The 131,352-nt window shown below is 36.6% G+C and overlaps 6 protein-coding genes across 10 annotated transcripts; 2 read left to right on the top strand and 4 right to left on the bottom strand.

Moving 5' to 3' along the window:
* The first annotated feature begins 1,422 nt into the window (after positions 1 to 1,422).
* On the top strand, positions 1,423 to 57,779 carry LOC140144422 (uncharacterized). 4 transcript variants are annotated; one of them, XM_072166231.1, is made up of 8 exons: positions 1,423 to 1,530; positions 5,463 to 5,638; positions 6,484 to 6,599; positions 8,719 to 8,800; positions 11,997 to 12,113; positions 13,312 to 13,497; positions 51,427 to 51,537; positions 57,148 to 57,779. In XM_072166231.1, the coding sequence occupies exons 2-8, from the start codon at positions 5,480 to 5,482 to the stop codon at positions 57,331 to 57,333; spliced, it is 957 nt and encodes a 318-aa protein (XP_072022332.1). In that variant the 5' UTR covers positions 1,423 to 1,530; positions 5,463 to 5,479; the 3' UTR covers positions 57,334 to 57,779. The 4 variants fall into 4 exon arrangements, with proteins under 4 accessions (XP_072022332.1, XP_072022330.1, XP_072022333.1 ...); XM_072166229.1 differs by lacking the exons at positions 51,427 to 51,537; positions 57,148 to 57,779 and adding exons at positions 15,398 to 15,508; positions 17,041 to 17,265; XM_072166230.1 differs by lacking the exons at positions 1,423 to 1,530; positions 51,427 to 51,537; positions 57,148 to 57,779 and adding exons at positions 3,087 to 3,465; positions 15,398 to 15,508; positions 17,041 to 17,265.
* Positions 43,528 to 50,754, top strand: LOC140144439 (uncharacterized). The gene is made up of 6 exons (XM_072166252.1): positions 43,528 to 43,680; positions 44,350 to 44,527; positions 44,972 to 45,084; positions 46,161 to 46,242; positions 50,108 to 50,221; positions 50,617 to 50,754. Exons 2-6 carry the CDS (start codon positions 44,369 to 44,371, stop codon positions 50,752 to 50,754), a joined length of 606 nt encoding a protein of 201 aa, XP_072022353.1. The 5' UTR covers positions 43,528 to 43,680; positions 44,350 to 44,368.
* A 6,949-nt stretch (positions 57,780 to 64,728) lies between the features above and the next one.
* Positions 64,729 to 75,469, bottom strand: LOC140144435 (Golgi-associated plant pathogenesis-related protein 1-like). Its single transcript, XM_072166245.1, has 6 exons — positions 75,334 to 75,469; positions 71,195 to 71,237; positions 69,275 to 69,408; positions 68,493 to 68,619; positions 66,028 to 66,144; positions 64,729 to 65,523 (listed from the first exon to the last, which is right to left on the bottom strand). Exons 1-6 carry the CDS (start codon positions 75,394 to 75,396, stop codon positions 65,303 to 65,305), a joined length of 705 nt encoding a protein of 234 aa, XP_072022346.1. The 5' UTR covers positions 75,397 to 75,469; the 3' UTR covers positions 64,729 to 65,302.
* A 3,482-nt stretch (positions 75,470 to 78,951) lies between these two features.
* LOC140144425 (CMP-N-acetylneuraminate-poly-alpha-2,8-sialyltransferase-like) lies at positions 78,952 to 94,131 on the bottom strand. 2 transcript variants are annotated; one of them, XM_072166236.1, is made up of 6 exons: positions 93,897 to 94,131; positions 92,524 to 92,707; positions 91,169 to 91,271; positions 89,047 to 89,159; positions 85,263 to 85,349; positions 78,952 to 79,529 (listed from the first exon to the last, which is right to left on the bottom strand). In XM_072166236.1, the coding sequence occupies exons 1-6, from the start codon at positions 94,042 to 94,044 to the stop codon at positions 79,064 to 79,066; spliced, it is 1,101 nt and encodes a 366-aa protein (XP_072022337.1). In that variant the 5' UTR covers positions 94,045 to 94,131; the 3' UTR covers positions 78,952 to 79,063. The 2 variants fall into 2 exon arrangements, with proteins under 2 accessions (XP_072022337.1, XP_072022336.1); XM_072166235.1 differs by lacking the exon at positions 78,952 to 79,529 and adding an exon at positions 82,885 to 83,478.
* Positions 94,132 to 106,446: 12,315 nt separating this feature from the next.
* LOC140144423 (uncharacterized) lies at positions 106,447 to 115,340 on the bottom strand. Its single transcript, XM_072166233.1, has 2 exons — positions 115,147 to 115,340; positions 106,447 to 108,401 (listed from the first exon to the last, which is right to left on the bottom strand). The coding sequence occupies exon 2, from the start codon at positions 108,139 to 108,141 to the stop codon at positions 106,693 to 106,695; it is 1,449 nt and encodes a 482-aa protein (XP_072022334.1). The 5' UTR covers positions 108,142 to 108,401; positions 115,147 to 115,340; the 3' UTR covers positions 106,447 to 106,692.
* A 3,666-nt stretch (positions 115,341 to 119,006) lies between these two features.
* On the bottom strand, positions 119,007 to 129,913 carry LOC140144424 (alpha-N-acetylneuraminide alpha-2,8-sialyltransferase-like). The gene is made up of 6 exons (XM_072166234.1): positions 129,558 to 129,913; positions 124,795 to 125,122; positions 124,289 to 124,391; positions 123,790 to 123,902; positions 121,408 to 121,494; positions 119,007 to 120,934 (listed from the first exon to the last, which is right to left on the bottom strand). The coding sequence occupies exons 1-6, from the start codon at positions 129,745 to 129,747 to the stop codon at positions 120,457 to 120,459; spliced, it is 1,299 nt and encodes a 432-aa protein (XP_072022335.1). The 5' UTR covers positions 129,748 to 129,913; the 3' UTR covers positions 119,007 to 120,456.
* Between the last annotated feature and the right edge of the window lie 1,439 nt (positions 129,914 to 131,352).

Consider the following 131,352-nt stretch of genomic DNA (forward strand, 5'->3'; position numbering starts at 1 on the left):
TATTTTCTAGAATTTCAGAGAGTACTTTAAATATTGGCCGGTTATTTTTCACACAGTGACGTTAACTAGGCAATGCCATAAGACATGTACTGTTTGTAGAGGTCACGCGTCAATGGTGAGAGTACTGTGTATTATGTATAGGAAAATGGACAGTAACTGCAGTATGTGTGCTCTTTGCAAATCTCATAGCTCGGAGCCTAAAGACAATAAGGTGCTATTAGCCTGCTATTTTATATTGCCTATCTGCCAAATATGACAACTTTAACATAATTTGCACGATTGTAGTGCATGTAAACTGAAACCAATTGCACTATTAGTTGGGTGGAACTTGGTGTGTTACATAGGCTTAGGAATCGGGGGCTTGAGGGGCTCAGCCCCTCAATAATTTTAGTGCGGGGGCTCCCCCATAATCCTCCAATGTTGACAACCTTCCTAATTAAGCCTATGTGTTATGTACAAACACATTAATAATGACTAGTTATTTAGCTTTATATTTAATGAACGCCATTGTTAAAGACATGAAATCTGGGGGAGGTGACGCGTACATAGGGCTGTTAAGACCCCCTTTTTCAGCATCGCTGTCACCCAGACCCCATATTTTTTACGAAACATGCTCTGTCACCCAAAGACCCCCTATTTTTCCATTTGATCTGTCACACAAAGACCCTTACAAGTTCAATTTGAACAGCAACTTTCATTTATCACTGATTTTGTTACTTATTTTGAAAAACCAATAAAATTTGAAGCCATTTAGAACTAGAAATTCGATTTTCGAGGTTTTTGTGGCGCTGTTTCGACTCTCACCCAAAGATTCCATTTAAAAAAAAGGTCATGTTCTCACCCAATGACCCCATATTTTAGCTTATTTTTTACATTTTGCTCTCACCGAATGCCCCTTAGTGCGAAAGTGTCAGCCCTACACACTCTAAAAAATACCTATTCAAAAATGAATAGAATCTATTCAAATTTGAATAGGTAAACATGTACGCCGGGCACTTAAGAGAATCTATTCAAAATGAATAGAAAATTCTATTCAAATAAATGATCCCAAATTATATTCAAAAATAAAGAGGTCACTTGTCAGAAAATGAATAGTTTACTAGTTACAGTTGATTAGAATCTAGCCAATTTATTTGAATCTATTTGACAAAGGGAACGAATATATGCCTGGAAATACTTCCGCTTCGCGCTAAGAGAGGATCAGATATGAGTCCGTGGGAAGTGCAATTGTGTCTACAGTTGTCTACAGTTCTTAGCTCTGATTGGTCGAGAGTCTACAGTTCATGTCTACAGTTTCGTGAGCTATCTCCTGATTGGTCAGAAGTCTACAGTTGTCTACAGTTCTACAGTTTTCTACAGTGTCTACAGTTGGACCAATCAGATTGCACGACAGAAATTGGTTCGTCACAACAAAATGGCGGCGTCCATGGGAAGAAGATCTGTCTGATGTGTTCGCCGAGATAGCCACTAATTCATTTGGATTAGCGATTAAACATTGGAATTCATTGGCGATATTGTCATCCACACAAGGTAATGAATAGTTTATCCTGTCACTACTTTCTTCAGAATTGCACTTTTGTGTGTTTGATCACGACATGAAAGCTTACATGTAGACAAAATTACGGTGGCGGAGTAGAATTCGGCAGCTTGGGCGCCCTGTGGCTGTATGTGCATGTGTGCGAAGCGTCAAAACACTGTCATGACTGTTGAACTAGTTGAAATTGTGCTCATTTTTGTTGCTTGCTGGCATCAGATTATTGATTATTCTTCACCACATGACCATGACTGATGTAATTTGTAAATGACCGTAATTACAAAATTAACTTGCCACTTCCAAATTTTGAGTGTTTACTTTACTCCCTGAACAGGGATTTTAATTTAAAATTTCATTTAAAAATCACTCTACTTCTGTCATGTGTATCAAGGGACCATTCACAAACACTTGTTAAGGGGGGGGGGGGGGCTAGGCTGATGCAAAATGAAAAAATCACATTTTTTTCAGGCCCCCCCCTGTGGACGGACCTAACATTATTTTCAGCCCCCCCCCCCATTTGGCCATAAAAAATGACGTACGTCAACCCCATAGGAAAAAGTGTAAACTCATGTTCGATGACTCTATGAGAAAAATTAGGTGATTTTTTTAAAGCCTCCCCCCCCGTTCAGAGGAATAAAAACTTTCAGGGCCCCCTTTTTGCATCAGCCCCCACTCTATAGCTTCGAATTTGCACACAATAGTTATGCATTCGATGCTAGAGTATATTGCTATCGTTTATCGGTCGGACGGCATTGAATTTTTTGCACCGGATGCTATTTATTGTGTTTTAGTTGAAATTTGGATGAAAGTAATATTTCAATGAGTCAACTGAGTCTGTACCTTTTGCCGGGACCTTTTGATATAAATTGACCTATTATCGAAGTCTGCGACTCATCACCGTGGTGTTGAATAGCCATCAAGTGTATTTTGAGAGCATGGTGACACGTACTACAGAAATTATCTATTAATTTCGGACTCAAAAGTGGATGGCAGAAAATTCTAATGTATTTGCTTGAAAATGTAAGTCTATGGTGTTTTAACACCATAATAAATATTTAAAAATAGCGTTTGCCCTGTGTTTTTCATCCGTGCCTATGTCCCCACCGTACTGTACAAATGTGTAATGGCGGCCGACCAAGAAGCAAAAGACCCCGGATACAGCAGCGTGCGTACTTTTGACCAATGAAGTCCCTCCTTATCGTTGACGTCATTTTGATGAGTGTGTCGATTCAAAGTTTTCTGCGATGTTGATACTAAATGGCATCAAACGGTATGATTCGATTTAAAAATGATAAGGGATCTATTCAAATTGACGAGTTTCTATTTTTTTTAAATGAATAGGCCGTCATTAGAGTGCACCTGTATCCATTTCATATTGAAGCCCCCCCGCATGAAATTCATATACATTTTTCGATCACGCTGCTCCTTGATTATGTTAATAGGCTATATAGCTACTGTGTGAAAAATTGGGAGTGGTGAAAATTTCATTCTGCATTTATACGTGGCGTGACTTTGGCCTTTAACCTTGACTACATGACATTGACTACAAGTATACATGTACCTTGGATTTGTAATCACATCGTTGTGCCGTTACCATTTGACTATTTAAGCTTATTTATATAGGCATATGCAGTAATTGTATGCAACAATCCCCGGCTGGGAATACTGGACCAACTCGTCAACAATAGGACTAGGCCGGGCCGACATTCGGGCACGTTCAATGTTATTACGACAGCTTGACGATTGCGTTCTTTACCGGATCGGAACTACATGAGATCATTATAATATAGATAGGCCTGCATCAAAATGACATGGACATCACTGATTAAATGATTTTGATTGATAGCTACATACGATTAATTATTTTAAGTATTGTGATATACATGCTCTCAAAAACGACTTCATCGGGATTTGCCATTCAAATTTCAAAGGTAGGTTTGTTGCGATTGCGTGATCAAGCATTGGTTGACTATTGTCTAAGATATAACATCCAATTATCCAAACGGCGAGTGGCATGATAAAGAGAGACGGCAAACTGCTCAGCCGTATGGCACTTTCCATACAATCGGAACACGAAGTAAATGGGGACTGAATTTCGCAGTTCAGTCTGCCGCCTGGACAACCAATTCTTTAGAAATGCTTAGTCGCGCTAAAAGTCGATCGATACATGTAAAAATCAGCACAATTCAGAGATACACCTTTTTGCTATGAAATTAATTTTCTCGGTCAAATATAAAGCAATATTTTTTTTTTCTTCAGTAATGTCAGTTAAAAACTTGGTGCTTGGATATACATTTTTTTTTAAATCCTGGTGTTAAAATTAAGCATCAAATTGTGTCTTTTAGTGTGATATTTTTGATTTTTATAGGCCTTGAATTCGCCTGCGAGCTTTTTACGGAATTCATGTTTTAGCGTCTCAAACTAACATAGTTTGCTAAAGAAAGATATTTCCCACCTCTGTAAAGCACATCGTGTGGGTCTATATGTTATAGTTTTGTCAGAATTTCCGTTTTGTTTTACCCTATTTCCATTGATGCTCGAAAATGTCAAACTAAGTAAAAGTAGGCAATGGTGAGTACTTTTATCTCGAGAGCAACCAGCAGAAATAGTCGATATTTCCTTTGTTGTTATCCAGGTCAATTTTTCATTGAAAGCAAATTGCCCGACCAGCGATTAAATCCCCAATTGGGTGTTCTGGTTAAACATGATCAGTAGGAGCGCTATAGGTCTGGGAATTTCTTTGCTATATTGAAGTTCTGGCAACACTATAGCCATGCCGGTATTCCTATTAAACCCAGGGATATCGATCCACAATGCTAGTACTAGCCTTTAGATTTCACGTGTTGATTTAGAAATTTTTTCAGCCGACAGTGAAAGATGGTGAAATCAAAACGGAAATTCTGACAAAACTATGATATATAGCTCACGGTGATGTGCTTTAGAAAGTTGGGGAAAATCCTTCATTAGCGAACTATATTACTTTGAAAAGATAAAAGGTTGATCCAAGAAAAAGCTCGCGGGCCGAGCTGAAGCCTATAAAAATCGAATATCTTACACTAAATGACTGAATTTCAGGCCTAAGTTTAACACCAGGATTTTAAAAAAAATCAGTATCAAGCATTATAGTTTTTCCAGCCATTTACTGAAAAATGAAAATTATTGCTTTTCATTTGGCTGAGAAAAAATTTTTTACACTATAAGGTGTAACTCAAAATTTTGCTCATTTCAACACCAATTTCGATCGTTTGTATTGCCTCATTAAATGACTGAGTGAGCCTTGCAGAACAAAAGAATCGGTTGTGCAGGTAGCTGACTGAGTTGCCGTATTCACTGTGGTACGCGCCGTTCAATTTGCACACTGAGTGATCGGAGCCTAAGCAACACGGCGAATTTAGAACCGTCACAGCGACTCTCACCCAGTCCTATCAAATTTTACTGTATTTAATTAATTTGAATTTGAAGGTTAGTTTTGTAGGGTTCATTATCGAACCCCGACGGTTTTAGCTTGTATTAATATTATTTACTAACACCTACTTATTTGTGATATTTTAAGCGTTTTAAATTTCAAAAATAATCCCATTCAATTACACCGTCGGCCGACAAATTTACCACCTGCAACTATCTTACCAAAGCGATTCATATTCAAATTGCTTTATTCCGTCTATTCATACTTCTCCCCGAGAATGTATATAGGCCTACGTAATCTTGAAAATTATATTTGACAATACTTTTTCCATGGCAGATCAAGTTAAGAATGTAGACCTACTTACAAAGCTGACTCTTTTGTCCTGCACACTGACCTATAATACATGATATGGATAGCAGGCGGTGACCGAAAAAGTGCAACCACTTAATTCCATTTCAATTAATTTTTCATTTTATTATTATTTATTAATTTCTTTGTCTTTCAAACTGATTTTTTTTCTAGATTTCCTAGATTTTAAAATGGAATCAGTTCCCATCGTTGACTTCTCAGCCTATAGTTTAGATCGAGACGAACCAGATCCAGATCTATTTCAGAAATTGATTGACGACATATACGAAGCGTTTACTACGATCGGATTTGTGTATCTGAAGAATTATGACGGTGTATTGGATGAAAAGGTACCGTATTCGGCATCGGGATTGTCCATTATAATAATTGTTGAGAATTCATAAAAGCTATATTTCTTCACAGATTTGGCACATGTGTCTGGTATTCGGTGTCTTGAGTATAGACTAAAATATTTCTCTAATTTCGTTTTTGATCTCAGTTCTTTATTTAAATGGTTATGACACAATATGGAAACGGTATGCCGCCAAATTAAAAACAAATATAAAAGAATACATTAATACTGAAATCAGTATTTGTACAAGTCTTTGAGCTTGACTGTTCTAACACTATAGCCCCATACACAAATTAAAGCCCAAAAATGCAGGTTTTGGACCCTTTTTACCATATCAAATTTCGGAATTTTGTTTAGGTTAAACTATTTCTCGGAATATAGTTTCCAGCTGCATCAGACATACTTCCGCTCCCGGCTTCAGCTACTCGATGCGAGGAGTTGAAAGAAAACGCCTTATAATATCTTGCCAAATCTTTAATCCAATATATATAATATTCAACGGCTGTATCGTCAAGAGTACAGTTGAGAAAGTTTCTGAATGTGAATCGGTGCAGTAATGATCCATGTTCAACTGACATCCAGGAAAAAACAAAGATGTGTTACCGTGGTTACCAATAATGATTTGGAGACGGCTCTGGAAACCCACGTCAGCATGCCCATGAGCAGTTGTAAACTCGAGACATTCAAATTAATGTATGCCGCATGGACATTCGGTGACAGCCATTAGGGAGCTGGCAACAGTTTTGAACTAACAAATGGGCGAAAGTGAGTAAATACTTTTAAAAAAACTCTTCAAATTATGGAGATTTGAAACTTGACATGGTTTTTTCCTGTTTCCAACAGGTCGACAAAGTATACGAAGTTACCCAGAAATTTTTCCTTTTTGATTATGAAACAAAAATGAAATGTGAACAGCCAAAGGGATCGTATGGTGGTTTCATACGCGTTGGAACACAAAGGTACGACAATAATATACGCTTCACTAGACTAAACACCACACTTACTACACTTCACTATCATGACTATATACAATACATATTACACTACACTACATTACATTACATTACATTACATTACATTACATTACATTACATTACATTACATTACATTACATTACATTACATTACCCCACACTGCATTGCATTCCAAAACACTATCAAGACTATACTACACTGCACTTCACTACATCATCATGATCATTGCATTTCAATTTTATTTCATTACAGTTTAATTTCTTTTCCATTTCATTTCGTTTCATTTCATTACAATTTATTTCATTTAGTTCCCTATTTCATGCGTTTTGTAGTCACAGTATTGCTGAAAAATCAAGAATTCCGCAAACTGTAAGTTGACCGTTAATCCTGTCGAATTCACATCACCTAATAAGTTGATACAAGTGTCCTTTGCTGAAATAAGTAAGATTAGGCTAATAAATGGGATGGATTGTGGCACTTGTTGTGACACTTGTTGTGACACCATGTGCCTATTCCAGTGCTTAAAATGGCGGAAAGACGTAAATCCGTTTGAATGCAGAGACGAAGAAACTTTAGTCTACAATATGTCCAAATGCCTTTAGATAGTCAGCAAATGGTTTGATCGGTTCCAATGCCTTTATATTGGTCTCTAAATGGTTTTATTGGTTTCTGCAAGGTGTCAGGTAAGAGTGTGATTCATGAATGTGTCGGATGGAAGAAATTATTAGCCTTAGATGTTAAAAGACAAAGGTCTGGAGGACTCGGAACATGTTCAGTACATGTTCAAATGCCAAGTTGTCCTTTATGGAGTAACCACGTGACCTTATTATTGTGATTAAAATTCCCGAGCCCCCCAACCCTTACAAGAAGTTTAGGGGAGGGCGAGTTAGCGCAGCGGAAATTCCGTCGCTTTGCACCACTGAGGTCCCGGGTTCAAGCCCCGGCGCGGCCCAAGGACTCATGTGCAGTTGGTTTATCCCGATTCCATGCTCGCTCTCGCAGGTTTTCTCCGGGATCTCCGGTTTCCTCCTGTATCACAAAAATCGGTGATTAGTTGTTTGGTTATCAAAAACTTTCTTCACCCAATGGAATGGAATTTGGGGAGCTGCACAGATAATTGGTGGATGTTACAGCCATCATTGACCTTTTTTTCGTCCAATCACAACTTCACTGCAACCTTCTCAGTTCCGTAACTAATTTCCTGATACCTTGCAGAAACCGATTAAACCATTTGCCGACTATATAAAGGCATTTGGACATTTTGTGGACTAAATTACTTTGTCTCTGCAATTGTCTCTGCAATTCAAACATTTTCTGCCATGACACCGGAATAGGGGCATGATGTCACCACAAGTGACATATTCAATCCCATTTATTAGCCTGATCATGTGTGTATATAATATACTGTGCACAAAATTTATAGTACACTTGAAACAAAAGACGTTAACTAAATTACGGTATAAAGTGGTCGACTGATGTCTTGAGTTTTGTTCTGCGTATTTTAATACTTCAGTCGGATACTAGTCTCAGATAGGCTATGCTTTATTTCCCCAACATACAGCAAATTAGAGCCTTTCAAAAGTCACACAAACAGCGAAGTGGGCGTTATCAAAAGGCAGCGGGAATCGCCTAGAAGGAGGAAATGTCCAAATGTGTCACTTTTGAAACTCTACCCTTTGTCATTTAAATCCGTATAGCGATGGGGAAATAAAGTTACGCCTACATCGTGCCGAATGAGGTATAACGATGCGTAGAACGAAATGTTCCATCTATCCATGATAACATAATAAAATTATATTCATAAAGTATTACTTACTTTTCTTTTCCTTCCTTTTCAAAAAGGATGGCAATTGTAAGCTCAAATGTGTTTATGTTAAAAAGTAAATTTCAAAAAAGTATAATAATTTTTTATATATAAATTTAGTTCTAGTTTCTTTAAGAAATTGTTTTTGTTGTAAGTGTACGAATAGGCCCTACTTTATCTTTGCGCAAAGTGTATAATAAAAAGAAGGATAATGCTCAATATTGGATAAAATATGGAAATAGTCATGTTTGATTCGTACAACAAGGTGTTGAATCTGTTGATTCATTTTTTGTTCTACAGCGCATCCCAAACAGAAGATGTAATGAAGAGACCGCACATGGATTTAAGAGAGGGCTTCTTGTTCTACCCGCCCGTTTCACAGGTATTACCGATTACAAAAACTTTCGAAAACAAATAATCTGACCAGTCGTTTTGCGGTAAAAGATCATGGCCAGGGGTCAAATAACAAACAAGATTTTGTCTAAAACTACACCAATGTATTCCTTAGTTTTAGTTTATAGTTTGACATGTATGCGATGTACCGTTTTTGCGGAAAAAAAGGTCAAGCTTTGACCTCTACAGGGGTCAAATTTGACAAATTGCTCCGATTTTGATTTTTTTTAAATGGTCTCAAATTGTTCCTCTTACCACAAAAAGAGAAACAGTACATCACATGTAGGTAAATCCAGGTCTATACTTTCCTGAATCGTTATGACCTGAGTTTTTGTGTTTAAGTTTTTAACATAGTCTCAGCATTTTTGTGATTTGCCCGCTATTTCAGGGGCATGACCTTTTCCCCAAACGGCTGGTCAAATTATTTGTTGCCGTAGGTTTTTGTAATCCTTAAAGACCAAAATTCAACTGGAAGGAGTTGCAAGATCCTGATAGGGAGGAGGGGATAGCATGATTGATATGATTCTCGAATTCTGTATGGAAGTATTCTCAACGCTGACGCCGCCACGTCAATGGGTTACGAATGTAATCATTCCTCTACCAAAGAAAGGTGACCTCTCTCTCATGACAAACTACCGTGGTATTTCGCTTATGTCCATTGCCGCAAAAGTGTACAACAAGATCCTTTTGAACAGGATCCGACCCCACATTGATCCTTTACTGAGAAGCAACCAGGCTGGCTTTAGATCGGGTCGCAGCTGTGCTCAGCAAATACACATTTTGAGGAGGATCATGAAAGGCTTCAAGGAGTACCAACTTCCCTTAACAGTCACTTTTGTGGACTTCAAAAAAGCCTTTGACTCCATCAACAGGTCCGTCATGTTTTCAGTGCTGCGGCATTATGGAATACCAAAGGTTGTGGTCAATGCCATCCGGGTGCTCTACAAAGACTCCAATAGTGCCGTTATGGTAGATGGCAGTATCTCAGAGACTTTCCAAGTAACAACTGGAGTGCTTCAGGGTGATGTGTTGGCACCATTCCTGTTCATTATCCTGGTAGACTACCTTCTGATGAAATCAACTTCTGGAATTGACGCTGGAATTGTTACCTACCCACGTCGGTCAAGCAGTATCCTGCCAAGATGCTGAATGACCTGGATTTTGCTGATGATATTGCCCTGCTGGAATCTTCCATAGCCCGGGCCCAGTCACAGCTTACTAGGACTGCAACTGCAGCAGCAGATCTAGGCCTTGTCATCAGCGCACCTAAGACAGAATATATGACTGCAAACTGTAACGCCCAACCAGCACTTGAAGTCTATGGTATACCATCAACCATGTCACAGGCTTCAAGTATTTGGGTTCCAAGATGGGCTCTAGTGTTGGAGACCTATTAAGAAGAAAAACGCTAGCCTGGGCAGCTTTCTGGAAACTGGAACGCCTATGGAGAAGCCCGTCCCTGCCAATCGAAACAAAAATCAAGCAGTTTCAGACAACGTGTGTTACTGTCTTTATGTACGGGTGCGAGTCATGGGTAATTACCAAGGACATGGAAAACAAGATCAATGCATTTGCAACATCTTGCTACAGAGTCATGTTAAACATCAAGCGTGTGGATCGGATTCCAAATGAAACCATCTACAACCTTACCAACACCACACAAATTTCTCGGCCATATACTGCGTCTTGAAGATGGCGAGCCTGTGAAAGAATATGCGCTTTATATTCCACCACATGGGAAGAGGAATCCGGGACGGCCGCGCACACTGTACTTACAGTATGTCCAGCACCTCCTGGGAGATACTGAAGGGATGCTGCAGCCAAACAAAATTGTTTCGCTTGCTCAAGATCGCATTAGTTGGAGAAAGCTTGTAGTCGCCTGCTCCCCAGCCGACTGATGATGAAAGACCCTACATACAAACTTTTATGATTTCTGCCAGTTATATGGAACATATCACTTGATCTGTATCAAAGGCGAGAGAGATACAGACAGCGTACAACTAGTCAAAGTCCCTGTGAAATGTATGCTGTGAATTCTCGCATATTCATGAGGGCCGATTGTTCGATCGTGCCGTGTCTAACAATCATGCCAGCGCTGCGTGCCTTCGCGTATACGCGATAGAGCGTTGCGTGCTTTCGCGATTACGCGATAGACCGTGAAAATACGCGATAATTGCGTAGCAATCTCGCCTGTCGCATTTCATGGAACAATCGGCCCTCATTATCGGCTGATGCTGAGACTTTGACTGATTGCACGCTGTCTGTTTCTCTCTCGTCTGTGATCTGTATTATATATAATATCCGCACAGGGTCATCATACCTATATCTTCGTGTCAAACATTGCCCTGATAGTACGGCGAATATACTCGTTCTTCAAAAGCTACGCATGGCGATTTTGTTCGAGATAGGTCGAGCTACTTAGGCTAAGCATATTTCTGTACAACTTTCTTTATCTGCGTCAATAATAGAATATTGATTTAAATGTAATTGACTACATCTCTACATCTCGAGATTGTACACTCATCACTGAGCGATCTAGCGATCGGTTTCTAACCAATCAGATAGGACCCCTTTCTTGCGTTCGGAAAGGTGAGCTATCTTATTGGTGAAATACCAATCGCCCGTCCCTCGCCAACGGAGTATTAGGACGTGATTCATTTCAGGGGAAAAAATATTTTATAGAGGCTGTCGACACTGTGATCCGCCTCACAATTCGGTCTCCAAAGACAATAGACATTAAGTTTATCATAATTATTAATTATTATTATAGTCATTTCCATAATTATGGTTAACATAGCAAAAGCAAGCACCTTGTTGGTCTTATGTGGTGGGTTTGGACAAAAAAACTATAGAACTAAGGTGTAAATTATTTTATAGAGGCTGTCGACACTGTGATCCGCCTCACTATTTGGTCTCCAAAGACAACATAAATTAAGTTTATCATAATTATTATTATAGTCATTTCCATAATTATGGTTAACAAAGCAAAAGCAAGCACCGTGTTGGTCTTATGTGGTGGGTTTGGACAAAAACTATAGAACTAAGGTGTTTTTTCACATATATTGGAAATATCTGTGGTTTATTTCATTTTGACACGTTTCAAGAATGTATATCCCGTAATGCTTTGAGTACAATCGACCCGAACAATCGGAGAATAACCAACTGATCTGCTATCTACTTTATAGAAGGCCTGGCCTGAAGGAATGCCTGAGTTGAGGGAAAACGTGGAAGATCTGCTGCTTACGGGGAAAGAACTTCTACATCGTGTGCTAGAGGTCATTGCCAGAGGGTTGAAATACGAGGTAAGTACGTATGCGTACACGCACCCGGAGTATAATTGTAGGGCGGTTGACCTGGGCGATGACAAAAAAACACGGCAAAAACCTCCGTCACACGCATATTTTTACATCAGTACAACAATAAAGGGCACCGTTTACATGAAAATACACATAGTATATATTTCACGGATTTGAATTTTTGTGGGCCACTGGAAATTGGTAACTGAAAAATTATTGACACTTACTACAGGTGTGAGCATGTACATTGGATGTGCTCAATTGGCAATATTATCAAGTCAATGGAATGGAAAGGTGAGAATACTCAGGCCTACATAACTATTTGCATGCACACACATGCACCCCCTAACATCCACCACATACACGCACCTCAACACACATTCTCCATTTAATTACCGTTACCGGCAAAAATTTAAATTTGTAATGTTTACTTAAGGGCTGGGGTATGAACGTTTGGACAGTATTTATTGTGGGACATTAGAGCACATCAGACATATCGAATTGCATTATGAATATGAAGAATGTCATTCTGATATCAAATAATTTTGATTTTTGAAATTCGCAATTTAATACACATTTTATGGCAAATCATTAAAATTGATATTTTTGATATTTAACAGTACTTGAAGTAAACTTTATAAATCTGATGATTTATACTTAAAGTGTATGTAGGTGGGATGAAAAGCCGACGATCAATTGAAAATTTTGACCTTTCGTATTGAAGATATGGATTTTTTTCCCAAAACACCAAAAAAAAAAATAGGTCTTTTTGGGAAAAAATCCATATCTTCAATATGAAAGGTCAAAATTTTCAATTGACCGTCGGCTTTTCCTTCCTGCTACATACACTTTAAGAATATGTCATTAGATTTATATAATTTACTTCGAGGACTGTTATATATCAAAATTTGAAAAATATCAAATTTTTATAATTTGTCATAAAATTTGTATTATATTGTGATTTTCAAAAATGAAAATTATTTGATATCAGAAAGACATGCTTCGTATTCAGAATGCAATTCGATAGGTCTGAGGTGCTCTCATGTCCCACAAAAATACTGTCGAAACGCAATAAACGCTCATTTTAGATCCCTTAATAAGCCGTCATAATATGCGGTAAATTAAACTTTGCCTATTTTACTTCTCTGTGTGCCATATTTTTACCTATTTGAATATATTCTTTATGTGAATGGAAAACATGTAGGACCCACTGATTTTTGTAAAGAGTCATCAGAAAACAGGAACTGCTGAGGGCTGTTCGTCTATACGCTTGAACCATTACCCGCCTACTGCTGACATCGAAGTGGAGGAAAAGCAAGTGAGATGTGGAGAACATTCTGATTATGGCAGTATCACCCTCCTATTTCAGAAGGACCAAGGTGGATTAGAGGTATGGTTAACAGTGTCGTAGCGTGTGTCATCCGGGACGCGAATTAGTTTAGGAGTTATTTGAACAGGGTGTTTCATTAGGGGTATGGTTAGGGTCCTCTTATTCAAATGTTAACTACGGAAAAAATATTGCATCCGGGACGCTTAATTTATTTCTGCAACCATAATGGACCGCAATACACATAACCCCGGGGGTTCTCCCTGGTTGAAGGTATACGGGGATATGCCACGGTTTTAGGGTACACTGATAGCCAGAATGGAGTCAAGTGATTCTCAAAGTGGAGTAAACTAGCACTGACTCTCAAAAAGAGTCGCCTGACTATCACAACAGTCAGTTGATCTACCCGTGGAGTCAATTGAATCTGCTTGTGTAGTCGCGCACGACGTGGTAGTTATTTGACACTGACTCTCAAAAGAAGTCGGACCTGACTTTCACTACAGAGTCAATTGACTCTACATTCAGAGTCATCGACGCGGTACACGTGTATTGCTATGGTAGCGGTCATTTTGCATTATGCTGCTGCTCTTTGCTGCTGTTCAGCAGTGCATCATATGTGTTGGTGTTCGGACAGTGTGATGAAATATTTTCATGCTGTAGGCTAACTTGGTCTTGAGCTGGATTCCACAGGAAACTTTTAACCTGATGGTGAGGTAAAGCTAATAATAGTAATCTTTCCTACCTGGCGTCGGACTGTCGAAGTGACCCTATAATAATGAAGCCGGGTGATTCTATAAATGGAGTCTGGGTTACTCTAGAAGCCAGAAACTGCGTGACTCTATGTCTAAAACGACTCCATCTTGGGAGTCATTAACGGTGACTGGCGACTCTTTAGTGGAGTCGGCAAATTATGACTCTTCAAGGGAGTCAGATGACTCCTAATTTGGGGTCATTTTAGACATGGAGCTGCTTTTAGATTCTCCCTGACTCTTGTTTGGTTTTCAGTGTACATAAGGGAACTGGTTCTGAGTGAGGGGGCAGCAGATGTTTTTATTGTGTTGAAGCATCGTTCGTTTTCCTCCTGATTCAGTTTTTACAAAAGTATTGCACAATGAACACTGCAACCCTTTTTTTTATTATTTAATTTCATTACAGTTTTTATACTAAAGGTTTGATACCCGTGCGGGCGCATGTTTGTCTATTTTGAACTTTTATTTTATTTTTGGTTCAATATTGACAAAGCGCCAAAATCAAACTGTATGTTCTACGGCGCTTTGTATTGTGTTGGGAGTTTCACCATTTTCAATTTAAGATTATTGTGGGGTCAAAATTATCAATTCACAAAATCGCTCATGATAAATGGTTAGATACCACCCTTTGTCAACTGTCACTATCATGACTACACCAGGCACAAAAAGAAACTCGTCAGTTATATTCATCCTTGCTTTTCAATAACTTTGATAATTTTGGATTATTCTGAAATATACATTTTGTTAATTTTGTTAAGACTTTTTTTTCATTTGACACCCTGTTCGTGAACATTGAGCAAGAATTGACCAAGATATGCGCCTCAAACTCTCAACCCCAAAATGAAAAGTTGCAATTTTAACGATTCAATTGTGCCTGTTACACTGTGTGCATTATTGATTGACCCGTGGTGCTTGTGTGCAATACAACGATGCGTTCCCATTGAAAATCGTTGAAAATGCAACTTTTGATTTTGGGGTTTGAGGCTTTGGAGATGCATATCTTGGTCAATTCTTGTGTCGTTTTTCACGAACAGGGTGTCAAATGAGAAAGCAAAGTCAATTAACAAAATGTATATTTCAGAATAATCCAAAATTATCAAGTTATTGAACAGCAAAGATGAATATAACTGACGAGTTTCTTTTTGTGCCTGGTGTATATCGATATCCTTATGGTTTATGACTTACGAACGTGATTGATTTGTACACGGTTACAGATTTTGAATCGTCAAGGACAATGGGTATCAGCACCACCAATTGATGGGACTATTGTTGTCAACATCGGCGATGCTCTGCAGCGTTGGTCTGCTGACAAACTGCTTTCATCGGTATGTGTTATTAAAGCCAGACTATTCGCCGTAGAGGTGACGTAATAATTGGATTAACTACCATAGCAATAAATACAATTGAATACAATTTTTGAGTCGATCGCCCTGCACTGCAAGCAGATTGCACTAATCACATGTGTATGTCACACAGCATCGTCATCCCTATATCTTCGTGTCAAAAATTGCCATGACAGTAGGGCGAATCCCTAGTTGTTCAACAGCACAGCATGTTGATTTTGTTTCGTTTAAGAATTTTTTTTTTTTTTTATTCTATTTTTATTGAGACACCCTGTATAATATATTTAAATCATAAGGTTAACAATTATATAGTACAATGGAACATAGTGAAACACTATACATGCTATGCAAACGTCTTTATTGTCTGCGTCAACAATAGAATATTGATTCTGTTAAATGGAATAGAATCTCTACAACTGAGTTTGTACTACATCACTGAGCGATAGCTATCGGTTTCTAGCCAATCAGATAGGACTCCTTTTCTTACCTTATGGTGAAATACCAATCGCTCGTCGCTCACCAACGGAGTATAGGCCTATAGTTCAGTATATTTAGTAAAGTGGCACTTGATGGTGTTATTACAATTCCACGTGATTCCTTGCTAGGAAAAAATAATTATTTACCTGCGTGGACGCTGTGTGTCAGCAAACATAGATTGAATACAATACCGCTCTTTTCAAATAAACTTTTTATATAAATATTTGCAAACATCTAAAACTATGTTTTCTAGAATTTCAGAGAATACTTTAAATATTGGCCGGTTATTTTTCACACAGTGATGTTAACTAGGCAATGGCCTATACTTCTAACATACACTATTTGTAGAGGTCACGCGTCAATGGTGAGAGCACTGTGTATTGTGTATAGGAAAACGGACAGTAACTGCAGTATGTATGGTTGAATGCATAGGTACTGTGGAAACGTTTGTTGTATAGCCTGCCCTCTAGTCTATACAACAAAAGAAAAATTGGTCCATGATACACTACATGGATTATAATTGCATTTTTTTTAAATTGGTATCGTTTGTAAAAAAAGCGGCGAAAGAAAGAAAGAAAAAAAGCGGCGTGATCTATAGTGCGCTACGCACAGACACAACACACTGACCACAACAGCCTCACATCATTCCACATAGACATTCCACAATTGACCTACCTAGTCCAGGGAATTTCAAACTCAATTTTCCACGAAAGCGTAAATGATTCGTCAACAATAAAACGTATTAATTATTAAATAACATTTTCCATTCAACTCTATACTTCAAAGGCAAATCAGGAATGTTTTGATGTATGTACTTGTCGGACAATCTGTGGTGGTTTAGGTATAGGCTAATGCGTTGCGAAACCCATTTCCACATATGGGCCCGTTTCACAGAGCCTTGCGACTGATTTTCCACACTTAAGCCCTCATTAAATCATGTAAAAATCATGTGCCCTCTGGCTATGTGAAACGGTTCCTGGTCCTCGTAATCAAATATTAGTTTTGATGAGAAAAATGAATTTGTATTTATTTCACAGAAACATCGTGTAGTAAACCCAGTCAGTGAGTCGGACAAGCGAGCCGATCGTTATAGCATTATCTACTTCGGAAGTCCCGACGTGGGAACCACCTTGGAATGTGTTGACGGTAGCAATAAGTACCCACCTATTAACTTGAAGGAATATAATGAGCAGCAATATAACAAACAGTACAATATATCGTGAAGATCCGTAGCCAGCCTTGTTGAAATCAGTATAGGCATTTTGTACACACCTTACCTTTTTGCCAGAATTAATTATAGATTTGCTTTTTTGTGTCATTTTATGTCACATAATTCTACTCAGTAAGGAAGCTGATACAGAATCGATGTTATTTGTGTTTCAAGTTGAAACACATACTGTATTACCCCATGAAACAAATGTAAGAAAGGTAACCTACATGTAGTGGCGGCGCCAGGAATTTTTTTCGAGGGTGCATTGGGGGTGGGGGACAATGAATTTCAAGGGGAAAATCAACCATTTTGCCCAAAATAGCCGCAAAAGGGGAAATTGTAAATATAAACAATTATACATAATATACTAGCCCCGATATCAACGTATTAGACAATAAACGATAGAAATTTGTAATTTTATTATGCTTTATCGTGTGAAAGTAGATAGGCAGGTATATAGTGGATGCTGGCGCACACTACATACGCGCATGCCCGACAATCGGGTTCCGTGTCACCAAGGTCAATAGTCAGAAGGGTCTGTAGTCCAAAAACCCAATAACTAGTCAATAACCCTAACCTTACCCAACCATAAATCTAACCGACCTATAACCGATCGAAGTCCTAATCTTATCCCTAAAACATATCTACCAAAAAACGTTTCAAAACGTAAAAAGGGACCAAGTTTAAAAAATCTTTCCTGTGTGGCTTTTCACCCTTTTTTAAACTTGGTCCCATTCAGTAAAGTAGTACTGTAATAACATGAAGAATGAGTCCTAATTTCTACATGCAACAATTAGGTTTAAGACTGTTCGAAAGCGGTGCAATATGATGTAGGCTATGTATTATCAAAAACATTTGAAGGTTTATGTTTCATTATATTGCGTGTTCATAAAGAGTAGTAGAGTATTATATATACTTAGCAAATTGACTGTCTGTCAACCTGTTACATATTATAGGCCCTATACATCTGTACATAAGGCGCAGAATCGCACAAGACGATGAAGAATTTAACAAAGTGAGTATTTGCTACTTTTGCCTTAATTCAAAATACATTATAACGTCTTTACGGAAAAACTTCAATCAAGCACGAACATTAATTAATTTACTCTACAACTAAGAAAACAAACAAGTAGCCTAAAGATGACTTCGTACGGGGGGTTTAGAAACTTTCATAAATGGGACCAAGTTTAAAAAAAGGGTGAAAAGCCACACAGGAAAGATTTTTAAACTTGGCCCCTTTTATGTTTTGAAACGTTTTTGGTAGATATTAATTCTTTTTTTGAGGTAAAAAGATATTGCGCGGTAAGTGGTTCTTTGTAGCCCTGCAGGGCAAACTAGTTGGATATCCATATTTCGCGATGAGTGGTTTTTTGAAGCTTCGAGGGGCAAACTAGTTGGATATCCATATTTCGCGGTTAGCAGTTCTTTGTAGTCCTGCGGGGCAAACTTGTTGGATATCCATATTTCGCGGTTTGTGGTTCTTTGTAGCCCTGCATGGCAAACTAGTTGGATATCCATATTTCGCGATGAGTGTTTTTTTACAGCTTCGGGGGGCAACTAGTTGGATATCCATATTTCGCGGTTAGCAGTTTTTTATAGCCCTGCGGGGGCCTATGTTCGATATCCTCATTTCGCGGTTAGTGGTTTTAACGACCCGTAACCACCCCAAATTATAATTTGCCATGGAACTTCGGTCATATTTTATTTGAAATATAACTGGATGTTAGGGTCTGCATGCATGGTATGCATAGTATGCTGATATACAGACACAGACCCATCATGGGTTTGAACCCCTTTATTGTATTTTATTGTTAAACCTGAATAGCGTGATTACTTTTGAATGAGCGGCAGCACACATATTTTGTTTGAGGATAGCTGGATATATCTCCTTTTCCTCACATCTTCTCTGTAGTACCAGAGAAGATGTGAGGAAAAGGAGATAGATTTGGTATTACAAAGCTGTCTTTTTATCTATTGTTTAGACAATGTTTACTCAACCATTGCTATCAATGGATGTTGCCATTTTTGACGACTTCTAACTTTTGGTAAGCCCAAAATGAATCAATAAAACCGTGTATAAGATATTTGCGGGGATATTTGGGCGCGATTACAAAAAATTAGAAAATAAATGGGAACTTCTGGGTTGGGTATCTATAGAGCACGGCCCTGCAAGGTGCTAACACTTCAAAGTGTTCATAGTTCTGGTCGCTAGGGTTCAAATCCCCGCACAGGCATGGAATCCTACCTAATATGTATACCATGTTCGCTTCCATCTAGCGATCAATAACCTGAATAACCATTGTGTAATTCAATTCAATGCATAAGCTCATACACATGTGGTTCTTTGATGTCAATCGCATACAATATAACCCGTGATCAATAATGAACGTTGGTCAAAAGACGAGCTTACTGAAGTGACAAATTATGTACATGCAGATTCATCATTTATGCATATTGCCTTGAAAATCATAAAAAGCAACTGCTTGATCAACCCAAATGATTTTATTAGCGTTATTTCTAAACCATATTTCAAAACCACAAAGTGTTTTACCTGACTTTTGACCCAGAAATGTATGAATTTGATGAGAAATTGTGATGAAAAATAATATTTTACAAGTCGGATTCAGAAAGAAAAATCTTATTACACACGTTAATTACATCACAATCCAAACATAGATGGTTAAGTTCATGGAGAATGTTACAAACTGTTGTATCTTTTGCCATATTGTTTTTCTATAGGGAATAATGTTTTATCGTTAAAATCGGACATGAAAACCTATCAAAAACACAACAAAAACGTGCATCGCTATTTGTATGCATGAAACAAATTATAAGAATTGTACATAAGTGACCTAACACTTATGAAGGCTGTATCTTGAGAACGCGCATGGTCTGATGCTAGAATCTTGGCAAGGACACTCTGGTGAAATAAATAAAAATATATGTGATTTATTTTGTGTGACTTTTGAGCGTTAAATGTTTCAAAATTTAAAAATGAACAAAATGCGAGTAACTATGATGTCATCAACATGACAATAATATTCATGATAAATAATTATTGCTCCCTAAAAAAGAAAGGGTTAACAAATGGTTTGAATACATCGCACGACCTTATAGTAACTGTATCTAGAAATGTGTGCAAGTTACTTGTCAATTTTCGCCAGAAACGAGCTTTTTCTAAGGTTACTGCCCAGCTCATTAGCGCGATATGGGATATTCTTTACTTCGAGTTTACTGCCCTCTGTTGACGACAGGGCTTCGAACTCTTATCAAGGCGATCTAAGAAGTGCAGGGCCGTGTAGAGGCCCTGCATGAAATTATTGATTGGCTCCAAATAAAGGATTTGAACCGGTGTCCTTTACCGTACAGTACAGTCCATTCAATCAAATGTTGTCATCAACCTATTTGATCGTAGTGCAGGGTTATGTGTGTGAGACGAACTGTCACGGTAGATTGCAATCATGCTTTTGTTGAATGCATTTGAGTAGTCTGCCATATTTACGGGGTGATACGTCACATGCAATGCCTCTATAGATTCTATAGAATTTAAGTATGATATATTTTCGATGGTAATATATTTTCACTTTCAAAGTTTGTAGTTTTCATAATTGCATTTTCTGAATATTATATAAAAAGCACTAATAAGTCTATAAATGTAAGAGTATCGGATCATTTTGAATGTTAATAAATGCGAAACGCCGGCGGTAGACACCTGAGATATCAGGGATTGCCGCGATTCTTGCAGTAGCTTTTATGAAAAGAATACAATAGTGGATACAATAGCGGATACAATAGCGGAACAATAGAGCTCTCTTACGGGCAAATAAACCTCGTCGCGTTTTGCTAAATTTCACTTCTTCTTTTTCATGAAGTAACCGTTATTTTTAAAACTTGGCAAAACCTCGACGCGAGGTTTTTAATTCCACAACTCAAACCCAAAAAATAAACATAACCCTGAATATAATCCTACCTAATTCTAAACGGTTCCAAAAAAGTAAGTCCCCCCTAAGACATTTTAGTATAATCAAAAAACGGCAAAATCAATTCTCTTGTTTTAAAGTTTGTAACATAGACTAATTAGTTATGCATCAAGTGAGCGGGTTTTTGTTGCTACTTTTTATCATCTTCATTGCAAAATACAACCATTTATAAAATTTTCGGCCCCAAAAAGTTGCACTTTTCTACATAAGCTTTTTATGCTTCAATTTGTGTTTGACAATTTTTCCCTTTACGTGAGTAATTTAATTGAATTTAATTAAATTTAAGCTTTTCCTGATTTAGGTGTCACACATTTAAAAAAAAAAAAGGTTTTTATGGTTCAGTGAATAAATTGAAATGAATGCTGCAGCTTATTAATGTCTTTCAATAATGAATAGGGCTTCCTTCATGTGAGATGGCTTCCAAGCATCGTTCTTCTCTGCTGTTGGTCAAGCTGGTTCCCCGCATGCTGCAGGATTTGCTGCAAAGTCCTCTAAGGTGATGTTGTCCGAATGTAACAAGTTTAGTCTTGATATCTGCCACCCATATAAATGTTTTTTGAAGCATTCAAAGAAAGGCCAATGAAACAAGTGTATGGGGATCCAGCATAAAAGATCTATCAGGAATATGTTGGTCCATTGGTTAAATTAATCAATTAACACAAAATTTATCATTGAAGTTACAGTTGTTCCTTCCCAATAAATTTAATAAGAATGAAAAACTTGTTAAATTTAAGCATTTTAATGCATACAAAAAGCCAATTTAGAAAAGTGCAACTTTTGTTACTGAATAAAATTTCATAAATGGCTGTATGATTACTCACTGAACCATAAAACATGTTTAAAAAGTTTAAACATTAATTCATGAACATCTTAAAGCCATATTATAACATTTCTTTAAAAATAGATTATTATTCATTTTCTATAAAATATTAGCATTTACTGTCAGATATGTCCCTTTTAATTTTGAGCCGAACAAGTGAGGTAAAGCAAAGAAAATTGGAATTTACTACTAGCGCCAATGCATGTTACTCCGGCGGTTGTAATATGGTACGATCCTCTGGCGTGTGTGTGTGTGTCCCGCACGCCGTGTACGTAGGGGTGTGTTGACATCGCATACGCGTTCGACTAATATTTCTATCGTAATAATAAAACGACGGTTTCGGCGGTTTATTCAAAATCTCGGATTTTGACAAATCTACAGCACCTAAAGTCTTGATTTTTGCAGAGAATCTTTGTTCACTAAAGTACCTTACAATCGTGTAAAAACCTGAATTTAACAATTTTTTGAGGGCGTTCTCCTCAGCAAATGTTATAATATGGCTTTAAATCATGCGATTTTCGAATCTGATTTTGTGTCTACAAACTAGATCACACCCACTGAATAAGAAGGATGTTTAACCGCATTTTTTAATTTAGAAATAAAGGGTAATGCATTATCCTTTACACCCAAATAATGTGTCCGAGGCAGTAAAAACGTAAATAATGGGTGAGGCGTAGCCGAACCCATTATAAACGTTTTACTGCCGAGGACACATTATTTGCGCGTAAAGGATAATGCTGCACCCTTTATTTCTATTCTATTACCAGAAAATAGTGCAATTTAAAGAGAAAACGTCATTTTTTGGCACAAATATTTTAAGTTGTTTACTTCAAGGTGGAGCGCGTACGCGTAAGTGACAGCGCGTATCGCGGAAGTATTGCACGTGTAACCAAGCGTAATGATGTGCGTAGAATGTGTTACGGCGCTTGACCGGGCGCTTGACCCATTATTGCAGAATAATGGGCTCTCACGTGACGCGTTTCAACAAATCACAGTGCACGATTTTGAATAATGGGTCGTGGAGGTAATAGAATACAATATAAACTATAAAGTGGAACACTCTAGAACTAATAAAACATAATCACACATTTACACAATCACTTAATATGTAGAGCAGGAGTAAATGGAAATCATGGGATATACCTAGCAAACACAAAAACGTTTTTAAAACCTTTAAAATAAGTTATATTTTGGGTTTGGGTTTAGGTAAAAACATTTTAATAACATTAAAATGTCGGGTTATATAAAGGTCATGAAATCGTTTTAAAACGTTTTGTATGAAAATACACTACAACAATATTTTTTAAATGTTTTCGAAATGTCATTTTTGGCCAAATATTTTGTCAACACTTAAATTACATTATGTTAAAATATTTGCACCCAGCAAACACAGAAATGTTCTTACAATGTTTTTTACAAAACGTTTGAATAACATTTAAATGTCGGGTTATATAAAGGTCGTGAAAACATTTTTAAAACGTTATTGTAAATATTTTGGGCAAACATTTTTTGCAAAATATATTTTCAACCCCAAAATAACATTCTGTTTAGAATAATTTGTACCAAGTTTTCAAAAATGTTTTTGGAATGTTATTAAAACGTTTTTATACCCTTTATTTAACCCGACATTTAAACGTTTTCTGTAAAACATTTGTGTTTGCTGTGCAGTAAATTACCAACAAATGTTATTTAATGTTATGAAAACGTTTTATACCATTAATGTACCCTTTATATAACCCGACATTTAAACGTTTTCTGACAACCTTTTATAACCTTTTGCGAATAATGTCGAAAACGTTTTGTGTATGCTGGGTACATACTGATAAGCAAAAAGAAAATGTATTGGCATCAGAAATATAATTATTATTATATATTACGATTTTGAACTTATAAAAACCAAAAGCATAACCCTAACTTTATTCCTAACCTTATAATAACCGCAAATGCTCTACAGGTCTGTTCATACTACGCCACAATCGCTTTGCGGTGCAGTGCGTTGTCGCCACAGAACAAAATGGAACCAATTCTAGTTTTATTCTTTGAGGGGTAAGGATGCCAAAAACATTGGTTCCACTAAATGTAGGAAAGCTAAATAGTAAATATTTAATATAGTAAATCTACGGATTGTTACGAATTTAGTTTTCAGATTTTTCAGATTTCTTACCATCTCGGCTGGCCACAGAGGGCCATAAATTTTCTGGAATACAGCCCTCGAATTAAATGGGAGGGAGATTTAAATTGGGATGTCAAGCGAGGGCGACATAATTTAGTTTGAAATTGGCGATCATTTTGGGGATCAATATTTTCCACCTGTGTTTTTTCTGCCCTTTGTGTGTCTGAATGGGCTGCTTGGACAATCACATCTTTTGCTGATCAGTTTGAGTTTGACCAACCATCAGAGCCCTGACACTGAATAATTTGCATGGCAAAATGACCCGTCTCCTCCGCAGCCAATTTGGTTTCGCTCCATCGAAATCAAGCTGGCCATGGAGGAGACTACCCTCCTTTGTGTTTGTGCATTTGTGTATGGAGAGCCTTTCTTGGAGTCCATAATGACTTAGGCTACGCTCTCAGCTAGAGTACGACGCTGCATTGTACTAGAAATACCTTTTCTGTGAAATCGCTATAGAGCCAATCGGGAAAACGTATTCAATTTATAAATATAGCATTAAATTAGTATCACCCTTGTGGCCCCCGTGCAGTGGAAAACCTTAATTCTTTCATTAAAAAGAAATTAAAATTAAAAAGAACACGGATCTACCTGTGCACGTATAAAATGGACACAGCAAGTTGTCTCAAATATGAATGAATTTTAAGAAACATACGGGATATGATGAACCATTGACCTGACGCCATGATAGTAGGATCTATTAGTCGTTTTATAATATACAATGTATATACCGTATTGTCATAATACCAATATTTGTCATAATATATAATGAGTAATATTTAGCATCGTATATATGCACAAACGAATACTGATCTTTATGATATTCAGGTTTTTGTACATCTCATATAACATGTCACGCAGGAGGTCATACGTGCTGACCTTCATCTATTGTATTTGTTCATCTGTGTATGGAGAGGATTAGCGCCATTAAACGCCATTAAAACTCCATCAGTATTAGGGCGTAGTTCAGTGAACTCACCGGATTGCTATTCCAAGTACTTTAACAATACAGATAATATGTATTAATGGGTCGAGGATTGCATTGAAAAACCTAATAAATTATTCATAACAGTTACGTAATCAATCGATAGTGCGGACACTTTTCACTTGCAAACCACCAAAATTCGTTATCTTTTAGCGTTGGAAAAGAAACCACGTGAATTGAGTGCCCTCTTAAGAATAGGTTCTCTGTGCAACCATGCAGGCGGCACATCAAGTGGGTAAGAATTGAAGTTGCAATTTACTTGTGTAATTTGAATATTGAAACGAGTTCATATTGGATGTTACGCTTTTATACTTGATGATTATGTTTGACACAGGTTGATACTATATAGCACTTTGAAGATTTGCTGAACAAGATTTTGGCTGCACCATTTCGATTTTGTTGGTGAACTTATGTGTTTTATTGAGCTCTTGTTGTTCCTAGCAGAGAGTTGATATTCTTGAGAGGGCACTCTATTCACGTGGTTTCTTTTCCAACGCTAAAAGATCACGAATTTTGGTGGTTTGCAAATAAAAAGTGTCCGCACTATCGATTGATTACGTAACTGTTATGAATAATTTATTAGGTTTTTCAATGCAATCGCCTCGACCCATTAATACATATTATCTGTATTATCAAAGTACTTGGAATAGCAATCCGGTGAGTTCACTGAACTACGCCCTAATACTGATGGCGTTTTAATGGCGTTTAATGGCGCTAATCCTCTCCATACACAGATGAACAAATACAATAGATGAAGGTCAACACGTATGACCTCCTATGTGACATGTTATATGTGATGTACAAAAACCTGAATATCATAAAGATCAGTATTCGTTTGTGCATATGAACTAGATACAGACTTTAAGGTACATATTTCGAGGTGCATAACAGACACCAAATTTGTGTCATAACAAACACCAAATTGGTGTCGATGACCTGACATGCATGCATTCTTTTGTGATGGTCTTTCAATTTGTGCCGAGTGTCCTTGGCAGACTTGACTATGCTTCAGTGGTCATGAAAGGATTCAATAGATAACCTCTGCCCCACTAATCCCCAGCTATTGTCTGAAATTGCACCTCGGAAGATATATTATAACAACTCAGTCCCTCAAATGATAGTCATATAACGACCAAAAGATAAATGACTGACTATCATTGAGGACTGAGTTCCGCAGTCTACATATGAAGAGCTTTGTTGCAAAACCCCTTACATCCACTTTTGACTTTTTGAGAAAAACAGCTTTTTTTAATTGTGCAAGTATTACTTGTTCGATTTGATTCAATTAGGGATTGGATAAAGTGTTGATGAATAGAAACTAAAAGAATAGGTTTGGGACAATTTTCAAGGCTTCCTATTTATTTTATTATTTCTTTTATATCGCACCTTTTGTGGATGTAAGGGGTTTTGCAGCAAAATAAATTTACCCCTTTTCTAGAAACCACCTTTGCAATTAATTTTGAGCCCATTTGTTTGCACTACATTATGTAACTTGACTAATGCTTTGAAAATCAAAAAGAAAAATTGAAATATCTCATTTACTTTTTTAATTATGAATTTTTAATTAAATTCGGGAAAATGGCATTTTTTGAGTATTTCCGAAGCTACACCTTTTGTTAATTAAAATGATTTTTTCAAACATAGTGACCCAAAAACAGTTCCTTTTGGTTTTAATAGGTAAAGAACATTCCAGGCTACCATTATACATCAAAAAATTTAAAACAAAACAATTCTCTATTCATTTTAAATTCAGATTTCCGGAAATTCCCTAAGATTTCCCAAACAGGAAATATGCCATAACTCCGGAAGGGAAGGTAGTATGAAGGTCAAACAACCACCAAAATGTGTATTTTTACCCACACTATAATATTATGTCAATAACTCAATTTGGCCAAAAGTGGATGTTAGGGGTTTTGAAACAAAGCTCTTCATATGAACTGCACATTTACGTTGCTAGATATTACTCATTATATATAATGACAAATATTGGTATTATGACAATGTATATAAAACGACTAATAGATCCTACTATCACGGCGTCAGGTCAATGTTCATCATACCCCGTATGTTTCTTAACATTCATTCATATTTGAGACAAATTGCTGTGCCAATTTTATTGGTGCACAAGTAGATCCGTGTTTTTTTTAATTTTCATTTCCTTTAATGAAAGAATTAAGGTTTTCCACTGCACGGTGGCCACAAGGGTGATACTAATTTTAATGCTATATTTTCAAAACGAATACGTGCTCCCGGTTGGCTCTATAGCGATTTCACAGAAAAGGTATTTCTAGTGCAATGCAGCGTCGGACTCTAGCTGAGAGCGTAGCCTAAGTCATTCCGGACTCCAAAAAGGGCTCTCCATACACAAATGAACAAACACAAAGGAGGGTAGTCTCCTCCGTGACCGGCTTGATTTCGATGGAGCGGAACCAAATTGGCTGCGGAGGAGACGGGTCATTTTTCCATGCAAATTTTTCAGTGTCAGCCGCCTGTTCCTAGTCCTGCCAGCAAAACTTTATCATAATGACATCTTGCAGTGGTACATATAGGGATGCACTGTACGTTAAGAAATCCAAACTTCAAACATCAAGAAATATACCTTGTATTTGTCAGTTATTCCTCAGAGATGTTGTAGACCCTCTCTACACAGTGGAAAAACATCACAAGGAGAATGCTGCTCAATATGATAAATCCAAATCATGAAAATTAAGAAATTTTACAGAGCAATATTTTGACCACTTTTGCACTAAGTAAATTACTCCCATGAAGATTGCAGGTTTTGCCAACCCACCGAAAAGATGAGATCAATGTAGATCAATTACCTCAATTTCGGTATGCGAGTATAATACACTGTGATTAAAATCATCCACGCACGCCCAATCCCTGGTACAATGGGATTCAAATCATCCATGCACGCCCAAACTGTGCTTGTGATAGTCCCACAGCGCATCCTTGGAGCCTAAAATGAGCCCATATTATTATTGTGATGTTTCTTATTCAATTCGCTGTCGTAGTGCACGTTAGCATGGTTAGAATATGACCGTTGCTAAGTCAACTGGATCACGCTTTTTTTTGTTACGAACCACTGATCGAAATGATCACAACACAAAGTCTATAGCATATCAAAATTCAGAACAGGTGTATGAGCCCAGGCCTGGAACAGTAACCAATGGTTACTAACGTACACTACGACAGCGAATAGAGGCCCTGTAACTTCAGTATCTAATAACGTCCTAACAGTTAGGACGCGGGACTACCGATTGTTATTGTTCTGCAAGGCTCACTCAGTCATTTAATAAGGCAATACAAACGATCGAATTTGGTATTCAAATGAACAAAATTTTGAGTTACACCTTTTCAGTGTAAAATTTTTTTTTCTCGGTCAAATGAAAAGCAATAATTTTCATTTTTTCACTAAATTTCAGGAAAAACTGTAATGCTTGACACTGTATTTTTTTTTCAAATCCTTGACACTGTATTTTTTTTTCAAATCTTAGTGTTAAACTTAGTCGTGAAATTCAGTCATTTAGTGTAAGATTTTCGATTTTGATAGGCTTCAACTCTGCCCGCGAGCCTTTTTTTGAATCAATCTTTTAGCTTTTCAAAGTAATATAGTTCGCTAAAGAAGGATTTTTCCCAACTTTCTAACGCACATCACCGTGAGCGATATATCATAGTTTTGTCAGAATTTCCGTTTTGATTCCATAATTTTTGACTACCAGCTGAAAAATTTTCAAATCCACGCGTGAAATCTTAGGCTAATACTAGCATTGTGGATCGATATCTCTGGGTGCCCGGCCTGGATACAGTATTGCCAGAACTTCAATATAGCAAAGAAATTACCTAGTGTTTCAATTGTCATGAAGGTGACTGGTATAGTGCCTTTTGTTTGTGTTTGTTTGAAATTGCTTAAACCCACCGAAAGTCATAATGAAGCAGCCAAAACAATACAAGGTTAAACATGGAAGTTTATAACAACCTATTATAATGACCTAAAGGAAAAATCATTTATGGCAACAATGAGCCTTGCATTGTAAGTCATGGTTAAAATGTGTTGAGTACCCACCCCACCCCCATAGGCCTACATAATATTACATACCGGTACCTTATAATATTTATATAGCACGGCTATAGCTATAGCCTACATTTAGAAAGTAGGTCCTATAGCGCTAAATTATGACAAATAGGCCAACACAAACACGCGAATTTTTCTAGGTTTGGACAGTGGATTTTCCCAAGGACCTCATCCTAGGTAAATAAACAAACAAACAAACAAACAGATGGTTTTCATAATCATGGAATCCATAGCCCCTATAAATTGAAATTGCAGGCTATCACGGGAGCAAATTTCAAAAATTCACCTCATTTACCAGAATTGGGGATTTGGGCTACCAAATCGCTGGTCAGGCAATCCTGGATTTCAATGGAAAAGGGACCTGGTTGACAACAATAATGAAATATCGATTATTTCTGCTGGTTGTTCTCGAGATAAAGTACTGAGTTTGACATTTTCGGAGCACGAAGGGAAAAAGGGTAAAATAAAAACGGAAATTCTGACAAAACTATAATATATAGACCCACACGATGTGCTTTACAGAGGTGGGAAATATCTTTCTTTAGCAAACTATATTAGTTTGAGACGCTAAAAATGAATTCCGTAAAAAGCTCACGGGCGAACTAAAGGCCTATAAAAATCAAAAATATCACACTAAAAGACAAAATATGATGCTTGAATTTTAACACCAGGATTTTCAAAAAAATGTACATCCAAGCACTATGTCTTTAACTGACATTACTGAAGAAAAAAAAAATATTGCTTTATATTTGACCGAGAAAATAAATTTCATAGCAAAAAGGTGTATCTCTGAATTGTGCTGATTTTAACATGTATCGATCGACTTTTAGCGCGACTATGCATTTCTAAAGAATTGGTAGTCCCGCGTCCTAACTGCTAATGATAAATGAAGATACTGGGTTACAATTACTGTAACTATTATTGTTCCGAGATTGTTGCCTGCAACTTCCAGCGGTTTGGAACAATAGCTGCCCTCTATACCTTTCCCCGCTTTGAGGGATACAAAATCGATTGAATACTGAATTTGCTGATTCGCTGGCTGATTTGGGGAGATTCGCAGCGATTGATATTTAGTGTCCATGGCGAGCGGAAAATCGCTCACTAGAAATCGAGTTTGGGCGAGCGGTGGTGAGCGAGAGCGACCGCTCGCCTCAATCGGCAAAGCCTGTTACGCCATTGTTCGTATTACTATTATCCCTATTTAATTTAAGATATTTCTTCGTCATTAAAAAAGGATGTGTAATGAGCCGGAACCTAGTTTGGATTCCAGAGGGAGTTTGCCTGCAAGAGACACGGCCATCAGAAAAGGAATAGCTCAGATCGCGCGCCAAATAAGTTAGCAGTTCAGAAATTGATATTTTCCCAGCCTTGAAAAAAAAAATAGGCAGAGCTGGGAATCCGGGACCTCGCGGTTCTGAAACTCAATGTATTACCACTAAGCCAACTAATGTACCTTTTTGCTGTGAGAAGTTTGATAGTCATGTGCTGCACGATATAGGGACAGGAAAATTTGCTCCGTTTACAAACAAAGCACTCAAACACAGCAAATGTCGCCCTCATCGGTTCGAGCGTCTGACGACCATCACTTCCAAACCATTACATCCGCGTAACGTTGTTGATGTACGATGCCTGGACATGGACTCGACTGTGCCTCCACCATTCCAAATATTTTCACCTGCTACGATACGTTTCAGAACTTCATAATTTGGATTAGGCCTTCAATACGTTTCAGATTTACAAAATTTGGATAGTGCTCTACTTATTAGGCCTACATTGTACTGATGTAGTACTACTGAACTAGAAGAAGCAGGCCTACATATTTACAAGTATAGCGAGGTATGTACATGTATCACCCTTGTATGTTTTATTATGAGTGTGTGTTTACGTGCCTCATTAAGTTAGTCCGGCTCATGCTCGTGGTCATAGAACTCCAAAACCTTTGTTTTTCATTTGACTTAAAGAATAGGGCACTTTATTTGTTACTGATTTAGAGGTAAGTAATAATGTTCTTAATTTTAGGTAATTTGTGAATAAAATAATAGTTCAAAACACTGAAAGTCGGGGAACTTTTTCAGGTAGGCCTATGCAGAAATGAAACATTTTGAACTTCACTTGAACCACATATATTGGAACACAGTTGCTACTCTGTGATATAAAGATGATAACTTTTAACTAGAAAGTGTTACCATGGTTACCAAGCATTGGTTGCCAACAATGTTTATAGGAGAAGGTTCAGAGATCACATCTTTTCAACTACACCAAGTATACCAGTACTACCACTATCAGGACAATATATTATTTGTATTTTTGCTCATGTCATGTTCTCTGAAAAACATAAGGTGCGAAATAAATAAAAAGCAAGACCGTATCTTGTCAAGCATGATACGGGGAACATGAAAACAAATATAAGGGAACATGTCTCCCACTACAAAATTAATTAATTATTTAATTAAAATTAAAATAAAGAAAAACATAAGGGGCGAAATAAATAAAAGCTAGACCATATCTTGTCAAGCATGATACGAGGAATATGAAAAAAATATAAGGGAGCATACCCCACTACAACATTAATTAATTATTGAACTAAAAATAAAATAAAGAAAAAAACATAAGAGGCGAAATAAATAAAAAGCAAGACCTCATCTTGTCAAGCATGATACGAGGAACATGAAAACAAATATAAGGGAGCATGTCCCCACTAAAAATTAATTGTTTAATTAAAAATAAAATAAAGAACAACATAAGGGCCGAAATAAATGAAAAGGCAAGACCTTATCTTGTCAAGCATGATACGAGGAACATGAAAAAAACCATAATGGAGCATAAATCCACTACAAAATTAATCAATAAATCATTTAAAATTGATTAATTAATCATTTAATTAAAAAATGAAATAAAGAAAAACACAAGGGCCGAAATAAATAAAAAGCAAGACCTTATCTTGACAAGCATGATACGAGGAACATGAACAAAAATATAACATGAGGGCCGAAATATTTTTTAAGCAAAACTTGATCTTGTCAAGCATGATACGATTACGAGGAACATGAAAACAAATATAAGGAAGCATATCCCCACCACAAAATCAATTAATAATTTAATTAAAAAATTTAAAAATAAGGGGCGAAATAAATAAAAAGCAAGACCTTATCTTGTCAAGCATGATACGAGGAACATAAAAAACAACAACAATGGAGCATACCCCCACTACAAAATTAATTAATTAATCATTTTAATAATTAAAAAATAAAATAAAGAAAAAACACAAAGGGCGAAATGAATAAAAAGCAAGACCTTATCTTGTCAAGCATGATACGAGTAACATGAAAAAATATAATGGCGCATACCCCCACTACAAAATTAATTAATTAATCATTTAATTAACAATAAAATAAAGAAAAACACAATCGGCGAAATAAATAAAAAGCAAGACCTTATTTTGTCAAGCATGCTACGAGGAACATGAAAAAAAATATAAGGGAGCATTTCCCCCACTACAAAATTAATAACTTATTTAATAAAATTAAGAAAAACATAAGGGACGAAATAAATGAAAAGCAAGACATTATCTTGTCAAGCATGATACGAGGAACATGAAAAAAACAATATAAGGAGCATCCCCAATAATTTTCTTCCCCCAGTTACCCCCTCCACACTTTTGATTTAAAAAACCCAAAATTACGGGGGTTTTTTGCGCAAAATTTGTCGATTTTGCCCCCCCCCCTTGAAATTCATTTTTTTCCCCAATGCCCACTCCGAAAAAAAAAAAAAAAAAAAAATCCTGGCCACTGCATTAGTTACTAAATTACTAAGGCTAATACGCCGTTAAAACTATTGTTATTTTCTGGGCAACATTGTTGTCATGCATACACTGTGGTTGTCATATTTTGAGGAGTAAGTTGGCAAGTAAGCAAAGCGATTCAAAGATAGAGGAGAAAGTCGTAGATATTGCTGCGATTTTGGAAGTAAATAATAAGATATTTCGCTATATAGAGTGTATTCTAATGTGGAGCACCTCGCCGCAACCCTTTTATGTAGACCGTTTATGTGGTTTTAAGCCTGGAACTATAAAAATCTTTGATCATCCTGGTAAATAAATAGATAAATAAATAAATAAATAAATTACATAATTAAGTCATTAAAGGAGTATTTCGTGATCCTAGCATGCTATTTTTATGACATTTTTCAGTAGATATCCACAAAAAAGCTTTTTTCCCAAAATTTCAGTTGATTCCGATTTTGCGTTTGCGAGTTATGCACGATTATGTGTATTACACTGCCCCATAGACAAATGTGTTGTAATTTCGTTCTGGTGTACCAGAACGAAATTCAAATTTCACGATATCTTTGCTAAACGAATTAATCTGCAAGAATTTTTTTGGTACATAAAGATCATGTAGCCAGAGGTTTCCAGTGATATAAAAATCTCAACTTTTTAAAGAAAAGTGGGGGGATGATGCTGTGGATCACGAAATGCCCTTTAAATACATTAATTAAGTAATTAATTAATTAAATAATTAATATTTATCAATCAATTTTCATTCACTCTGACGTGTCACATAATGATTACTGAATGTACTATTTTGGATACCATCAGGATAGCAGAAGTATAGCAGACCTACCATAATTAGATTTCACAATAGAATCAAGGTTATTTAATTTCTTTTATTAGTGGTGGGTTAAAGAATGATGATGCTTCAAATTTCTTAGGGAACCAGCTTAGTTGATGCAATATGATCTCCTGAGCATTTTGACATCTTTTTCATCCAAATCGGCCAAAAAAAGAGAAGGTGCCGGCCAAAACAAGTATTTGGACAGGGGGGTTTGAAAATCAATATTTTCATCAACAATCATTATTATATGCCTGATTCTGTTAAAGTTGGTATTGATTTGTATGTAATTGATGTTTAGAATTCCATTTTTGAAAGTTGCATAAAAATTGGAGTTGTCGTTTTCTTAAAATGGCAATTTTACGTCCAAATAAGGATATGAGGGCGCTTCGCATTTAACTTGCAAACGATCTTTAAAACCAAAATTTTAATGGCGTATGTATGAAGATAATAGAGACCTTGCGAAATGAAGTTACTTTAACTTTAACGTCTAGAGGATTATAGAGGATTGTGTATTCAAAACCACCTTCTCTAATCATAGGTAGTACCTGCTCAAGAAATTTGTGCGATTTACATTGTACATGTACCGTTTGATTTTGGCAGACATTTGAATATTTCATAGAACGCTGCTATTCAACTGTGCAGGGGTCAATGCACTTTAAACTGTGTACGTTTCAATGGAAGGCTGCCTGAGAATACAAAAAATGGAGCTACGGTCAAACGAAAAGAAAATTTCAGTTGATTCCGATTTTGCGTTTGCGAGTTATGCACGATTATGTGTATTACACTGCCCCATAGACAAATGTGTTGTAATTTCGTTCTGGTGTACCAGAACGAAATTCAAATTTCACGATATCTTTGCTAAACGAATTAATCTGCAAGAATTTTTTTTTTATATAAAGATCATGTAGCCAGAGGTTTCCAGTGATATAAAAATCTCAACTTTTTAAAGAAAAGTGGGGGGGGGGGGGTGATGATGCTGTGGATCACGAAATGCCCCTTTAAATACATTAATTAATTAATTAATTAATTAAATAATTAATATTTAATAATAATAATTAATATGTATTATGCGTGTTTGGTCAAGTGAGGGTAATTTGTAAAGCATCAACTTGTGAACAAGTCATAGAGGGTTTGATCATGCTGATGATGTTGCCATTTTGGACTACTTCTGAGTGTTTAAAGCCCAAAATGAATGAATAAAATCGTGTATGAGATATTTGCGGGGATATTTGGGTGCATTGGGCACTTCCGGGTTGGGTATAATAGATTTCTATGTATACAATTAAGTCTGATATATTTTAGATGGAATATATATTTTCCCTTGAAAAGTTAGTAGTTTTCCGAATTGCAATTTCTGAATATTATATAAAAGGTGAGAATAAGACTATACATGTAAGAGTATGGGATAATTTTGATTGTTAATAAATGCGAAACGCCGGCGGTAGACATCAGCAATATCAGGGATTGCCGCGATTCTTGCAGTAGCTTTTATGAATAGAATACAATAGTGGATACAATAGCGGAACAATAGAGCTCTCTTACGGGCAAATAAACCTCGTCGCGTTTTGCTAAATTTCACTTCTTCTTTTTCATGAACTAACCGTACATAACTGGATACCAGCACATAAATACGTTATTCTTACCCGATAACGGCAGATCTATGCTGTCCTAATACGAGATGACCTGGATGGGGATTTTATTTTTTAAGTATATTTCCCGAATCCTGGGAAACTATATGCTTAACATACATGTACATGCTGTTGATTGCATTGCCAACTCACTTGGTTTATGCAAGTTCAGGAAATTGAATACATGAATCCAAAACCCACCCAAGTCCATGGGAAGTGATTTTGAGAAAAAAACTGTATCATTTTAATGCCTTCAGTTAGATTTACCTGGTCAATATTGTAAGTTGTACGTGCAAATGGGTGAGTTAAACTGTATTAGGTATGACGATTAGCATTTCAGGGACTTCGTGGGGTTCATTTTAAATTCTGGACTTCTGGGTGGTTTTTTTTAATCATATACAAAGACAATAATGTTGGAATGAGATTACCACTAGTAAGATAATACAAAATAAAGCACACAGTTATGTATAATGTTGATAAGCATTCTGCCATGTAATATAAACCACACACTTTCCTTGATTAACCCCATTTTTTTCAAAAAGTCACTCTCCAGCAGTGAATGTGTTACAAGTGGACTTTTATACATACTGGATTTCAATCAGTGTGTTACAAGACTCAAATGATGGACTTGGGCTGATCCTTTCATACATGCTATTTTTCACATGCTCAATAGACACAGAGGATGAATTTGAGTTGTTTTTTCATACATACATGTACAGGCCTATGTATAGCAACACTTTCCCATGCTCAACTCAATTTGGCCAAAGTATGGACTTGGGTGGCTTTTGTATTCATATATTCAATTACATAATGTCACAAAATGCTACACACACCAATCGTACCCCTTTTGCACAGCAAACGGTTAATGCATCACAGAGGGCTGGACAGAAAAGTAATTGCACATGGTATTATGCCCGCAAAACTAAAATATTTTTGCCAAACATAAATCAATTTTGGGACATTGTCACAAAATATCATTTCAAAAATAACTGCTCTCCGTTTAGGTGAAATTTGTAGAAATTTGTAACATTTTCTAAAAATACACATATGTATTTAAAAAGGGGGCCGAGTCGCTATTAATATACAAGTGGCCGCGAAAGAGACTTATGAGAAATGGTCATTTGGAATTAGTAGGCCTATATGTGGTCTTTGCAGGGGGTTGCGTGGTTGATCCTCTTTAAATGAGTTGGGTTAACTCACCCCCCCCCCCAAGAAAATTTCAATTTAACCCCGTAAAGTAACCTCCAAAAATGTAAACCACTGCACCACCGCAGAGTATCTTACTATAAATAGGGGAATGTTGTATCTAGTAAAGTTAACAATTGGCCCGGTAAACACATAATGTTACCTATAGCTTTATTTTCCGCGCAATTATCAGAGAAACACATGACCAAAATAATGATCACGGATTTTGTCTGCGCCCCCTCATACAAATGACCCTGATACACGACTGAACATGTAAAATACTTGTACCGCATAAAGGATTTTTATCAGGGGCGTAGCAAGAGCTTCAGGGGGCCAATGGACAAGGAGCAGTTCAGGGGTCCTTTTAACATATCTTCTATCAGCCCTAAGTCCTATCGATGGCCCATCTTAATAGCCCAAGTCCAGCTCAAAGAATAAGGGCTGTATCACTATACAGATATTTTTCAAAATAAATAATACCATCACACAAGAGTCAAGACTTATTCTTCTAACATGTCTAACACAATTATAATTAATAACAATTATTTTCATGTTTGTATTTTTATTATTTCCGTTTTGGTGCTTTGTTTGGAAATACAGCATGAAATGTCAAATTCTTATGTTTCCTATTATAGTGCTCCATTTCGGTGCTTTGTTTGCAAATACGACATGGAATTTTGAATTCTTATGTTATCTATTATAGTGCTCCGTTTTGGTGCTTTGTTTGCAAATACGGCATGGGATTTTTTAAATTCTTATGTTATCTATTATATTGCTCCGTTTTGGTGCTTTGTTTGGAAATACAGCATGAAATTTCTAATTCTTATGTTTCCTATTATAGTGCTCCGTTCTGGTGCTTTGTTTGCAAATACGGCACGGGATTTTTTTAATTCTTATGTTATCTATTATATTGCTCCGTTTTGGTGCTTTGTTTGGAAATACAGCATGAAATTTCTAATTCTTATGTTTCCTATTATAGTGCTCCGTTTTGGTGCTTTGTTTGCAAATACGGCACGGGATTTTTTTAATTCTTATGTTATCTATTATATTGCTCCGTTTTGGTGCTTTGTTTGGAAATACAGCATGAAATTTCTAATTCTTATGTTTCCTATTATAGTGCTCCGTTTTGGTGCTTTGTTTGCAAATACGGCATGGGATTTTTTAAATTCTTGTGTTATCTATTATATTGCTCCGTTTTGGTGCTTTGTTTGGAAATACAGCATGTAATTTTTAATTCTTATGTTTCCTATTATAGTGCTCCGTTCTGGTGCTTTGTTTGCAAATACGGCATGGTTTTTTTTTTAATTCTTGTGTTATCTATTATATTGCTCCGTTTTGGTGCTTTGTTTGCAAATACGGCATGAAATTTCTAATTCTTATGTTTCCTATTATAGTGCTCCGTTTTGGTGCTTTGTTTGGAAATACAGCATGAAATTTCTAATTCTTATGTTTCCTATTATAGTGCTCCGTTTTGGTGCTTTGTTTGGAAATACAGCATGAAATTTCTAATTCTTATGTTTCCTATTATAGTGCTCCGTTTTGGTGCTTTTGTTTACAAATACGGCATGGGATTTTTTTTAATTCTTGTGTTATCTATTATATTGCTCCGTTTTGGTGCTTTGTTTGGAAATACAGCATGAAATTTCTAATTCTTATGTTTCCTATTATAGTGCTCCGTTTTGGTGCTTTGTTTGCAAATACGGCATGGGATTTTTTAATTCTTATGTTATCTATTATATTGCTCCGTTTTGGTGCTTTGTTTGGAAATACAGCATGAAATTTCTAATTCTTATGTTTCCTATTATAGTGCTCCCTTTTGGTGCTTTGTTTGCAAATACGGCATGGAATTTTTAATTCTTATGTTATCTATTATAGTGCTCCGTTTTGGTGCTTTGTTTGCAAATACGGCATGGGATTTTTTTAAATTCTTGTGTTATCTATTATATTGCTCCGTTTTGGTGCTTTGTTTGGAAATACAGCATGAAATTTTAAATTCTTATGTTTCCTATTATAGTGCTCCGTTCTGGTGCTTTGTTTGCAAATACGGCATGGGATTTTTTTAAATTCTTGTGTTATCTATTATATTGCTCCGTTTTGGTGCTTTGTTTGCAAATACGGCATGGAATTTCTAATTCTTATGTTTCCTATTATAGTGCTCCGTTTTGGTGCTTTGTTTGGAAATACAGCATGAAATTTCTAATTCTTATGTTTCCTATTATAGTGCTCCGTTTTGGTGCTTTGTTTGGAAATACAGCATGAAATTTCTAATTCTTATGGTTCCTATTATAGTGCTCCGTTTTGGTGCTTTTGTTTACAAATACGGCATGGGATTTTTTTTAATTCTTGTGTTATCTATTATATTGCTCCGTTTTGGTGCTTTGTTTGGAAATACAGCATGAAATTTCTAATTCTTATGTTTCCTATTATAGTGCTCCGTTTTGGTGCTTTGTTTGCAAATACGGCATGGGATTTTTTTTAATTCTTATGTTATCTATTATATTGCTCCGTTTTGGTGCTTTGTTTGGAAATACAGCATGAAATTTCTAATTCTTATGTTTCCTATTATAGTGCTCCTTTTGGTGCTTTGTTTGCAAATACGGCATGGAATTTTTAATTCTTATGTTATCTATTATAGTGCTCCGTTTTGGTGCTTTGTTTGGAAATACAGCATGAAATTTCTAATTCTTATGTTTCCTATTATAGTGCTACGTTTTGGTGCTTTGTTTGCAAATACGGCATGGGATTTTTTAATTCTTATGTTATCTATTATATTGCTCCGTTTTGGTGCTTTGTTTGGAAATACAGCATGAAATTTCTAATTCTTATGTTTCCTATTATAGTGCTCCCTTTTGGTGCTTTGTTTGCAAATACGGCATGGAATTTTTAATTCTTATGTTATCTATTATAGTGCTCCGTTTTGGTGCTTTGTTTGGAAATACATCATGAAATTTCTAATTCTTATGTTTCCTATTATAGTGCTACGTTTTGGTGCTTTGTTTGCAAATACGGCATGGGATTTTTTTAATTCTTATGTTATCTATTATATTGCTCCGTTTTGGTGCTTTGTTTGGAAATACAGCATGAAATTTCTAATTCTTATGTTTCCTATTACAGTGCTCCGTTTTGGTGCTTTGTTTGCAAATACGGCATGGGATTTTTTTAAATTCTTGTGTTATCTATTATATTGCTCCGTTTTGGTGCTTTGTTTGGAAATACAGCATGAAATTTTTAATTCTTATGTTTCCTATTATAGTGCTCCGTTCTGGTGCTTTGTTTGCAAATACGGCATGGGATTTTTTAAATTCTTGTGTTATCTATTATATTGCTCCGTTTTGGTGCTTTGTTTGCAAATACGGCATGGAATTTCTAATTCTTATGTTTCCTATTATAGTGCTCCGTTTTGGTGCTTTGTTTGGAAATACAGCATGAAATTTCTAATTCTTATGTTTCCTATTATAGTGCTCTGTTTTGGTGCTTTGTTTGGAAATACAGCATGAAATTTCTAATTCTTATGTTTCCTATTATAGTGCTCCGTTTTGGTGCTTTGTTTGCAAATACGGCATGGGATTTTTTTAATTCTTATGTTATCTATTATATTGCTCCGTTTTGGTGCTTTGTTTGGAAATACAGCATGAAATTTCTAATTCTTATGTTTCCTATTATAGTGCTCCGTTTTGGTGCTTTGTTTGCAAATACGGCATGGAATTTTTAATTCTTATGTTATCTATTATAGTGCTCCGTTTTGGTGCTTTGTTTAGAAATACATCATGAAATTTCTAATTCTTATGTTTCCTATTATAGTGCTCCGTTTTGGTGCTTTGTTTGCAAATACGGCATGGGATTTTTTAAATTCTTATGTTATCTATTATATTGCTCCGTTTTGGTGCTTTGTTTGGAAATACAGCATGAAATTTCTAATTCTCATGTTTCCTATTATAGTGCTCCGTTCTGGTGCTTTGTTTGCAAATACGGCACGGGATTTTTTTAAATTCTTATGTTATCTATTATATTGCTCCGTTTTGGTGCTTTGTTTGGAAATACAGCATGAAATTTCTAATTCTTATGTTTCCTATTATAGTGCTCCGTTCTGGTGCTTTGTTTGCAAATACGGCACGGGATTTTTTTAATTCTTATGTTATCTATTATATTGCTCCGTTTTGGTGCTTTGTTTGGAAATACAGCATGAAATTTCTAATTCTTATGTTTCCTATTATAGTGCTCCGTTTTGGTGCTTTGTTTGCAAATACGGCACGGGATTTTTTAATTCTTATGTTATCTATTATATTGCTCCGTTTTGGTGCTTTGTTTGGAAATACAGCATGAAATTTCTAATTCTTATGTTTCCTATTATAGTGCTCCGTTTTGGTGCTTTGTTTGCAAATACGGCATGGGATTTTTTTAAATTCTTGTGTTATCTATTATATTGCTCCGTTTTGGTGCTTTGTTTGGAAATACAGCATGAAATTTTTAATTCTTATGTTTCCTATTATAGTGCTCCGTTCTGGTGCTTTGTTTGCAAATACGGCATGGGATTTTTTTTAATTCTTGTGTTATCTATTATATTGCTCCGTTTTGGTGCTTTGTTTGCAAATACGGCATGGAATTTCTAATTCTTATGTTTCCTATTATAGTGCTCCGTTTTGGTGCTTTGTTTGGAAATACAGCATGAAATTTCTAATTCTTATGTTTCCTATTATAGTGCTCCGTTTTGGTGCTTTGTTTGGAAATACAGCATGAAATTTCTAATTCTTATGGTTCCTATTATAGTGCTCCGTTTTGGTGCTTTTGTTTACAAATACGGCATGGGATTTTTTTAAATTCTTGTGTTATCTATTATATTGCTCCGTTTTTGGTGCTTTGTTTGGAAATACAGCATGAAATTTCTAATTCTTATGTTTCCTATTATAGTGCTCCGTTTTGGTGCTTTGTTTGCAAATACGGCATGGGATTTTTTAATTCTTATGTTATCTATTATATTGCTCCGTTTTGGTGCTTTGTTTGGAAATACAGCATGAAATTTCTAATTCTTATGTTTCCTATTATAGTGCTCCCTTTTGGTGCTTTGTTTGCAAATACGGCATGGAATTTTTAATTCTTATGTTATCTATTATAGTGCTCCGTTTTGGTGCTTTGTTTGGAAATACATCATGAAATTTCTAATTCTTATGTTTCCTATTATAGTGCTACGTTTTGGTGCTTTGTTTGCAAATACGGCATGGGATTTTTTTAATTCTTATGTTATCTATTATATTGCTCCGTTTTGGTGCTTTGTTTGGAAATACAGCATGAAATTTCTAATTCTTATGTTTCCTATTATAGTGCTCCGTTTTGGTGCTTTGGTTGCAAATACGGCACGGGATTTTTTAATTCTTATGTTATCTATTATATTGCTCCGTTTTGGTGCTTTGTTTGGAAATACAGCATGAAATTTCTAATTCTTATGTTTCCTATTACAGTGCTCCGTTTTGGTGCTTTGTTTGCAAATACGGCATGGGATTTTTTTAAATTATTGTGTTATCTATTATATTGCTCCCTTTTGGTGCTTTGTTTGGAAATACAGCATGAATTTTTTTATTCTTATGTTTCCTATTATAGTGCTCCGTTCTGGTGCTTTGTTTGTAAATACGGCATGGGATTTTTTTGAATTCTTGTGTTATCTATTATATTGCTCCGTTTTGGTGCTTTGTTTGCAAATACGGCATGGAATTTCTAATTCTTATGTTTCCTATTATAGTGCTCCGTTTTGGTGCTTTTGTTTACAAATACGGCATGGGATTTTTTTAATTCTTGTGTTATCTATTATATTGCTCCGTTTTGGTGCTTTGTTTGGAAATACAGCATGAAATTTCTAATTCTTATGTTTCCTATTATAGTGCTCCGTTCTGGTGCTTTGTTTGCAAATACGGCATGGGATTTTTTTAAATTCTTGTGTTATCTATTATATTGCTCCGTTTTGGTGCTTTGTTTGCAAATACGGCATGAAATTTCTAATTCTTATGTTTCCTATTATATTGCTCCGTTTTGGTGCTTTGTTTGGAAATACAGCATGAAATTTCTAATTCTTATGTTTCCTATTATAGTGCTCCGTTTTGGTGCTTTGTTTGCAAATACGGCATGGAATTTTTAATTCTTATGTTATCTATTATAGTGCTCCGTTTTGGTGCTTTGTTTGAAAATACAGCATGAAATTTCTAATTCGTATGTTTCCTATTATAGTGCTCCGTTTTGGTGCTTTGTTTGCAAATACGGCATGGAATTTTTAATTCTTATGTTATCTATTATAGTGCTCCGTTTTGGTGCTTTGTTTGAAAATACAGCATGAAATTTCTAATTCTTATGTTATCTGTTATAGTGCTCCGTTTTGGAACTTTGTTTGGCAATACAACATACATTTTTGATTCTTATGTTTAATATATAGTGCTCCGTTTTGGTGCTTTGTTTCAAAACACAGCACTTTTCCTCTCCTAAATCGTGCGGTGTATCTTGATAGTAGTCCTTGATATTGCTGAGTAGATTAAATCTATACTGATATGTATCTAATGTACGATGTTATTCAAATCTGGATGTTCCACATACACTTGAAATATGTGAAATGGCTATCAATCGATCAATCAATCAAGCTTTCAGTTTTCAAGTTATCAACAATCAATAATAAACCGATGAATCATGGAATATTACTAATTACTTACTAATCTTCCAAATAATAAGTCAGTAAATAAACAAATAAATAAATAGGCATAGGACCCGTAAATAAATAAATAAATACACAATGCAGAATGCAGTTAGTATTTTATTTACTAAATTCAAACATTCTATTTATAATTTTCTGCTATACACGCAAAGGAGCTGTGCTTTTAATATCCGCGCCTAATCAATATTGGGCATTTCGCTACATAGTCAAACTGCTGTGTGCCCTGACGGATTATGTACTGACCAGCTGCTAAACCAATATTGATACGGCGCTAAAGGCTACCGCTTTTCCAGACACAGTGACGAACCCTGTATACAGAGGTAAGTAACATCTTGTTACAAGGAATTCAAAGTAATTTTATTATCAATAGGCCCACATAGAGGAATACGACGTCTATCGTGAGCCAATCTGCATTCTGTTTTCCAAAATGAAGTGAATTTAAAACAATGGTGATGTACCACCATTTGGCTTCTACCTGTAAAAGCATGTAAGCTACATTGATACCGATATGCCACCAATAGAACGAGAAGATTTGCCCCTTCATTTTCATTTGCATACTACTTTGTCCAATTTTTTTCTCATTTCTTCACAAAATGCAAAAAAAATGCAAAAAAAATGCAATGGTTGTAATACCCCCTTAAAACGCATTGAAAACGCCAAATTGCAGTCACAAAATATATAATATTACTAAATCACCAAAGCGAATGGTAACGTAAGTATGAGGAAAAGAACTGCAATAAGAATAACAAACTATGTGCCCAAGGAGTTGTCTTTGGCATGTCGCCTTTTTGAAATATCACCAAAAATATCAAATTTTGGAAAACGCCCCAAAATTTAAAACAAACACGAACCTTCCAAAATAAATACAGTGACTACCTGCCGCTGTGATTTGGGGTAACTCGTTGCTTCCCCTCTCCAGATACCTGTACTTCAAGTTCGCCCATACCCCACGCCTTAAATCTGCTTTTTATTTTTCATTTTCCCGCCAGATTTCCTATAGATCTCAAAATGGAATCGGTTCCTATCGTTGACTTCTCAGCCTATAGTTTGGATCGAAACGAACCAGATCCAGAGCGGTTTCAGAAATTGATTGACGACATATACGAAGCGTTTACTACAATAGGATTTGTGTATCTGAAGAACTATGATGGTGTATTGGATGAAAAGGTAGCAAAATATGTCTTGTATTAGCATAGTTAAGTTCATCGGTTGTGTATAAAACTAAGGTACTATAAAACCAAGGTACTATCGCTAATAAGAAAATAAAAAAAAACAAAAATCGGGGTTTTGTTAATAAAATGGATGTGGTATAATTATGGTTCATAGGCAAGTGATAAGACCGACTTTTTGGCTAAAATAGTATGAAATTGAATTTTTTTTCTCTGTACACTTAAATTCACATTGGTATGTTCCTCTTATAGTTCTTTAATATGCCAGCAAAATCGGGCCAGAATAATGCTCACCGGATAAAAAGTCCAGGCACGCCACTAGAAATTATGAAACTGCAAACTGCTTCATAATTGGACCTTATATTGAACATTTTACACAATAATAGTATAAAAAGTGTCCACCAAATTATATTCTTATTTGTTTATTCCTGTTTGCAACCAGGTTGACCAAGTATATGAACATACCAAGAAGTTTTTTCTTCTGGATTATGAAACCAAAATGAAATGTGAACAGGGAAATATTGGCGGTGGTTTCATAAACTTTGAACGAGAAAGGTAAGAGATATTGTGCTCATGAGCCACAAATATCAGGTGGTGATGACCTCAACTATTATAAACAGCTAAAAGTCTCAAAAAGGTGTTTTTATGGTAACCAAAGTAAAACTTGACATGAAAGTTTCTGGATGACATTTGACCTTCACGGTTGTTTGATGTGATCATTTAATCTTTTATTGCCTTTTTGTTGTAATTTTTATTCTATAAACTATATATTTGTGCGTAAATTGAGGGCGCTATTGACATATATTTTTAACTTAGTTTAGCCCAATAATATGAGTTATTCCTTACATTTCATGATAAAAAGTAGTTCGTACTTCAACATTTGACCTCGGTGTGACCATCGACCTCGGTTGACCTCCGATTGATTTTTTTGTCATGTTCCCCTCATCGAATGGTTTGCACCAAATTTAAGACCAATTGGCTAAAGTTTAAGGTTTGACCCTATGACGTTTGACCTCAGATGATCTCGGATTAATTTATGTATTATCATGAATGCAGTGATTGTGGCAGTCTTGGTGTTTGGTTACATTATTGCTACTGCACTGCTACTGACCCTTGTGTGACTTTTGACCCGGAGCTGAGTGAAGCTTTGGCCAGTGGTTCTTCTTACCAAGTTTGGTTTAAATAAGCATGTAATTTAAAGTAGGAATAGCATTTTAAATTCTGTTAACCCCTATATTATCATTGACCATAATGGTGTACAACGTTTTTGGCTCTATGGGATCAAAACACAAAATGCTCCGATTTTGACAAGAGATGTCAAAGTGTTCGTTTTGAATTGCTATCAGACATTTTTGATGTCAACTACCTATGGTAAAAGTGCAGCTTTGCCCCCCGCCCCCTCCTTCCCCCGTGGCACCTCCTAACCACCCGGGCTCGCCCACTAAGAGTGATTTTGAATAGATAGACTGGCGTACGATCACGGCGTTTGTAAATGGCAACATTGTCATAACATAATTATGCAGGCTTAGATTTATAAGTGAGGACTTTCTTGTTGTGCCGTGTTTATGTATAAATAGTCACGTTCGGTTCTTAATAGCATGACGTTTAATCATTGTTTGTTCTATATACAGCTCAACCGGAGATGTAATGAAGAGACCGCATATGGATTTAAGGGAGAGTTTCTTATTCTTACCACCGTCAGCGACAACAAAGGTACACTTTTTAGGAAATGCTCCTCTCCCGCTTCCTTTTGCTCCTCTCTTCTTTCTCTCCCTTCTCTCGCCCTTCTTCTCTTTACCCACCCTCTTTCCATTAAAATGGACCCATATTGTTAGACTGATAGTAATGACTCCATGAGTTAAAGGTTCGATAAGCTTCAGGAGTATTAATAATCCGGGGCGTCGGTGTAAGCACTGATCGCCGACGAGCCGTCTGTGTGCTGACATACCAACAATACAAATTGGGAGCAAAACACAAAAATGTTATATCAGAAGTTGCACGTCGGGTCGTGGAATGCATTGCCCTTTATCATGTTTATCTAATTTTATTTAATATGCCTATAATTTAACCCATAAACCAGTCCATAATGGTCGCTAGACCATTTTCTCGGGTGGGGTGGAGAAATAATTTTGCTGGTATATCAGGGCCGGATTCGCCTTTTTTGCTGGCCAGGGCAACATAATTGCCACCCCTGGCTCTTCGGATCAAAGTGTTACGCCCCTTCCCCACAACTGTAACCCATTTTTTTTAACCGGCCGCAGAATTAGTTAACCGAAAAAGTGCGCATGTGATTATATTCCAACTTCTAATGTTTAATTGCAACATTTCGAAACCATAAACCCAAACTGGGTGCTATAATGTACAAGATTGGGCTACGAGTATACATTTGACCAAGTTAACAATCGGTAATTGCTTCATTTTGCATATGCATGACTTTCTCATTATACTCAAAATCGGATTTTATTATATTAAAGGAAGTTGTTTACGTGCATATAGACTCCTTCACAGCCGGTTTCTGTCGTGTATGTTTGCGAGTGATCCACAAGCAGACTGGGTTGCCAGGGACTACAGGACAAAATACCTGTTTTTGACTATAACAATGTAAATCCGCTATACTGATAACACAATTAATTGGCAATCTGAAAATAAGCACTTATTTTGTAAACAGATGATTCTCTGTGATTACTTATGGATGGAAACTTAGGAAATTGCTGTTAATGAAATAATTGATATATTAAACATACATTTTGTTTTGTCAGCGATGAACATACGTTCACAAATGAGGTTTTTAGGAACCATTTGACATTAAATATTTTGAACAATTGCTCTATGAAAAATGATATAAATGCACCCCTGCTGATCCAGGCTACTGATAAGTGGCCAACAAGTGACCACTCATTCTTCATTTGTTTGGTTTTTTATTATCATCTTCCTATCAAAATTTTGCCCCCTCTCTAGATCGTGTCCCTGGATACGTGCCCACTTGGCCCTTTGTAAATTCGGCCCGGGCTAGTGTTAAAAATATGTTGAGCGCAAAGTGTGAGCTCGAGTCCCATGGACTTGCTACTAAAAGAATACTACCGGGACAAATGCGCGCGAAGCCCGTGAAAAATTTGCCATTTCATGCTTGAATGGAGCAAATTTAGGATAATTGTGTAATAAAAAATCGTGCCAAAGGCAGTGCCGTAGATTTACTTTTGACATTGGGAGATGGGATTGGAAACAATGCTTGAAATAGCCCCTTTTGGCGACATGACATAAGTTTATTGTACAATTGCGTGAAGCGCGTGAAAATAATTTGCATATTGAAGCTAAACTGGTGAAATATGGTGCAAAAGTGGAATAAATTCGCGCTAAGCACCTTGAGGCTAAATGGCCAAATATAAGGTTATTTTGATCAGAAACCTGCATACAGGCGTCAACAAGGGGTGTGATTGTATGGACCATTCCACCATCAAAATATTGGGGAATTTATCCCCCATCCTCAAGGGATCCACGCCTAATGGGTAAAGGAATTTATACATGTATTACAACTTTTGGTCAATATAGTCACGGTATTTTGAGCCAGCTCAGGAGGTTTGGACTTTTTACAGGCATGGGGGGGGGTCTGCCGCAGCACTCATATTTTATGCGTTAAATAACAGAAAGGATGGAATAAGATCTGATGTTTTACCAAGTTCAAAATGAGCTAAGATGAAAAAATATGCTCTCAGAATGACTTTACCAGGATGAATGCGCGTGAAGCACGTGGAAATTTGGCATTTTAATGCTAAATTGGTTTATTGAAATAAAAGTTAAAATAGTCCAAAAGAAAGATGCAAATCGTAAATTTTGTCACAGCATTTCTGTCGACTGAGGGCAAGGAACCTTGTTACCGCAGGGCGACAGTCTTTCCTTTTCCTCCTCTCTCTTCTCTTTGATTTGCCGACGGATTTAACGATTGGGCAAATCTAGCTACGGCCCTGCTAATAATGAAGACCATAATTATACTGATGGATTTGATATGGTAGAAAGGCTTACATTGATATCAAAGAAATTTTTATGTACTGAGGTCAACAGTTCTTTGAAGTCAACCTGGGAAACATGTTGCCCTTATTGTAGCCCTATGATAAGCTTGGTCTCAAAAGACAATAGACATAAAGTTTGCTCCTCCCAACATTTTGTCATAACATCCTAAGGTAAAATTTTGTACCATTTCGCCATAGAAGTGACGTAATAATCGGATTAACTACTATAGCAATAGAGGAATACATTTTTGAGTAGATAGCCCTGCACTACAAGCAGATTGCACTAATCACTTCTATGGTTCAATGCATGCATAAGTACTACGTGAACGTTGTAGTGTAGGCCGATATATTCAAAATTGTATTCCTCCCTCTATTGCTATGGTAGTTAATCCGATTAATTGGAGTCAAGTTAGCTCAATCGATAAGGCGTTCGACTATGGTGCAAGAGGTTGCGGGTTCGAACCCTGATGGTGCCTAGTACGTTCTCGTGAAAAAAAGTTAGATAGAAATTCCTTGGACAAGGAACTTACTGCTAATTGTCTCGTTGTAACCCGTACGAAACTCGGGGAGCTGATCCTGGTTGCGAAGGTTATTTGTGGAATGTCTAGGGTGTGCGCTCTTGTAGCAGCAAAGTCTCTGAATTGTTGTTAAATGGTTTATGGAATGATGTGGGGCCGTAGTGGTCAGCGACAACCTGTAAAGTGTGCTGAGGCTTGTGGATCAACGTCTAGGCGTTGTGCCTGTGCGTAGCGCACTATAAGTCACTGCGCTTTTCTTTTTCTTTTTCTTTTAATTACGTCACTTCTACGGCGAATAAAACTAACTTAGAATAATATGACCGTTTACTAACTGTTGTGTTAAAATGAAAGATGTCCATGACTTCATGGCTTAATAACCCCAAATGAAAGACAAAAACTGCCCTTATCAAAAGTCACAAAGTAGGCCTATGCTTGTTAACTACAAGGTGTATTGGGACATGGAATGGGACTGGCCACCTTACAACTCACTGTGCTGAGCTCTGAACCAAGAAAGGGATTTGAATGGCTGAATGATCATGAATTGCTTACACATTAGAGTAAATGTTCACTTGGTGGGGATTTTAAACTGCACTCAAATACATGTGTTTTTCCATTAGTAACAAGCCATGAATCATTTTTGTGACAAGCATTGGCCTACTTTGTGACTTTTGAATAGGGCAGTTTTTGTCTTCCATTTGGGCTCATTCAGCTATCAAGTCATGGACATCTTTCATTTTCGCACAACACTTAGTACACACTACACAGGCATATCATTTTTTTCTAAGTTGGTTTTATTGTGACAAAATTTTACCTTACGATCTTATGACGAAATGTTGATAGGGGGACTTATTTCTTGTGATTTCTTAAACTTCACATGTAATAGCGAATGCAAGCGAGGCTTGTGGTTCGTTATCCGCCTTGCGGTGATTGGGGTTGGACAAATACTATCAAATAAGGGTTTTTATTTCATATTTTCACAATTTTTCAAGAACCATAAATCCCGTATTGCTTTGAGTGCAACATTCATTTTAACCATTTAATCTACTTTACAAGATCTGGCCTGAGGAAATGCCCGAGTTTAAGGAAAATATGGAAGATATGCTGTTTACGGGGAAAGAGATTCTACATCGTGTGCTAGAAGTCATTGCCAGAGGATTAAAATGCGAGGTAAGTAGGTATGCGCACTCGCGTAGGTGCGCCCCACATAACTCCACCACAAACCACACCCCAACACTCACACCCCTGTTGTTGCATTGTGTGTTTTCGTCTGTGGTTTACCGGGATAAATGCACCCAACGCCATGAATTACGAAAATAGGTAAATGCCAAATTATGAGCCATTTTAAAACGGGAAATTTGACAATATTTATGGATTTGAGCATTTGTGAGCGAAATGGGCAATATAATATTTATAAGTGTATTGAAATGAGTTTGAAATGTGTATTTGATAAAGCCATAATCAGTGCAGTAAATTACATTTCTTATTATCGTAGCCATGGTAAATGTTTATTTTCTTTTTGTACCATCTTCACCAACCTGCACATCATTAATGGAATAATGTAGGATCCACTGATTTTTGTGAAGAAGCATCAGAATATAGGAACAGCTGAGAGTTGCACGTCTATACGCTTGAACCATTACCCGCCTACTGCTGACATTGAAGTGAAGAAAAAATCAAGTGAGATGTGGAGAGCATTCTGATTGGGGCAGTATCACCTTCCTATTTCAGGACAAGGATGGATTAGAGGTATTGTTGACAGTGACGTAGCGTGTGTCATCTGGGAATGATTGAGGGGGCTACGGTATCCCCCTATAGAATAGGTCAAATTTGGACCTAATGGGTTGGGTGGGAACCCGGGGGGCACTGCCCATTTCGAACTTGAGGTCTAGGGAAGTGATGGCCCGACCAAAAAGGAGGGGTCAAGGGAACTGATCGGCCGGTTAAAAAGGAGGCCTTGGGAACTGATCAGCCGCCAATACGGTCTAGTGAACTGATCCAGGGTAAGTTAAGTTTTGTTGCAATTTTTTACTTTGTTAAGCGCCTTGAGAGCTTTTGTTGTGATACGCTGAAAAATAAAATTATTAAAATTTGATTTGTGGTTCGATACCGCCCTATATCCTGTGGTCTTCTCCAACCCTACTCAGGAAGTAAGTGTTTTTCTTCAACCCCGGGGCACTTCAATATAGAAATGGATATGGGTGTAGGGCTGGCACTTTCGCACTAAGGGGCATTTGGTGAGAGCAAAATGTAAAAATATGGGGTCATGGGGTGAGAGCATGATTTTTGGCATTCGGTGAGAACATGACCTTGTTATTCTATTTGGCCACTTACGGTTTAAGACTTTCGAACGTGACTGATTTGTACACTTACAGGTTTTGAATCGTCAAGGACAATGGGTATCAGCTCCACCAATTGATGGGACTATTGTTGTCAACATCGGTGATGCTCTGCAGCGTTGGTCTGCTGACAAACTGCTTTCATCGGTATGTGTAATTAAAGCCAGGCTATGTTCCGACGTCATTGCGGCAATTACGAAAGACGTCGCTTTTTGACACAGCAACTTTTAGGCCTTTTTCGTCCAATGAGCTTTGTCCGCAGGGCTTTGTTTACTCTGTCGATATAGACAAATTTCCCAAGGCGTCGTACTATAGCCTGCCCTCGTATCTATACAACAAAAACTATTTGTTCGATACTACATTGCATGAATTATGATTGCATTTTGAAAGGAGCGGTATCGTTTGAGTTGTCAGTGATACATTGTCAAGTGGAACAAAATCGATTGTCAGCATTTTGTGTAAAAAATGCAGCAACTAGAAGTGCAGTGGTCCTGCGACCACAAAGACAGTCGTTTTGACCTTTGACCCTAGAGATTTTTAACCTACCTATAGAGACTTGCTAATGTCAATGTATGTGTGCAAATGTGGCATAAGCAGTATCTTACAGGACCGGAAGTGACCCCTGAAAGACTTGACCACAAATATGTACACAACCTAGAGACACTGATTAATTACAATGCATTTGTGCAAGTGGCGCCACCCTACTATGTTGTATATGGTAGAAGATGCATTTTGAATAAGTGACTCCTTACTGACTTTGACCCAAATCTGTTTATACCCTAGAGACACTAAGGTTTACAAAAAAGTATAAGGTGTCTAACGGTTATTCACAACATGGGGATTTAAACATAGTCCGGCTGCTAAACTCAATTTTGCCACAGAAGCTTGTTTTCTTATCCATAGTTTTGTTTTTGATGGATATTGTTTCTCAAGGCCACCAGCTTCACAAATATGGACCTCTGTCAGCATTAGGCATTTTGAGAAATTTATATCGCATTTTCCATGGTGTTTTTGATAAATACTAGCCTGAAGAAAGTTTCTTGACGCAGACGCATTTTGAAGGTATTTCGTCTCGGGCCGATAGTGGCCCTTTAATGACCTTTGATCCTAAATCTGTGAACAGCCTAAAGGCACTGGCTAATGCCAATGCATGTGTGTAAAAGGCGTCATCCTACAATGTTATTTGTGTCGAAAAAAAACATTTTCAAGGCATTTCGTCTCAGGCCGGAAGTAAACCTTTAATGACCTTTGACCCAAAATGACAAGAAACGCATTGATTGATTGATTGATTTTATTTGGTTCCATAATACAAAATACATAAAAATATTATATTGCACAGTTTAAAATACATTACATAAATATAACACTTGACAAAATAAGAAATTAAAAGATATACAATGTGAAGATAAAAATACACTAGGAACCGGGATAACCCATAAAGCCAATGTTTCAGGCTTATTTCCAATGGGGTCCTTGAAAGAAAGATTTTGGCAAAAAAGGCAAGAGCATAAACAAAAGAAGAAAGAAAGCACACAATGGACAACAGACCCCACTGGAAATTAGCCATTACTGAAAAGTTTCCTGATTGCACTCTTGAAATGATTAAGATTGGGGATATTTTTTGATGTCATTTGGAAGCATGTTCCAATCCCGAATTGCACTGTAATAAAAAGTAGTGCCAGCTGAACTTTTGATTTTAGGCACATGGAAATTAAAAAGCCGCCTTCTAGTATTATAGTTGTGAATTTCTGAGGTTTTGGTAAAAACTGGCACAGGTAGGGGCACTTGACCCATAATAAATTTTGTGCACATGACACAATTTTAAAAATTTTACTCGACACTCTACATTTAAAAAATTCAGACTGTTAAGTTCGGTTTGACCAATATGTGACCGGGGTTCTAGATGTAAAATATAGCGCACCATTTTATTTTGAGTGATTTGAAGTTTGTTTTAAGCCGTTGACTGAGACCGGAATACCATGAAGAAGATGAATAATCAAAGTGGCATTGAATTAAAGCCGAACACAGAATTTTGCGACAGTTTTGGTTGAGACAGCTGCCATTGCGATACATAAATTTCATCCTGGAATTTGCCTTTTGAATAATATTGTTTGCAATTGCTTCCCCAGACACAGATTGGTCAATGTTAATACCCAGATATTTCACAGACTCCTGGCCTTTGATAATCTGGCCAGAGCATTCCACAGAAAAATTTTCAACATTTTTTATTTTCCTTTTGGATCCGAAGATAATACTTTCAGTCTTGCCGAGATGTAAAGACAATTTGTTGTCTACCAGCCAATTGCTGCAAGACTCAAGAACTTGGCCTAATTTTGTGATATGACACTAGGATCTGTATGAGAAAATAGGATTGTACTGTCGTCTGCATACAACATCAATTTACAGTCTGGGTCTATACTAATGATCATATCATTAATGTAACATAAAAATAACAGTGGCCCCAGTATGCTACCCTGGGGCACACCACATGAAATATTAAGGGATTTAGAATTAGCATTGTTAATTTGAACTATTTGCTGCCTATTTGAGAGATATGAATGAAACCATTCAACAGATTCAACTCCCATTGCATTTAATTTCTCACATAAGATTTGATGGTTGACCGTGTCAAAAGCTTTTGGAGATCAATCATGATCATGCCTGTATATAAACCACGGGAAGATTGAGTTTTGATATGGTCCATCAAATGAATGAGACAAGAATCTGTTGAAAACTTGCTTCTGAAACCCGATTGGTGTTCATACAAAATGTTATTTGATGTCAAAAAATCTTCCAATTGAACATAAATTGATTTTTCAAGAATTTTTTATATTGCACTCAAAACACTTACTGGTCTGTAATTACTTACATCAGTATTTTTGTTCTTTTTGTAAAGAGGAGTAACTTTAGCCAATTTTAGCTCGGTAGGGACAGTACTGGTCATAATCGATAAATTAACAATGTGGGTTATAGGAACTTTCAAAACTGAGGCACCATCCCTTAAAAACCTTGATGGAATGTTATCAAGCCCAGTGCTCTTATTTGGGTTGAGATTGAGCAGCTCCTTTTCAATAAACTCTTCACCAACACACCTCAAGGAGAATGAGCCGACAGATTTGTCACGATAGAAATTCTGAAAAACTGCAGAGCTGGTAGAGTACAGATTCTTTGGAGAAGGCAGTTTCTCAACTAATGTGGAAGCAACACTGGTGAAGAATTCATTAAAAGAATTGGCTATTTTGTGGGGATCATAGCAAGTGACACCATCAATATCTAAAACAACTTTGCTACTCTCTTTTCTTTTGGAGCTATAACCAAGTTCTTTTAGTTGCTGCCAAAGTTTTTTAGGATTGTTTTTGTTCTCATCGATTTGACTTAAATAATATTGAGATTTAGCTCTACGAACATTTCTTTGAACATTATTTCTGAGTTTACAATATTCTTTGTAAAGATGCTTTTTCGATTTATCCTTATTGAATTGATACAAAATATTATCTCTTTCTTTTATGTCATTTAAGTCACTTGAAATCCAAGGTTCTGTTCTTTGTTTCAACCTGATTTCTTTAATAGGTGCCATTGCATCAAAGACTCCAGTGACCAAATTCCTAAATTTTGACCAGGCATCCTCAACATTCTGCAAATCGCAAACCGCAGACCAATCAATCTCAGATAAACGGTCAAGAAGAGCCTCAGGGCTGTAGTTTTTAAGAGACCTAATTTTAACAGTTTTGTGGGTGCCGATTTTCCCTTTGCTAGTTTTTCTAGTGCAAAAAATAAGGAAGTGGTCACTAAAGCCAGTACAAATAGTACCAAAATGACATATTCTTTCCCTGGAATTGACAAGAATATGATCGATTATTGTTGAAGAAGTATCTGTAAGACGTGTTGGTGAAGATATCAACTGTTTCAGATCAAACAAATTCAAAACATCAACATAATTCTTATAGAGATATACAAGTTTCTTTTTAAAGTCTATATTTTTTTTTTTTTTTGACCTTTTTTTTTTTTATCTTTCATGCCCCAAACGGGGCTTTTATTTCCTGTGCTCAAAGAGGAAAAAAATATCATACATATAATACAACAAAGACAAAACCATCATTGCATACATACATGAAATTGTTTTACATTACATTGATCAAGTAAATATATTGATGAAATACAAAAGGTATAGTTTACATTATACATGTTAACATATAATATGTACTATTCGGTACAAAAGGTTTCCAAGACACCCCACTTGTTTATAAAGTTTGACATGTTATTTTTACTCCTAGCAATCTGCTTTTCTAAATTATAATGAAATTTTATCAAGTTCTTAAAGGAGATTATAGAAGGAGTTTGGTTCCTGAATCTGCTGTCATTGATAACTTTTTTCATCAAAATAAGACATAAATTAATCAACCTGTCAGACTCTTTAAAACCAACACCAAACAGAATTTTGCTATAATCCAAATTTTCAACATTTTTTTTTTTTTTTTTCCCATACCATACTTTAAAATCATCCCACATCTTTACAGCATGGTTACAATTCCAAAAAAGATGCCTATAAGTCTCAGGAAAATATAAATATGATTTATATATGATTTTATAATATGAATAAAGTGAAGACCTTTTTTATTATTATCAAAGTAACTAAAGTCAGCATCAGGTCCGAGTGGTCCCGGGTTAACTTCCACATCCCCACAATTAAGTAGACAGAGACAGAAAATTGAAGAAATCTTGAGTTGAACACCAGCGCCATTACTCAGCATCTCACGTTTCTTGTCACGATGATTAGCAGCACCAAACTGATGAATGGGTATTAGTAGAAGTTTACTGGATTCTTCTATGGACAGTTCTTTGTTGAAATGTTTAATGTTACAGAGCAATAGTCTAGATGGATCATGATGATAATCAGCTTCAAGGCCACCCAAAGAATAACTAACAGCATGGGTCGGTACACATAAACAGTTTTTAAACGTGCAATCCAGTTTTTTTTTGGTTTTTTTGTCATTTTCATTTCATTTCTTTGTTGATGAAAGAATTAAGGTTTTCGGTAAGAAGTACATAGCGAGAGAAAACATAACACCATTTTTGCCTGCCATTGTCGATGACAAAAATCAGTTCTGGTGGATTCCAGTGATGGTAAAGGTATCTAGGCATTTTGAAGGTATTTCCTCTCCGACAGGAAGTGACGCCTTAATGACCTTTGATGTCAAATCTTAACGCCCTATAAACACGGGTTAATGTCAATGCATGTGAGCAAGTGGCGTCACCCTGAGACTGTCTAAAATAGCGGAGTGATTTATAGTGCGTTATGCACATGCATAACGCCTGAACATTGTTCCACAAGCCTCAGCACACTTGTCACTGACCACCATCACCACTGTAGCCCCACGTCATTCCATAAACCATCAAATAACAACTAAGGCACTTTGCAGCTAAGGGGCGCACACTTTACACATTCCATAATTGACCTTTGCCGTTTCGTATGGGTTCAAAAAGTTCAACAATTAGTAGTAAGTTCTTTCTTTCCTTGAATATTTTGATACATGTATACTTGTCGGACAATCTGCAGTGGTTTAGGTATCACGGATCTAGCCCGTTGCAAAATGCACTTTCACAAAGACCTGGACCATTTAACAGAGCCTTGTGACTGATGAACCAGATATAATAAGCCCTCGTTAAATCAATCGTAAGCCTTTGTGAAACGGACCCTGGTCATCGTAACCAAATATAGCTTTGATGAGAAAAAATTAATTTGTGTTTATTTCACAGAAACACCGTGTAGTAAACCCAGTCAGTGAATCGGACAAGCGAGCCAATCGGTATAGCATTATCTACTTCGGAAGTCCCGACGTGGAAACCACCTTGGAATGTGTTGACGGTAGCAATAAGTACCCACCCATTAAAATGTTGGAATACCATGATCAGAAATATATCAAGATGTACAATAAATCGTGAAGGTTTATAAATATAACCTTTTGGTAATCAAGATGCCAGAGTTAATTATAGATTTGCTTATTGTCCCGTAAAAAAATGAAAGCGAGTGCCCCTCTGACAAAAAAATGAAACAGAAAATCGGGAAGGCAGAGCAAACGAACAGGGCAGTAGCCCGTTTCCACCAAAATTCACCCCGATCATGGGCCAAAATAGTGTAAAATAAAAAACGTGCGCTCATTGTACCAAGAATCCTTTTCACCCGCCATCATGGCCATGCGGATTTAGGTTTTCTCTACCGGAAGTCAATTTGTGCCGAAATTTCTTCCCACAATGCAATATGCGTATTGCATAACAAAGAATATTGATTAGCCTCCGAACTGTATCTATTGTTATGCAAAACGGATTGACTTCCGGTAGAGAAACCCTAAATCCGCGTATTGTGTAAATAAATATGCGTACAATATTTTGTGCTAAGCTTGCACTTGGTCACAAAGCCTTGTTGAAGCTCGAAGACTTTTGTTCTGGCTACGCCCTGTATATTATGCAGTTACTCAGTTCTGTCTGTTTGTGTCTCACTTTCTTTCTGGCGCCGCCACTGCTAACTTTTGTAAAATACGATATATCACAATTTAGTGATCACTGATGCGATCAGTTATCATTTTATATACTAAACAATAATTTGTTTAACATACAGGCTCGGGCACCCACATTCTTACAGTATTTGCTTTGGGACCTGAGAGACAATTTTATGTGTGTAGGGAAAAGAAACAAAGAACATGTCGCTGAAATACTTCAAATATTGGTTATGATTCTTCCCTTTTGACTGTCATTCGATATCAAATTTAGATTTTTTTTAATTCGCGATATATTATAGCAAACTAATAAAAATTAACGTTTTTGACACTTAACAATCATCGAAGCAAAGTTGGTCAACTTAATCTTATGATACGTTCTTAAACTGTATGTAGCTGGGATGACGAAAGCTGACCACAATCTGTAAAATTTTGACCTTTTGGGAACTTCATGTATATCTTCAATATCAATACGAAAGGTCAATGGTCGGCTTTTCCTCCAAGCTACATACACTTTAAGTACGTAGCATAAGATAAAAATAATTTACCATAAAATTTGTATTGTATCGAGAATTTAAAAAATCGAATTATTTTATATCGGAAGGACATTCCGCGTATTCAGAGTGCAATTTGGTGTGTCTGATGTACTGTCAGGTCCCCGCAAAATATGCTGTGCAAAGGTGGTTACAGAACCCTTAAATACTGTATTAAATTACGTGAACTTGTTGCCTCAATTTTATGGAGTAAAATTAACAATCCATGAGTTGCTAGTAGTCCAATAAATTCCCATAAAAATCGTGCAAATCATGTTAAATTTGGCAGAGATACAGTACTTACAGCGCTGATCATTATTAGGATATGGAGGCATTTAAACAGCATCCTTAGGCCTATTTGGTGGGAAAAGGTTGAACTTTTACACACGTCAACTTCAAAATTGCTCGGATTCTGTTAAAAATACAAGCAATATTTGCTTCTCTAGTCATAAGGATTCAGAAAAGGTATAGTGTGACCTATCTACGATGTACAGTTATGGGTTTACGAGCAAAAAGGTAACCATGTGACGTCATTGGTTTAATTTTGGCACCATATTGAAAAAAAAAAAAAAAATTATTGGTCTTATGATAAATCAGAAATATATACTTTGTGCGCTATGTAGGAGGTTTCGTTACGTTAATAACACATCAAAATCGACAATACCCATTGAGTCGCATTGAGTTCTATTGAATCAATTTGACTATGACAAATTATTGTGTTTATACCTGGATAAGAAAGCACCAAAGACATTAAAACTATTCTTTTTCTGATTTCTTGCAACAAGACAAATAATTTGAAATAATTTTAATCAAAATCAGAGCAATTTTCATTGTCGCCCCCAACGGGGGCAAAATTGAACCTTTGACATCACAATGTTACTCATTTGCCGATTACTCCATAACCGTACATCATAGATAGGTCAAAGTATACTTTTTTGAATCCTTATCCAGGGGATCACGATGGTGCGAGATTTGAACAGGTCTGAGTTATTTTGAACATGACCCTCTGTACAAAGTTCAATTACGTTTTTCTACTCAATTTGTTCGAATTCCTCCATAACCTAGATTATTTAAGACTATAAGTACTACACATCCAATACTGCCAAATATGACAACTTTAACATGATTGGCACGATTGTATTGCATGTAAATTGAAAACAATTGCACTATATAATAGTTGTTTCTATTAGCTTATTACAAAAAAGCAACGCTAAGAGGCTGATTTTTGTGTTATCCCGATAAGTTCGAGTCGTATTAAAGCCATAATGTGCGATTTGCTCCACACCAACGCCCTCAATTTTCCTTGAATTTCTACTTTTTGCATGATTGTAATGCTCACTTGTGTACTGAAATAGCACGTGAAATTACAGTTACAGTTAAGTTTTTATCAGTTTATATTAAATCCGGAGATCTCCGGTTTTATTCAGAGTTCACCGATCGAGTGATGGCTAAACACATCGCGTGCATGTGTCATTAAATTCGTCATGACGTATGCATATTGCTATTCGTCTTGCGTCTGATTAATGTTTGTACATCCCAGCTGCCTGAAGCTCCGCCAATAATCATATAAAAATACTATCGGCGATAATACACGCATTGTAGGCACTAAAATGAAATGGCAATTTTACCTAATTTGTTTAGCACAAAACCGAAAGGGGACAATATGATCAGTGAAAAGTAGCATTTAAATATACTCTTTATGCAAATCGCGCATCATTGCTTTAATTAGTTGCATGCTAACATTTTTTGTTCTGTTAAAGGATGTCTCGGACAATCACAACATGCCTTATATAATTGAAAATTAATTATCAACCACGAATCACGTGGGTTTTTTTAAACAAACTCATTGACCAGCAATACGTCCTAGTAATACAAAGAAGGCTGACAACAACTGAGCACAAGTAACCATGACGTCATTGCACTAGGCAATTTCGGCGCGTGAATTTTGAATATCGCGTGTTGAGAGCCGGGCTGTTTTTATTAGTTTCGATGGTCAATATGAGTTTGTTTCAAATAAAACCACGTGATTCGTGTAATTGTTTTTATAACATATAAGGCATAATGTTGTGATTGTCGGAGATCATCCTTCAACTTTATTGCATGAAGTTGTAATAATTTTTACTCAATGCAATTATGCTTGTTTTGGTTAACTTATTTATTCAAGTTGTGATTACTTATAAAAAATAAAGATAACTTGAGGAATATACAAATCGTCTCAAAAGTTTGGTCTAAGCAATTGGAACCTTTCTTTCCTAAAGGCACCATGTCAACACAGAGGATGATTTAAGCACTACCCAACACTCCACTGGGGTCAACTTGCGGTTAGCACAGCTGTGTGAGTGAACAGGACACCACTGCTTGCCCACTGGATAGACGTGAATGGTTAAATCATGGTTAAATTTGAATTTGGACTGATATATTTACAATAAAAACACATTCAAAATGTTGGTCTATTTCACATTTTATGTTATCTACAGAAGGTGTGAATTATCCTTTATGCATACATCACTTTTGTTCTGAAATCGGCCAAGTAATAATGACGCACACACAAATTCTAAAACAACATCTTTTGCACAGAATTCAATGGGATTTGAAAAGTAAAATGGCAGTTGCAACTCTAGTGATAACACTTTTACAGTGCATGATGGGGCTTCCTTAAATCATCCTCTGATGTCAACAATACCGAGAAAAATTGCCAATGTGTTGAAGGATTCCATATTTCCTATCTATACAGCTGTTAATGGCAGCGCGGATGTGGTCACGTACGTATAAATACGTATTTATAAATAGTCGAAGCCTACTGCTCGATGTCTCTTCAAATTACATCCTAATGGGTCGTACAGTCAAGCTATTTTCACGATTTCTATCACTAATTCGGGTCAATGCACGTCTTTCGTCTACTCCTGCTTTGGAATCGTGGCGGGATATTTAACGCCCTTAATTGATGGCATGGTCGTTTCAGTGTGCACTTTTGGCTTTTCGCTTGCACTTTTGATTTGCGACATAAGTTCATGTTCAACCAGTTTCAAGCTAACGACCCGTCGACAGACTTGGCAATATTTTGGTCCAACGACGTCGCATAAGTGTCTCGTGTGATAATGATACCGGTATTGAGAAGTGGCTTTACTTTGTTTATTTGTTGTCTTGTTTTGAGAATTCACGCTCTTTTGTGAGAATCGCTCTCAGCAGGAGCAATCGGTAAACGTACAGGTGACGAAGCCCTTCGAATTGATCTCGTCGCTGACACGGCTGGAAAATATCCCATTCCGTGTTTATTGTAATAGTTTTGAATAAGCATCTTTTCTTTGTTATATGCAGGATTTGGTAAGGTTTGATTCGCTGTTAACGGTGGAAAGAAGTCATAAGTTGCCTTTCTTTTCAGAATAAATACCTTTTGGTCCACTTTGTTAAGTTCTGATAACTCGTTGAATTTGCAGTGTTTCCTTTTAGCAACCAGAGGAAAATTTGTTCGTGATGTTGTCGGCTGGGCACTTCTTGATCGTGACGATGCAGCATCGGCAGCCATGGTTGATCGGATTCTTTTTTCTTCAGCGCGTTCTTCTTGATTTTGTCTAACTGTTGCCGGAACATTCCACAAAGGACCTTCGTTGTAATTAGACTCGCAGAGGCGTCTTTTTACTCTCATCTTTGAGTTACCAATAATGGTGAATTTGGAGCATCCTAGTTTTGGTACTGTGTGCAAATTGACAGTGACGCCATGGTCCAGTACAGACTTAAAATGCTTATCCGGTGATGTGGACGAGTCCATGATGAACAAACGTGCAGATGGTTTGTCAAGATGGTCTGGTTCAATTTTCCCAGTTGAATACTACAAATTAATAGTGACAATTCAGTGCAAAATTTTATTTATATCGGCCCTTGCGCTAACTTAGCGACTTAATGAAATGTAAGCCTTGCGTTGCTACTGGTAAACAGTAAACACAATTATGCATGTACTTCTTGTTTGTCATGTTTAATTCCTTTATCTGTTTTGTTTGACCATGGATTAGGCTCTTCCAGAAAATAGATGCACACCCCGAGGAATTTGGATTTCCGGACTTTTTGTCCAGTCGTTATTGGAAATCCAGACTTTTAAAGTGCCCACACTATTAAAGGCGAATAATTTTGTAGAAAAATATTTCACATCGGAAATCCTCAATTTGAGCTTATTTTGGACAATTCCGTGATTTTTCGGTCATTTAATCAAATTAATTGTATTTCAAAGCTTTTGATTTCAGTCGTTTTCAAACATTTTATTGAAAAGTTACTCCTCTATTGAGGGGTGTGCACTTATTTGTTGGAATAACCCATTTATCAAAACAACAGGTGAATAACAAGCTCTAACAAATTAAACTCAAACATTCAGTAAAATAATATGTCAAATGGGAATCGGTTCTGCAAACTCGTATTGTTTGTTCAGTGAGATTGTATCTGTTCCTTTAAATGCAAACAAGTTGCAACGCGGGGTAGGGGACTTTGGAAGTGACGTGGATGTGCGGACATCAGTTCGAACTTCGTAGATTTGAAGGTGGTCATTTTAACCCCAAGAAGGGGGTCTTTCCGTGAGACTGGTGAAATTGTAATAAAAAGGCTGTCTTTCCGTGAGACTGGGAAAAATGTTGGGTCAAAATATAAAATTAATGTTGATGAATGTTTGTATACAATTTTTTTCAAAAAACTGGGTCATTCGGTGACGGTATCACAAATTTATTAACAATCCTTAAAAACACTGGTCTTTTGGTGACAGTAAAACCAAAATGGTGGTTATTCGGTGAGAGTGAAACAAGAAATGTCTTTAAAAAAGACTACGCCATGGATGAAGTTCATGTTTCATAATTTTACATTGACAGGTACTTGGAATGCTAGTAATTTTTTGTGTGTAGCACATACACAACTAACCGGGTGGGAAATATGTTACCACCAATGACATACTATAGGGTCCACAAATTACAAGTTCCCCCTAAATACCTTTTTAAATAAATCGAAAAATATTTGACAAAATGCAAACGAGTAAAAAGGTATGGGTAGCCGTATTTGTGTTACACATATGTGATGCGATCAAGCAAAATCAGTCGGAACTCGGCCATAATAAATTTTCAGTTTCCTATAGGATAGTAAAAAACATTTACAAAGCTGGATTTTGCAGAAAACCCCATTGAAATTGAACAACTAGTTCCAAAGATATGAGCAATTTAAAAGTTTCCAAAACAAGAGAAAACAAAAGGAAAACTTTTGTTTGGCTATATTCTAAATCAATATTTCCGAGTTCCGACTGATTTGGCTTGATCGCATCACATATGGATTAATTATAGCATCACAACATTTTAGTCACAATGGTTCATTGTGTAAAAAAGAGACCGTTTTAAATTAAAAAGTTGCATCTGAGTCCAAAGGGTCAGCTCTCAAACAATGTAGGCCAGGTCTTTCTATGTTTGTTAAAGAAATTGACTGCTATGGACTCGGATGCAACGTTTAAAACGGCCTCTTTTCTTACACAATGAACCATTGTGACTGAACGCAATGACGTGTGACGCTAAAAATTGGTCCACATGAGTAAAACAAACATGACAAATAGGGCTATAGGCCTACATATCTTTTTACATTTTTACATTTCGTAAAATATTTTTTGACTTAATTATTAGGGGGACCTTATAAGTAATGTGTGGACCGTATACATGTATAAGAAATTCTCAAGAATCTTCATGTTGAAAGCTAAATTGAAAACTGTGTGCTAAATAGGTCTACATTTGATTCATACTTGTACAACAAAGGGATCAATGAAATCGCATGAAAAAAAACAAATCTTAATGGGCATCATTTGGTCCTGTGGCACTTTGATAATTTTTTTCAATTTTACACTTTTTAAAGCCCTAAATTATTTTGTATTTACCTTGCCAATTTTCAATCTTAAACTATTTTTGCCCCCGGTCAAATTATGTGTTTACCGGACGCGGGCCAATTTTCAACTTGCACTATTTTTTTTTTGGGGGAATTGAATTCACTTAGGGGATGGTTTTTAGGGGGTAGAAATTTTAATTTTATAAACGCATCCCTCCACCTGCACCGACTCAAACACAAACAATAAATCGCTCAAAGTATACTTCGGATTTATACCGTTTATTTTGTCATGATCAATATTTTCTCGGACGCATGCAAAGTTGTCCGTTAATCAAATGATACATTTTCGTGATTTTCAATTATTGGCTCATCTGAGAGGCTGAACGGAATTCCCGTCATTTTTGACAGGCCAATATTGCCGGCTTTGCACAAGTGACAGCCTTAACTACACCCCTGATAAATTTTGTGACTAATTTAGTATTTTTCTTAAAAGATAACTAGTAACAAAAGTTATGTATATAGGGCCAAGGAATCCAACTACTTCACTGAGATTTCAGTGAGTCAAGACAAGTGGTTCATTATGTTTAGAATTGAGGTACGTTCTAGCGGTACCTTTTTTTTATTATCATAAATAACGTACCGCTTGTCTTGAGTCACTGAAATGCATGTGTAGTAACTGGATTCCTTGCCCCTATAATATACAAAACCGTTACCAGTGTGTTATTATTTTTGGAGAAAAATGCAAAAATAGTCACAAATTTATCAAGGGGTGTAGTACCAACTTAAAGTAGACTATAGGTGAAAGGAGATTTGAGGCATATTTTTGGCCTTGTTAAATATTATAAAGCTCATCATTATGAATCAAACAAGGACAACTTGAGAAAATAAAGACATAAAATGTAATATTATAATTGTTCTCATTAAAATTATTTCCGTCACCCACAACCACCCTAATTTAATCTAAACGTTTTGTACTTTTATGTTCTCCGAGGAACGTGAATGCTGCTGGCTTTAGCCATATAGATCGCATGGTTATATACATAATCTTTATGAATTGGTCCCCGTTGGGCAAACATCAGAGGAAGTAACCCCACTTTTCCGTGGTTTCATGGCAGTTATGTCACCCGACCAGCATGCATCTGTTGAAATGTTCCCGCCATTTTCATACTGGCAGACGACAATGGTTTTATCTGGATTTCCACCGCTTGAGCTAGCTACGCCGCAACCAAGCTTGGTAGAAAGGTTCCATATCACCTGTGAAAAATGTCCTGATAAGAAGGAAAATAAAACTCAAGTTAGCAGATAGAGTTGATAAGTTGCATAAGAATGTGACAAAAAAGGTTAAGATCAACCACTTTTGGGTTACCAAGTTAAATTGAATTATTCCGATTTAATGTTACCTCATTTTGCAAAACCTCTAGAACGCGTTGTGAATGCTATTTATTCTTCATTAGCATTGATTATATTGTTCAAAGTTTATTAAATAATGTGCATTCCCATTTTGTCAATACTGCGATTTATTGTTTTCCAATTTTGTTCATTCCAAAAATACCTACTGACATTTAATATTGCAATGACTAATCCTTTACTTAATTTATACACAATTTTGATTTCTTTACACTTTGGCTGGGATCACTGAATGTGCCTTTAGGTGCATTGAGAGAATATAGGAAGACGAATGTTAAAACTTTACAGCGTCCCAGTTTTTAACAGATATATTTTAACAGAATAGTTTATTTAGATCGAAGAATAAAAGCATTCATTCATATTACCTGAACCACTGGTATATCCTGGGCTGTTCCAATTATAGCTTAAGTGTTCGTAGCAATACCATCCATAGCCGTAGTTGTTGTACGGATCTGTCGCGTCTCCTCGCACAGCCTTCCATGCTAAATATAAACCGAATACATTATTGACAGACGACAAGAAGTGCACCAAAAATCATTTTTTAAACTAAACATGCTAGAAACTTCATACTTGGTGTAAATGACTCTTGAGACCAAAAAATCAGAAAAATGCAAAAAAAAAATCTCATTTGCATATTTAATTGGCGGCCATCTTGGATTTTAGGTGTCGGGTTTCAAAATAGAACCGGAACACAACCGTATATGCTAGAGATGTAATTGTTTTTAATGAAAGTTAAAAAGCAGCAAAAAAAACAGTATGAGAGCAGATTTTTTATAAAATGCTTAATTTTTGGGGAAAAAAACAAGTCCAAACCCTGATAACGCCAAAAATGCGATTTTTTTTACCTCAAAATGTGACGGTGCGTCAAATCAAAAACAAAAAACCCCAAGTGCGATTTTTGTGCAATAAAATGTATGTGAAAGAAAAAAGTTTGTTCTTTTACCGGGAATGACAATGAAATATGACCATAAATGCTTGACCATATGGCCATAATTGCTGCACTTCTTACATGATCTTCATCCATGGCGTTGTCTTTTTTAAAGGCAGTTCATGTTTAAGGTAGCTAAATGTCTCATTTAATTAAGGGGGGTCGATCTTTTGTGCGTAATTATAGAGGGCCGGGGGATTCACTCTGTCATTAAAAAAAAATTTTTGAAAAAGTCAAAGAGACCTAGGAATAAAAACTGTGGTGTAATTCACGCCAGATAAATTTCTTTATACGACAAAAATTATTTTTTGTAATCGATCAAAAACAAACGCTTTATATCAATTTTAAATTTAGCCTGAATCCGTAACTATGGTACCTCTCGCCCTTTTTAGGTCAAGGCTATTTTTACCATTATGCAGCGAACCATTGTTGAAGCTTGTTCACATACATGTACAAAACATTCTAGAGAAAGAATGAGGATATATAGTGTTGAAATATCTTTTGTTGATTTCGAATGATAATGTCATGAAGTCGTAAATTTTAAGGTCAAATTCCTAAAACCAAAACAAAACATTGCGACGCAGATAATTCCCGACTTACGCAATTTCATCATCACATCAGTGTCTTTATTATTTGTTTGAAACCTTTCCCAAACGTTCGTGCTATTTATGCATAAAATGGCTAATCTATCTTTACAAAACGCGTCTTTTTTTAGTAAACAAAAGGCTAAAGATGGCATTATGAGATTTATCTTTTATCATTACACTCATCCGCTCAACTGCCACGGTGGCCGACCAGTAAAGCGCTAGACGCGTAATCTAAGGAAGTTTAGAATCGCTGGTTCGAGTCCCAACGAAGCCTGTGGAAACTTTTTTTTCTTCAAAATTCATGATCGCATTCCGAAATGAGTCACTTGTCGGTAAATCATGTATCGTATCCTTAAGACAGACCATCCCGATATGCTAATTATGGTAATCAGTCTATGTTCCAAAAGTTAATGGAAGAAAATTGTTCAAGTAGTGTTTGGATTATTATACCAAAATGTCTTGGGGGAGTCCTTTAACACATCTTGTGATCTCTATATACCGACCATGAACGATAGAAATTTAGTAGTGCTTTTTATGATTAAAATAGTTAAATATAGGCTGGTCTACGGTCAAGTTTAGACATGTCAATTTTAGTCTAAACATGAAATTTTCTTTAAAAAAGACAACGCTATAGACAACGCCGAGTATCGCACAGGTTTTAGAATATAAATACGTTGGTGCTTCCAATTATGGACCACAATGGCCTCATCCCAATTGCATAGTCCAATAACCTCAATTAAATGATCATAGTGCAAAATTTGACCTTAAGTTGCAGAGTATGAGTTTTTATACCCAAATTTTCAAAGGTCGCTCAATGAATAAAATGGAGCTCATATTCCTTGGAGTTAGTTGACATGAAGTTGTAGGAGCTAGTTCATGTTTGGTTTGTTGTTCAAGGATGCGTGTTCCCATTAATTGATGGTCTGTTGGATTGTAGTCATGAAACTTATTGGATGTAAGTGCAGAAATGTTTAAGGCCCGGTGTGGAATAGCCCACTCTATGAATGAAAACTGTCAGACGTCTGCTGTGTCCGCCAGGCCCGTAACCAGGATTTTTTTTTTTGGGGGAGGGGTAATTTTGAAAAAGTGGACTTGGGAGTGGGTTTTGATAAAGTGGACTTTTTACAAAGTTTGAACTTTTTTATTTGGAAAAAAAAGGCATAAAACCTTATTCTTTTGCTCGCTACAATCACAAATGGGACTTTTGGGGTCAGAAAAGGGGATTTTTTGGCCTTTTCTTGGCGATTTTGGAGAGGGGAACGTCCACCTCCATCGCCCCCACCCCCTGGTTAAGGGCCTGGTTTCCTCAACTCACCTGGCGGTGTTTGTACACCATATCCCAACCAGATATTTTCGCCAACTCCACAACGGGGACTGTGACCTACAGACCAGCTACTCCCCAGAGTGGTTCCTGCCACTTCATCAGCCCACGCCTGTGCTGCCTACGATCAAAACAAATGTATTACAAGTCTATAATTATGAGAATGTTAATAGATATCCGCGAGTCTTTGGTTTGGGTGTGGATGTGCGACTGAGACGCTGAAAAACTACTAATAGTCGGGGTGACTTTGCCAATTTTGCTAACAAAAACGTGATTGGAACTTTTTCCAGAAAATTTTGAAAAAAAAACCCTTTCTTAAACACAATTTTAATGAAATTGAGGACCATCAATAAACCAAAATGGTTGAAAATGCCTTCCGAGCCTAAACTAAATCTGATGCACATCCTCGTACCCTTACTTCCACTAAGAACTCCATTCTAGCAATGCGCCATACATTTTTCATCGCCTATAGTGCATTAACATAGACTAGGTGTTTTTCCAACGATTGACTGACAAAAGTGGGGGCTGTGTAAATTCCCGGACTGAGTAGACCTAAACTTTTCCCAGACTGATTGACAAGGGGGGGGGCTTTGCGTCCCGGCTTTGCGTACGCTAATAAACGCCTAGAATATGTGGAACCCGGGGCACTCTACTTAAATTTTGGTAGGGCTGTGCGGTGCGGAGCGCCGAACTTAAGGAACTAAGAACTGGTAAAGTGGAAACTGATAGGTACCAAGCATTTTGAAATTTTAGCCTGACAAAGTGACTAGACTTACCGTTTGAAGAGCGCTGTCTAAGACCATGTCGGCCGCATTGTGCTGGCAACGAAAATAATTGTGCCAGGCCAGTGCCTGGTTGTTAAAATCAGCCATATCGTTGTAAGATGTTGGGAATGACGGTGTTGTACATGCTGTGGATTGATGAACAATGGAGTAATAGTACATTTTTAAATACTTTTCTCAAATAAGAATTAATAGTACTAATTTTTGATGCGAATATAAATTAATGACGGATTTCTTTTTTTTTTAAACTAGGAGATGAAATGAAATGTTATGACCATTGGAGGAATAAGTTTCTGAAGGCGTTAAACATATAGTAAAGAATAGAGGTTGTGCATGAAATTGATTGGCTCCAAACAAAAGATTTGAACCGGTGCACACCGACATCGCCTGGCTAATAATTACTTGGTACACCAGAGATACTAAAATCAATACCCGCGATCAATACACGTGAATGTGCTATGCACGATTTTGATATTCAGACGAAAATCTTTGGATACCGGGATAGAAAATTATGAATATCTCCCGAAAATGATTTCGTCTAAAGAAACCAGATGTGGTTCCTTGCACTTGAATATATGTGTTGAACAGATATGATAGTCGTTAGCTTGCGTCTTGAGAAAGAAGCTTGCGTCTTGAACTCAAAAACTGACAATAATTCTGATTTTATATGTGCCGAATTATACAGCGCAGTGTATAGGCCAATCGTGGGTAGTCTAAAAACATTATGACCTATGGCGTACCATGCTCGACTCACACACAGCGAGGTCAGTCATCGGGCAATTGTCAGTAGCCTTAGTCAGATGTCCTTCGGCCCATTATGCGTCTCAAAACTATTAAACAGGTCGGAACAAAATGGCCATGCGTGGCGGTGGATTCAACCTACCATGGCGATTTCTGCCATGAAGATATCGGGGCGATGACACTGTGCGGTATCCTTCACCGTAATCATGGCGCAGTGCAGTCCATTAAATCAAATGTTGTCATCAACCTACTTGATCGTAGTGCATTTGTTATGTGTGTGAGACGAACTGTCGGGGTGCACCGCTCAGTCCGACACGCCGCTAGTCCGACAACACAAATTCCCTATATTTAGAGGTGCGTCAGTCTGAAAATGAAAAGCACAGTTTTCCGTCCGACACGCCGCTATATACCGAATCCGAAATACATTGCGCTAGTCCAAATGTGGAAAACACTTCTTCAGTCCGACACTGCGCTAGTCCGAAACTGAAAACTACAGCGCTGTCCGAATCTGAAAACACTGCGCTAGTCCGAATATCAGACTAGCGCAGTATTTTTCGGATTCGGACTGGCGCAGTGTTTCCCTAGCCAATTTTTCATTTCGGACTAGCGCAGTGTTTTTCATTTTCGGACTAGCGCAGTGTCGGACTGAAGAAGTGTTTTCCAGATTCGGACTAGTGGCGTGTCGGACTGGTGCAGTGCATTTCAGATTCGGACTAGCGGCGTGTCGGACTAGCGGCGTGTCGGACTAACGCCCTGTACCCGAACTGTCGTGGTAGATTACAATCATGCTTTTGTTGAATGCATTTGAGAAGTCCGCCATATTTACGGTATGATACGTCATATGCACAACCTCTATAAAAGTCCCTCGTACAATAGCCTTGATTCAAGGCGTCTTTCCTTTTCTTCTTCCTCCTTCCTTTTCTTAAATTTAAAAACATCACTTTCACCCAAGAAGTGCGAGTAGACTTAGTTGAACATAAAATCCAATTGAGTGTAAATGCTATGGGTTATATAAATAGGCCTATATTTCTTGTAAATCAATGTTTTGTCTGAAGTATTTTCATGTCATTCCTGGATGTCATTCTATCCCCGATTCTATCCATGTGAGTCTTGTGCATGGTAGCACATAGTGGATTAGTGATGCGTCATGTGATTAAACTTTAGCTAACTTACTTGTTTTTTCACTAATACCACGTGTGTTGAACAAATCGGCAACCTGGAAAACGGAAAATTGCAAGAGTAATGAGAATACATAATAGAAAAATAAAAATGTAATTAGGCATATATTTTGTTCTAATACTTTTTTTAAGGGCACAGGGCTTAACTTGACCCTTCGCCTGTGTCACATTGAACGGCCCACAGCTTAACTCAAGGACTCCTCCCCCAAGGACTGTTAAATATCAAAATATCAATTTTAATAATTTGCCATAAAATTTGTATTATATCGCGATTTTCAAAAAAGTCTTCTTATTCAGAATGCAATTCGATATGTCTGTTGTGCTCTCAGGCCCCACAAAAAATAATGTGCAAAGGTGAGTGACCGACTCTTTAATACAATACTAGTAGATTAAAGGAAAATGTGTCATTTTGTCGAAATCATAAAAAAATAATTGCATATCGCAGTTGTGGAAAATTATTATGCATATTAGTACCCGCACCTCTCCACTTTTTATAGGCCTATAATAGCTTTAATTTATGCATCTCGTCATTTCATTTTATTTCAAAACCCATTTTTATTACCCCATCAATTTCGTGCCATATGGCACGAAATGGCTTAATAATGCATGTAAAAAATATTTACACAAATAAGGTCTTATCGTTTGAACAGTTCTAATAATTTATCACTTCTCTATCAACAAAAAACCTTTTTTCCCCTAATATAACTACTATTTAGACATTTTTAAATGTTTGAAACTTGCATTTTTTAAACCATTTTAGGCCAAATTTTGCCCAAAAATAGCCCAAAAATGTCCATAAACTTGTTACATATAGTCCAATTTAACTCGGATTTCTTTTTATTATACATGTAATATGTAGAAACACGGCAGAGTATTTAAAATTGCATGAAAATGTCATATTGATGTACTCATACACGTCAAAAATGTCAATCAAAATATTTTGTTCATCATATCTGGCTATGTGCTCATTAATTATTCATGAGATTATTTGCATAAAATTTACATTATTAAACTTGTTTTTCTAAAAGTCCAAGCTTGCCAATGGTGTGCCACTGATTGGCTTTTACCCAAACGATAACATGCCTCCACACTACTCAAATAAACATCTCAAAAAAATAACTAAACCCCCCCTTAAAAATGGTCATTATTCAAAAAGGGACTATTGTATTACAAATCTGTAAAATGCGTTGGAAGCAGAAAATACATTTTTAGTACGGAAGGTCACAATTTTCCATTAATGGACGGTAGGGCTTTTCCTCCCAGCTACATATACTTTAAGGACATATCATTAGATATATAAAGTTAACCTCGAGGACTGTTAAATGTCAAAAATATCAATTTGTAATAATTTACCATAAAATTTGTATTATATCGCGAATCATATGGAAAGATTTCTATACAAAAACGATTCTCTTATAAGCCATCATGCGCACAGTTTCCACCTCGATACACCAGAGCACACATTTTCGTCCCAAGAGCTTCCAAGCAGAGAACAACAAGCAGTGAATGTCTCCACCACAGTCTTTGATTACGCTACACGGTTGAGTGCATAGCAATGTAGGAGCTGTGAAGCTTCTTGCTAAAAAATGGGCCTCTTTGATTAGTTTTTGTCGAAACCTCAAGTGTTCCCTTCATCCAATCAGAATTTTTTTTATATCAAACGAAAGCTAACACTTCCCCCTAAAAACATTTTTCGTCACTAGGTCAACAGATAACACAATTCAATGTTATAGCCAGGCGAATGTGGAAAATCTGTTGAAAATTACCTAACCAAGCACATTTTTTGACAAAAATGTAGGTTTTAACAGTCAAAACCTCAAGTGTTCCTTACAATTTATTTTCAAATTTTATGTCATTAAATGAAAAAGCACACTTATATTGTCCATATACTAGAGTCACTAGAATGAGCAATGGTCAATTCTCTTTAAATTGCAAATCTTGTGCAAAAAGTTACTATTTTCGCCTGTTTTGTCATACGGTTGTAAATTCAATGAACTATGACTTTAAAAAAAAGAGCGCTTACAAATTGATATGGTCAAAAAATCAGGAGATAGATTCAGTCATAAATGCACGAATGATTTTTTTTTTCAAATCTGATTTTGTGGCATTATTTGTAATTTTTACACATAATCAACGTACACCGCTGGCTTTCCTACTTGGAATCAGCCATATTTGAGCGCCTCTTTGTCTTATTAAGATATTGAATACCCCCGTAGCACAGCTACAGTGGTCGACATAATCGGTGCTTTCTTGTTCTTTCATTTTACCTCATTATTTCTGCTTTAAATGACCAGAAAACCTTCATGGCAGTTGTATTTTTGGCAAAGAATAACTAAACTGAAATTTGACCAAAATCTTATAGTTTTTTTAAACAAAAATATAAAACCTAGGATTAAGAAATAATATAAACCGAGTTAAAATAAAAGTAGAGTAGATCGTGCGTCCAAAGATGTACCGCTAAGCCAAACGAGTGGTTCTGTAGTTTGGTTTTAAAAGCAATCTTATTCTCACTCAGTGGCTTACTCGTGTATACTATTATTTTATGGAATTAATTTACATCATCCAAGTAATTTAATACCGACATTTATGCTGACTTTCAAATTGTTTAAACGTTGGGGGCATTTTTTTTTCAAGGTAGATAACCAACAATGGACAATTAAAGTCTCATTTACTAATCCCAGCGCAAGTGTATAAAATAAATGGATAATTCATTAAAATTGTCATTTGGTATTTTTGAAATGACACATTTGGCCAAAATTTAAGAAAACAGCAGTATTGACAAAGCCCCATGAAGCCCCATTCGTATACATGTAGCTAATTTATACAGTATATAAATTACAGATTCTTGTAAATGCCTTGTTTTGTCTCAAATACACAGCTTTCTGCTGAACCATTATGTAGTACATCTATGACAATAACAAAGATACCAAAATCTGAACTTTGATGATTTTTACGATCGGACGGATGAGCAAATCACTGAACGGGCCTTTTGTTTAGCCGTATAACACATCGCTAGCGATGTTGAAGCCTGTCAAAACCGAAAATCTTACACTACTTGTAGACCAAAGTTTTGACACTAAAAATAAAATATAGTATCAAGCATTACGGTTTTCTTCTAATATTTGCTTATTTTCATTTGGCTGCGAATATTTAATTTAACGTGAAAAGGTGTAGACTAGTGCACAATTTTGTTCATTAAATGAATTCGTGAGCATCGTATAACAATAGCCAACGAGTGGCTAGCGTTCTGAGTCAAGACAAGAATATGCATTAAAGCGCGCTTCAGACTCCGAGTATTAAACGAACAATATTGTATGTACAATATGTAAATTTAATCTATTGCCATTCTATTTCCAGTAATGTTTAAGTTCTAACGAATGTTTGATGACGAAAAATCGATAATATGTTACATACAATATCTAGCAGAAATATATTATCGATTTTACGTCATCAAACATTCGTTAGAACTTAAACATTACTGGAAATAGAATGGCAATAGATAACAATAACGTACATATTGTACATACAATATTGCGTACAATAAAAAGTCTGTATACTGCTTAAGAGAATTTTAACGCATAGGAACATTGATCAATATCAGATATGAAACAAACAAACAAACAATCAGGCAAACATTTAGGCATGAGTCATGCCCATGAACATTCCAAGATCTTGCCATGAACATGTGCTATTTTTGCCAGCAACGGGCATGAATTTTCGTAAATTTCGGAATTTGTGATGGGTTGTTCATGCTCACACATGAATATTCATGCCCTTGCATGCTTTTTTTTTTGTCATACGTTTAGTCAGAGCCTTGGCGTGTTTAGGGCATGTTCATGGGTAACTCATGGGCATATGAATCATGGTCAATGTCAAATTCTCTCTACTTCCATGCCCATTAATTCTTTATTGAAAGGCGTCAATTACATTTTTAATGGGTTCAAAATTAACCACCCATGAATCCGTAATAGAGTATTTTAATGCATGTTCATACCACATACTATACAAAACAAAAGAATCGGAATGTCTTGCCATGTTCATGGCATGATTTGCAGAGCAACCAGTAGCGAATTGTGGGAATACGCATGATTTTATTTGCCTGGGAAAACGTAAAATTTTGCAATAAGTACATACCTGCGTGGCACACGTGAGTAGAAGCCCTTGAAGAACACAAACAGAAATTAAAAGCCAATTCATATTGAACCGATGCTGCTGTTTTGCGAGACACTGAAACTGTTCGGCTTGAAAAGATGGGCCAATTACACGAAGTAACTTATATTTATCAGTTTATATCATAACTCACTGTAGGATTAGGCAATGCATGGTTAAAGTAGAATGTGGAAACTATTTTCCCCGAGGTACACCTTTATTGGCTAACGAGGCTATCACCATGTAGCCAGAGTAACCAATGAATTGTCATTATTAGGTCATGAATATGTATGACGCCCCAGTTAAAGTTTACGATGAGTTCGCAGGTGCTTCACTGATTATCAACCCCCACATGCCCGCACATGTATATATTTTTTAATAGGGCCCTAATTGCAAATTACAAGACCTGTTTAAAATTCTTGATTTTGCGATCGGCAATAAAATTTCAGAAAATTAGACTGGCGCCACTTAAGGCGAGTCGGAAGGGAGCATGACTAGGCGCTTAGTGGGGTTTGTCCTAAAGACATGAATACAGCACAAAGGAACTTGTATGGGAGTAAAAGGATCTCATAAGGAGCGTCATTTCCGCCCCGTGTGCATGATTTTGTTGGGAGATGAAATAAGTTGACGCTTATGTAGGGCTGTTTTCAGCGTATAGAGTTATCAGCAGGGACATGAATGATTTGCGCGGAACTTTTTCCGCGCAATCTCCGCAGCAATTCTCGCTATTCGCAATAAGGGCGCCGCCAGCATGTTTGCGATGTAATGTATCATGGGAAAATCGTGATGTATCATGGGAAAATCTGTTTAAATGTATCATGGGCAATAAAATTTCGTAATATTACACTCAAATCGCAAATCGATAGAGAAAATTACCAGTGCACATTTCAAATCACATTATTAAGTATTATTGAGTATCGATTCACGTGTAACACCTTTATTTTGACAAACTAAAAAAAATATTGTCACGTGTTCCTATGTAATTTGCATGGTAATATTGACGTATTGCGTAGGACTTGATGTCGACCTTTTCAGCCATGATACATCACGATTACATCGCAAACCGCTGGCGGCGCCCTTATTGCGAATAGCGAGAATTGGCTATATTTTTCCTATGGGCAGAGATACATGATTTGCACTGAAAAATAGTTTCCGCGCAATCTCCACGCAATTAGCTATTTTTTTCCGCGCAAATCACTTATCCCTTGTTATCAGTTATTAGACTAAATGGGTATCGGACCAACTGGTTATCAGACCAAACGGTTATAGGACTAGTGGACGTAGTAGATATAGACCAAGTGGGTTTAGACGAAATGGGTGTAGACGAAACGGTTATTAGACGGAATGGTATTAGACCAAACGGTAATTCACCTATTTTTCAATTTGATCTATCACCCAACGACCCTTATTTTTCAATTTGAACAGCAACTTTCATTTATCACTGATTTTGTTACTTATTTTGAAAAAACAAAGAAATTTGAAGCCATTTAGAACTAGAAATTCGATGTTCGAGGTTTCTGTGGCGCTGTTTAGGCTCTCACCAAAAGGTTCCATTTAAAAAAGGTCATGTTCTCATCCAATGACCCCATATTTTTTACATTTTGCTCTCCCCAAATCCCCCTTACTACGAAAGTGCCACCCCCCCCCCCCCCGGGATTTTCAATCCTAAAATTATTACTGTTACATTATGTGGTGTGATCAAGCAAAATCAACCTGAAATCGGGCATACTTAAATTTCAGTTTCCTATATGATTGCATCACATTTTATAAAGCTACATTTTGCAGAAGACCCCATTGAAATTGAACATTTGAGCAAAGATATGAACAGTTGAAAGTGTTTCCACAACAATAGGCAACAAAATAAATGATTTCCTTTGTTTGGCTGCATTTGAATATCAATATTTGGGACTTCTGACTGATTTTGCTTTATCACATCACATATAAGGTGCATCTGCTGTGGAGTATGGGCAAAATAATTATCGGAGATTTTCTTGCCAAAATTTGACAATCGAAATTTTGTAAAGCATTTACAACACTAACATAGATGTCGAAAACACATTTTTGAAGATCATCAGACATTTGGACATGAACGTTTTGGTCTACACCATGTAAACGGTTTTGGTTGGCTCGTTGGTTTCAGACATTGTCTTCTTCATGATCTTCTTTCCTTCAGAAATGCCCAAGGATGCAAGACATTGTTTTGTTGAATGATGTGTTGCAGAAGCATAGGCGTAGATCCTGGGGATGGGGGATAAATCCCCAATATTTTGCTAGGGGATGGTCCATACAATCATCCCCCCCAATGTTGACGCCTGATAATGGGTTTCTGACCAAATTAACCTCATATTTGCCCATTTTAGCCCCAAAAGTGCAAATTTTCGTGCGCTTCGTGCACATTTATTCAACTTTTACACCATATCTCACCAGTTTAGCTCCAAAATAGCACATTTCTATCATAAACTTATTCTGTCGCCAAAAGGTGCTGCATTGACTATACTTTAACATTTTTTTCAAACTCCATCTTCCCCAATGTCAAAAAGAAATCTACGCCACTGTGCAGAAGCATTCTGATCTCTACTTACATTGGAAAGTTCGATTCGAATTCGAAGTTCACGTACTCTCTTAAGTTTTAAAAATATGTATAAAAGTGAGTTGTTCTCCAGTTATGTATAACTTATCATATTCTAAAACTTATACTTAAAATTATTATTATGTTAAAATAGTAATCTTTTAAGACCATTGCCAACATTGTCTGTCTCACATGTCTTGTTCGATCTTCGTCTCATCATGTCCTTAATCGTGTTTGATTGTGACTTGTCCTAAGTGTATAACTTTTGTAGGGTGGCCACAATTTTACGAGCTTTGCTCTGTTTGGCCTCCCACCACATGACTTTGTTTTTCATGAATTTATCTATGTTGCTGCTTTAGTGGTAAATAAATAAATAGAAAATATAAAAATAAGTTGTACGTAGACCATCTTCTGCTCTCGCAGTCAGCCACTAGATCGTGGTATTTGCACTTCTTCCTAGCGCATGATAGGTTAGTCAATTGCTTATTAAGGATTCTTCCAATTTCTGCAGTTGGTAATTCTTCACATCGAAGGATTTCCAGATTAAGTCTTCAGATTTATGTCATTTTTGACATCGAGGTACCTGTAATTTAGATGGGCTTCTTCTTTGGTCTTTCTTTTGTGATAAAAGCTCTTACCTATCGACTCAAGAACACTGGGTTTTATCCTGTCCTTCTATAGTCTGTATACCTTCCTCGAGTCAGTAAAGTAACATAAAATTTTGAGATTTTCTCAACAACTGTTATTGCAAGGAATCTGTTATGCTAGTTGGATTATGTGCATCATTTCCTTTCTGAAAATGTATACTTTTATATACTTCTCATCATTACATTTAGAGATACAATAAAAAACAATATCTAAATTACTGACTCGAGGAAGGTATACAGACTACACCTCCAGGTTTTGGTGTACAGACTGGCTCGACGGCTCGACTTACGTCTTCCTTCAGTGGAAGATCATGACTGCGATGAATTATTTGATTTCTTTCTTTTTTTAATATCTCCAAAGAAAATTTGAAAAAAAAACCCAGCCTATAGATAGCTTACAAACGGACTATATATTTATTGCAATAGGTCTGCCAAGGTCAATTTCACAGACAAAATCTTCTGTATATACTTGAAATATTTAGTATGTTTTGGATCTTCGTTAATCCGTTGAGCAATCATCGACATGGAATTTTAACATTCCTAACTGATGCATAGTCAGGTATAGCCTTAGTTCATAGTTGGAAGCGTGAATTGTTGTGTCTAGTTTAACGCTGTTGTAATAATGATCTGGAATAGTTTGACCATCCAAAGAGTTGCCAAAAGGCCAGAACCCAAACAGATGCACTACTGAGCATAAATCCAGGGCACAGGTCACGAAATAAAATCCAGAAGTCGGACGGCGATTAAGTCCGTATCTTTTCCAGAATTGTTCAATACTGTAGGCATGGTCCATATTCCCTCTGACTAGTGTTAATTTGGGATCATTAAGTAGTTGAATAGCTTCATTGGTTCTGTTTATTAAGCTTATATCTTCCGCTGGTGTCCATAAAAGGCCTTCTTGGTCCACGAGCTTTGATTGCTTAAAATTAGCACGATCAGAAGCCTTCGTCAATCTACCGTAGTATCTAGTTGAGAAAACATGAGAAACAATATTTAGATGCAAAAGTGCTTAAATATGCTAATCAACAATTTGATGGCGTGCAATCATGGCAATCGGTCGTTTAGATTGGAGGTATGGTTTTGCAAGACATACAGCTTTTTACAATCTGATCTTGATCAGTTCACTGAGTGGTCCAAGGGTAATTCGCTCAAATCAAATACCTCCCAATGTCAGGCCCTCCAAGTTTGCTTCAGTAAAAACAAACCCCAGGATGGCGACCTGAGAATCGGTACAGAACCACGGTCATACTTCACGGAGGCCAACGTCCTTGGCAATATCTTCACAACAACCTCAAGTGGGACATCCAGGGTTAATAACATGCTTACGAATAGGTAATTTATGCAAAGTTCCCTCAAGAGGTTTGGCTTTGTCAGTGAAGAGCTGATGTAAGACCGATTCTTGAGTTTGCCAATGTTGCGTGTCATTCTAGCCTTTCTATTAAACAATCCAAAGAACTGAGATCCTGGGAGGAGATTACAGTTCATATCACGATGCGCTGCTTAGCTGTAAACTTGGCTCACTGTCTGATAGGAGGGTGGAGCATTGTCGTAGGTTTGCTGAAGGGCTGCCTAAAAATGAATGAACACAGTCATTAATCCCTCCTAGTCCTACGAGACGTCAGAGGCATGGTCGCAATTTGCGTATAATCCCACAATATTTCCCAATTCCGTGTCAGAACCGAACGCTTTCGGCTTGGTCACATCCCATATTGTGTTGATCTTTTAAACCAGTAATCTCCTCTTGGGATTGTTCTTCAGTGCCCTGAATGCCCGTATAATCCCAAAATTTTTCCCAATTCCGTGTCAGGACCGAACGCTTTCGGCTTGGTCACATCCCATATTTTGTTGATCTTTTAAACCAGTAATCTCCTCTTGGGATTGTTCTTCAGTGCCCTGAATGCCCTGAAAGGCGCAGATGTTATAATATTTTTGTCATGTTTTGAAATTTAGTATATAATATATATTTTGATGTTGTTCAATATTTTGGCACATCAATATTTTGTGTTCAATTTGTTTTGATGCCTTTTAAAGTTCTTATGGTGTTCAACCTTTTTAATGTTTTAATAAGTATATTTGAATTATAGTTTTACATGTAATTTGGCCACATGGCCACGATATGTGATAAAATAAAAATACCGATAATAAAAGACATCTTTTTTTATTTAGATCCAAAAGGCCAGAAGCCAAACAGATGATGCTGACACCTGTGGAGGTCAAAGTGTGACATTTGACCTTTTTGCTATAGAACCGTATGTCACAGGAATTGCAAGCTATCAATTTGACCCATTTAACTTTTACCTCATGCTGCCCCCCCCACACACACACAAAACACTCACAGATAATTGAATTAGTTGGCCAACCAAAATGTATTGCCTCTGGCCCATAGATAACACCTATATAGTCAAATATTTGTCAAATATCTTGGAACCCTGGGTAAAAAGTATATTATTAAATGAAGTTATTTCCTTTGTTCATATCAATTAGCGCTCTTTAGCAAAGTCATAGTTCATTGAATTTACATCCGGATGACAAAACAGGCGAAATCAGTAACTTTTTGCACAAGATTTGCAATTTACCCATGGCTCAGTACCCGTACCCGTACTCATGGCTTATTTTGACTTCGGACCCGTACCAGTACCCGTACTCATGGACTGGGACCCGTACCCGTACTCATGGCCCGGGACCGTACCCGTACCCATGGGTACCATACAGTGCATAGCTAAATGCATGCAGGAAAGTGACAGTCAGAGTAGATCTACTGACTTCCCACTCATGAATCCCACTGCACTGTGAGTCCTATGATCATAATCAAAGCAAATCTAGGTTACATGAGATGGGGATGAGTGGGGAGTAATTTACACATTGAGCCACATAGCAAGTGCCCTAAATTTTAGCCTGGCCCAGGGCCATGAAAAAGGTAAAAATGTGTATGCTACATACAGTGTTACCTACATTAGCTTATATTGTGACAGCCTCCAGCCTGATGTGCACACTTTATGCCACCCATATACATGTATTACAATACTACATGTCGCATTCACCATGTTCACACTCTGACTGATACGGAAAATAAGCAGCAAACTGGAAAAACATTTCAAGAAATTGTCTTTTGTGGTGAATTTCATTAAGTTATCGTGTTCATAGCTTTTATTCAACATTTTAATACGCCCCATCCAAATACACTCCCCTACATGCACATCAATTGCACACATGAAGAACTACACTGATGCATTGAAAATTCCCTTGTTATTTGTTAGTCTTTTTGCTGATGTTCTAATACCATTTTACAAGGGTCTACCCCTTGTAAAGATGCAAACAAGATTTTACATAAATAGCGCCATCATTGTTCAACCTTTTTTTTTAAATGACTCAGTTTTACATGCTATCAAACAACCGTGGATAATGTGACTGGTGTGAGCAGTGAACACTTTCCGCCATGCACATGTACTTGGGATAGTGCATCAGAGTCACATGAATAGAGAGTTCCTTTACCCCCACCTGTAAAGTATTAATAAATCTTGTTATCCTGATGTACATAACTAATGATAATAATTATACTAATACTAATGGATAGTCTGTTGTGTGCCAGGGATGTGTGGATGTGCATGAAAGGCTCCACTTATTTGGAAAATTGACAATTAATTAAAAGTCTACAAATTTTGGATCAAATTTGAGATCCAATTAATGTTTTGAGATAGATAATAACTTGAGTGCTATATCGCTAATAAATGTATGTTGAAATTAGTATTGCGCAGTCTGGGTGTCCATGCATACAAAGAAATAGCTTTTTCATTTGCATGAATTTTGCATCCCAAAATATGCCACCTTTAAGCTAGATTCACTAATACCATATATCTTTTTGTACTTGATTAATTCCTAAAAACCAGTTCTGCAACTTTCTGTAAATAAGAGTACTTCTTAGCAAATAAAAATGTCTCAGCATCTCATGGCACACATACAACTTAAAATGTATGATTATGACGTAATAAATTTCTCTAATGTTTTTGGTGCGGAATGTAGTTTTATTCATTTGTTGTGGCATAAATGACATTAAAGAGTGTATTTACAGCAAGATATTGCTAATATATTAATGTTTAAATACCAATAACAATAGCTTTGTTTATACCCATACCCATAATATAACCCATGTACCCGTACCCATGGACTGTACCCATACTGGAACCCGTACCCGTACTCGAGTCCCAATTTCCGTACCCGTACTCATGGCTCCGTACCCGTACCCGTACTCGCACCCTATTTTGGGTTCGGACCCGTACCCGTACCCGTACTCATGGACTGGGACCCGTACCCGTACCCGTACCCGTACCCATGACCTTTGACCCGTACCCGTACCCATGGCCTGGGACCCATACCCGTACCCGTACTCATGGCTTGGGACCCGTACCCGTACCCGTACTCATGGCGGGTCCCAATACTACAAGCTACTACAAGTCTGTCGTTGAACAATCGTCGACATGGAATTTTAACATTCCTAACTGATGCATAGCCAGTAACAGCCTTAGTTCATAGTTGGAAGCGTGAAATGTTGTGGATAGTTTAATGCCGTCGTAATAATGATCTGGAATAGTTTGACCATCCAAAGAGTTGCCAAAAGGCCAGAACCCAAACAGATGCACTACTGAGCATAAATCCAGGGCACAGGTCACGAAATAAAATCCAGAAGTCGGACGGCGATTAAGTCCGTATTTTATCCAGAATTTTTCAATACTGTAGCCATGGTCCATATTCCCTCTGACTAGTGTTAGTTTGGGATCATTAAGTAGTTGAATAACTTGATTGGTTCTGTTTATTAAGCTTATATCTTGCGCTGGTGTCCATAGAAGGCCTTCTTGGTCCACGAGCTTTGATTGCACAAAATTAGCGCGATCAGAAGCCGTCTTTAATCTACCGTATCTAGTTAAGAAAACATGAGAAACAATATTTAGATGCAAAAGTGATTGATGCAAAAATTTGATGGCGTACAATCATGGCAATCTGTCATTTACATTGGAGGTATGGTTTTGCAAGACGTACATCATTGCTTTTCAAAATGATGCTGCTCAAAATTCCACTTCTAGTTGTTGAAAATACGTGGATGACCTGACATTTGCAGAGAATGTAAATGGATCACAACTCTCCAGCTTTTTACAATCTGATCTTAATCAGTTCACTGGGCGGTCCAAGGGTAATTTGCTCAAATCAAATCCCTCCAAATGTCAGGCCCTCCAAGTTTGCTTCAGTAAACATGTAAAAACAAACCCCAGGATGGCGACCTGAGAATCGGTACAGAACCACTGTCATACTTCACGGAGGCCAAGGTCCTTGGCATTTATCTCCAAAACAACCTCAAGTTGGACGTCCAGGTTAGTAACATGCTACCAATAAGAGGTTGTTTATGCAAAGTTCCATCAAGGGGTTTGGCTTTGTCAGTGAAGAGCTGAGTGTCGTTTTGACGTTTTCTTATTTAAGACCGATTCTTGAGTGTGCCAATGTTGTGTGACATTCTAGCCTTTCTGTTAAACAATCCAAAGAACTGAGATCCAGGGAGGAGATTACAGTTCATATCACGATGCGCTGCTTAGCTGTAAACTTGACTCCCTGTCTGATAGGAGGGTGACGCATTGTCGTAGGTTTGCTGAAGGGCTGCCTAAAAATTAATTAACACAGTCATTAATCCTTCCTACGAAACTTCTGAGGCATGGTCGCAATTTGCCTATATTCCCACAATTTTTCCCAATTCCACACCAGGACCGAGCGCTTTCGGCTAAGTCCCATCCCATATTTTGTTGATCTTTTAAACCAGTAATCTCCTCTTGGGATTGTTCTTCAGTGCCCCGAAGGCCCTGAAAGCGCAGATGTTAAAATATTTTTGTCATGTTTTGAAAGTTAGTATATATTTTATATATTTGAATGTTTTTCAATATTTGGCACGTCAATATTTTGTCAGCAATTTGTTTTGATGTCTTTTAAAGTTCTTATAGTGTTCAACCTTTTTGATGTTTTAATAAGTATGCATAATTGAATTATAATTTTACATGTAATTTTGCCATATGGCCACGATATGTGATAAAATAAAAAATACCGAAAATATCAGACATCTTTTTATTTAGACATTAAAAGGCCAGAAGCCAAACAGATGATGTTGACACCTGTAGAGGTCAAAATGTGACATTTGACCTTTTTGCTATAGAACCGTATGTCACAAGAATGTCAAGCTATGAATTTGACCCATTTAACTTTGACCCTTTATGCTGCCCACCCCCCTCCCACACACACACACACACACCCCCCCACAGATGATTGACTAAGTTGGCCACCCAAAATGTATTGCCTCTGGCCCATAGAAAACACCTATATAGGCCAACTTTTGTCAAATATCTTGGAACCCTGGGTAAAAAAGTAAAGTTGATGTAGAGTTGAGCACAAAGAGACCGTAAGTCCACTTGGCTCCTCAACATGTATACACTAAGCGTATAGTTTCGTCCCGGGAGTTTCGTATAGTTTTATACATGTTCAGGGGCCAAAACAAATCTTTCACAACCTTTCATGATGTTTTCACCCTGGAACATGTATTAAACATTATGAAACCCTAAGAAACTATACGTAACTTTAGTGTATACATGTTGAGGGGCCAAGTGAGTGGACTAAAAGGTCTTCTTGCGCTCAGGTATTCAAATGTTTACCTGTATAATATTTACCTATATAATATGGACGGGTTCAATGTTGTCATGTTAGTTTTGCTGCCAACATCTTTTTCAAATCCTGCTATTGAAGCCAAATTGAATCTGAAATAAAATTGAATTGAATAAAAATAACAAAAATTCCAGAAAAATATAAACTCCCCAACAAAAGTTTGGAAAGTTTTTTCAAGTGTCTATATCTCATATTATTTGCGACGTGTTCATGTCGTGTTGCATATCAATTCGCCGGCGAAGTGACGTAATAATTGGAGTAACTACCATAGCAATTCGCCATCGAAGAGACGTAATAAATCGGATTAACTACCATAGCAATGGGGTAAAACAATTTTTGAAATACCGCGCTGCACTTGTACGTTCACGCGGTACCTCTGCATTGAACCATATCAAGCTGATTACTCGCACCTGTAAGATTAGTATATTTGAAAGGACCGGCATTGTATTTAATCTATGATTGCAGACATACACAGGTGATGAGTACAACCTGCTTGTAGTGCAGCGCGATACCTTCAATACTTGTTTTACCCCACTGCTACGGTAGTTAATCCAATTATTACGTCACTTCGACAGCGAATTCGCCAGCGAAGTGTTACGTGTAATCCGATTATCACTATGTCAACTGGATCACGCTTTTGAGTTCTGCACCACGATCGAAATGATCGGAACTCAAAGCCTATGACATGTACTACCAATTCTAAGATGTGTGTGATCCTGTTACTAGGGAGTTATGTATACCACTTCGCTGGCGAATTCGCCGTCGAAGTGATGTAGTTAATTGGATTAACTACCATAGCAATAGATGAATGCAATTTTGACTATATCGCCCTGCGCTACAACGTTCACGCGGTACCGATACATTGAACCATAGATGTCAAAGAAAGGCTGATCACTCGCACCTGTAAGATTAGTATCTTTAAAAAGAGCGGTATTGTATTCAATCTATGTTTGCTAACATACACAGGTGATTAATGCAATCTGCTTGTAGTGCAGGGCGATCTATTCAAAAATTGCATTCATCTATTGCTATGGTAGTTAATCCGATTATGACGTCACTTCGACGGCGAATAGGTGAAAACAATTTTTGAATATATCGCGCTGCACTATAAGCAGGTTGCACTCATCACCTGTGTATGTCTGCAATCATAGACTGCATACAATACCGCTATATTCAAAGATACTAATCTTACAGGTGCGAGTGATGAGCATGATATGGTTCAATGCGCGCGTCAACGTACTAGTGCAACGCGGTATATCAAAAATTGTTTTCACCTATTGCTATGGTAGCCGGCGAATAGATAGCTACTTTGTTTCCCTTTACAATGACATCACATTTGAAACAATTTTCTTTTTCACGCCTGAGTAAACGTCTTATGATTTTAGTGGGGTCTCAAACAGAATGTGCCAAATTGACACATTATACTGTTCAGCAAGCTGCAATCCCATGGAGCTATTAACGATGGAGAGTAAATAGATTACGTAACGCTATTCATCCAAAGGTACCTTTTGTTCGGGAGAAAAAGTACCTTTTGTTGTCATACAACCCACGGGGGTGATTGAGTAGCCGATAGCACAAAAGGCACACTTTAGCCGTCGATGTACAGTTCCTTATCACCCACCTGAATTTAAGCGTTTCATTTAAATAAATTGAATGCTCTTGCTGATCGATTACACATCAGAATGTATTCGCCAGCGAAGTGTTACGTGTAATCCGATTATCACTATACCAACTGGATCACGCTTTTGAGTTCTGCACCATGATCGAAATGAATGATCGCAACACAAAGTCTATGACATGTACTATCAATTCCAAAAGGTGCGTGATCCAGTTACCAGGGAGTTACGTAACCACTTCGCTGGCGAATTAAGGCTGCCAGGTCCACGTGTCTATAGTACTGTATAATGGTAACGTGTATGTAACATGTTTAGGCCTATACGCTGGCGAAGTTACGTAATAATCGGATTAACTACCATAGCAATAGGTGAAAACAATTTTTGAATATACCGCGCCGCACTGATACGTTCACGCGGTACCTCTTCATTGAACCATATCATGCTGATTACTTGCACCTGTAAGATTAGTATCTTTGAAAAGACAAGTATTGTATTCAATCTATGATTGCAGACATACACAGGTGATGAGTGTAACCTGCTTGTAGTGCAGCGCAAAATTGTTTTCACCTATTGCTATGGTAATTAATCCGATTAATTACGTAACTTCGCCAGCGTATAAATGGTTTTTTTCACACATTTCTATCTAATTCTATTTTAAGCAGGAGCTTGGCATACAATCAGTGGCGTAACCAACGGGGGGGGGGGGGTGAGAATTCTTGGGATTGGGTGAACATTATATGGGTTGGTGATGGTGTCCATTAGCCGCGACGGGTACCCAACTATCCCACCTAAAATGTGGGATGATGCGGCCTTGAAGGGTATTATAAACTGCATTCTATCACCCGTGTAACTTGTTTGAATTATTCATTACAATAAATATTCAGTTCATCACTAACAAAGGCTTGCACACCTGAAACCATTCGTATTTAAATAAGGCTACCACATAGAAGTGAACTCATTATGTGTTGATATTAATATTTAAGTATTGATCCAGTAAAATAGTCGCTTCACGGCAGTTTGATTGACAGTTGCTAATGAGTTTGGTACCCTAGTAACGCTTACTAGTCGCTTAGCCTAAAATTTACATACATGTGCACGACAACGTTGTGCGTACTACTTCAATAGTGAAACGGACTTATCCCGTAGTTAACGGTAGTTTGATTGACAGTTGCTGGAGAGTTTGGTACCCTAAATTTTTCCAAGATGGCGCATATTGACTGCCAATTATTCGGACCCTTTCCGGCAAAAATAAAGCTTATTTAGCCAAAGTCGACATAGGGGCATCGGTTATAATATTTTCCTAAGATATTGAGCTAACTGCTCAGCTACTTGATTTTTCACAATATGATAGTAATGGAAAGAAACGGCCAAATGTTCGCCGTTTTTCGCAATTTAATTTTTTTTAAACGATGACGTAAACATGCATCACCTCTTCCACAGGTCAATCTCTTTTACAGCGCATGGATAAACACGCATTGAAGTGTGTGACTGACTTCATTTGCGCAAACGTGTGGCTTATCCTATAGTATATTATTACTCGAGAATCCTTGGTAAAATTGAATTGAATTGAATTGATCTGATTCTAACCATTTGGAGAGGTTGTAGGTACCATATGAATTCAATATTTCAATGGACTATTTCAATATTATGTAATGGCGATACAAACTAAAAAAATGTTCAGCTTGTCACTCCAGTTCGATTGCCTGGTAGCATAATGCTACAGTACACAATATATACATAAAGTAGGCCTATATAGCAAACATAAGATTTTTTTTTCAAATGGCCAACTACTCACTGGCTGTAGAATATACTGCTGTCACCCCCATTTTGCCCTTTTTACAAATTGGATTTTTTATTGATTTGGGGATATTTTATCCAGAATTTTCTTTCACAATAATTATGTTGAAAATTCCAATAGCTCTCGGATGACACAAGTTTTTAAGGACATATTTCAGATAAATATAACTTTCTATATAGTGCTTCGTTGAAAATAGTTAAAATCACCATTGACTTAATGAAAAATTAAAATGCTCGGTAGGAACCTCTAAAATTTGTTCAAAACGTATAATTTTTTTTTCATGCAATGTTTTTACCCATAATGTACCAAATGAGAGGGTAGCCCATTAAAAAAATCTTAATTTTAATTTTTTCAGATTCACCCTGTAATGGGTACCTTATAACGAAGTCCTGGTCATCAATAACTCTACCACAATTTGATCCTCTCAATATTCCGCTGCTGCCGACAACACTGCACGATTTGTAAGGTGGCTTCGGGAATTGGTTTGTCTGTAACGACCCAGGAAACACAAAATGTTTTTAAAACGTTATAAACGTGTTTAAACGAGCATTTTGGCAACACTCAAATACCATAGTAATTATATTAGTATGTCTTTCATCAAGTTTCAATGTTATTAACGCCTTAAAGACCCATTCAGTGATCCCAGCGCAAGTGTAAAAAAATTAAAATTGTTTATAAATTGCTTAAAAGTAAAGGATAGGTCATTCTAATTGTCATTTGGTATTTTTGAAATGACAAATTTGGCAAAAAAAACGAAGAAAACAGCAGTACTGATGAAGTTGAAGCCCCATTCAAATACATGTAGCTAATTTAGATACTGTCAGTATCTAAATTACAGATTCGTGTAAAATGTCTTATTTTGTCTTAAATACACGGCTTTCGGTTGAACCACTTGCAGGCTATGTTAGAACATCTATGCCAATAACAAAGGTACCAAAATCTGAATTTTGATGATTTTTACGATCGTCCGGATGAGCAAATCACTGAATGGGCCTTTAATGTACGGTTTCCGTCAAATATTAGCAATAACTGCCGACAAGGGCATGTATGTACGACTTCCTGTTATTATTCATTCAAAATGATGAAATAATATTAGTATTAACTGCCGGGAAGGGTTCCTGTCCATTTAAAGCTGAAATAACAAAGTAAAGTGAAAGAAATCCCACTGGTTATTTTGGCCATTTAACATGCAGTTCTATGGGAGGACATAGTGTCATAATTTTATGAATTTGTCGAACCAAAGAATACTTTCGTCGACCTTTGCTCTGTTGACTTACAAAGATAACAAATTTAGGTGCAAGTTGGGACATGTGTAAACATTACAAATATGCTAAAAAATCAGGTTTAAAAAATTAACCAATTTCATATTATAAGATATACTTTTTATAACCCGACATTTAAAAGTAAAACATTTTTTTTTTGCTGGGAGGAGTTTGGATAAATAAAAACAATATGCACAAACGTGTATGGGAGATGATAGGTGCTTTTTTATTTGTTTGTTTGATGTAGATTAAACTAACAATATGCGCAAAAAAGTATCCTTACACTTGGAAAAATAATCACAATTCCAAAACTGAACCATGTTGGAATAAATTAGTTTTTTAATAGATGCACTATCTAATCCTGCACATTATGACATCACATTGAATCCAATGTGTCCTCAAGAATTAAAGTTACAAGCAATTGAACAAACGAAGGTCCAGTTTTAAAAGTGACAAACTGGCCTATACAAGGCGCAAAAAGATTCCAACAAACGCAACAAAGAGACAATACAGTTTCTTCAATGAAGCTTTATTTAAAGCAGTTTTATTTCAGTTTTTACTTCTCTGTACTTTTCATAACTTTCATTTTATTTGTCAGTTCTTTTGTTTCAGTTTTCTTTTGTTCCTTTTGTTTTAAATTAAAGGCACGCATAAATTAGCCATTCAAATGCTTGTAACTTTGCTTCTTGAAGTCACATTGGATTCAATGGGATGTCATAATGTGCCGGATGAGATAGTGCATCTATTAAACAAATACATTTACCCAAATATGGTTTACTTTTAAATTAAAATTAGTATTTTTCTTACAAGTGTAAGGATACTTTTTTGGCGCAGTATATATTGAAATCAATCATATATCAATCAAATTGTTTCAGCAATAAGCATAATTATATTTAGCGTAATATGGATAGGTTTGATTTTTGACAAAGGGTATTGTTTTGATGTCAATGCTGGACCGTTCAAAATTTACGCCAATGGGAACTGGGAGTTTTGACAAACAAAATCAAAACAACATTTCGCGTTCCTCCTCGTGTCCGCTAATAAAATCGGACCCCACCCCCGTTGTTTTACCCGCTTTTCATTTAAAACTTAACAATCCCTCTAACATTCCCTCCTCATGGTTCAAGTAAAAAAAAACTCAGATTTCCCCCACAAGATCCAAAAAACTTTGGCTCCCCCCTCAAACCCCCACTCCCCCCTGGTGTAATAATCAAACGGTCCCTTACTACCTTTACCTTGTGGTATATACCTTCAGATGCGTCATTCTTTTTTCGATGTTTTTGTGTTAGCATTATTTCATCATAAACAATCATTCTCGTTTCCTTTGTCAGAAAGAAGCTGTGCAGGTTTAGAAAAAAACACAAAATTAACTTTGTTTACAGTTGAAAAATGTCATGACAAATGTCATAGTGTTGGTAATGAATTATGAATATGTTTACACGTGATAACGATACCTTTTTTAACTTAATGCAATCCTAAGTATGAAGTATGGGAATGCCAGGCTCACAAATACACTATTTATTTGTTATTGATAGTGATTTTTTAATTACATCAATATGATTAATAATGTAGTTTACGAAAGACTTCAGTTGTTTAAATTGACTATTCACTCACTTCGCTTCAACTTGAGTGATTTTGGTCTGTTCGTTGACTTTATATAACAATATAAATCTCAAAGGTTAGCCACTATTTTAAACTGTTGCGATTTGGTAGTTCACAGCATCTTGCGAATGGTAGTGAGCTTTGGCAAAATTGCATCGATCATTTCATAGCGAGTGTGTAGAAGAATTCAAATATCACAGATATACTTTTGTAGGTCCTGTGGTTCTTGGTTATGTTGTAAAGAGGGCTGAAACAACAACACTTTTGTAAAACGTACATAACTCATTAACAACAATAAATCAAACAAGTTTTCACAGTATATGATTTGTAGAATGAACTTTTGCAAAACATCAAAGTGTTATTTTTCAATCATATATTGATTTAGATAATGAAAATCGATATTTTTTTTTTGGCTACTTCGACCAACAATACCTAGTGTAGGGGAGGAGATATGTTTAAGTGACCGCTTAAGGTCTCTTGCGGGGAGGAGGTAAGTTTAAGTGACCGCGTATGGGTTCGAATTTCTACCAGCCTAATCATGCTAATCATGAAGCGCCCGTGGCCGAGTGGTTAATGCACAGGTCTCGTAAACCTGATGTCCTGGCTTCGATTCCCAGGCGGGATCACTTTTTCTACTTGTCTCCTTTATTATTTGCGACGGCGAACCTGGTGAAAAGTTATGTTTATTAATACCTAGTGTACCTTTAAATATAAGCTTTAATATGTGATGCGATCAAGCAAAATCAGGCGGAACTCGGAATTATTAAATTTTCAGATTCTTATAGGATAGTAAAAAGCATTTACAAAGCTGCATTTTGAAATAAACCCTATTGAAATTTAACAACCAGTCCAGAGATATGAGCAATTAAAGAGTTTCCCAAAACCATAGAAAACAAAAGGAAATCTTTCTTTTGTTTGGCTATATCTCAAAATCAATATTTCCGAGTTCCGACTGATTTAACTTGATCGCATCACACCAGTGTTCTACCTGAATAACTTAGTTCTGTTAACATCATGTCTCCATGGCTTTGCAAGTATACTGGACACATATGCAATGAAATTATCAGTTTCATTGTGAGAAAGATCATAAAGATTTTTCATCATCGATTTTGCCGTTTTGACAATGATCTTCTCAGCTTGACCGTTTGACGTTTCTTCGGCAGACGATGCAGCTTTGATAAATATATAAACACATCACGAAATTATTATTACCCTCCTTTATGATAAATACAAGGTGTCCCATAAAAATGTAACATGTAGAAAATGCACCACATTTTGTGATGGTACAACAAAATAATGGGGTCTTTTTTTCAGAAATTATTTAATATGTTTACTATGATGATATTGTTTACTCGCAAATAATTTTTATTCACCTTCACCTAGGCATTAATAATGCTTCATTCTCTGCTTGCGATCCGCGTTTTTCAGCTTTTTCGCTGTATTTTGACCATTTATCTCATCGTGTTACAACGACATAGCACTATTTGTATATCTACTTCCTGGTGTCTAATTGGAGCTTGGGATGTTTCCAAGCTTATCGTCTAAGAAAGAATCTGATTTGTCAAGTATCTCACTCGCATACAGCGGAAAAACTAGAAAAGGAATATGAAGCCCCAAATCACCTCTGCGTGAACCAGATATTATAAGTGGTCTTTCCGCACTCTGTATACAATCCAAAAGCTTCAAAGGTTTACACGTAGGGCGATATTTTAGGTTATATGACTAGACTATATTCCAAATAACACACAGGAGAAGAAGCACCCTAAACAAGGATTTAACCCTTGGCTAAAACAATACCCTAAACAGGTGTTTTCACACCCTAAACAGGGATTTTATTCCTTGCATCAAATTTCATACCCTAAATTTCATTTCCGCGTATATTAGCAATTGCAATTTTGCTACCCTTTGTTCCAATATTTCATGTTTTTGACACCCTAAACGCGTTACGCGCGTATCGTGCTTACCCACGAAAAACTACCCTTTTTACGCGTTTTCATTATCGCGGATGGTGTACAGGCCACAATGGGAGTGACCCCCCCCGGGAGAAGAATACATAACGGTGTAAGAACTGGGCACTAGAAATATATTTAATAATTTACTCAAAATCTAAGCAGTAAATTTAAAATTACAAATAGCAAATAAAAAGCCCAGTCTTTATACTGAGGGGCTTTAATCTACATGATAAAACTCTTTAGGGTACACAGATCCAAAATAAAAGATATAAAATAGTCAAATATAGACAATAATAGACATACCCCGGTGTATTTATGCATTATAGTGAATATAGTCCCTTGTTATTATTCATGGTAGTATAGTATAAAATGATATGATATGACATGAGTAAAATTTAACCATACTTACAATTCGCATTTCCTGTTGTTGACCTCTCCGCAATAAATCCCCCGTAGTTCATTATCTTATTCAGTGATTTGTTCGATGTCATCCAGAACAATATCACGCTTACGAGACATACTAAACAAATAAATAAATATATTCTTTTTACATTCATTTTGAGTCATGTATACATAAACATAAACATAATATCAATTATTGGCCTATATTCACGACATAAACGTGCCATTCCGGAAAGCAAATTAAAAATATTAGTTGGCCAACCGAGGTCACGGCGCTGTGGGGCTGTGCAATAATTATGAGCCCTGGGTGAGGTTAAAAATGGAGGGCAAGAAATTTTGGCCAGCCGAAAGGGGGGGGGCAAGCAATTTTGGCCAGCCGAGAGGGGTGCGATTTTTGGCACACATTCATGGGGCGCCTTTTAAATAAAACGCTCTAAAAAGACTTAGGAAAATAATACGGAAACGCTTTAATACGCAAATTGTCCGTTCAGAAATGTTACCCCCCCCCGGCTCATAATTATTGCACAGCCCCTTAGGAAAATATTCCTTATTTGCAAAACAGCAGACACGAGTTCGATTCATTCATTCATTCAGTTTATTCACTTGATTTGCGCATTTATGATAATCATAATTTTCAAAATCTTATAATTATAATTATAAATAACACAAACAAATTTGTATTAAATATGTACATATATGAAATATATCTGAAGCATTATACAAAATTATATGATTAGGCAAAGTAAAAATAAAAATATGTTTCTCGTCCGGGTTTTTGAAAATTAGGAGGATGAGGGCTTTTATTTTTCTATTTTTTATTGGAAAACGACGCTAAATACCTGTATTTAGCACTATATTTTGGGTATTCGACATACAGATTGATATCTGAGAAAAAGGAGGAGGCCCTTTTTATTCTATTGTTTTGATAGGTAGGTCCCTCTAGTCATCACAAAACTCTTCTGAAATGATGTATTATTCATTTACAAAGCTGTAAAATAAGTTTCAACTTCTGAAACATCTTTTTCAACAAGTTATAACTGAAAGTTTACAAAATAAAAAGAAATTTGAAAAATCTTCAAAAAGGGAGGAGGGCGCGGACGAGAAACATGTTGGTTTTTTTTACTCGGCCTTAGATAGCATATCACAAACACAATTTCCAAAATCATATATTAAAACAAATTTATATTAAATATTTACATAGAGGAAATGTAGCTGAAGCATTATAAATTAAATTTAAATTAAATTAAGGCGTTGGGTATGGGCAAACTTAAAGTACAGGTAACTAGAGAGGGGAAGCGACGAGTTACCCCAAATCACAGCGGTACGTAGTGTCTGGGCCGCCGAGTGCGAATATATATTTATTTTGGAAGGTTTATGTTTGATTTAAATTTGATCCAAAATTTGATATTTTTGCTGATATTTCAAAAAGCGACATGCCAAAGACAAATTCTGTTCCACATACCTACGTTACCATTCGCTTTGGTGATTTACTAAGGGGTGGTGCAATAATTATGTGTATTCCCGGGGTGGTGAAATTCTCAAAATGGTCTGCCAAAATTGCTTGCCCCCCCCCCTTTTTGACAGGCCAAAAAACCTTTTTGCCCCCTTTTGATGTGCCAAAATCCCCCCCTTACACATGCAATATTTTGGCCAACCTGAATTTTTAACCTTAAATTGTCTTATCACACAGTGCGAGCGCAGCGAGCAGGAAATTTTGCATATTTGAACATGTTCCTAACGTTTTCCTTCACCTTTTAGGGCGTAATATAGAAACGGTGCCCAAAATATCTGTGCCAAAAATCGCTTGCCCCCTTCGACCTGCCAAAAATTACTTGACCCCCTTTCGACCTGCCAAAAATGCTTGCACCCCCTTTTGGCCTGCCAAAATCTCTGCCCCCCTATAATTCACCACCCCGGGGGTACACATAATTATTGCACCACCCACAGCGTCATCATCCCTATATCTTCGTGTTAAAAATTGCCGTGATAGTACGGCGAATCCTCTCGTTTTTCAACAGCTACGCGTGGCGATTTTGTTCGAGATAGGCCGAGCGACTCAGGCTAAGCATACCATTTACACCATATGACTATCATAATGAAATACCGCAGTGTTTCTATTCTACACATTATTACGATTTGCGCATGCTCTAGTACCCCATATGATGTTGTTATTACAAGAAAATTCGATTTGTTTTCAGGTAAAACCCAGGTTTTGTTTCCAATACACTAACTTGAAATGCAATACACTAATTAGCGGCCATGGCTGTTTGCTGTGGATATATTTTACTGCATTTTATGCGTAAAGATTTTGAATCGTAAATCAAAATTGTGATATACTTAATTTTGAGAATTACAATTATATAAAAGCTCTTATAAAGGAACACGTTTAGCCCATTCACCGAAGATCCAGGTGCTTGTATAGAATATTCAATCACACGTCTATAACACAATGCATATGTAAACTTTCTTTATCTATGTCAATAATAGAATATTGATTTCAATAGAATTGAATACATTTTGAGTTTGTACTTTACCACTGAGCGATCTAGCGATCGATTTCTAGCCAATCAGATAGGAATCCTTTTCTTGCGTTCGGTGAAATACCAATCGCCTGTCGCTCACCAACGGAGTATGGAGCTGTATGGAAAAATATTTATAATATAGGGTGTTGACACTGCGCCACCCCTAATATGTGATGCGATCGAGGAAAATCAGTAGGAACTCGGAAATATTGATTTTGAGATATAGCCATCCAAAGGAACTATTTCCTTTTTGTAGGGGCAAACTTGGATTGCTCCCCTGGTTAGCAGAAGCTTGGTACTAAATAATACAATCTTCGATGACTCGGAACCAACAACAAAAAGAGACACAAATCATCACAAATCCAAGGATACACTTTAGCTGAAACGTATCTTGATGATGTTTATTATCTTCACTTGCTAATCTTCTTCTAGTTCTTGTCACAAATAATAGTTATGATGGTTCAGGTAAAGATTAATTGTGTCTTTACCGAGAGCTTCTAACACAACAATACTTCAAAAAACAAGATGTCAGCCTCCAGTGGCTACATGTGAACTGCAAGGAGCCCTGAATGAGATATGTGCAAAGAGCCCTGGAAATGAATGAGATAAGGGCGCACAACACTAAAACAAACTTTGATTTTGGTAAATGGCATCAACACTTTTGTTTCATGTAGTTTTTTTAATTGCTTTTATCTTTGGAACTGGTTGTTCAATTTCAATGGAATTTTCTGCAAAACCAGCTTTGTAAATGCTTTTTACTATCCTATAAAAACTGAATATTTAATTTTTCCGAGTTTCGACTGATTTTGCTTGATCGCATTACATATTATATATTTTGTGACTGCAATTTGGCGTTTTCAATGCGTTTTAAGCTTACCATGAAATTTACGCTGATATCCAGACATGTTCCTTTTAAAATTTATGATCGTCGGCTTTTGCAGGCAACAGAATGCAGATTGACTCAGGATAGATGTCGTTTTCCTCTATGTGGGTCTTGTCGATATTATTACTTTGAATCCATTGTGACAACATTGACATTTTTGTCTGGAAACAGGGTTCCTGGCTGATTTCTGAACAGCTGTAGTCTTTGGTGCCGTATAAATATCTCATAAAAAGAGCACGACTATTGCGAGTGTGTTTATATTTCCCGCATGAAAGTGGCTGTGTCTCTTACATGCACACTCCCTCTGGAATCCAAACTAGGTTCCCGCCCTTTATACATTCCTTTAATGATACACATTATACAATGTGTTTATACATATAGACTCAGCAGATATTAAAATCGAACAGTAGTTGTAGTAAATCTTTATTTATTCAGGGTTACTCAGTTCAGTAATACAATACGGGTCTCCCATGAGACTCTGATTCAAAATATAAACATAATATAAACATTTCACATATTAGATAGGCCTAATTTAAGTTAACATAGCAATAACAATATTACAAAACATGAAACAAAATTAAACTAGAAGTGTAATGGTCTTGTGACCACAAAGACAGCTGTTTTGACCTTTGACCTTAGAGATAGATACACAAATGTGTAACCAACCCATAAGACACTGGCTAATGTCAATGCATGTGTGCAAGTAGCATCACTCTGCTATGTTACTTGCTGCAGAAGAGGCATTTTGTATTTATTAAGTGATTTTCGTCTCTAACCGAAAGTGAACCTTTTACCCCAAATCTGTAAATACCCTATAGACACTGGCTAATGTCAACGCATGTGTGCAAGTGGTGTCACCCTGCTATGTTGTTTGTGGCAAAAGTAGCATTTTAAATATATTTCGTCTTGGGCCGGAAATGACCCCTCAATGACCTTTGACCCCAAATCTGTGAACATCCTAGAGACATTGGCTAATGCCAAATCATGCGTGCAAGTGGAATCACCCTGCTAAGTTGTTTGTGGTAGAAAAGGCATTTTGAAGGTATTTCGTCTTGGGCCGGAAGTGACCCCTTAATGACCTTTGACCCAAAATATGTGAACACCCAAAAGACATTAGTTAATGCCATGCATGTGTGCAAGTGGCGTCACCTTGCTATGTTGTTGGTAAGGATAATTACGTAAAACAAAGTTCTATGTATATAGAAAGTAATACAAAAGTAAAGGTATACAAGTATATTAATCATGATTACTCGGGTTATCCTTTAGAGTACCCTAGCATTTACTCCATTTACTGTTCATGTTTCATACTGCAGTTACTGTCCGTTTTCCTATACACAATACACAGTGCTCTTTCCCATTGACGAGTGACCTCTACAAATAGCCCTACGTTAACAGTATGGGGATATGACTAGTTAACGTCGCTGTGTGAAAAATAACCGGCCAATATTAAAAGTACTCTTCTAAAGTTCTAGAAAATATAGTTTTTAACATGTCCTAAATTTTAGCTAATTTAGATGTTTGGAAATATTCGTACTTTGAAGTTTTAGTTAATGTTATAGGTAATAGTACATTGCCTAGTTAACGTCGCTGTGTGAAAAATAACCGGCCAATATTAAAAGTACTCTTCTAAAATTCTAGACAATATAGTTTTGTAACATGTCCTAAATTTTTAGCTAATTTAGGTGTTTGGAGAGGGTCGTACTTTTGTTTTTTAGGAAGGACATGTAAACGACAGATAACACCAAAAATATGAAGAAATTATTTCCAAACCGTGTTAAGTCAAAAATCATTATGTTGCTCATTTTCAAGAATGCTGGTTTACAAAAAGCACGCCATTGTCTGATTTCGTGAACAAAGCCACACATACATTGTTTCCTTTCGTTTCCTTTATAATCGGTTACCCAACTGAAGCTATGAATACCAGCTTTATTGCGATATCGCACATGAAAACAGTCACTTGTGCACAACCAGAGAAGATCCGATTTAATCAGTTGAGCTGTTTCAATGAGTGTTATCTTGGTTTAATAGCTTTTAATGGGGTTAAGTCCTGCAAAGGTCGAGATGAATTCTACTGTAGACATGACTGCATCATGTAGGGCAGGATGTATCAAAAATGATTGGTACAGATCAATGTCCAGTGAGTATAGACAAGAATACCCTATCAAAATGCAGTTTAACATCCAGGCGTTTCATTAGATAACAACAAAACGGATGGGTACCAATCATTTTGATACACCCTGTATGCACAGTTCTTTAAAGATATGTGACCCGATCGACAGATTGTGGTATACCACACATACCGTTATATGGGCCGTTGTGAAACACGTTTTATTTCTAATATCGAAACCGCTAGTGCAAGTTTAACTCCAAACTTGGGAATCAGATTATTTTGGTATGGACCTCAGTGTAAGGTATAAAACACAATAATAAATCTGGCCACAAACATTTAAAAGACCCGCATTGAAAACATTGGATTACACGCCCCTCCCCTATGGCTCAGTACCCAGGTCAAAATTCATATTTCTGCTATTGTGCAGCTATAGCGCTCATATTTATTTTTAATTTAGAGAGTGTTCAGATATACTTTATGGTTGGGTGTTGCTGTTTATCAGCCTCCGGAAAACTCTGTTTATCGGATCAACTCTGCCTATGTGAAAAAAACACTGTTTCTTAGAAAAATCGGAATCAGAAACATTATCTGAGAAAAAACTTAGGATTTTACATTAGGGTACGCCACCCGCGAGTATAAATTGTGTGTGACGTGAATGGCTTACCAGATCTAAAATTGCGCCAAAACTCACGGACTTTATCTGAGAAAAGCTTTGTTTATCTGAGACAAACTCTGTCTCTGTTTAATCAGAATAAAAAACAAACGTTGTTTCTCTGAGAAAAAAACGTACTTTCTCTAGAAAAAATATCACAACTTTAACAAGACTTGTAGGATGGTATTGCACGTGAACTGAAATCGCTTACAATATCAGTTTATGTAAATAGACATTTTAAAATACACAACACGTGTGTTACTCCACAAAAAATCTTTAAAAATATTGATAATGGCATGAATCGAGGTAGAAAAAGTTATTTTTGTGTTTTAATGCGATTCTTGTCGTAAAAAATAAGATAAAATAATGTGTTTGGTGTTAGGGTGCCCTTTTGATAAACATGTAAATATATAAACATGGCTTTGTTGTCTTATTGATAATTTTTATAAACGATTAAAAGAAAACCCTTTCTTGCAATCGTTTATTCATCAAAATGTGACATTATTATAATACCCCTATCATTTTTGGTCCTATCACTTGCGGTGTATTTTTAGCACACACATTCGCTTTACAAAAATGCAATCAAAAATGCAGAAATCATCGTTTGGGATGATTTCTGATTTACCATGGTTTATAGATGTTAAATATAATGATAAACAAGACATCGTTATTGTATACATCGCTAACTTGCAGCCCATATACCGCACAGTGTCATCGCCCCGATATCTTCATGGCAGAAATAGCCATGGTAGGTTGAATCCACCGCCACGCATGGTCATTTTGTTCCAACCTGTTTAATAGTTTTGAGACGCATAATGGGCCGAAGGACATCTGACTAAGGCTACTGACAATTGCCCGGTGACTGACCTCGCTGTGTGTGAGTCGAGCATAGTACGCCATAGGTCATATGCTTTTAGACTACTCACGATTGGCCTATACACTGCGCTATATAATTCGGCAAATTTAAAATCAGAATTATTGTCAGTTTTTGAGTTCAAGACGCAAGCTTCTTTCTCAAGACGCAAGCTAACGACTATCATATCTGTTCAACACATATATTCAAGTGCAAGGAACCGTTTACACGAAATCATTTACGGGAGATATTCATCATTTTCTACCCCGGTATCCAAAGATTTTCGTCTGAATATCAAAATCGTGCATAGCACATTCACGTGTATCGATCCCGGGTATTGATTTTAGTATCTCTGGTGTACCAAGTAATTATTAGCCAAGCGATGTCGGTGTGTACCGGGGTATATCAAATATCAAATATTTTCTGGGTAACATGCTAGATCCAAGGTTCCTAGAGGTAACCCCTACCGGGACTAGTTTTAAATAAAAATATATACAGCTAGTGGGACCAGATTTATATAAAATATACCCATAACCATGATAATGGGACTAGTTTTACTAGACTATATTTCTATGAAAACTACCCCTTAACATGCTTAAAGAGACTTGTTTTTGCATAAAGTTGCAAAAAGTCAATCCCTTGTATTACCAATTTGGCTAATATAGACCCAGATATACAATTAGTTCAACTCCAAAGGTTGGATTATAGTGCATGTCGCTATGAGGTGATTTTTGAGTTAGTGGAACCAGAGAAGTCTTTCTCATCCTCTCTGGTGGAACCAATGTTTTTGGCATTCTTACATCTCATAAAACTAGAATTTGTTATCCATTTCTTTCTGTGCCCCCTATGCTCATGTTGTTCCTCTCATTGCGAGGAATTAAAAAAAAAAGTCAATTGTTATATTGCACTAGGGTGCTTAGTTCAGGAGTTATATAGTAAATAAGGTCAAATGTCCAATACAGAAGCCACATTTTCATATTTCACTGATTCAATCGAAATTTATCGTAAATTACCCCTCTGGGCAAACCAAATATGAAAATAACTTAAAATGATTTATTTTGAGAAATGTATAACCTCAGAATCGGATGAAGTCATGTGTCAAATGTTATGCTTGTACGTATTTCTATTGGTCTTTGGCTGCATGAACTCTGAAAAGGAACATGACATTACAAAAATGCACTTAAATTGTGAATTAAGTATATGTTTTTGATTTCGTATGTTATGGTGAGTAATTTGAGACCAGTTTCGATGAAACATGACCATTTTTTTAATACCCCTGTGTATGAAATTTTGGACATTTGACCTGTTCGACCTTATAACTCCTGAACTAAGCACCACAGAAAAATATGACAATTGACTTTTTTTATTCCGTGTGAAGAGAGAAACAATTTGAGATACATTACAACATGTTAGGATTAATTTTAAGTCTTCGATCCCTCGTGGGAACTACAGGGGGAATTGAAAAAAAATGGAACCAATCAAATTTTTATCATTTCAGGTTTAAGGTTGCCAAAAAACATTGGTTCGACTAATGTAAGAATATAAAATCCCAAACCCATAGCGCCCTGTACTTACAGAAGAATACCTTTCCTAAGGTTGTTAGGGCAATACCACCATCAGTATGTTGCTGCCACGAAAGAGTGACACGCTAGAGATATCCCTATAATTAAAGACAGAGATAAAAAGAATTTATCGCGTCTGACGTCATCTGTCAATCAAATTCGAGCACATAACCGGGCGCCTTATTGTTAATTATGCACTTTCAAACATGCAGATCATCTCAAAAGTTACGTCTTTATAGTAGGAAACTTTCTTTGGCGAAGGCACCATGTCAATAATGCCTAGAAAAGCTGCTTTTTGCCTTGTAAAAGTACGTATTTTTCGCCATTTGCTGCTGTTCCTTTTCTCCGATCAGCACCAGATAGATCGGTCTTACGCGCTATTAACCTGTTTAAACCAATCAAAGATCGTAATTGACAGTGACATCAGACGCGATAAATTCTTTTTATCTCTGTCTTTAATTATAGCGGAACTTTGTTTGATGCTGATGATACCTGTAGCGGAAGTGTGGTTACAGATTTGATATCCCTAGGGGGACTAGCAGAGACTTTTGGAATATGAATATCTGGTATCAAATCCAAAAAATGACTCTCGATAGCCTAGTGGGTGGGAGTCCCAAGACTAGCGCTAGTCTCACTTTTGTTCGGATCGAGCATGGGTACCCGGCCGGAATCCAAGAACTCAACGACCCAGGCCAAAAACTCCATGACCACCTTTTACCCAAATTCACTTCACAATGCACATCAAAACACACTGTTTGTTTGAGTTAACAAAATCAGAAGAATCTTTAATGAAAGGTATAGGATGATTGGATAATGATCTTGCACATAAACATAAGAGCAAACGAATTACAATCTCTGAATCACTGTGACAATGATAGTTATATAAGGGTTACTTATCCAGCAGTCTTCTTCTTATTGTTGCTTACAAAGTTATGTTGCATTCGATGTTCCGGACGACTGATGTATATCCTAATTCAAACTTGTCCAGCGAAGACCACTGTTGATAAGCGTATATATCATTTGCGTACAAAATCCTTGCAAAGATGATAATTTCCAAAACGGTGCTGCTTTCACAATTCACTCACTTACTTCAGGAAACATACTTTTTTCTGCACAGTTCCACATTATATACTGACAGAAGTGTCGTTTCATAAACCAGACTTCGTGAGGAATATTATTTCCTTTGGGAGCATGACCAATTTCGTGTACTCATAATCCCCTGGATTATTGCTGTATTAATAGCACATTATTGGCTTTGCAAAATGTACCGTTCTTTGAACATGTTGAAGGCATATAGATTACCAACATATTAGAAATCCTACAACAACTTTCTTGATAAAATCTGTCTTTTATACATGTACCAACTGTAAAATTTCAATTCTAATCATGCTAATAGATGATCATTCTGTCACCTTCACCTTATTTTAGCCACAGGTTTTATTCCATATTATGCAATACAATGAACATTCTAGAATCTGGGAATTTACAAATCCAAAAATAGATCTGACATGATTTTGTTGTGATTACATGAGACGGGATTCCCATCTTTCATGAAATAGCTTGTAATAGCAGTAATCAAATTAAATTACTCAGGGTACATCACAAATGAGTATTTTGCCACGGGCCCGCAGCTCAAGGTAGCGTATCCTTTTGGCTGGACTGACGGGGTCTCGCATTATTTCAAGCACTGCTTAAAATAATCACATGCCTACATCACTCACAAATCATGATCGACCCAGCTCTGCGGTTTTTATATAGGCATGGGCTCGATTGTGTTAATTTTTTCTCCATTTTCTCTTCTTCTTTACTCTCTTTTCTCTTTCCTTTCCGCTTCTTTTTCCCTTTCCTCTCTTTTTTCTCTCATTCTTTTCCTTTCCTTTTATTTTGAGGGAGGCCGCACAAGACGCCCTCCTGTGTTCGCGCCTGCAATTATACAAAATCACCAATACTATGAGTGTCAAAATGCACACCCCAGCCGAGCTAGTAAAAATTGAATATTGCACTGCATTATTTTGTATGAGCAAAATTTCTTCCCAAGTTAAATTAGCGTGTTCTATATCGTTTGCCTGTAGATACGATTGGTAGAGTGTGAACAAAAAAACATTTAATCTGCAGCAGGTATTAAGCGGAGGACGTCGAAAAATATCTACGGCTGTTTGTATTTGTTGTATACCTTTATTCAAATCACCCATCGTAAAAGTAGCGATAATCCCCGCTGTGTGTGCTATTTCTGCCGTAAGTGCATATTCTTCACGATACCTAGGAGGTATTTGGGGGGAAAGCCGGATTATCTTTATTCTCTTACCATGCTTACTGCCATGGTTTAACCGCGGTTTAACCGAGGCAAGACACGTTGGCGTACAGCCAATGCTTCTGTATAATACTTATGTGCCTCTTGGATGTTACCCAAATGAAGGTTGACATTGCCGATACTTATCAAGGTTCTACTCGTTTCTAAATGATCTCGAAGAAGTATCCGCTGGTACCGTAATTGGGTCTTAAACATGTCTAAACTTTCTTCCATATTTCCTTGTAGAAATAACACTTCGCCTCTCAATTGTGCTATGGTAATTGTATTATTGTATTCACGAAATAGACCTTGGTTCATTTCTTCGGGAACCGTTTGTTCTATCGGAGTACACATGTCATCCAAGTAATACCGCATCTTATATAAGGACCGTTGTAAGGGCGACAATTTAAGATCCATATTGGTTAACCGAAGGTGAAATGCACTCAAATTGAATAATGTACCACTTGTCATTACATGTTTTGTGGCTTTCCTGTATATACGAAGCGCTAGTGAAAAATATGTTATACTTTTCTGTGAGGAATTTTGTCTGCAACACAAAATGTCCCCGATTTGATATGCAGTGTATGCTGTATGTATTCGATTTTCTTCAATATCTTGAATCTGCATTTCATCTAGCTTGGTGAAGTCCATGAACCATGATGGTAATTGTGTTGGTAGTATCTTTTCGAGTTTAAAAAAGATTCCTTTTTTTAATTTTAATCTTATTGAAAGAGCTTTCTTTAAACATTTTAATGCGTAGTCCAAATTACCTAGCTGCAATTTCGCCTCTGCTATTGCTTCTAGTGTCAATACGCTTTCGATATTATCGCCTAATCTTTGATAGAGTTTAGACGCAATACTTAGATGGCGCACACTTTCAAGAGTTTTGTTTTCTTTCAGTAGTATAACACCAATTAAATCATGTATGTCAGCATTCATGTGCTGTGATGACCTCTCCGAGAACAAAGATACATTACCCCATGTTGTGGTAAAATGGACATCCTGAAAATCTGAACTGTCTAATTTGAGTGTCACGTTCCTGTTAACGATCATTTGCAATGCGTGCTTTAAGACCTGCAATGCTTCAGTATATTTTTCTTGTTCGTGGAGTATACTTGCAAGTAGATAATAAGAATATATGGTCATCGCATGGTCTCCAAAGAGATGCCCTCTTAGTGTAGCACTTTTGTTCAGAAAGTATTCACTTTCTTTGTAATTATCTAGGTAGTAAAACAACAATCCATTTCCATCTGTAAGATATGCCGTTTGCATATGCTTCGTTACAGTATCACAATTATTATTACGCTTACATGAAAATGCTGACTGTGGTTCCAAGTCTTCCAAAGGGGATAGTATTTGCTGTGTTTCTATCGCCTCGCCGAAACTTACAGTAGCGTTATATATGTCTGACATTTTCCACTGGATAAAACCGACGAAAATCAGCAACTGGTTTAGTTTCTCATCGATACACGGAATGTCACTTTGTTCTGCGTTATTCCTGGCACCGATCATGTATCTTTTAGCAATGCTAAAAGCCCTTAGACTCTCTTGATAATTTGATACTTCTGATAACAAAACTCCCAATAGATGGGCTGTTAGTCCAACCAGAAGAGTTCTGTTTGTTGTCATGTTTTGCCCTTTCTCGGGTTCTAAATCGAGTTTCAACATTTGATCTTCAAGTGATTTGTTGAATGATTCTATGGATGCATTTAAATCGTTTGTATGACAATATGCCAATCCTAAGTACAATTGAGTATGCGGATCAATCTGAAGAGTCTTATTTGTGCTTTTTTGCCCTTTCACAGATTTTAAGTGGATTTCTGGTATCGGTTCTGCAAGTGATTTACTGAACGACTCTATTGATTCCTTTAAGTTCTTTACTATTGTAGCCTGGAGATTCCCAGGATTATCCACAATTGAGTCGCTATGAATTAACTTTCGTGTATATTCACTCTGCATGTCATACCTTCTGATAAAAACTCGATATTTTCTTTGTACAATCCGCGTTTATGTAAGTTAACTCCCAGTGAATTGGCGGCTGACCCAGTTGACATTTCAGGGCCCAATTTTGATCTGTATATTTGATATGAACGGTTGAAATATTCAGTAGCAACTTCTAGCCCTTTGTGGCCCTTTGATTGGTGCAAGTCCGCCAGCGTGTGTAGTACTTCTGCAGTTTTTTCGTGTTCACCATACTTCGATTCACAAATCTGTAGAACTTTATTGGTAATATCAATAGCCTTATCATGCTCCTTCACTAATGAATACAATTGACCTATTGTCTGATAATTTGAAACATCACGCTCGTCATTATCACCAAGAACACTGAAGCCTTGTTTATAAACAGATTCGTATCGCCTCATAATGTTGTCGACTGACGAAGAATTTAGCACTTTGTTCGAGCTGATTTCTTGGAGTAATGTGGCTGCTTCTGAAAAGTAAGACTGTGTTAGGATAGAACTGTGCTTTAACCTAAATTTAAAGAGCTGCAAACTTCCCAACACTATGAGCGTCCACCACAATTCTCCTTTCGCTACCTGCAAACCAAATGAACGTAAAATGGGATGCATTTCGAATATAGTTGTTCCCGTAATAGATATGTAACGTTTCAAAAAACAAGTATTCACCAGTGGAGATATATTTGCTCTTAGGGTGGCATTCATATGTAGTATGAAATTAGCCGTCTCTTGAGTAAATGACACTGGTACGGCTAACAAAGCAATAAATGCACCTTGGTGTTGGAAATCTAATTTATAAAAGAAAATTTTTAGTAATTCATACAAATTAGTTGAATTTGTCATGTCTTCAGTTTCTTCGGCTACAACAAAAACGTTCAACTCCTCAAGTCTTGAGACCAACTCTTCTGCTTCGCGCAATCCACTTTTCAGTTGACTTCCAAATAACTCCAGAAGAAGTGGCACTCCACCTGAAAGTGTACCGATTCGCATCGCTAGGTCATCCGGTACCTCTGGATACAACTGTTTCATGACTGCCATTGAGCTCTGCTCATCAAGGGATTCAAGTCTAGTTTCGTACATTGACATACCAATGATGTCAAATCTTTTCCTTGATGTTGTCAATACCTTAATCATATTTGTGCTAATAATGTCTTCAACTAGTGTATCGAAGTGCTCTTTAATTGGTTTTACTAAGGTATCTTCAACGTTGTCCAGTATTAAAAGTGTTTTATATCGAGTGCGTCGAGTTAGTACATGTTTGAAATCTTTGTGAAGTTTATTGTTATAGTTCACTCCTAAAGCAGACGTCACTCTCTGATACATGTCATCTTTGATGGAATCGCTAGATGCATTAATGCCACGAAATTCAACAAAAGCAACTTGGAATAGAGGAGAACCTGAAAGAGATTGGTAAGGTCCCATTTTTGACAATCACCGGAATTGGGAATCCTAGACTTAAACGATTTCCAGTTCCCATTAGACTTTTCTTTACAGACGAAATCTTGCAAACTTGACTGATTGCCCATCCATGGAGTATTGGGATAAAGTGTATTCCATTCTCTTTGGAACACACCGCGAAGTTCTTCAATGACAACGTCCTGCAGAATGGCAAGGAGTTTGAAGTAATGCAGGCTCTTGGGGTTGTACATTCTCTCTTTTTTCGCTCCTCCACTGATAAATTTCTGTAACAAGGAATATATGAAATGCAGAGTTAAAGAATCTGATCACAACAAACAGTCACAGCATTTTCACAGAGCTTTTGTTCCACTTTCAAACAAGATATTGCAAATTGTTTTGTTGCTTTTTTAGCAATAAATTTTGGATAGTTGACATTTAAAATTTGATTTTTGTGCCGGCGGAGCCAACAGAGATGTGTTATAACACGGAATAAAGTTTACCGAAAAAATTAAATATATCTTCTGAAGATTCAACTAATTTTACCCCACACACCGACATCGCCTGGCTAATAATTACTTTGTCAGCAGAGATACTAAAATCAATACCCGGGATCGATACACGTCAATGTGCTATGCACGAGTTTGATATGAGACGAAAATCTTTGGATACCGGGGTAGAAAATGATGAATATCTCCCGTAAATGATTTCGTATAAAGAAACCAGATATGGTTCCTTGCACTTGAATATATATTTTGAACAGATATGATAGTCGTTAGCTTGCGTCTTGAGAAAGAAGCTTGCGTCTTGAGTCAAAAACTGACAATAATTCTGATTTATATGTGCCGAATTATATAGCGCAGTGTATAGGCCAATCGTGGAGGTAGTCTAAAAGCATATGACCTAGCTATGGCGTACCATGCTCGACTCACACACAGCGAGGTCAGTCACCGGCCTAATCGGGGCCATTGTCAGTAGCCTTAGTCAGATGTCCTTCGGCCCATTATGCGACTCAAAACTATTAAACAGGTCGATACAAAATGGCCATGCGTGGCGGTGGATTCAACCTACCATGGCGATTACTGCCATGCAGATATCGGGGCGATGACACTGTGCCCCATGTGTTTCAAATTTGATGTACGAAAAACATATCGTTAGCGGGCCTACTACTAGTATGTGTTTGAGACACCTTGTGAATTGAATTCAATCGGGTTACTGGGTAGTATAAATTACATATAGATAAGGGAGTTTCACAGGATAATATTTGTCAGGAATTATGGAAGATGATGTATGAATTACATAACCAAATAACACAAGGTCAGAAATTTAACATTCACAGCATATAGTAAAAGTAATCTTTTGAACTCGATATGTAGATTTCGCAATACACGTACAAGATTGCACACATCATATTTTTTTGCTTTTGGTCCCCGCATGGGGCTTATGTTATTATCCAAATGGTTGCCTGGTTGTTTCTTTCTTTCTTTCTTTTTTTTGTTTGGCTGGCTGTCCGGGGAAGTAAATTCATTAATCCACTGTGCAGCTCCAATGCATTGATTAATATCAAACGTTTGGGTCTATTTTTATGGTGACAAGAATTTCATAACTAACGCTTCTGCCGCCTATGGTAGCCTCGGTTCGAGGCGTTAGGGCGCCTGGGATAGTGGGTTTTTTTTCTTTCTTTTTTTCTTTTCTTTGGTAGGGAAAAAGATCACTAAAGGGAGCTTATAATAGATTGAGCTTATTGAACATTGTAGTTGTTGAGAGCAGTTACTAAATGAAAATTGGGATCAGCAATTTTCTCTGGTTTATCCCTGTTTTTCTTAAACCATGACCGACAGGGCCACTAGCGATCTGATATACTAACAGCAGCAGTAGGTGGACAAGAGATCAGAATGAAAATAAATTGAGAAGCAAAAAAACAAAAACAAAAAACACAACAACAAAAAAACACTATCCCAGGCGCCCTAACGCCTCTAACCGAGGCTACGCCTATGGCTATCCTCAAATAAAATTACACACGAGCTAGAAGCATATTTGAGCCATTCTTCAATGTAAATGGCCAAACCTATGGTTATATATTGCAATTTAGTGCCTGGCCTGACACTTTTTTAACTGGCCTGAGAACTGGCTTGACCTTGAAGCTTTTAAATAACCAAACTAGGACACCCTCTAGAGTTTTGGAATTTGATTGGCCAAATTTTCTTGCCAAATGTAAACAGACACGCATGAACCATTATTACATGTTACAGATCTCACGCAATCATGATAATTTTATTATCATTTTATACAATATACAGCCAAATAATTAAGGTACCAGTTATGTTCATCCCCTGTATATCCTAAACAAAGACAGATATGTCATAATTGGAACCAGCAGCCAATAGCTGCATCTTTTAGCTCGAATTTAAGACCTCGTTCGTTGAAATTGTGCAAGAAATAAAGACACGACTATCCAAAACCCCAAGGAAGATACCAATTTAAAAGTTGCAGTTTGCTCGATTGCATGTCCTATTGATTTGTACACAAAGAGTTCGTGAACAAGAGAACTAGCGCCTTGCTTCCATTGATTAGCACGTTAAAAATAGCGTCGTGCATTCATTGATTAGAACACAAAAGTGCAACTTTTAATTTTTAACTTTCATCATTAGGTTTTAGATCACTGTTTCTTTAATTCTCAACCAATTTCAATAAGTAAGATCTTAAATCAGAGCTAAAGAGTACAAGGATTGGCTGCTTGTTTTAATTTTGACATATTTTTCTTTATTTAGGATATACAGGGGTGAACACAACTGGTACCTTAATTATTTGGCTTACTGTATATTCAGCGACCAGAAAGGAACGTATAAGCAGATCATTTATTTTAATGTGCGTTGACGACAATGACATAATCACAGAATAAAATACATGTATGTTGAAACTATTTCCTAAAACATTTGAACGTGAACGTGGATAATGAAGCGTTGCATGTTGTGATGGATTTATGTGACGTTTACATCATGGATATGCTAACCCAATATGGCAACATTAGCTTGGGTATTTTGAGCTACACGGGTATTTCCCAAATGAGTCACGCGCACGTAAAGGGTTCAACTCTTGACTGAGCTGAGCGAGAATTATACCCGGAAATAAATTATTCATTTTAAGGGTGGGGTATAAACGTTTGGACAGTATTTTTATGGGACATGAGACTGATGAGAGCACATCAAACATCAAACATATCGAATTGCATTCTGAATACTAAGAATGTCCTTCTGATATCAAATTATTTTCGCGATATAAAACACATTTTATGGACTCTATAAGGCCCTATGTCACAGGGGAAGTTGCCCAAATTGGTCCAGAATTGTCAAAATAGTATAAAGTTATTCAAAGTTTCACAAACTTGCTCAAAACTTCCTCGAAATTGCGGTAAGTTGCACAAAGTTACTTTTTAAGTAAAGTTATTCAAAATTTCACAAAATTGCTTAACATTTTCTCAAAATTGCTTAAAGTTGCTGAAAAGATGCTCAAAAGTTTTCAAAATTACTCAAAATTGCTTCAACTCCCGCGCAAGCTGCGTAAAGTGAGCGCGGATTCTATGAAATTGTCAAAAATTTTCCAATGCAGCGCAAATAGGTCAGCAACCTCACACACTTTTGGGGAACTTTACGTAACATTAAAAAATGTTGCAAAATTTCGGACATTTTTGGAGAATTTTGACACCTTTGGGTAACTTCCCCTGTGACATGTGGCCTAAAAGGTTGAATTTATGAAAAGTTCAAATAAACTTACTTTTATTTTATATGAAATAATTAGAACGTAAACATCTCCAATTTATAAAACACGTGAAAATAGACTGTTAACATAGTACGCATTATATCATTCACGTTGTTATGAGCAAGGCAGCCTGTTAACCTGTGATCTCTCTATCTCTCTGTATATGTGGGTGTGTATGTGTGGCGGGGGGGGTACTCGAGGGCTTACTGATGGCTTATCGATAGGCCCTAATCGATCAATATTCAGTCAATACTTAATCAATCAAGATTAGGTCTACTTTTCAAAAAGATTAAAATGATGGGGGCAGTGATTTGCAAACCCGTCGGGTCGCCTCTTTACGAAAGGTCTATTCCGGGTGGGGGGTTGGTTGGGGGTGGTGGTGGTTGTCCCGTCAATTAAAAATCAATAATCGATTATCGATTATCAATCAAGATAATCTCAATTTTTCTCATTCAAAATCATGCGGAATGATTTTTAAACACGTCAATTCGATCCCTTACGAAGGGTCTACTGGGAGGGAGGGTTGTCGTGTCAATCAATAATCGATAATCGATGATTGATAATCGATAATCGATAATCAATAATTGATAATCGATAATCAATCAAGATATTCTCTATTTCCGGAACGTTAAAGAAAAAAACAAAAACAAAAAACACCGAAATTCCCATTTTTATGCCGCAATTGATAAAATCAACATTTTTGGCAATAAAATTTTTTTTTGTTCTGAATAAGGAAATTGGAAAGTGTGTACTGACCGATTTTGTGAGTTTTGGGGTCAATGTCATTTTCGTTTATAACAATGACCATGGTAACGCCCAACTAGTCCGTGATTGGCAACGCTATTGGTCATTCCATTCTTATGAAATATTCATTACAAATTTGTCTATAACACGCGCTTCTATGGGATAATGTTCCACAAAATCACGTTTTTCTCGAAAAGTGGGTAAACTCTAAGCAACGGATTTTTTCCAAAAATATTTCTTTGAACATGGAACATATGACTTTCTTCTTTTAAAAAAAAAAAAAAAAAAAAAAAAAATACTAAAATAATGATTTGATGCAAAAGTTCTAAAGTTAAAATAGGCCCTATGTCACAGGGAAGTTGCCCAAATTGGTCCAGAATTGTCAAAATAGTATAAAGTTATTCAAAGTTTCACAAACTTGCTCAAAACTTCCTCGAAATTGCGGTAAGTTGCACAAAGTTGCTTTTTAAGTTTCTCAAAATCGCGTAAAGTTATTCAAAATTTCACAAAATTGCTTAACATTTTCTCAAAATTGCTTAAAGTTGCTGAAAAAGATGCTCAAAAGTTTTCAAAATTACTCAAAATTGCTTCAACTCCCGCGCAAGCTGCGTAAAGTGAGCGCGGATTCTATGAAATTGTCAAAAATTTTCCAATGCAGCGCAAATAGGTCAGCAACCTCACACACTTTTGGGGAACTTTACGTAACAATTAAAAAATGTTGCAAAATTTCGGACATTTTTGGAGAATTTTGACACCTTTGGGCAACTTCCCCTGTGACATGTGGCCTAAAAGGTTGAATTTATGAAAAGTTCAAATAAACTTACTTTTATTTTATATGAAATAATTAGAACGTAAACATCTCCAATTTATAAAACACGTGAAAATAGACTGTTAACATAGTACGCATTATATCATTCACGTTGTTATGAGCAAGGCAGCCTGTTAACCTGTGATCTCTCTATCTCTCTGTATATGTGGGTGTGTATGTGTGGCGGGGGGGGGGGTACTCGAGGGCTTACTGATGGCTTATCGATAGGCCCTAATCGATCAATATTCAGTCAATACTTAATCAATCAAGATTAGGTCTACTTTTCAAAAAGATTAAAATGATGGGGGCAGTGATTTGCAAACCCGTCGGGTCGCCTCTTTACGAAAGGTCTATTCCGGGTGGGGGGGTTGGTTGGGGGTGGTGGTGGTTGTCCCGTCAATTAAAAATCAATAATCGATTATCGATTATCAATCAAGATAATCTCAATTTTCTCATTCAAAATCATGCGGAATGATTTTTAAACACGTCAATTCGATCCCTTACGAAGGGTCTACTGGGAGGGGGGTTGTCGTGTCAATCAATAATCGATAATCGATGATTGATAATCGATAATCGATAATCAATAATTGATAATCGATAATCAATCAAGATATTCTCTATTTCCGGAACGTTAAAGAAAAAAACAAAACAAAACAAAAACGAAATTCCCATTTTATGCCGCAATTGATAAAATCAACATTTTGGCAATAAAATTTTTTTTTTGTTCTGAATAAGGAAATTGGAAAGTGTGTACTGACCGATTTTGTGAGTTTTTGGGGTCAATGTCATTTTCGTTTATAACAATGACCATGGTAACGCCCAACTAGTCCGTGATTGGCAACGCTATTGGTCATTCCATTCTTATGAAATATTCATTACAAATTTGTCTATAACACGCGCTTCTATGGGATAATGTTCCACAAAATCACGTTTTTTCTCGAAAAGTGGGTAAACTCTAAGCAACGGATTTTTCCAAAAATATTTCTTTGAACATGGAACATATGACTTTCTTCTTTTAAAAAAAAAAAAAAAAAAAAAAAATACTAAAATAATGATTTGATGCAAAAGTTCTAAAGTTAAAATAGGCCCTATGTCACAGGGGAAGTTGCCCAAATTGGTCCAGAATTGTCAAAATAGTATAAAGTTATTCAAAGTTTCACAAACTTGCTCAAAACTTCCTCGAAATTGCGGTAAGTTGCACAAAGTTGCTTTTTAAGTTTCTCAAAATCGCGTAAAGTTATTCAAAATTTCACAAAATTGCTTAACATTTTCTCAAAATTGCTTAAAGTTGCTGAAAAGATGCTCAAAAGTTTTCAAAATTACTCAAAATTGCTTCAACTCCCGCGCAAGCTGCGTAAAGTGAGCGCGGATTCTATGAAATTGTCAAAAATTTTCCAATGCAGCGCAAATAGGTCAGCAACCTCACACACTTTTGGGAACTTTACGTAACATTAAAAAATGTTGCAAAATTTCGGACATTTTGGAGAATTTTGACACCTTTGGGCAACTTCCCCTGTGACATGTGGCCTTCTATAACGTTGTTTTGTTGTATTCAGTATATCCCGATTAAAACACCAATTTATTATTTTAATACCAGGATTCATGTTTCAAGTGTTATAATTATTATATTAAAGCCTATATGGAAATTTGAACGGTTTTTTTTAAATATAATAATAACGATGTTCCCGTGAGTGTGACATGTATCAAATTATTATACTTACCCATGTACCTTCTGAGCTCAAGTTAAGTTACGTATATACATGACAGTTGGTTAAAAAAGACCACTATGGCTAAATATAGTTGCTGAGACTGCATCAAAATGGAATATGATATTTATACATTTTCGGAGGGAAAGGCAAAAATCGAAAGCCCGGGATCGAAAGCTGGTCTCGATATGCTGCGTGGAGTAACTATGAGCTATAGGAGCGGCCCGGGTCGAATGTTCTATTTGGATTGCCAGTTCGATAGCAGTAGCAGCTAGACTTTTCTATTCATTTTTGTTTAATTTAGGAATTTTCAGAAAAACTTGATGATATACATCAAGTATAAAGAGGGAGAAAAGTTTCTTTGAGAGCAGGGCCGTAGCAGGATTTTTTGAGAAAACTATTTATCTGAGAAAAACGCCGAGTATCTGAAAAAAGGGAAAAAAACTTTGTATATCTATGTTTATCAGAAAAGCTCTGTTTACCTGCACCAGATCAGGAAAACTCTGTTTATCAGATTAACTCAGTCTATATGTGAGAAAAACACTTGTTTATTAGAAAAACCAGAATCACAAAAACTATATTTATCTGATCCGTAATTTAGACCCTAAATAATTATGTATACAGCCTGTCTCAAAAAAAATTGTGCAAGTGAAAAGCGCCCTCTCTGGAAATTAGAAAATACCATTGTGACATAATGCTTACATTAACGTTAAGGGCGTAGTCTTAGCTCTCAAATGCCGTTTGTTCTGTTCAATTTGCTTGTTATAATCTCGAGATATGTTTAGTTAAAGACGAAAGGGTAAAATCACAATTGTGCCACTTTTACTAGGGAAGAGGGCTTTACATGTAACAGTGATAGCATCAAGTTTATCAAGAGTTACGTCGTGAAATCAAAAGAATGCATCAATTACACAATACAAAATGTTTTTGACTGTTTTTACTGTTTTATCATGATGCAGGAATGATGATTCTCTTTTTGCATTTAAAAGAGCTTAAAAGATAAATAACTATTTCACATTCTGCTGTAAAACTACATGTGCGTGTCAATGGTTTTATCATGGTAAATACTGTTCTCTTAGTCACTTAAAGGAGTATTTCGTGATCCTAGCATCCTCTTTTTATGACATTTTCAGTACATATCCACGAAAAAGCATATTCCCAAAATTTCAGTTGATTCCGATTTTGCGTTTGCGAGTTATGCATGATTATGTGTATTACACTGCTCCATAGACAATACGTTGTAATTTCGTTCTGGTGCACCAGAACGAAATTCAAATTTCGCGATATCTTTGCTAAACGAATTAATCTGCAAGAAATATTTTGTACATAAACATTATGTAGCCAGAGTATTCCAGTGATATAAAAATGTCAACTTTTTTTTAGAAAAGTGGGGGAATGAGGCTGTGGATCACGAAATGCCCTTTTAAGACATATTAAAAGACACATATTGCGCACTTATACATGTTATAGGTTAATGGACGCGTATTATTTGTTGGGAGAGATATTAGACAACATAATGCACGCGTGCTGATGTTGATGCGTTTAATGCATGCGCCCCGAAAGGGGAGTGCATTAGACGCATCAACATCAACTATCATTATTACATGTATAGCTCTTCCCTAGTAAAAGTGGCACAATTGTGATTTTACCCTTTCGTTGTTAAATAAACATTTCTCGAAATTGGAACAAGCAAATTGAACAGAACAAACGGCATATGAGAGCTAAGACTGCGCTCGTGACGTTGAAGTAAGCATTATGTCACAACGGTATTTTCTAATTGCCAAAGAGGGCGCTTTTCACTTGCACAATTTTTTTTGAGACAGGCTGTACCTGAGTAAAAAACTCAGAATATGTTTTAGGTATGCAAATAAAAACTTCGCTTTATTCCACGAGTATGCATCGTTCTAATGATCAGAAGGTGTATGATACAGGGTGTCCCAAAAGTCTCTTCACCATTTTTAACCGTCATATCTTGTCAAAAAGATTGGCCGAGGGGGAATCAGGATGTTACAATCTAAGTACGGATAGGTTTGTGCCAGGTTCGGCGGCAACTGACCTACAATCAACGAAATTAATAGTTGGCACACCTTGACAATATGTTGGAACTCTTCATTGCCGCTCTGATAGTTCAGTGATTTTAGTATAACTATGTTTCATGAGAAGTACATACCTTCTCCTTTCCCCTTCCCTCCCCCATTCCCCCTCAATCAATGTTGGGGAGACAGGAGAGCCCAATGGAAAAAGTGCTTTCATCAACATTGAACTGGGGGAGATGGGTGGCGATTTACATTTAGTATGCCTTAGTGTGCCAACATTAATTTCCTTGATTGTAGTTGATGCGATCTGATTGTGATTATTCATCATGGCAGCGAAATTACAGCGCTTTGAATCCTCCAAGATCTGGAAGATTCCGAAATGTATTTATTATTTATTTTAAAGAGTAAATTCATGCAATTATTTGGATACCAAACATGATACATTATCTTTACGACAAACAAGACCAATTTAATATACACCTGAAATTCAACATATCAAAGCAATGCTAGCAATAAAAAATATAGGTTTCTTATTGAGAATTGTGAAATGAATTTTAAACTTCGTTCTTCACCTTTTTTACTATTGTATTTTCGACGAAAAAGCATCTTCTTCTGTTATGATCTGGTTGATGATGATAAGTTGAAATAATTTCTACGTAGGATGCCCAATCTAGCAATGGAGATATATGCAAATAGCATTTTCACCCCTGGCTCTGGTCATTTTAATAATGAAGCACCAAAAACTGAAGATCAACAAGATCAAAATTGGCACTAATCTTTAGAATATACGTAGATATTGGAACACCTTTTATGGAAAACAACTGATTTAATTTCCTTGGGCTTGCAGTTACAATAACAAGAACGTCACTTATGTTCATTATTGATTGTTAACCTTTTTACTATCGATGGGTTCAATGTTGTCATGTTAGTTTTCTTGCCAACATTTTCTTCACATCCTGTTATTGAAGCCAAATTAAATCTAGATTTAAAATACGAATAGCAAATGGCATGAATTAATATTTTAGTACACAACTGAACAGAAGCAAATAAACCAGATGAGGAGAGGGAAGATACGGGAATGGAAGAGAAGCGAAGCGAAAGAAACGAGGAGAGGAGAGAGGCGAGAAGGAAGGGCGAGAATGGGAGAGATAAGAGAGGAGAGAGGAGAGGAGAACAAGGAGGAGAGGAGAGGAGAGGAGAGGAGAGGGAATCGGATTGTAGTTAGTCAGTGTACTTAGGTTATATTTATAAATGCGCTTTTATAATTATACGCACGTGACTCATGGGCACGACATACCAAGACCAGCAAGCGTGACCAAATCCTCATGCAATGACCACTATACAGAAAAAGATAGGAACTCTGTAGATAAATATCATCAAATTTAAGTATTAATTGAATAGCAAAATTATTACACATAGGGGGATTCCGAATTTGTAATATGTTATCAAAAACAACATTTTGACGGAAAAAATATTCAACGCCGGAAACGTTTACAATATAATCACAAAGTTGAACAAAATAGACAATTTTGCTGCACGATAGTCTCATGTTGTTCCGCCTTTGTATTCAAATGTATAGGAAGACCACCCACTATGTATAAGGTCACTTTGAGACTTACTGTCTATAAGCTGTTATGGAAGCGCGGAGGTGGTCACGTGCGTATTTATAAAAGCGCATTTATATATATATAACCGAAGTACACTGACTACATGTATGTCGTTGGTGGTATTTACCAACGAAATACTGGTATTTCCCGCAGAATAGTTAAATCTGTCACACACAAAACAACCAGTATTCCAGAAACTTATTAGTATTAATGTAAATAATATTTTGTTTTTTGGAGTTGTCTTTTTTGAAGACAGTTCTTGTTGAAGATCATCAGACCATTTCGGTCTACCCATGTAAACGGTTTTGATCGGTCATTGGTTTCAGTTTATATATTGCCTTCTTGCTTGAACGTACCATTAGTCTGCTCTCGCAATCACCCACTAGATCTTTGCGCTTCTTCCTAGCGTAGTATATATTTTTATACATTAGTCAATTGCTCATTATGGATTCAACCAATTTCTGTTGGTAATTCTTCATATCGAAGGATTTCCAAATTGAGTCTTCAGATTTATGTCATTTTTGACATCAAGGTATCTGCAATTTAGGTGGACTTCGTCTTTCTTTTGTGATAAAAACTAAAGCACTGTGGGGTTTACTTTATACTGGCCTTCTACCCAGGGCTGTCGCCATGGGATGGGAGGGGTGCAACACCCCCTGGCGATCCCTAAATAAAGGAAAGAGAGAGGGGGAAAGGATAAAGAGAAGGGGAGGAGAGGGGAGGGGTGAGAGGGGAGAAGGAGGGGGATCGGATTACGATTTGCATCTTCCTTGTGGTCTATTTTAAACCTAAAATTAACCCCATTTAGCATTAAAATGCCTAAATTTCTGCGCAATTCGCGCGCATTTATCCCGGTAAAGCCATTCTGAGAGCAGACCAGCGAGAGGTTCCCTTCGAAATTCCTTTTTTATTTCATCTTAACTTGGTCAAAAATAAGAGCTATGATTCCATCCTTTCTATTATGTAAATCACATGAGTGCTAGGGCAGCTTCCCTGATGACTGGCAAAGGCAAACTTGTGAACTGACTCAAAATACCGTGACTAAATTGACCAAAAGTTGTAATACATGTTTGTGTCTTCCTTTGGCACGATTTTCGTCGATTTTGCATTGCAATGCACATTTTTCGAGCGCTTCGCGCGCATTTGTCCCAGTAATGTAATATAGTAGCAGATCGGTGGAATTTTGCTCACTGACTGGTTCAGTGACTCCGGTAGATCCCTGGATCCCACCGTGAAGGGACCAAGGTGGGCCCTCGAGCTCACACTTTAAGCTCAACACATTTTTAATACCAGCCAGGGCCGAATTTACCAGCGGGCATATGTCCAGGGGCCACAATCGAGGGAGAGGCCAAAATTAATCAAATAAATGAAGTTTGAATATTATTACACACAGTCAACCCCCTTTGAAATTGAGCATTGACGTGCGCAAGTTTCCCTGTTACGGCTCAATGCCCGGGTCGGCTTGGCAAGGGTGGCAATCCTGTTGCCCCCAGGGGCCAGCAAAAGTTAAATCCGGCCCTGATACCAGCAAAAATAATTTTTCCATTTTTTATTTGAGAAAATGGGCCAGTGTCGGCCTGCTTTTACAGCTATCTTTGGGTGCGCCGACTGGTTCGACTCACGCTACCTTCAGTGGAAGAGCATGGCTGCGACGAATGATTGAATTCATTTAACTTAACTAATTAGGATCTTCCATTAATATCCGTTGAGCAATCGTCAATATGGAATTTTAACATTCCTAACTGATGCATAGTCAGGTACAGCCTTAGTTCATAAGAGGAATCGTGGTATGTTGTGGATAGTTTAATGCCGTCGTAATAATGAGCTGGAATAGTTTGACCATCCAAAGAGTTGCCAAAAGGCCAGAACCCAAACAGATGCACTACTGAGCATAAATCCAGGGCACAGGTCACGAAATAAAACCCAGTAGTTAGATGACGATTAAGTCCGTATCTTTTCCAGAATTTTCCAATACTGTAGAAATGGTCTATATTCCAGCTGACTAGTGTTAGTTTGGGATCCTTGAGTAGTTGAATAGCTTCATTAGTTCTGTTTATTAAGCCTATATCTTGCGCTGAAGTCCATATAAGGCCTTCTTGGTCCACAAGCTTTGATTGCTTAAAATTAACACGATCAGAAGCCTTCTTCAATCTACCGTATCTAGTTGAGAAAACATGAGAAACAATATTTAGATGTAAAAGTGATTAAATATGCTATATAGTCAACATTTTGATGGCGAGCAATCGCTCGTTTAGATTGGAGTTATGGTTTTGTAAGATGTACAACATCAGCCTTTTTTTTAATTTGATAAGGCCAGAACCCCTGTGGAGGTCAAAATGTGACATTTGACCTTTTTGCTAATAACTCAAGAACCGTATGTCACAGGTATGTCAAACTATAAATTTGACCCATATAACTTTGACCCCATGCTGGACTCCGGCCCCCTCCCCCCCCCCCTTACAGATGATTGACTTAGTTGGCCACTCAAAATGTATTGCCTCTGACCCATAGACATGATAGAAACAACCTATATAGGCCAACTTTTTATAACACGTCGTGTTAGTGTAAATTTCTTGGAACCTTGGGTAAGAATGTTTGTGCTGCATAATGAAAAGTTGATGTAAAATATTTACCTATATAATATGGACGGGTTCATTGTTGTCATGTTAGTTTTACTGCCAACGTCTTCTTCAAATCCTGCTATTGAAGCCAAATTGAATCTGAAATTAAATTTAATTGAATAAAAAGAACAACATGCATGTTACTATACTTTCCAGTAGAGAAGAGACAAGAGGGAGCTCCTTGCCAAGTGAACATTCAATCGAAGTGATTGATTTTTCATTGTTTGGCCGACTGTAATAAGCCCAATCGCCATTGTAACTTCTGGTTTTTGAGAGTAGGTTTGTGACACTTTGACCTCTGACATATCGGGGAAATTGCTTTAATTATTATTAATTAATTTATTATTGTCATAATGTTATCATTAAAAATATTAAAATAATTAATTTATTCAATAATAAAGGGTGTTTTTTTGGGGGGCGGGGGTTGCTTTCATTCTTGTAAAACATTTTACTGTCTGTTCAATTAGCTTAGATTCTTGAATTTTTAAGATATTTGAAAAAATAGAAAATTGTGGTCAAAGTCATCAAAGAAAAGTGTTAGCACAGCCTTAGACCTAACGTGATTTATACTTTTCAAATTCCAAAGTTCAATTTAAAAGCCCATTTCTTTTCAATTTTGCCTCATTTTAGGCAGTTACTTGGGTCCACCAAAAGGGTTCGCGACCTTTTTACAAATCGAGTGGGACGGTCCATTCTCAACTTAGGGCATAGACCCTATCCAATTTAGCAAAACAATCTGTCCACCAATCTGCCCTGCCATTTCAATATTCCGGTTATTGGATAGGTTCTATAGGTGATGATGGTCCACCGGTTTTTGTTACACGAATGCATAACATTATTCTGAGCATTATTTTTCCTAAACAATGACATTAAAATTATGGATTTCGTTCTTATTTCAACTGGTTTACAATGTAAATTGAGTTTTGTTTAATACCATCATTCCTGCCCAAGAATATCAGCATTCGCTTGGCATTTTGAGATACAAGAACTTTACAAGAACTTAAAAATAATTTTCAGATACAAGAACTTTACAAGAACTTAAAAATAATTTTCAGATACAAGAACTTTACAAGAACTTAAAAATAATTTTAAATACTATTTTCTTGTACAAAAATTCTTTTGTTTCCAAATGTCCTTCGCATAGTTTGTATTCAACAAACAAAACGAAATAACAAATTGAAAATAAATGTGTAGTTTTATAATAATAAGAGGCCTATAGGCCTACACCTTCTCAGACCCATTCGCACAAATAAATGAATAAATAAATAAATACGCAAGGAATGTATTTATATAAGCTGGGCCTATTTTAGACAACCTTAGTTCATAAATAATAACGCAATGTTTCAACAGTAGGGTTTCAACACAAATTAGGCATAGGCCTACTGGCAAATATAGCTATTTTGCTGGACAATACTTCCTGATGCGGATGGTTGAATAAATACTATCTCAGCGCATTATGACATTCGTCCCCATTGCTCTAAATGGATTGATTCAAAAAAGTTTATGGTACCCGATGTTCTACGGCTTTTTATAAAAAATATCGCGGGAAAAGACCAAAATTGAAAAAAAATGAGGTTTTAAATTGAACATTAGAATTTGACAAGTATAAATCACGTTAGGTCTCAGGCTGTGCTAACACTTTTCTTTGATGACTTTGACCGAACTTTTTTATTTTTTCAAATATCTTTAAAATTCAAGAATCTAAGCTAATTGAACAGACAGTAGGATTATATTTTGTATGCACAAAAAACTATTTTTCTGAATTTTCCCAATAGGTCAGAGGGCAAAGTGAATTAAAATTATCAAAAAATTGGGAATTCCCAGTCCCCCCAAATTTGTGGGAATTCCCAAGCCTAAAATAAAAGTTTTTTCTTGGGAATTCCCATGTCTTCTTTAGGGTTGTGAAAACAATACCTTTTTAGGGGGGAATTCCCAGAGCAAAAACATGGTGAAACACTTTGGGAATCCCATGTCTTCTTTAGGGGTGCCTTTAATTTCTGGAATAGCCCAATTTTATTGTATGGTGAAATCAATCTAAAAGAGTTACAGTCAGTCTAGGAGAGGAGAGGAGAGGAGACGAGAGGAGAGGAGGGAGAGGAGAGAGGAGAGGAGGGAGGGAGGGAGGGGGGGAGGGGAAAAGGGGAGGAGAGGAGAGGAGAGGAGGAGGAGGGAGGAGAGAGGAGGAGAGGAGAGAGGAGAGAGGAGAGGAGGAGAGGAGAGGAGAGGAGAGGAGAGGAGAATAGAGGAGAAGAGAGGAGAAGAGAGTAGAAGAGAGTAGAAGAGAGGAGAAGAGAGGAGAAGGGAGGAGAAGGGAGGAGGAGAGGAGAGGAGAGGAGAGGAGAGGAGGGGAGTGAGATGAAAAGTGAGCAAGTAAGTTGAGGAAACAATTCGTACCTTATAACGAAGTCCTTGTCATCAATAACTCTCCCACAGTTTGATCCTTTCAGTATTCCACTGCTGCCGACAACACTGCACGATTTGTAAGGTGGTTTCGGGAATAGGTTTGTCTGTAACGACCAAGCAAACACAAAATGTTTTTACGTTATAATGTGTTTAAACGTGTTTGTATATTTTTCGAACATTTTTGCAAAATAGTTTGGCAACACTTTGATACCATTATAATTATATTAGAATTTAAAGTATCAAGCATGAATGTTACTAAAACATTTCGTACCCTTTATATTACTCATTTTATAACTTTACATTTAAAAGTTTTCTGTAAAATGTTTGCTGAGAGGAGTATGGATAAATAAAAACAATATGCACAGACTTGGAAGAGTCATGGTTCAAGTAAATAAAATCAGATTTCTCCCACAAGACCTACTTTGGATTACCCCTTAAAAGACCCACCTTCACCTGTTGTAATTACTTAACGGTCCCTTGCTACCTTTACCTTGTGGTATATACCTGCAGATCTGTTATTCTTTTTTCGATGTTTTTGTGTTAGCATCAATTCATCATAAACAGTCTTTCTCGTTTCCTTTGTCAGGAAGAAGCTATACAGGTTTAGAAAAAAACACAAATTAACTTTGTTTGCAGATGAAAAATGTCATGACAAATGCCATAGTGTTGATAATGAATTCTGAATATGTTTACACGTACCAACGATACCTTGTTTAACTTAATGCAATCTCAAGTATAACGCAGCAAGTACATAGGCTCACAAGTAAACTCTTTATTTATTGATAGTGATTTTTTAATTACATCAAGATGATTAATAATGTAGTTAGCGAAAGACGTAAATAATTTTTTTTTTAAACGTAATCCTTTTTAAAGACTTCAGTTGTTTAAATTAACCATTCATTCACTTCACTTTAACTTGAGCGATTTTGGTCTGTTCGGTGAAAAAAAAATATTAATCTGAAATTAATTATAGGTTTTAATATTAGAGTGGTCTACCTGAATAACTTAGTTCTGTTAACATCATGTCTCCATGGCTTTGCAAGTACACTAGACACATATGCAGTGAAGTTATCAGTTTCATTGCGAGAATGATCATAAAGATTTTTCATCATCGATTTTGCCGTTTTGACCGTGATCTTCTCAGCTTGACGATTTGACGTATCTTCGGCAGACGACGTAGAGATTACAGCCTTATAATGTGATTCTTTCAAGACACTTTGCGAAGTAGAATTCGAGAGATTCTTGTTAGTTTCCAGTTTGTTGTTGATGGATATTAAATTGGTCTTGTAATTGGCTCCTAACAACTGCACTGGTAATCTGGAAGCTTTTATAAATATATAAACACAGCACAATATTACCCAGCAAACACAAAACGTTTTCGACTATATTCGCAAAAGGTTATGAAAGGTTGTCAGAAAACGTTTAAATGTCGGGTTATATAAAGGGTACATTAATGGTATAAAACGTTTTCATAACATTAAATAACATTTGTTGGTAATCAACTGCACAGCAAACACAAATGTTTTACAGAAAACATTTAAATGTCGGGTTATATAAAGGGTATAAAAACGTTTTAATAACATTCCAAAAACATTTTTGAAAACTTGGTACAAATCATTCTAAACAGAATGTTATTTTGGGGTTGAACAAATATTTTGCAAAAATGTTTGCCCAAAATATTTACAATAACGTTTTTTAAATGGTTTCACGACCTTTATATAACCCGACATTTAAATGTTATTAAAACGTTTTGTAAAAAACATTTTAAGAACATTTCTGTGTTTGCTAGGTGCAAATATTTTAACATAATGTTATTTAAGTGTTGACAAAATATTTGGCCAAAAATGTTTGCAAAAATAGTTTACAATGACATTTCGAAAACATTTTAAAAATATTGTCGTAGTGTGTTTTCATACAAAACGTTTTAAAACGATTTCATGACCTTTATATAACCCGACATTTTAATGTTATTAAAACGTTTTTACCTAAACCAAAACCCAAAATACACTTATTTAAAACGTTTTAAAAACGTTTTTGTGTTTGTTGGGTACCTACCCTCCTTTACGATAAATATAATGAACTAAGTGTAATGCATTAGTTAAGATAATCGCACGGGCCGTGTATTTATTGGAAAAAAAAGGATTCTTTAACAAGTGTTGATTTGTTACGCTAAAATCCTACGAACACATGATTAGATATTTAAAACAATTGAAATGAGACAAAACAGGAGAGAAAAGGATAGCTATGTGCGCCTAGCATGATCTTCACTGGTGATTTCAACATTCATTTTGAAAAATCGGACAGCTACTCAACTAGGTTTAAAGAACTACTATCTTCATATGTTATGAAAATGCGCTTCAATCAACACTTAACAAACATGCTCCTGCTAAAACACGTGCCGTCAAACTTTGCACTGAATCTCCATGGTTTAATGATGATATTCGCGAAGAAACGGCGTCAGCTTGAACGAAAGTGGCGCAATAATGTGAAACTTGAAGTTTACAGGCTGGAATATCAAAATCAACGTGCCCTGGTGAAAAACATGATCCAAAATGCAAAAGTGGAATATTATTCTTCACAAGTTAGTGAAAGTGCGGGTGATCAAAAGAAACTGTTCAATGTCATTGACAGACTTCTTCAAAAATCTAAAATAACTGTGCTACCGTCTTCTGATTCTGATGAATCACTTGCAATCAAATTTGCCGATTTTTTCCGTGAGAAGATAGAAACCATTCGGAAAACATTCATTATCAAACCTATCTGTGCTACATCAAATCCATGCTCGTCTGTACCAAAATTGAATTCTTTCGCACCCACTGATTGTGATGAGGTTAGAAAAGTCATCATGAAATCGCCATCAAAATCATGTGAATCAGATCCTCTACCTACATCTCTAATTAAGGACAACGCTGATATTTTTGTGCCATATATTACTGACATTGTCAACAAATCGCTTCTTACAGGAATTTTCCACAAAGTTAAAAAACTGCTTATGTTCGTCCCCTTATTAAAAAACCTACTTTGGATAAAGAAATCTTCAAAAACTACCGACCTATATCCAATCTCAAATTTCTTGGAAAGACAATTGAAAGAATTGTTTCTAACAGAATCTCAAACCATATCAATAATTTTTCCCTATCAGATCCCTATCAATCAGCTTATAAACACTACCACGGAACAGAAACTGCTCTTCTTCGAGTTAATAATGACATTCTCACATCACTTGACAATGGCCAAATCACAGCTTTGATTCTTCTCGATTTAAGGGTAGACGAGGTATTGTTGGTCGAAGCAACCTAAAAATCGATTTTCATTATCTAGATCAATATATTATTGAAAATTAGCACCTTGATGTTTTGCAAAAGTTCATTCTACAAATCGTATACTTTGCAAACTTGCTTAATTAATTGTTGTTAATGAGTTATGTACGTTTTACAAAAGTGTTGTTGTTTCAGCCCTCTTTACAACGTAACTCAAGAACCGCAGCACCTATAAAAGCATATCTGTGATATTTTAATTCTTCTACACGCTCGCTATGAATTGAGCAATGCAGTTTGTGCTAAATCATACTACCATTCGTAAGATGCTGTGAAGTACCAAATCACAACAGTTTAAAATAAGTAATAACCTTAAGTGCTGCATTTGACACTGTTGACCATAATATTCTTCTTTCCCGTCTTCACTATTATCTTGGCATTCAAGATATTGCCCTGGACTGGTGTAAATCATATCTTACAAATAGGCCGCAATATGTTCGCATTGGCAATGCTACTTCTCATTCTACCATTCTTGATTATTCTGTGCCTCAAGGCTCTGTACTTGGACCTCAGTGGTTTACCATTTACACCTAAACCTACCCTGTACGGGATATCATTCTTCGCCATCAATTGAATTATCATGTTTATGCGGATGACACGCAACTTTATTTATCATTTGAATCTTCTCAACATAGTGCTAATTCTGCAATTGCTTCTCTTGAAATTTGTATCAGTGAAATCCGTAATTGGATGAAATCAAACTTCTTGACGTTAAATGATGATAAAACAGAATTTCTTCTGTTCGGATCCCACCAACAGCTCTCTAAAATCAACATTGAAAATGTTTGCATCGGTGACTCTGCAATTGCCTTATCTTCCAAAGCACGCAATTTAGGTGCATTTTTTGACACTCACATGACCATGCAACTATATCTCTAATGTCATTCGTTGTTCAGCGCTTCAACTACGTAATATCAGCCGGATCCGCAAATACCTAAGTCGCGATGCTACTGAACAAAATATTCACTCATTCATATCTTCTCGTTTGGATAACAACAATGCACTTCTTTATGGATTACCAGCAAACCAACTCTATCGCCTTCAGAAAATTCAAAACACTGCCGCTCGAATTCTTACTTTCACCAGAAAATATTGCAATATCACGCCAATCCTAAAGGAACTGCATTGGCTCCCTGTCACACAAGAATTGTTTTTAAACTTATGTTGATTGTATATAAATGTTTTAATGATATTGCTCCGTCATATTTATCTGAACTCCTTTCACATTATGTTCCCACCCGTACGCTTCGATCTGGAAACATGCAACTTCTTCAAGAAAGTAAATCCAACCGCACATGGGGTGACAGATCATTTGCAATCGCAGCTCCACGTCTATGGAATGAACTGCCTATTTATATTAGAACTGCTCAAAATGTAACTGTGTTTAAAAAGTTGTTAAAAACTCATCTTATGTCAGAGACATTCTGTAATTCTTAAGTTATGTTTCTTAATTTAGTTCCAGTTTTCTTTGTCTTGTTAATGTAATTTTTGTTTTTTGTTTTAGTGCCTTGAGCGCTCTTAATTGAGTGGATTGTGCCTTGTCGCTATTATTATTATATTATTATTATATCATTCCCTCTGTATAGCATTACTGGTCGATTACTGGTTGATCACGATAAGATTTCGGTTCTAAGAACTTCGAAACTTTTCTGACGAGCGTTCTGATCATGTTTGAGCCCTCTCTGGCTAGCTTTTAATTCATCAAGCTACGGGAGGGGGGGGTCCAACCTTCGTGCAATTATTTTGTGTAAGCTAGTCCTAACCCTATAATCCTAACCCTAATCCTAACCCTAAACTAACCCTACTATAAGCCTGCATGCATGATCGGCTCCCGAATTCGACTACCTATTTGGCCAGTTAAAACCCCAGTCCTATTGGGTAGCCGTGTTAACGTGCCTATGACTGAAATCCTATCGTAATCGACAAGTAATGAATCCAATGGAGGCTGCACACCGACATCGCCTGGTTAATAATTACTTGGTACAGCAGAGACACTAAAATCAATACCGGGATCGATACACGTGAATGTGCTATGCACGATTTGATATTCAGACGATAAATCTTTGGACACCTGGATAGAAAATGATGAATATCTACCGTAATATTTTTATTGTAAAGAAGAAATATTTTTTCCTTGTATTTGAATATATATGTGTTGAAAGGATATGATAGTCGTTAGCTTGCGTATTGCTCAAAAACCGTGCGTATTGAGCTCAAAAACTGGGACTATACTTGCCATGCTTACTGGGGACCATCACGATCTTCCGCGGACTTCCGCTACGTGTTTCAGGGTACACTTTTTAGCCAACTTTAGAGTACTATTCCGTTAAAATAATGTCAGTATGATAACAGTGAATGTCTGTGCTGACGAAACTAAGTTGGACGTGGACAACTCAGTCTGTGGACAACTATGGCAGTGTAGTAAAATTTAACCATACTTACCATTCGTAGTTAATGGATTTCCTGTTTCTAGACATATAGTGGATCCTGTTGTTGGCTTCTCCACAATAAATCCCCTATAGTCATGGTAGATCATTATCTTATTCAGTGATTTGTTCGATGTCATCCAGAACAATATCACGCTTACGAGACATACTAAACAAATACATAAATGTATTATTTTCACATTCATTTTGAGTCATGTATACATAAACATAAACATAATATGAATTATTGTCCTATATTCACAATATAAACGTACCGTTCCGCGAATACAAATTAAAAATAAAAATCAGTCAAACGAGGTCACGGCGGCGGTGTACGCATGAAAGCGCGCTATTCGTGTTCATTGAACTGAAATATACCTTATTTGCAAAACAGCAGACACGAGTTTGATTGATTCATTGATTCATTCAGTTTATTCACATTGCGAATTTATGATAATCATAATTTTCAAAATCATATATAATTAACAAATTTATATTAAATATGTACATAGAGAAATATATCTGAAACATGATTATAATATGATTAGATAGCAAATCACAGACACAAATAATCATAATTATATTAAAACAACTTTATATTAAATATTTACATAGAGAATAAGAGAAATGTAGCTGAAGCGTGGGATATGGGCAAACTTAAAGTGACAGGTAACTGGAGAGGGGAAGCGATGAGTTACCCCAAATCACAGCGGCACGTAGTGACTGGGCCGCGCCGCCGAGTGCGAATATGTATTTATTTTGGGACTTTTTTTCTTCAAAATTTGATATTTTTGCTGATATTTCAAAAGCGACATGCCAAACACAAATCTTTGGGCTCATATTTTGTTATTGTTAATACAGTTCTTTTCCACATACCTACGTTAGGGGCTGTGCAATAATTATGAGCCCTGGGGTAGGGTAAAATTGGGGGTGCAAGAAATCTTTGGCAGTTATTGGCAAGCAGAGAGGGGGCAAGCGATTTTTGGCAAACATTTATGGGGCGTCTTTTAAATAAAACACTCTAAAAGGCTTAGGAAAACCGTACGAAGTTTTCTATTTTTTAGTCCAAATATTTCTCATGTTGTTGATATACATATGAATTGTAATATCACAATTTACTAATATATAAAAAAAGAAGCGGCTGATTGTATCCATATGTTTAAAAACATTAAATTTGTAATACTTGATTCAGTTTTTTCTGAGAACAACAACAGTATACGTTCTGTGCATTGAGAGCGTTTACAGTCCCTTCTCTCAAAGCAGGCACATCTCATTTCATGACGTCAACTTTTTTCTAGGTCAAATCTGTCTCATTCGAAGGAACTCACCGCTTAAGTTGGTTTTTACTGAATATTTTTAACGTCTTATTTTCTCAAAAAGGAGTCATTTTCATTGTCCTCATAATATTAGCTTGCCACTGAATGATATGATGTTGTCCGAGCAATATATATGACCTTTAACTTGTCGGCGAAATGGATGGGGTGGGACTTCTCTTGCTATACTTGCAATTCAACTTATTTTTTCTTGATTATTTATGCCTTTTTGTTTTATTATGTTTCTTACTTTCTTACTTTCTCGCTTTCTTTTTATTTACAACATGTCATTTTCTCTTTCGGGGGTAAAAGGTTGTTGGAAAAGGGCTGTTTGGTATGTCCTTGGTTCTTCTGAGTTTACTGTGCTGCTTTGCCCTCTACCTGGTTGCCTCCTTGACGAATACAGGTCACAAATGGAGTGAGTATTTCAAATGGAAGTTAATCAAATGTCTATTCTAATTGAAACTCATACTCCCTCTGTGGAAGACTTGAGCTAAA

Source organism: Amphiura filiformis, unplaced genomic scaffold (assembly GCF_039555335.1).
Source record: "Amphiura filiformis unplaced genomic scaffold, Afil_fr2py scaffold_54, whole genome shotgun sequence".
Classification (NCBI taxonomy): domain Eukaryota; kingdom Metazoa; phylum Echinodermata; class Ophiuroidea; order Amphilepidida; family Amphiuridae; genus Amphiura; species Amphiura filiformis.

Bases quoted from the DNA above. Each gene is read 5' to 3' on its own strand.
- LOC140144422 (XM_072166231.1), top strand. From the start codon at position 5,480: ATGGAATCAGTTCCCATCGTTGACTTCTCAGCCTATAGTTTAGATCGA. The intron at 5,639-6,483 runs GTACCGTATTCG...TGTTTCCAACAG, and splicing joins ACGGTGTATTGGATGAAAAG to GTCGACAAAGTATACGAAGT. The intron at 51,538-57,147 runs GTATGTGTAATT...TTTATTTCACAG, and splicing joins CTGACAAACTGCTTTCATCG to AAACACCGTGTAGTAAACCC.
- LOC140144424 (XM_072166234.1), bottom strand. From the start codon at position 129,747: ATGAATGTGAAAATAATACATTTATGTATTTGTTTAGTATGTCTCGTA. The intron at 121,495-123,789 runs GTACGAATTGTT...ATTTAATTTCAG, and splicing joins GACAAGGACTTCGTTATAAG to ATTCAATTTGGCTTCAATAG. The intron at 120,935-121,407 runs GTAAATATTTTA...TTTCTCAACTAG, and splicing joins AACCCGTCCATATTATATAG to ATACGGTAGATTGAAGAAGG.
- LOC140144425 (XM_072166235.1), bottom strand. From the start codon at position 94,044: ATGAATGTAAAAAGAATATATTTATTTATTTGTTTAGTATGTCTCGTA. The intron at 92,708-93,896 runs GTAAGTATGGTT...TATTTATCAAAG, and splicing joins AACAACAGGAAATGCGAATT to CTGCATCGTCTGCCGAAGAA. The intron at 83,479-85,262 runs GTAAATATTATA...TTTCTTAACTAG, and splicing joins AACCCGTCCATATTATATAG to ATACGGTAGATTAAAGACGG.
- LOC140144423 (XM_072166233.1), bottom strand. From the start codon at position 108,141: ATGGGACCTTACCAATCTCTTTCAGGTTCTCCTCTATTCCAAGTTGCT.
- LOC140144435 (XM_072166245.1), bottom strand. From the start codon at position 75,396: ATGAATTGGCTTTTAATTTCTGTTTGTGTTCTTCAAGGGCTTCTACTC. The intron at 69,409-71,194 runs GTAAGTTAGCTA...ATCAATCCACAG, and splicing joins TGGTATTAGTGAAAAAACAA to CATGTACAACACCGTCATTC. The intron at 68,620-69,274 runs GTAAGTCTAGTC...TTTTGATCGTAG, and splicing joins TAGACAGCGCTCTTCAAACG to GCAGCACAGGCGTGGGCTGA.
- LOC140144439 (XM_072166252.1), top strand. From the start codon at position 44,369: ATGGAATCGGTTCCTATCGTTGACTTCTCAGCCTATAGTTTGGATCGA. The intron at 44,528-44,971 runs GTAGCAAAATAT...GTTTGCAACCAG, and splicing joins ATGGTGTATTGGATGAAAAG to GTTGACCAAGTATATGAACA. The intron at 45,085-46,160 runs GTAAGAGATATT...TTCTATATACAG, and splicing joins ATAAACTTTGAACGAGAAAG to CTCAACCGGAGATGTAATGA.